Source organism: Oncorhynchus clarkii, chromosome 17 (genome assembly GCF_045791955.1).
Source record: "Oncorhynchus clarkii lewisi isolate Uvic-CL-2024 chromosome 17, UVic_Ocla_1.0, whole genome shotgun sequence".
NCBI classification, from domain to species: domain Eukaryota; kingdom Metazoa; phylum Chordata; class Actinopteri; order Salmoniformes; family Salmonidae; genus Oncorhynchus; species Oncorhynchus clarkii.
The window spans coordinates 17,893,631-18,008,071 of record NC_092163.1 but is presented as its reverse complement, the minus strand read 5'-3'; the positions used below and the strand labels follow the sequence as shown (position 1 = coordinate 18,008,071).

General features: G+C 42.6%; 5 protein-coding genes and 1 pseudogene across 16 annotated transcripts; 4 read left to right on the top strand and 2 right to left on the bottom strand.

Annotated features, from left to right (window-relative positions):
- Window positions 1–13,583: 13,583 nt before the first annotated feature.
- LOC139370413 (zona pellucida sperm-binding protein 3-like) lies at window positions 13,584–16,105 on the top strand. The gene is made up of 11 exons (XM_071109878.1): window positions 13,584–13,654; window positions 13,814–13,998; window positions 14,075–14,178; window positions 14,456–14,547; window positions 14,707–14,887; window positions 15,056–15,161; window positions 15,241–15,329; window positions 15,401–15,492; window positions 15,615–15,722; window positions 15,841–15,882; window positions 15,980–16,105. Exons 1-10 carry the CDS (start codon window positions 13,585–13,587, stop codon window positions 15,855–15,857), a joined length of 1,044 nt encoding a protein of 347 aa, XP_070965979.1. The 5' UTR covers window position 13,584; the 3' UTR covers window positions 15,858–15,882; window positions 15,980–16,105.
- A 6,478-nt stretch (window positions 16,106–22,583) lies between these two features.
- Window positions 22,584–25,201, top strand: LOC139369613 (zona pellucida sperm-binding protein 3-like). Its single transcript, XM_071108873.1, has 11 exons — window positions 22,584–22,766; window positions 22,926–23,110; window positions 23,187–23,290; window positions 23,569–23,660; window positions 23,820–24,000; window positions 24,169–24,274; window positions 24,354–24,442; window positions 24,514–24,605; window positions 24,728–24,835; window positions 24,954–24,995; window positions 25,077–25,201. Exons 1-10 carry the CDS (start codon window positions 22,700–22,702, stop codon window positions 24,968–24,970), a joined length of 1,041 nt encoding a protein of 346 aa, XP_070964974.1. The 5' UTR covers window positions 22,584–22,699; the 3' UTR covers window positions 24,971–24,995; window positions 25,077–25,201.
- Window positions 25,202–27,621: 2,420 nt separating this feature from the next.
- LOC139370414 (keratin, type I cytoskeletal 42-like) lies at window positions 27,622–55,062 on the bottom strand. The gene is made up of 9 exons (XM_071109879.1): window positions 55,042–55,062; window positions 32,139–32,267; window positions 30,359–30,441; window positions 29,973–30,129; window positions 29,467–29,628; window positions 29,193–29,318; window positions 28,665–28,885; window positions 27,914–28,002; window positions 27,622–27,794 (listed from the first exon to the last, which is right to left on the bottom strand). Exons 2-9 carry the CDS (start codon window positions 32,205–32,207, stop codon window positions 27,688–27,690), a joined length of 1,014 nt encoding a protein of 337 aa, XP_070965980.1. The 5' UTR covers window positions 32,208–32,267; window positions 55,042–55,062; the 3' UTR covers window positions 27,622–27,687.
- LOC139370415 (cholecystokinin-like) lies at window positions 46,384–46,884 on the top strand. The gene is made up of 2 exons (XM_071109881.1): window positions 46,384–46,657; window positions 46,814–46,884. The coding sequence occupies exons 1-2, from the start codon at window positions 46,384–46,386 to the stop codon at window positions 46,882–46,884; spliced, it is 345 nt and encodes a 114-aa protein (XP_070965982.1).
- A 14,546-nt stretch (window positions 55,063–69,608) lies between the features above and the next one.
- LOC139369612 (cholecystokinin-like) lies at window positions 69,609–74,172 on the top strand (annotated as a pseudogene).
- Window positions 74,173–74,689: 517 nt separating this feature from the next.
- On the bottom strand, window positions 74,690–114,080 carry LOC139370409 (trafficking kinesin-binding protein 1-like). 12 transcript variants are annotated; one of them, XR_011627135.1, is made up of 19 exons: window positions 113,983–114,080; window positions 111,881–112,027; window positions 101,028–101,369; window positions 100,474–100,665; window positions 82,660–82,736; window positions 82,334–82,483; window positions 81,925–82,022; window positions 81,663–81,771; window positions 81,497–81,575; window positions 81,125–81,255; window positions 80,767–80,841; window positions 80,313–80,524; window positions 79,700–79,939; window positions 78,496–78,860; window positions 78,029–78,235; window positions 77,464–77,572; window positions 76,999–77,057; window positions 76,492–76,618; window positions 75,591–76,248 (listed from the first exon to the last, which is right to left on the bottom strand). XR_011627135.1 is itself a non-coding variant. In XM_071109869.1 (18 exons), exons 3-17 carry the CDS (start codon window positions 101,086–101,088, stop codon window positions 77,018–77,020), a joined length of 2,145 nt encoding a protein of 714 aa, XP_070965970.1. In that variant the 5' UTR covers window positions 101,089–101,369; window positions 111,881–112,027; window positions 113,983–114,080; the 3' UTR covers window positions 75,591–76,248; window positions 76,999–77,017. The 12 variants fall into 12 exon arrangements, 11 of the variants coding, with proteins under 11 accessions (XP_070965975.1, XP_070965970.1, XP_070965971.1 ...); XM_071109869.1 differs by lacking the exon at window positions 76,492–76,618; XM_071109870.1 differs by lacking the exon at window positions 76,492–76,618 and having other exon boundaries at window positions 82,334–82,450; window positions 111,881–112,031; window positions 113,983–114,065.
- Between the last annotated feature and the right edge of the window lie 361 nt (window positions 114,081–114,441).

Genomic DNA, 114,441 nt, shown 5'->3' with positions numbered 1-114,441 from the left:
TTTACTTTCCAACATACTGAGGCTGGATTACAGTCAAACCTGTATGTTTGCACAATCTCTTTGTTTAATAAAAAACTGCCCAAGCTCACACACTAATTCTTAAAACCATCAACCTGTTAGAAGAGTTTATAGTTGGATTTTTACAGCAGTGAAAACCATTCTGATGTTATTTGAATTCGGGAAAATGAGCTGCTGTGTAAGCACTGCAAGGCAGGTTAGACTGAATTGAGCCCTGTCTCTTTCCATGTAATGATGATGAATGAGTTCTACCTTGTCAGAGCATGAACAGACATATCCCCAGGGCCTTTTCACATTAACAAAAACCATTAGTGATGAATAGCACACAGATACAGTGCCTTCAGAAAGTGTTCACACCCCTTGACTTATTCCACATACTGTTGTGTAACAGCCTGAATTCAAAGTTGAATTAAACACATATATATCTCACCTATATACACACACACAATACCCCATAATGACAAAGTGAAAACTTAGAAATGTTTGCACATTAGTTGAACATGAAATACAGACAAATCTCATTTACATAAGTATTCACACCCCTGAGTCAATACATGTTACAAGCATCTTTGGTAGTGATTACAGCTGTGAGACTTTCTGGCTAAGAAAGAGCTTGGTAAGAGCTTTACACACCTGGATTGTACAATATTTGCAAATTATTTTTTTTTGTAATTCTTCAAGCTCTGTCAAGTTGGTTGTTGATCATTGCTAGACAGCCATTTAAGTCTTGCCATATATTTAAGCCGATTTAAGTCAAAACTTGTAACTGGGCCACTCAGGAATATTCTATGTGGTCTTGGTAAACAACTCCAGTGTATACTAGACCTTGTGTTTTCGGTTATTATCCTGCTGAAAGGTGAAATTGTCTCCTAGTGTCTGTTGGAAAGCAGACTGGAGCAGACTGGAGCAGACTGGAGCTTTTACACTAGGATTGTCATGACTCCCCCCGAAGGTGGCTCCTCTTCCTGTTCGGGAGGCGCTCGGCAGTCATCATCACCGGTCTACTAGCTGCCACCGATCCCTTTTCCCTTTTCTGTTGGTTTTGTCTTATTGGTTACACCTGTTTCTTGTTTAGGTTTTAGTTGGGCTATTTAAGCCGGTAATGCCCGCCTGCTCTTTGTGCGGGCGATTTCCTTTGTTTTTCTCCGGACTGGTTGGGTTCTGGTTTTGGGCCGGTCTTGTTATTTCGCCTGGTGTTTGGCGTGACCATTTTCCCTGCGCCGGAATAAAACATTGTTCTTTACTCTCTGCTTCCTGCGCCTGACTCTGCACCCACTACGCATAGAGTGCGTGACAAGGATTTTGCCTGTGCTTAGCTCTATTCCATTTATTTTTATCATAAAAAACTCCCTATTCCCTACTGATGACAAGCATACCCGTAACATGATGCAGCCTCCACCATGCTTAATTCCCAAAAATATGAAGAGTGGTACCTTAAGTACCATGTTGCAAACAGGATGTGTGTTTTGGAATATATTTATTCTGTTTAATTTTCCTTATTTTCTCTCTGTCATTTCGGTTAGTATTGTCTTGTAAATACACAACCGCTAAACTCTAACTGTTTTAAAGTCACAATTGGCCTCAAGGTGAAATCCCTGCTCTGTTTCCTTCCTCTCCAGCAACTGAGTTAGGAAGGACGCCTGTATCTTTGTGTAACGGGGTGAGTGACTGGTTGACGGGAAGTCAGGGGCAGGAGAGCAGAGATGGGTGATAACAGGAGAACTTTAATTTACACCCTGACTCAAAGGCACAGGCGAGGCAGCACAAAGCACAACCACGGTAACATGAACCGGATTAAATAAAACAAACAAACCTAGGTTTGAAACAAACCTAGCGCAAGCCAGTCTGTAGCATAACACAAAGAACAATTCCACACACAGACATGGGGGAAACAGAGAATAATATACATTCGGTCTGATGAGGGAATGTGAACCAGGTGTGCCGGAAAACAAGACAAAACAAATGGAAAATGAAAGGTGGAGCGGCGATGGCTAGAAGACCGGTGACATCGACCGCCGAATGCCACCCGAACAAGGAGAGGGATCGACTTCGGCGGAAGTGGTGACACTTTGTAGTGACTGGGTGTATTGATACACCATCCAAAGTTTAATTCATAACTTTACCGTGCTCAAAGTGATATTCAGGGTCTGCTTTTTATTTATTTTTACCAATATACCAATATGTGCCCTTCTTTGTAAGGCAAACCTCCCTGGTCTCTTTGGTTGAATCTGTGTTTGAAATTCACTGCTTGACCTTACAGATAATTGTACGTGTCTGGTACAGAGAGGAGGTAATCATTCAAAACTGATGTTAAACACTATTATTGCACACAGAGTGAGTCCATGCAACTTGTGACTTGTTAAGCAAATTTTTACTCATGGACTTATTTAGGCTTGCCATAACAAAGGGCTTGAATACTTATTGAGTCAAGACACTTCAGCTTTTCACTTTTAATGAATTTCCAAATACATAATTCCACTTTCACATTATGGGGTATTTTGTGTTGAGACAAAATCTAAAATGTATCCATTTTAAATTCAGGCTGTAACACAACAAAACATTTGGAAAAAGTCAAGGGGTGTGAAGAATTTTTGAAGGCCCTGTAAGCAGATATTTATTGTATTGTTTTACCTCTAAGCCACAACAGTACAAAACGTTTATTCACGGTGAAGCCACAAGACAACGTGATGAATGAGTCACATGCCTCGCTATGTAAACATCCCCATCAAGACTTCACTGTCGCTATCCTCAAACCACCACTTATTGAAACCCCAAAGCCCCCTCATTCAGCCAATAGACTGTATATTAAACAAACACTTAATTCATGGGCTCTCTATATTCTCTGGTGACCCTAAATGTTGAAAGGGAGTGTTTGACTTGACGTATGACAAGAGGTATTTCCAGGGAAACCAAGACACCATTGCGTCCCTAATCACTTGACAGTCCTTCACTGTCAAGTGAATTTCTATTTCTACTGTTTTCTTTGGTTCTATTACCACAGATAGAGCTGTTCTGCGAAAGACTGCAACAAAAGCGAAAGAGTGAGTCATTGTCTTTGGCCTACATGCAAAAGACAATAACATGCAATTTCTTCCAAATGTCAGGTGGAATGATCAGTGGTGGAAAAAGTACACAAATGTCATACTTGAGCAAAAGTAAAGATACCTTAATAGAAAGTTACTCAAGTAAAAGTGAAAGTAACACAGTAAAATACTACTTGCGTAAAAGTCTAAAAGTATTTGGTTCTAAATATACTTAAGTATCAAAAGTAAATGTAGTTGTTGAATATATACTTAAGTATCAAAAGTAAAAGTATAAATCATTTCAAATTCCTTATATTAAGCAAAGCAGATGGCACCATTCTTGTTTTAAAAATGTATGGATAGCCAGGGGTACACTCCAACACTCAGACATAATTTATGTTTAGTGAGTCTGCCAAATCAGAAGCATTAGGGATGAGCACGTGTTCTCTTGCTAAGCGCGTGAATTGGACAGTTATCCTGTCCTGCTAAGCATTTATCATGTAACAAGTACTTTTGGGTGTCAGGGAAAATGTATAGATTAGAAAGTGCATCCTTTTCCTTAAGAATGTTGTGAAGTAAAAGTTGTCAAAAATATAAATAGTAAAGTACAGATACCCCAAAAAACTATTTAAGTAGTACTTTAAAGTATTTGAACACCACTGATTATAATAAAGCTGGTATGGAGGGGAGTGGTATACCTCCTATACTGGAAGTTACAGCAGTAAAAAAAGAGGGACATAGCACAGACTGGGCCAGCACAATTTAGAGGGCTGGAGGTGGAAGGACCCTAACAAAATGGTTGTATTTCTAATCTAGGACATGAATCTTACATGCCTTTTTGCTTTATTTATCAGTTTATAATATACACCCTCTTCCACACCCACATCTCACACCCCAATTACACCAGTTACCACAAACACACCTCCAGTCTTCATAGGAAAGAGCCCCCCTATCTATTCTCATCATCCTTGGAGTGCCAGAAACTGACAGACTGGCTTCCAGTTTTCTATTTAAATGAGTTGATACATTACATTCTTGTGAAGTGCACAATGTAAAGAGACATCAGGTCCATGTTAAACCATTATCACTTGTTTCCTATTTCCATAACAGCATATCACTTTGGCTGTGGTATCCTGACAACAATTCCAGTGTTAAAAAAAGTATAATATTGACAAGCTTCATTGACAACATTCTAAACGGATATCATATCTGTATGACTTGAATTACAATTTTTTGAAGCTTTTAAAGACTATAATATATACAGAAGATAGTTCCTTAACTATTTAGAAAATCTATAAGTAAACATCTCTAATGTTGGTCACTGTCAATGATTCTCTCTTTAGTCCAGATAAGAGTGGAGGATGTACGTCATCACACACTGTCCACTTAACCTTTTCTCATCGGTTGTTTAGGTTTCGCTTTAACGATATCAGTGGTATAATCATTTTACAACTACACTCTAAAAAGAAAAGGTTCCTGGAGTATCCTTTAGGGGTTCTTCAAATTGAAACTGTGGGGCAAGCCCTATAATTTCTTTGAAGAACCTTTTAAAAAGGTTGATTTTAGTGACAAAGTAGAATATACAAATCAAAATATCAGGTAAACTCCCAGCAGAGCCTCAAGTCCAGTGGGTATATTCTCTGGCATGTTGACGTTCTCCGTATCCACAGCCAGAAGGATTTTGCAGCGCATGGTGATTGAACAGGTATCCTATTATATTCAGATGTGTAGGGAGGGTGAAGTCTGAATCCAAAATTGTTTAACAAAACATGCACGACAGTATTCATACCTTGGTTTTTGTGGTAAATGTGAATAAAAAAGCTGTTTGGATATAGTTTTTCAAACACATACGGTGGGGAGAACAAGTATATGATACACTGCCGATTTTGCAGGTTTTCCTACTTACAAAGCATGTAGAGGTCTGTAATTTTTATCATAGGTACACTTCAACTGTGAGAGACGGAATCTAAAGCAAATATCCAGAAAATCACATTGTATGATTTTTAAGTAATTCATTTGCATTTTATTGCATGACATAAGTATTTGATACATCAGAAAAGCAGAACTTAATATTTGGTACAGAAACCTTTGTTTGCAATTACAGAGATCATACGTTTCCTGTTGTTCTTGACCAGGTTTGTACACACTGCAGCAGGGATTTTGGCGCACTCCTCCATACAGACCTTCTCCAGATCCTTCAGGTTTTGGGGCTGTCGCTGGGCGATACGGACTTTCAGCTCCCTCCAAAGATGTTGTATTGGGTTCAGGTCTGGAGACTGGCCGGGCCACTCCAGGACCTTGAGATGCTTCTTACGGAGCCACTCCTTAGTTGCCCTGGCTGTGTGTTTCGGGTCGTTGTCATGCTGGAAGACCCAGCCACGACCCCTCTTCAATGTTCTTACTGAGGGAAGGAGGTTGTTGGCAAAGATCTCGCGATACATGGCCCCATCCATCCTCCCCTCAATATGGTGCAGTCGTCCTGTCCCCTTTGCAGAAAAGCATCCCCAAAGAATGATGTTTCCACCTCCATGCTTCACGGTTGGGATGGTGTTCTTGGGGTTGTACTCATCTTAAAGGGCTTCTTACAGAAAAACGAACAGGTCTGTGAGAGCCGGAATTCTTACTGGTTGGTAGGTGATCAAATACTTATATCATGCAATAAAATGCAAATGAATTACTTAAAAATCATACAATGTGATTTTCTGGATTTTTATTTTAGATTCCGTCTCTCACAGTTGAAGTGTACCTATGATAATCCAGGACAGAGTAGCAGGAATACAAGATGTGGGACAGGAGACAGGGACCAGAGTCAGAGCGAGCAGAACTGTAGCAGAGAGAAAAACAGTGTCAGGCAGGGAAATATACACAGCAGGGTAACAGGATCTGAATAGTAACAAATAGCTAGAAGCGTAGACTGACTGAGCAGAGATTACGATCTGGCATCGTGGAAGTGGCAGGGCTGAGTATTTGTAGAGTTCTTGATTATGGAACAGATTGCAGCTGGTGGGGATCTGCTCTGACTCCAGCAAACCTGTCTCCGCCCCCACACAATCACACACAGAAAGAGAGAGAGGGAGAGGGAGATGGAGAGAGTACTGGGGGAGTGGTGGCAGGTCAAGGAGACACAGGATGAGCTGTTGAGGGGGCGTTGCAGGAGCAGATGTGACATCTTTGTATGCCTCCTCTGTATATCTGCAGACAGACACATAAGTGAGCAGTTCAGTCACCTGCACCCAATACACCTAGCCTTCAACATTTTCTTATAGCCTACATATTCTTACCTCTTTGTTGATTTGATAGCCATTAAATTGTCAATTTTCTCTTTTAGAAAGATTTGCACAAATATGAAAAGATTGATGCTATCCTCAAACAATATCAATTTAGATCATACAGGGCCTCATACAGACCTTACCTTAAGGGACAGACCTTACCTTAAATTAAGGAAATCTATACTTGTTTCAGCTAAGTGCCTGCTCCTGCTGTCCTTCCAAATGTTTCAGTTGGGCAGTTAGGTTCTTGCAAGAACCTGCACCAACTAAGGAGGTTCCACGATGAACACCTCCTCCTATGGGGTTCTTGGAAGAACCTTTTTCAGGCAATTTTCAGTGTTAAGAATCCTAAGGTTCTTCAAATAACTTTGAGAATCTTAGAAGAAACTTTGTTAAGCCCCTAATTTTTAGTGTAGGTCTGTATTAAGAACAACAGTAATGATATGGTGCCTTTGTGTTTCAAATGTGTTTCTAAGTGATGGACAACTTGCCACTTATTCCATTGCATTTTCTATGATCGATCCATTGTTTTCCTTTCATGTCAATGCAAGTGGAAGTTACAGTTGGTGGTCCTTGGCCTTGGATACAGGTGTTATGACAGGGTTGTAGACCTTTGTAAAAACAATCACTATTGAAAGTCTAACTGAGTTTTACTTTATTGTTTCACATTTCCAGGTGAACGATTATAATATTGATGTGCCCCATTCTGGCACTAAATATCCATTACGCATAGTGTTTCCATCGTCTTTTTCAAACAATCAAGAGATCTATCTTGGACATTATCAAATATTGCTCTTTGACCATATTAGTTACATAGGCCTTTGTGTATAAAATACCTGACATAGAGAACGGGCAATATTGTTCACAATTGCTGACTTAATTTTGTACAGAATGTTACGTACAATCACCTCTCTTTTACAGAAACAAGATTATCTGGTCTGATGAAACCAATATTGAACTCTTTGGCCTGAATGCCAAGAGGCATGTCTGGAGGAAACCAGGCACCGCTCATCACCTGGCCAATACCATCCCTGCGGTGAAGCATGGCGGTGGCAGCATGGTGGTGTTTTTCAGCAACAGGGACTGGGAGAATAGTCAGGATCGAGGGAAAGATAAACAGCGCAAAGTACAGAGAGATTATTGATGAAAACCGGCTTCAGAGCACTCAGGACCTCAAACTGGGGGCAAAGGTTCACCTTCCAACAGGACAAAGACCCTAAGCACACGGCCAAGAGAACACAGGAGTGGCTTCGGGACAAATCTCTGAATGTCCTTGAGTGGCCCAGCCAGAGCCTGGATTTGAACCCGATCAAACATCTCTGGAGAGACATGAAAATAGCTGTGCATCGACACTCCCCATCCAACCTGACAGAGCTTGAGAGGATCTGCAGAGAAGAATGTGAGAAACTCCCCAAATACAGGTGTGCCAAGCTTGTAACGTCATTCCCAAGGGTCTGAATACTTATTGTAGGAATTGTTTCCAATTCATGAAACATTTCTGTTGAATGTGTGTTTGCCATTAATCCCGTCAGGTGTGTTCCCCCTCTACAGGCCAATAGAGAATACAGTTAAAAGGCATACATTCTCCAAGGCCTACTGGGAGTGACTGGAATGGCAGCACACAGTCTTTTGACCATACCGTCCATGTTTACCATGCTGTTTGTTTCTTTAGTTTAATGATCAGAACTCGTTTTGGTAAAATTCTATACATTTTTGTGTCCAGAAGAACGACAAATAAATCTATTATTATTTTTCAACTTGAATCAATCTCTGGACATTGGATGTGTATGCGTCAAGAATAACATTTCACTAGTCGCCATTGTGGCTAAAGGATTAGAATGGAAATTGTATTTTGACAATTATATTAGCCATTTAGCCACTACACTTAGTCAAAATACTCCGCTGGAAAATACTTCCTCGGGAATTGAAAAACTGGATTGTTTGGAAAGACGCATAACCAAGGAACAAAGCATTCGCGCAGCCTCAAGACTACAGTACAGCGTATAAAATACGCACTTGGGTATGTAAAGTAGCCTTACAAGCGCACAAACCTTTGGATGATTAGTGGGTACATTTGAGTGCATGGCTACACTTATAGTGCATTCAAAGTATGGAAAGTTTGCTATTGGTGTGACTTATTTGGACAAAGGGTTGAATGCATAGAATCCGATTTCCAATCTCTGCTTGGAAAGAATCAGTGGCTAACTGCAAGCATTGCAAAGCAATCATTAGCCTGCTATTCAGTGGTGTGGCTGTGTGGTCCCAAGTCTAAGATGAAGGCTCTCTTTTCGAACATATCAAGACTGTTTCAAGGACAGCTTTTTTTCCATCTACATAACATTGCAAAAATCAGAAACTATCTGTCCAAAAAATGATGCAGAAAATGTAATCCATGTTTTTGTCACTTCTAGGTTAGACTACTGCTATGCTCTACTTTCCGGCTACCCGGATAAAGCACTAAATTAACTTCAGTTAGTGCTAAACACGGCTACTAAAATCTTGACTAGAACCAAAAAATGTGATCATATTACTCCAGTGCTAACCTCTCTACACTGGCTTCCTGTTAAGACTAGGGCTGATTTCAAGGTTTTACTGCTAACCTACAAAGTATTACATGGGCTTGCTCCTACCTATCTTTCTGATTTGGTCTTGCCGTACATACCTATATGTACGCTACGGTCACAAGACGCAGGCCTCCTTATTGTCTCTAGAATATCTAACCAAACAGCTGGAGGCACGACTTTCTCAGATAGAGCTCCATTTTTATGGAATGGTCTGCCTGTCCATGTGAGAGACGCAGACTCGGTCTCGACCTTTAAGTCTTTATTGAAGACTTCAGTTGGTCCTATGATTGAGTGTAGTCTGGCCCAGGAGTGTGAAAGTGAACGGAAAGGCACTGGAGCAAGGAACAGCCCTTGCTGTCTCTGCCTGGCCGGTTCCAGTCTCTCCACTGGGATTCTCTGCCTCTAACCCTATTACAGGGGCTGAGTCATTGGCTTACTGGTGCTCTTTCATGCCTTCCCTAGGAGGGGTGTGTCACTTGAGTGGGTTGAGTCAGTAACGTGATCTTTCTGCCCGGGTTGGTGCCCCCCCTTGGGTTCGTGCCGTGAGGGAGATCTTCGTGGGCAATACTCGGCCTTGCCTCAGGATAGTAAGTTGGGGGGTTGAAGATACCCCTCTAGTGGTGTGGGGGCTGTACTTTGGCAAAGTGGGTCGGGTTATATCCTGCCTGTTTGGCCCTGTCCGGGGGTATCGTGGGACGGGGCCACAGTGTCTCCTGACCTCTCCTGTCTCAGCCAGTATTTATGCTGCAATAGTTTGTGTGTAGGCTACAGTCAGTCTGTTATATCTGGAGTATTTATCCTGTCTTGTCCAGTGTCCTGTGTGAATTTAAGTATGCTCTCTCTAATTCTCTCTCCCTTTCTATCTTTCTTTCTCTCTCTGTCTCGGAGGACCTGAGCCCTAGGACCATGCCTCAGGACTACCTGGCCTGATGACTCCTTGCCGTCCCCAGTCCACCTGGTCATGCTGCTGCTCCAGTTTCAACTGTTCTGCCTGCAGCTATGGAACCCTGACCTGTTCACCGGACGTGCTACCTTGTCCCAGACCTCAACACTCTAGAGACAGCAGGAGTGGTAGAGATACTCTGAATGATCTGCTATGAAAAGCCAACTGACATTTACTCCTGAGGTGCAGACCTGTTGCACCCTCTACAACCACTGTGATTATTATTATTTGACCCTGCTGGTCATCTATGAACATTTGAACATCAATCCCATAGATTTGCATCTCCAAATCATAGAAACACTTTGTTGAGGTCTTCTTACCCCCACACCCCACTAATACTAATTATGTGGGAGGCTGATAATGCTGAGGAAGGGCACCTGCTTCCAAAAGTCTCTGCTCCGCATGTTCACTCAATGTACAGGCCATAGACCCAGTGTCAAGCATGCCCTTAAGCTGCACTTTCCCATGTACAGACACAGAGGTTTAAAACAAATCTGAAAAAGCCTCAACCTCTTGTGAACCTAACATAACAATTTTCTCTCCTTCTTTCGCATTAGAGCACAAAATATCATACGTTTTCTCGAGATCATCAAATTCTTTCTTGGGGGTAGACAGTTGAACACCCACATTTCCCCCCTTCACCTGTGGGCGTGTCAGTTTAATGGTTGCTGCTGTGGTGGTGAGTTTCTCTGCTGTTGTGGTGGGCGTCTCTCACCACCGGGATTGGCATAGTGATCCCCCGGTTTTGGACAATTTGAATTCCAATGATCTGGGGAAAAGCACCGGAGGCACAGGTTCTCATGTCTACAGTGCATCACAGTGGAGTGATCTGTTGAGCCACAAACCCTGCATTCCCTGGGTTGGGTGGGTGTGGAAAGATGGTGCCTTGGCCTGTGTCTGTGAAACCATAACGGGTGGTATGCTCTTCTCTATGCTCTTCTCTCTCAAGCAGGTGAATGAGTCTCTCGATACTTGCACTCTGCCCATCTTGTTTGGCGCTTGATGTGAGAGAAGTGTCACTGCACGCACCAGCATTGACCCCGCCTTCACATGGAGTTATCTGGGGATGTACTGTTACTTGCTTTGAGGATACAGCGGTAGATTGACACATGGTGGCTTTCCTGCGGCGTTCATGTTCATAGATTCTCTCCCGTACATCACTCGCAGTCCATTTCTCAGCAGACTTGTATTGGAATACTGCTGCCAGTTTGGGGTCAGGGCAGTATGTTACAAACATCCTAACGACATCGGAGTCAATCTTCTTACCTTGTCTCTTAAGGCCCTCGTCAGCGACATCTACGGCCTTGTTCAATCGAACCCAATACTCCATAACAGCCTCTCCGGGTACAGGTTTAGTATTGTAAAAATCAGCCAAGGGCATGCATGAATAGGCCAATTTGCGGAAATTCTGTTTCAGAATGTCAAATACAATCTCTGGCTTCTCTGTAGGATCAACTGTTGTCTCATTGTGTAAATTTATCTTTACCATGTCTCTTGCTTTGCCAGATAATCGACTAATTATCTCATCTGATTGTTCCTCAACCGGACATCCTTCCTCCTCAAGTATATTCTCATCAACTCCTCCCATTCATGAATGGAGCATTTGTCTGTAACATCTCCTCTATATGTAGGAGGTTCCTTTATGTCTGATTGCATGATGAACTTAATTTTACTGAGATCTACATATCCTACCGACTCTGAATGATGATCACTTATCTTTTCTGTACTTACTGGTGGCTCATAAGTACTGGACCTGCCACTCTGTAGTTCTTCCCTAATGGAGCTCCCTATTTCCTGGGCTAGCTGAGTGACCAGCTCAGCTAGACCATCTACAGGGGCATTTGGATTAACACCAGATGAAGGGCTTTCATCCCATTTTTTTGTGGAGCAAAACATGGGGGAACCTCCTGCACCTACACACTTTACAGGGGTTTGATCAGAGTATGAGAAAAACCTCCCCCTTCCCAGCAGTGAATTTGGGTTCATCACCATTATAAGATGCCATGCCACTAAACCACTAATGTTACGTTAAAATGTCTGTTGATGAACACACTTCTATGTTGGTTAACTATAAACAGCGCTCTCAATACATAGTTGTCAGAAAAAAAATCAACAGGAAAAAAGACTGTAGTTCCGATTTTTGCCACAAGGAGGCAAGAGTACCTCAATGATATAATTAGTCTCTAGAGCAGCAGCGCCGCGGTGATTGAGGTGAGGTCCATCAACGATGAATCCGGGACTAGAAGGCACCAATGTAACCGGTGCTATACTGCACCGCTGTAACTCTGCGTTGTGTGTGGTTGATTGAGACTATAGACGTGGACTTTGGAGATCAGGTAGTTTTAATTAAGCAGAACTCACTCTCTGCATCTTGCATCTGCATCCAAAAGGAAATAAAACATTTGTAGAGCACATATGTTCTGAGAATCGTCGCCTCTTAAATTAATACAGTCTCTCCTTATTATACATAACATATTTTACATAGATAAAACCACATACCTGCATCCAAAAGGAAATAAAACATTTGTAGAGAACATATGTTCTGAGAATCGTCGCCTCTTTCTACAACAGATGCACAATAGGAGGGACTGGGATCATTCGAGGAGCTAGCCATCGTTCACACATACAATAGCATACAAAATAGCATACAAAATGCAATTGCCATGCTGACTGTAGGAAAGTCCACCAACGCTTTTGCCAGAGAATTGACTGTTCATTTCTCTACATAAGCCGCCTCCAATGTCGTTTTAGAGAATTTGGCAGTACGTCCAACCGGCCTCACAACCACGTGTAACCACTCCAGCCCAGGACGTCCACATCTGGCTTCTTCACCTGAGGGATCCTCTGAAACCAGCAACCCTGACAGCTGATGAAACTGAGGAGTAGTTCTGTCTGTAATAAAGCCCTTTTGTGGGGAAGAACTCATTCTGATTGGCTTGGCCTGGCTCCCCTGTGGCTGCGCACTTGCCCTCCCAGTCCCATCCATTGCTGCACCCCTGCTCTCCCAGTCCCACCCATGCCTGCGCCCCTGCCCAGTCCTGTGAAATCCATAGATTGGGGCCTAATGAATTTAATTAAATTGACTGATATCCTTATATGAAATGTAACTCAGAAAAATCTTTCATTGTTGCTTGCGGCGTTTACATTTTGGTTCAGTATAGTTAACGTTAGCGAACTCTGCATTCTATACGGGTATGCCAATGGCCTGCTGCGATGCCCACTATATAGCGCTTTTCAGATCTATTCATATATTTAGCTACGGCAGACAGCTAGATCGGTGATGAGATGATCATTCAGTATGTAAACTAGCGGGTTTGGCCACCAATTAAATGGCTGGTCTTACCTTATCCTTGATCAGCATTTTGACTGTCGCATAAAATACGCTTTAAAACGATGTAAAAAAAATACCTAATCCACACTTAGTGTGGTACTGTCAAATTGAGCAAACCAGATTGTTCAATCTTTTTGATTCAACTTTATTTCCTGTGTAAGTCACTATTCTGTCCGTCCATCGTGTTTTGTGAGACGCTTTACAGACTACTTTATGGGGAAAAGATGTGACTATTACAGTTTTTACTTTTAAAACCCATAAAAATTCAAGGATGTTTTCAGACCAGGAAATACCAAAAGTGATGATGTTGGTAAGTTTTTAGGTCTATAATTATCGCTCCTTGACCCCTCACGGGTGTTCAGAATTAAGATGATTAGGATCAATTGGTCCATAAATATTTCTAGTTTGTAGGCACTCCTACCTAGATCATTCAGTCATGTCTCTCCTGTGGAAATGTGCAATTGTTTTGGCTGTCGTCGTAGCAGCAGCAAGCGCTGCCAATGAAGGTACGTCTAATAATGAACGCATAATATGATTATGTAGCGCTGATACCATGTTAACTTGAATAGGCTACTTATCTCATGCTGACCGCCTAACAGACTAGCCAAGTTGTGGTGTTGGCTCTTGAGATGTGAATGATGACATTATCAAATTTATATTTTTAGATTTTAATGTGGATTGTGAGAAACACTCCATTAAAGTGACATGGAAGGTCAGTCCAGAGTTGGTTGAACATGCTGCCCGTCTTTTCCTTGGACACTGTGTTCCGTCCACATTTTCTGTTCTTCCCACGGGAGAAGGGATGGCGACATTCCACTACAACCTCAATGGCTGTGCCATCAAGAAACGGGTAATGTCTAACTCTTGACCCAATGTATGCCATTTTGGATCCTGCGACGACTAATGCTTCTCCTTCTATTCCCCAGGTGACTGGCAAAAAACACATCTATTCAACCAGCCTGACTTACAGACCTAACCAAAAGCCCAAACCTGCTGCTATTAGTCACCATATTAAGTGTGTTTACATAAGGTAACCATCTATGCCAGGGCTACTCAACTCTTACCCTAAGAGGTCTGGCGCCTGCTGTCTTTCGGTTCTACTTTATCATTAATTGCACACACCTGGTGTCCCAGGTCTAAATCAGTCCCTAATTGGAGGGTAATGATTTTTTTTTAAATGCAGTGGAACTGAGTTGAGTTTTAGGGCTCTATTGGGTGTAGTGTACTCTAGCTATGGTGTTGGAATCAAATCTTCCTGAGCCTTTGCCACCTTCATTATTAAACTAAACATTCCCCCTTGTATGTAGACCTGAGGGATGGATTCCCCCATTCCTTATCCCTGCCTATGGTAGTGCTGAGGGTCATGGAGGATTGGTTTTCCACATGGCACTCCTCAATGGTGAGTGACTCATACAACAACAATTATTGTAAGAATATGTTCAGTCAACTTACCTGGTAAAGAAATTCTTAGCAGAGGACACTGCCCAAAGCTAGTTGAAACCTGTGGCTGTACAGTACGTATGAGCATTGAGCCCCTTCCCCTCTCTGTTGCATGTAGAAGACCTTACTGGTCTGGCTAAGAGCAGCCTGTTTCCCCTGGGCTCTTTCATCCCCATCTGGGCAGCAGTGGATCAGAAGGACCATCAGCCCTTGCTGCTGCTCTTGGAGGAGTGTGTGGCGGCCACAACACCAGAACTGCAGTCTGCGAGCCTGGTGTACCCCATCATCACCAACAAGGGGTATGTACCAGACCTGGCTATGGCCATGTAGGGTGCACATTTTGGTTTTTGACTGCCTAGCGCTAAACAGCCTACTCAAATGTTGAAAAGTATTGAATACATTTTAAAGTTGGCTTATTTGCTGGATGGAAGTTCTGTTTGTCTGCTCATTGCACAATGCATTTTCAGTTGCCTTGCAGATGGGAAGACTGGGAACTCCAGGTTCCTGCCTAGGTACCACTCCTCTGCTATTCTGCTTTACCTGCAGTCCTTCAAGTTTGCCTTAGGCGAGGAAGTGAGTGGACCACAAGTTCTCGGTATGACTGGGTTGTTTTCATACTGTAGCTCTTGACTGTTCTCTTATTTCACCCCAGGTGTATATTCATTGTAAGCTTGTTGCATGGGACCCTGAGGTTTTTGATATCGAAAAGAAGGCCTGCCACTATATTAAAGAGACTGGAGGGTAAGTATATGTCACATAACGACCATAATGACGTTAGTGCCAATGCACCAGCCAACTTTTTTTATTCATAGATGGGAGCTGCTGGACGACCCGTCTCAAAGTGACCTCTGCAAGTGCTGTGACTCGAGTTGCAAGCCTCGGTTGAAGAGGGGGGTGGATTCAGGTATTTTGAGGCACTTCATTTCAAGCCTGACTAAACTGTAGTTCCATATTCATTTGATCTGATCACTCTTGAGTTCTGATGGGACTGCAGCTTGAAGTAATTTATATCTATTTTTTTCTCAGAACCCCAGGGCCTGGTTCAAAACTCTGTTCTTGGACCGCTCACAATAGTGGAAAACTCTGAAACCCGGATCCCCAGTGAATTTGTAAAATATCCTACTGTAGAACAAGGTTGGTGATTTTGGCATTGAAGACTATAGTTTACACTTGGCTTTTAATTGTATCAGCTTTGATGCCAAATGAACTTGAACCTGTAACCTACTCATCTGTCATTGTGTTCTGTATTCAGTTGACTGGTTGGTGTAATGGTCTGGAACACTTTGCTTGTCAGGTGTGTGTGTGCTGGTTATTTTACTGTAACATCCAACAGCAATGGATGCCAACAGCAATGAGATGCATGTTACTAACAATTCTTTAACCTGTTACAGGGATGGCTGTCTCTACAGCCATCTAATTGTAGGTGGCCTGAAGAAGGGTGCATCACGTTCCACTATCCCCAGTATGGATATGAAGTCCTTTGACTTGAGCACGTTTCAATAAAATGAGTACTTTACAATGGTGTTTGTTTCTAATGGTTGTCAAAATGTTATGATCCTGATGAGATGTACCCTAAATCCAGTAGTGCGGAGCCGGTATCTACACAAAATAGCCAAGAGGTGACCATCTGGTTGTAGGAAGATCTCAATGAGATTGCTCAGTGTTTTGCGACTTTGTTCTGGACTTCCCAGTGTCCTGATTACTCTTGAACTGTAACACTTTCTTCTCTTGGCATAATTAGTTTGCTAATAGTCACAGCAGGTGTTCATGCAATGGTAACGCTATTTGAAAGCTTGTCAGTGAACCTGCTTATTGTCGGCTATACTTTTTCAGCAGTAGCCCACCCCAAGATCAAATTGACAAGCCAAGTTTAGAGATTGTAGGTGGCTGATGGCCATGCTTAATGGCTGTGATAGGAGAGAACTGAGGCTGGATCAACAGCATTGTACATTGTTACTCCACAATACTAACCAAAATTATAGAGTGAAGAGAAGGAAGTCTGTACAGAATATAATATTCCAAAACATGCATCCTGTTTGCAATAAGGTACTAAAGTAAAACTGTACAAAAATGGGTCAAAGAATTTAACTTTATGTCCTGAATACAAAGCATGTTTGAGGCAAATCAAACACAACACATGACTGAGTACCACTCTTCATATTTTCCAAGCATGGTGGTGGCTGCATCATGTTATGGGTATGCGTGTCATCGGCAAGGACTGGTGAATATTTTAGGATCAAAATAAATGGAATAGAGCTAAGCACAGGCGAAAACCTGGTTCAGTCTGCTTTCCAACAGACACTTGGAGACAAACTCACCATTCAGCAGGACAATAACAAAACACAAGGCCAAATATACACTGCTGTTGATCAAAAACCAATTTGACAGAGCTTGAAGAGTTCTGTAAAGAATAATGGGCAAATGCTGCACAATCGAGGTGTGGAAAGCTCTTATAGACTTACCCAGAAAGACTCACTGCTGTAATCTCTGCCAAAGGTGCTTGTACAAAGTATTGACTCAGGGTATGTAATTGAGATTTCTGTATTTCATTTTCAATACATTTGCAAACATTTCTATAAACATGTTTTTACTTTGTCATTATGGGGTATGGGTGATTTAAAAAATATATATTTAAACATTTTATTCAGGCTGTAACACATGTGGAATAAGTCAAAGGTACGAATACTTTCTGAAGGCACTGTAAGGCTGAAACTGTTGAGCTAGCTAGCAGCTTGGTAACTAAGGCTAAACTGTTGGCTTGCTAACAACGTAGAAAACACATTTTACCTAACTAATTTTAGCTTGCATCACATTTCGGATTTATTCAGTTAATTAGACTAACTGGAAACAGGACATTAATGCACAAAATGAAGAACTATATTCAACTTTGCTTATATGCTGCTCGCTCCTGCAGAATTTTGTACTTCCTATTCCTCCCTCACTTTTTTCCCAAACGTGTTTATTTTGCCTATCAAGTGACATGTCTACCTGCTCTCCGTTTGGTATTCCCGCCTCCTCTTCTTTTTCATTGGTTGCCTTTCCCGCTCTGAGAACGATTGAGTAGGTGAAACTCCTATGAGTGTTATGCTCATATAATGTAGGGTACAGTATGTGTTGGCTTCATCCACCCTGCAAAGGTGTTTTTTTTCAGCTTTTAAGAGGACAGCAATAGACCCTCATTTATGATATCAGTGTGCTGAAATGCATTGAGATTTATATTTTAATAACAGCCAAATGTATCATGTAGCGTCAGTGTCATAGGTCTACAGAACATGAACTTTAAACCTGTCATAGAGTACAGAGAACATACATGGCTTGTGGCCCTGGGAGTATACAATGGAGCTACTAAAAAACGTGTATAAATGATTTTTTACCAAATGTTGCTTAAAATTTGAGACTTTGCTTTCTATCGTTATCGATGCAAAAAAAAACTATGTGGGGTAAAAATAGAGAGAAAAAGGGAAACTTTCAACAGTAATGGCAATGTTGTCATAGTTTCCCTGTTGCCACTTACAGTGCCTTGCAAAAGTATTCGGCCCCCTTGAACTTTGCGACCTTTTGCCACATTTCAGGCTTCAAACATAAAGATATAAAACTGTATTTTTTTGTGAAGAATCAACAACAAGTGGGACACAATCATGAAGTGGAACGACATTTATTGGATATTTCAAACTTTTTTAACAAATCAAAAACTGAAAAATTGGGCGTGCAAAATTATTCAGCCCCTTTACTTTCAGTGCAGCAAACTCTCTCCAGAAGTTCAGTGAGGATCTCTGAATGATCCAATGTTGACCTAAATGACTAATGATGATAAATACAATCCACCTGTGTGTAATCAAGTCTCCGTATAAATGCACCTGCACTGTGATAGTCTCAGAGGTCCGTTAAAAGCGCAGAGAGCATCATGAAGAACAAGGAACACACCAGGCAGGTCCGAGATACTGTTGTGAAGAAGTTTAAAGCCGGATTTGGATACAAAAAGATTTCCCAAGCTTTAAACATCCCAAGGAGCACTGTGCAAGCGATAATATTGAAATGGAAGGAGTATCAGACCACTGCAAATCTACCAAGACCTGGCCGTCCCTCTAAACTTTCAGCTCATACAAGGAGAAGACTGATCAGAGATGCAGCCAAGAGGCCCGTGATCACTCTGGATGAACTGCAGAGATCTACAGCTGAGGTGGGAGACTCTGTCCATAGGACAACAATCAGTCGTATATTGCACAAATCTGGCCTTTATGGAAGAGTGGCAAGAAGAAAGCCATTTCTTAAAGATATCCATAAAAAGTGTCATTTAAAGTTTGCCACAAGCCACCTGGGAGACACACCAAACATGTGGAAGAAGGTGCTCTGGTCAGATGAAACCAAAATTGAACTTTTTGGCAACAATGCAAAACGTTATGTTTGGCGTAAAAGCAACACAGCTGAACACACCATCCCCACTGTCAAACATGGTGGTGGCAGCATCATGGTTTGGGCCTGCTTTTCTTCAGCAGGGACAGGGAAGATGGTTAAAATTGATGGGAAGATGGATGGAGCCAAATACAGGACCATTCTGGAAGAAAACCTGATGGAGTCTGCAAAAGACCTGAGACTGGGACGGAGATTTGTCTTCCAACAAGACAATGATCCAAAACATAAAGCAAAATCTACAATGGAATGGTTCAAAAATAAACATATCCAGGTGTTAGAATGGCCAAGTCAAAGTCCAGACCTGAATCCAATCGAGAATCTGTGGAAAGAACTGAAAACTGCTGTTCACAAATGCTCTCCATCCAACCTCACTGAGCTCGAGCTGTTTTGCAAGGAGGAATGGGAAAAAATGTCAGTTTCTCGATGTGCAAAACTGATAGAGACATACCCCAAGCGACTTACAGCTGTAATCGCAGCAAAAGGTGGCGCTACAAAGTATTAACTTAAGGGGGCTGAATAATTTTGCATGTCCAATTTTTCAGTTTTTGATTTGTTAAAAAAGTTTGAAATATCCAATAAATGTCGTTCCACTTCATGATTGTGTCCCACTTGTTGTTGATTCTTCACAAAAAAATACAGTTTTATATCTTTATGTTTGAAGCCTGAAATGTGGCAAAAGGTCGCAAAGTTCAAGGGGGCCGAATACTTTCGCAAAGCACTGTATGTAACTGTAATCATATGTTTACACTTTATTCAAATGAAATCATTTTCACGTATGCACTGGCCAAAGATGTTTAAATGAGAGACGTCACCTGGTGGCAACAAATCTTGGCAACAAATGGAACCACAGGAAAAACACCTTAGAAATAATATTCAATTGTCCACATGATAGATCCATATAAGAGTTATAAGGTAACATGAGTAAATTACATCAGTTATCAGTTGACCCCGCCTTCACATGGGGATGTACTGTTACTTGCTTTGAGGATACAGCGGTAGATTGACACATGGTGGCTTTCCTGCGGCGTTCATGTTCATAGATTCTCTCCTGTACTTCACTCGCAGTCCATTTCTCAGCAGACTTGTATTGGAATACTGCTGTCAGTTTGGGGTCAGGGCAGTATGTTACAAACATCCTAACGACATCGGAGTCAATCTTCTTACCTTGTCGCTGACGAGGGAGGGCCTTAAGAGACATCTACGGCCTTGTTCAATCGAACCCAATACTCCATAACAGCCTCTCCGGGTACAGGTTTAGTATTGTAAAAATCAGCCAAGGGCATGCATGAATAGGCCAATTCGCTGAAATTCTGTTTCAGAATGTCAAATACAATCTCTGGCTTCTCTGTAGGATCAACTGTTGTCTCATTGTGTAAATTTATCTTTACCGTGTCTCTTGCTTTGCCAGATACTCGACTAATTATCTCATCTGATTGTTCCTCAACCGGACATCCCTTCCTCCTCAAGTATATTCTCATCAACTCCTCCCATTCATGAATGGAGCATTTGTCTGTAACATCTCCTCTATATGTAGGAGGTTACTTTATGTCTGATTGCATGATGAACTTAATTTTACTGAGATCTACATATCCTACCGACTCTGAATGATGATCACTTATCTTTTCTGTACTTACTGGTGGCTCATAAGTACTGGACCTGCCACTCTGTAGTTCTTCCCTAATGGAGCTCCCTATTTCCTGGGCTAGCTGAGTGACCAGCTCAGCTAGACCATCTACAGGGGCATTTGGATTAACACCAGATGAAGGGCTTTCATCCCATTTTTTGTGGAGCAAAACATGGGGGAACCTCCTGCACCTACACACTTTACAGGGGTTTGATCAGAGTATGAGAAAAACCTCCCCCTTCCCAGCAGTGAATTTGGGTTCATCACCATTATAAGATGCCATGCCACTAAACCACTAATGTTACGTTAAAATGTCTGTTGATGAACACACTTCTATGTTGGTTAACTATAAACAGCGCTCTCAATACATCGTTGTCAGAAAAAAAATAAACAGGAAAAAATACTGTAGTTCCGATTTTTGACACAAGGCAGCAAGAGTACCTCAATGATATAATTAGTCTCTAGAGCAGCAGCGCCGCGGTGATTGAGCTGACGTCAATCAACGATGAATCCGGGACTAGAAGGCACCAATGTAACCGGTGCTATACTGCACCGCTGTAACTCTGCGTTGTGTGTGGTTGATTGAGACTATAGACGTGGACTTTGGAGATCAGGTAGTTTTAATTAAGCAGAACTCACTCTCTGCATCTTGCATCTGCATCCAAAAGGAAATAAAACATTTGTAGAGCACATATGTTCTGAGAATCGTCGCCTCTTTCTCCCAGTGCATCAAAATGATTTTGAATACAAAAATTAATACAGTCTCTCCTTATTATACATAACATATTTTACATAGATAAAACCACATACCTGCATCCAAAAGGAAATAAAACATTTGTAGAGAACATATGTTCTGAGAATCGTTGCCTCTTTCTACAACAGATGCACAATAGGAGGGACTGGGATCATTCGAGGAGCTAGCCATCGTTCACACATACAATAGCATACAAAATAGCATACAAAATGCAATTGCCATGCTGACTGTAGGAAAGTCCACCAACGCTTTTGCCAGAGAATTGACTGTTAATTTCTCTACATAAGCCGCCTCCAATGTCGTTTTAGAGAATTTGGCAGTACGTCCAACCGGCCTCACAACCACGTGTAACCACTCCAGCCCAGGACGTCCACATCTGGCTTCTTCACCTGAGGGATCCTCTGAAACCAGCAACCCTGACAGCTGATGAAACTGAGGAGTATTTCTGTCTGTAATAAAGCCCTTTTGTGGGGAAGAACTCATTCTGATTGGCTTGGCCTGGCTCCCCTGTGGCTGCGCACTTGCCCTCCCAGTCCCATCCATTGCTGCACCCCTGCTCTCCCAGTCCCACCCATGCCTGCGCCCCTGCCCAGTCCTGTGAAATCCATAGATTGGGGCCTAATGAATTTAATTCAATTGACTGATATCCTTATATGAAATGTAACTTAGAAAAATCTTTCATTGTTGCTTGCGGCGTTTACATTTTGGTTCAGTATAGTTAACGTTAGCGAACTCTGCATTCTATACGGGTATGCCAATGGCCTGCTGCGATGCCCACTATATAGCGCTTTTCAGATCTATTCATATATTTAGCTACGGCAGACAGCTAGATCGGTGATGAGATGATCATTCAGTATGTAAACTAGCGGGTTTGGCCACCAATTAAATGGCTGGTCTTACCTTATCCTTGATCAGCATTTTGACTGTCGCATAAAATACGCTTTAAAACGATGTAAAAAAAATACCTAATCCACACTTAGTGTGGTACTGTCAAATTGAGCAAACCAGATTGTTCAATCTTTTTGATTCAACTTTATTTCCTGTGTAAGTCACTATTCTGTCCGTCCATCGTGTTTTGTGAGACGCTTTACAGACTACTTTATGGGGAAAAGATGTGACTATTACAGTTTTTACTTTTAAAACCCATAAAAATTCAAGGATGTTTTCAGACCAGGAAATACCAAAAGTGATGATGTTGGTAAGTTTTTAGGTCTATAATTATCGCTCCTTGACCTCTCACGGGTGTTCAGAATTAAGATGATTAGGATCAATTGGTCCATAAATATGTCTAGTTTGTAGGCACTCCTAGATCATTCAGTCATGTCTCTCCTGTGGCAATGTGCAATTGTTTTGGCTGTCGTCGTAGCAGCAAGCGCTGCCAATGAAGGTACGTCTAATAATGAACGCATAATATGATTATGTAGCGCTGATACCATGTTAACTTGAATAGGCTACTTATCTCATGCTGACCGCCTAACAGACTAGCCAAGTTGTGGTGTTGGCTCTTGAGATGTGAATGATGACATTATCAAATTTATATTTTTAGATTTTAATGTGGATTGTGAGAAACACTCCATTAAAGTGACATGGAAGGTCAGTCCAGAGTTGGTTGAACATGCTGCCCGTCTTTTCCTTGGACACTGTGTTCCGTCCACATTTTCTGTTCTTCCCACGGGAGAAGGGATGGCGACATTCCACTACAACCTCAATGGCTGTGCCATCAAGAAACGGGTAATGTCTAACTCTTGACCCAATGTATGCCATTTTGGATCCTGCGACGACTAATGCTTCTCCTTCTATTCCCCAGGTGACTGGCAAAAAACACATCTATTCAACCAGCCTGACTTACAGACCTAACCAAAAGCCCAAACCTGCTGCTATTAGTCACCATATTAAGTGTGTTTACATAAGGTAACCATCTATGCCAGGGCTACTCAACTCTTACCCTAAGAGGTCTGGCGCCTGCTGTCTTTCGGTTCTACTTTATCATTAATTGCACACACCTGGTGTCCCAGGTCTAAATCAGTCCCTAATTGGAGGGTAATGATTTTTTTTTTAAATGCAGTGGAACTGAGTTGAGTTTTAGGGCTCTATTGGGTGTAGTGTACTCTAGCTATGGTGTTGGAATCAAATCTTCCTGAGCCTTTGCCAACTTCATTATTAAACTAAACATTCCCCCTTGTATGTAGACCTGAGGGATGGATTCCCCCATTCCTTATCCCTGCCTATGGTAGTGCTGAGGGTCATGGAGGATTGGTTTTCCACATGGCACTCCTCAATGGTGAGTGACTCATACAACAACAATTATTGTAAGAATATGTTCAGTCAACTTACCTGGTAAAGAAATTCTTAGCAGAGGACACTGCCCAAAGCTAGTTGAAACCTGTGGCTGTACAGTACGTATGAGCATTGAGCCCCTTCCCCTCTCTGTTGCATGTAGAAGACCTTACTGGTCTGGCTAAGAGCAGCCTGTTTCCCCTGGGCTCTTTCATCCCCATCTGGGCAGCAGTGGATCAGAAGGACCATCAGCCCTTGCTGCTGCTCTTGGAGGAGTGTGTGGCGGCCACAACACCAGAACTGCAGTCTGCGAGCCTGGTGTACCCCATCATCACCAACAAGGGGTATGTACCAGACCTGGCTATGGCCATGTAGGGTGCACATTTTGGTTTTTGACTGCCTAGCGCTAAACAGCCTACTCAAATGTTGAAAAGTATTGAATACATTTTAAAGTTGGCTTATTTGCTGGATGGAAGTTCTGTTTGTCTGCTCATTGCACAATGCATTTTCAGTTGCCTTGCAGATGGGAAGACTGGGAACTCCAGGTTCCTGCCTAGGTACCACTCCTCTGCTATTCTGCTTTACCTGCAGTCCTTCAAGTTTGCCTTAGGCGAGGAAGTGAGTGGACCACAAGTTCTCGGTATGACTGGGTTGTTTTCATACTGTAGCTCTTGACTGTTCTCTTATTTCACCCCAGGTGTATATTCATTGTAAGCTTGTTGCATGGGACCCTGAGGTTTTTGATATCGAAAAGAAGGCCTGCCACTATATTAAAGAGACTGGAGGGTAAGTATATGTCACATAACGACCATAATGACGTTAGTGCCAATGCACCAGCCAACTTTTTTTATTCATAGATGGGAGCTGCTGGACGACCCGTCTCAAAGTGACCTCTGCAAGTGCTGTGACTCGAGTTGCAAGCCTCGGTTGAAGAGGGGGGTGGATTCAGGTATTTTGAGGCACTTCATTTCAAGCCTGACTAAACTGTAGTTCCATATTCATTTGATCTGATCACTCTTGAGTTCTGATGGGACTGCAGCTTGAAGTAATTTATATCTATTTTTTTCTCAGAACCCCAGGGCCTGGTTCAAAACTCTGTTCTTGGACCGCTCACAATAGTGGAAAACTCTGAAACCCGGATCCCCAGTGAATTTGTAAAATATCCTACTGTAGAACAAGGTTGGTGATTTTGGCATTGAAGACTATAGTTTACACTTGGCTTTTAATTGTATCAGCTTTGATGCCAAATGAACTTGAACCTGTAACCTACTCATCTGTCATTGTGTTCTGTATTCAGTTGACTGGTTGGTGTAATGGTCTGGAACACTTTGCTTGTCAGGTGTGTGTGTGCTGGTTATTTTACTGTAACATCCAACAGCAATGAGATGCATGTTACTAACAATTCTTCAACCTGTTACAGGGATGGCTGTCTTTTGTCTCTACAGCCATCTATTTGTAGGTGGCCTGAAGAAGGGTGCATCACGTTCCACTATCCCCAGTATGGATATGAAGTCCTTTGACTTGAGCACTTTTCAATAAAATGAGTACTTTACAATGGTGGTTGTTTCTAATGGTTGTCAAAATGTTATGATCCTGATGAGATGTACCCTAAATCCAGTAGTGCGGAGCCGGTATCTACACAAAATAGCCAAGAGGTGACCATCTGGTTGTAGGAAGATCTCAATGAGATTGCTCAGTGTTTTGCGACTTTGTGTTCTGGACTTCCCAGTGTCCTGATTACTCTTGAACTGTAACACTTTCTTCTCTTGGCATAATTCGTTTGCTAATAGTCACAGCAGGTGTTCATGCAATGGTAACGCTATTTGAAAGCTTGTCAGTGAACCTGCTTATTGTCGGCTATACTTTTTCAGCAGTAGCCCACCCCAAGATCAAATTGACAAGCCAAGTTTAGAGATTGTAGGTGGCTGATGGCCATGCTTAATGGCTGTGATAGGAGAGAACTGAGGCTGGATCAACAGCATTGTACATTGTTACTCCACAATACTAACGAAAATTATAGTGAAGAGAAGGCAGTCTGTACAGAATATAATATTCCAAAACATGCATCCTGTTTGCAATAAGGTACTAAAGTAAAACTGTACAGAAATGGGTCAAAGTGAACTATGTCCTGAATACAAAGCATTACAGTATGTTTGAGGCAAATCAAACATAACACATGACTGAGTACCACTCTTCATATTTTCCAAGCATGGTGGTGGCTGCGTCATGTTATGTGTGTGTCATCGGCAAGGACTGATGAATATTTTAGGATCAAAATAAATGGAATAGAGCTAAGCACAGGCAAAATCCTGAAGGAAAACCTGGTTCAGTCTGCTTTCCAACAGACACTTGGAGACGAACTCACCATTCAGCAGGACAACCTAAAACACAAGGCCAAATATACATTGCTGTTGATCAATAACCAATTTGACAGAGCTTGGAGAATTCTGTAAAGAATAATGGGCAAATATTGCACAATCGAGGTGTGGAAAGCTCTTATAGACTTACCCAGAAAGACTCACTGCTGTAATCTCTGCCAAAGGTGCTTGTACAAAGTATTGACTCAGGCAGGGTATGTAATTGAGATTTCTGTATTTCATTTTCAATACATTTGCAAACATTTCTATAAACATGTTTTTACTTTGTCATTATGGGGTATGTGTAGATGGGTGATTTAAAAAATATATATTTAAACATTTTATTCAGGCTGCAACACAAAATGTGGAATAAGTCAAAGGTCTGAAGGCACTGTAAGGCTGAAACTGTTGAGCTAGCTAGCAGCTTGGTAACTAAGGCTAAACTGTTGGCTTGCTAACAACGTAGAAAACACATTTTACCTAACTAATTTTAGCTTGCTTCACATTTAGTATTTATTCAGTTAATTAGACTAACTGGAAACAGGACATTAATGCACAAAATGAAGAACTATATTCAACTTTGCTTATATGCTGCTCGCTCCTGCAGAATTTTGTACTTCCTATGCCTCCCTCACTTTTTTCCCAAACGTGTTTATTTTGCCTATCAAGTGACATGTCTACCTGCTCTCCGTTTGGTATTCCCGCCTCCTCTTCTTTTTCATTGGTTGCCTTTCCCGCTCTGAGAACGATTGAGTAGGTGAAACTCCTATGAGTGTTATGCTCATATAATGTAGGGTACAGTATGTGTTGGCTTCATCCACTCTGCAAAGGTGTTTTTTTCCCAGCTTTTAAGAGGACAGCAATAGACCCTCATTTATGATATCAGTGTGCTGAAATGCATTGAGATTTATATTTTAATAACAGCCAAATGTATCATGTAGCGTCAGTGTCATAGGTCTACAGAACATGAACTTTAAACCTGTCATAGAGTACAGAGAACATACATGGCTTGTGGCCCTGGGAGTATACAATGGAAAAACGTGTATAAATGATTTTTTACCAAATGTTGCTTAAAATTTGAGACTTTGCTTTTTGTCGTTATCGATGCAAAAAAAAACTATGTGGGGTAAAAATAGAGAGAAAAAGGGAAACTTTCAACAGTAATGGCAATGTTGTCATAGTTTCCCTGTTGCCACTTATGTAACTGTAATAATCTGTTTACACTTTATTCAAATGAAATCCTTTTCACGTATGCACTGGCCAAAGATGTTTAAATGAGAGATGTCACCTGGTGGCAACAAATGTTGGCAACAAATGGAACCACAGGAAAAACACCTTAGAAATAATATTCAATTGTCCACATGATAGAGCCATATAAGAGTTATAAGGTAACATGAGTAAATGACATTAGTTATCATTCAGCTGATGCAATCCTGTCAAAAGGGAAGTATTACAGTATGCGACCACGACATTATTTATATACATATATATATATATATATATATATATATATATATATATATATATATATATATATATAGACAGGGCTTGATCACCCGTCATCAGTTGTATGTGTGGTCCAGGGGTATGGGTGGTCCAGGGGTATGGGTGTTCCTGGGGTATGGGTGGTCCGTTAACGCTTCACCAGATTCCGGAACTATCTGGCCTTCTCAGTTAGTTCATATCCTGGACCTTCTCATCTACTGAGGTGGACACCACCTTCCCATCCACCATCTCCTCCACGATCACCCTCACCCTCTTCTGCATGTGTGGATTATACTCTGTGGAAAGAGCCACCAAACAGGAATTCATTCATTCATTCATTATGTGTATTATGGGGAACAACACATGATTCTTTCATTGATTCATTCATTTGATTAATTATTCTCTGCTTGCTCACCTTCCGCCACTTCCTGGATATGTTGTACTTCCTGGACCTTCTCGACCACGATCACCTTCCTGACCTCCTGTCTGGTCTCCACATGCCTACTGGAAGACACAGGCGAAGAACACTTGCGGTCAGCTAAACTCACCAATGCACATCTTGATCTACTAGTTTGCAATCAGTGGTGTAACTTAAGTTGTTTTTGGGGGTATCTGTACTTTGTTATTTACATATTTGACTACTTTTACTTCACTGCATTGCTTAAGAAAATATTGTACCTTTCCTCGACACCCAAAAGTGCTTGTTACATTTTGCATACTTAGTACAATTCACAAACTTATCAACCAAACATTCCTGGTCATCCTTACTGCCTCTGATCTGGCGGACTCACTAAACCGACATGCTTGGTTTGTTAGTTATGTCTGAGTGTTTAAGTGTGCGCCGGCTTTCCGTAAATTAAAAAAAACAAGAAATGGTGCCATCTGGTTTGCTTAATATAAGGAATTTAAAGTGATTTCTACTTTTATTTTTGATACTTAAATATATTTTAAACCAAATACTTTTAGACTGTTACTCAATTAGAATTTTACTGGATGACTCTTACTTTTATTTGAGTCATGTTCTATTAAGGTATCTTTACTTTTTATCAAGTGTGACAGTTGAGTACGTTTTCCACCACTGTTTGCAATGAGGTGCCAATAAACAGCTGTCATCCCCCCATCCCTTCTCCCTCCTTCTTTCCTGCCCCTCCATTATCCCCTCTCACCTGAGTCCCTCTCCATCCAGCAGCCTCCTGTACTCAGCGATCTCCATCTCCAGCCTCATCTTGATGTCCAGGAGGATCTGGTACTCAGAGGCCTGCTGCTGGATGCTGACGTTGAGCTGCTGCAGCTCCTCCTCCATGCTGTTGATACAAACCTGCAGCTGGCTCAGCTGGGAGCCGTGGCGGCCGTTTATATCAACAACGCTCTGCTCCAGGTACCCCTTCTAGGAATGTGTTTATGTTTGTAAGGGATGAAGAAAATGGAGAAGGAAAGAAGGAGAGGGTAGTAGAAATGTATAAAGAGGGAGATGAAGAATGGTAGAGATAGTTAGATTGGTGTGCATAAAGGTGTTAGAACACCTTGACATTAGACCACTGTGGAGGTCTGAAAACATCTAACAAACTTTGATTTTGGAGTGTACTGTTCTTTTAAAACCTAAAGGAATTCCATATTTTAGGAACAGAGGTAGGGTAAAGAGAAATGCTATATGTTTAGGGATGTTGATTCACTCAGATGGTTTGACATCATACCTGAGTGAGCAGGCCATGCAGTTCAATCTCCAGGCTCTGGAAGGTCCTCTTCAGGTCGGTCACCTGAGACTGAGAGGTCTTCACCTCTGTGGTGCTGGTGGTGATCTGGTTCTGAAGCACCTCCACCTGACACACACACACACACACCGTATTAGTCAAAAGTGTAGTACCACTTCACAAAATACATGTCAATTGTGCCTCTCACAAAACACATTTAGGGACCCAGGCCCACATCTATGGAGTCCCCCTGTCCTATTTTCAGAGGTTGTCTCACCTTGCTTTCAAACCACTTGGCAGCATCTCTCTGGTTCTTCGTTATCATGCCCTCATACTGGGTCCTCATCTCCTCCAGCACCTTGCTCATGTCCACTGAGGAAGCACAGTCCATCTCCACATTCACAGCACCACAATGCTGCGTCCGCATCAAATGCATCTCCTAACAACAGGAAAAGGGGGACAAATTGTGCTATAATACCTGGGATTTGTAGATTCCTTATACAGATGGAAGGGCAAAAGCACCTGAAAACAATCAGTTACTCAATATTTGGGGACTAATAACAGTGAAGTTGCTCTAGATTTGTTGTGTGTGGGTTTTGCCCCCTTGTGGCCAAACATGGAAAGGTTTCAAACTCACTGAGAATTGATAAATAAATTGATTGTGCAAAAACTACAGGGGAAGCCATTGTGTCCAATTGAAAAACCACATGTGGCTGTCCTGGCACATTGGCACTTCAGCCAACAGCACAAGCGTTAAGATTTGAGTGTGTGAGGAGAAATGACCTCCTCGTGGTTCTTCCTGAGGTAGACCAGCTCCTCCTTCAGCCCCTCAATCTGTATCTCCAGTTCTGCTCTGGTGAGTGTAAAGCTGTCCAGGACTCCTCTCAGACGAGCCACATCCCCTTCTATCTTCATACGCATGTTAACCTCCGTCTCTAACCTACAGAGGTTGAGGAAAGAAGAGGGATTGATTAGTTCCTTCTCACAACAAACCAAGATACAACTTGCCCAACCATAAACTGATCCATAGCTCTGCCTACCCCCATGAGCATTTCTGTAGATCTGGGAGGATTCAATCTACTCAATCTCAAACCTATAGGCCAAGAGTTACAAACAGAATCAGTACACTCACAGAGGCTGTGTACAGTACAAACAGGAAGTGCACCTACTTAATCTTGAAGTCATCAGCTGCAAGTCTGGCATTATCCACCTGCAGGATCATCTGAGAGTTCTCCACAGACCTGGCTTGGATCTAGGAACAGGAGGACAGTCACAGTCAATGGGATGTAATAACAGAGTCAACTATGTATAGGATATCATGTGTTTAGATCAACAGATCTGGTTCATGTCTACTGTTCATTCATTTACAACAGAACCCAGTTTTTCGACAATCAACAAGATAAACATTGAGAGGCAATGGGAATTACACTTCTAATCTATCACTTATCTACAATGCCTTTGGATAGTATTGAGACCACTTGACTTTTTCCACATTTTGTTATGTTACAGCCTAATTCTAAAATGGGTTTAAAAAACAAAATCCTCAGCAATCTACACAGAATACCCTATAATGACAAAGCGAAAACCAAGCCATGAGGTTGAAGGAATTGTTCGTAGAGTGCTGAGACAGGATTGTGTCGAGGCAAAAATCTGGGGAACGGTACCAAAACATTTCTGCAGAATTGAATGTCCTCAAGAACACAGTGGCTTCCATCATTCCTAAATGGAAGAAGTTTGAAACCACCAAGATTCTTCCTAGAGCTGGCCGCCCGGCCAAACTGAGAAATCTGGGGAGAAGGGCCTTGGTCAGGGAGGTGATGGTCACTCTGACAGAGCTTCAGAGTTCCTCTGTGGAGATGGGAGAACCTTCCAGAAGGACAGCCATCTCTGCAGCACTCCACCAATCAGGCCTTTATGGAAGAGTGGCCAGACGGAAGCCACTGCTTAGTAAAAGCCACATGACAGCCAGCTTGGAGTTTTCCAAAAGGCACCTAAAGACTCTCAGACCATGAGAAACAAGATTCTCTGGTCTGATGAAACCAAGATTGAACTCTTTGGCCTGAATGCCAAGCGTCACGTCTGGAGAAAACCTGGCACCATCCCTACGGTGAAGCATGGTGGTGGCAGCTGTGGTATGCTTTTCAACGGCAGGGACTGGGAGACTAGCCAGGACTGAGGCAAAGATGAACGGAGCAAAGTACAGAGAGATCCTTGACGAAAACTCTCTCCAGAGCACCTAGGACCTCAGACTGGGCAAAGGTTTACCCTTCCAACTGGACAACAACCCTAAGCACACAGCCAAGACAATGTAGGAGTGGCTTTGGGACAAGTCTCTGAATGTCCTTGAGTGACACAGCCAGATCCTAGACTTGAACCCGATGGAACATCTCTGGAGAGACCTGAAAATAGCTGTGCAGAAACGCTCCCCATCAAATCTGACAGAGCTTGAGAGGATCTGCAGCGAAGAATGTGAGAAACTCCCTAAATACAGGTATGCCAAGCTGTAGCGTCATACCCAAGAAGACTCAAGGCTGTAATCGATGCCAAAGGTGCTTCAACAAAGTACTTAGTAAAGGGTCTGAATACTTATGTAAATGTGAAATTTCCCCCCAAAAAATTATACATTTGCTAAAGTTTCTAAAAACCTGTTTTTGCTTTGTTATGGGGTATTGTGTGTATATTGATGAGGGGGACAATGCTGTAACTTAACAAAATGTGGAAATAGTCAAGGGGTCGGAATACTTTCCAAATGCACTGTAATTCATTCTAGTGACTCTTTCACAAACTTGTTGGCATCCTCTCAATCCTATCCCCACCTCTCTTCCCACTGGGCACAGACGTCAATTCAACGTCTATTCGATGTTGATTCAATATAATTACATTGAAATGTTGATTCAACCAGTGTGAGCCCAGTGGGTTGCTACATTAGACTACATTACCCAGAAGCACCTTGTTGCGGATGTCTGTGATGGTGCCATAGAACCCACTGACGTCCTTCTTGTGAGTCGGTGATCTCATCTCGTAGAACTCTTTGATCTGCAACTCCAACTTGCTATTGGCTGCCTCTAGAGAGTGCACCTGTGTAAACAGGGAGTGGAGGGAATCAGTTCAGTTCATGTGTCTATCCGAAATGGCACCCTATTCCCTATATAGAACACTACATTTGACCAGAGCCCTATGGGCCCTGTTGTGCACTACATAGGAAATAGGGTGCCATTTGGGGCGCATCGCATCACGTTATGTGAATATGCGCACTCCCATTAGATAGTCCCCAACATAATGGAATTTTAAATAAATGTTCAAATCCTGCTATGTTATTGTCCTCATCAGTGGTGTAAAACACTTAAGTAAAAATACTTTAAAGTACTACTTAAGTAGGTTTTTTGGGTATCTTTACTTTACTTTACTTTACGAGTCATGTTTTTGACAACTGTTACTTTTACTCTACTACATTCCTAAAGGATATAGTGTACTTTTACTCCATTGATTTTCCCTGACACCCAAAAGTACTCATTACACTTTGAATGCTTAGCAGGAAAGGAAGTTGGTCCAATTCACACTCTTATCAAGAGAACATCCCTGGTCATCCCAAGTACCTATGATCTGGCGAACTCACTAAACCAACATGCTTTGTTTGTAAATGATGTATGAGTGCCCCTGGCTTTCTGCACAAAAAATGTAAATAAATAATTGTGCATTCTGGGTTGTTTAATATAAGGAATGTGAAATGATTTACACTTTTACTTTTGATACTGAAGTATATTTTAGCAATTACATGTTTTGATACTAAAACCAAAGACTTTTGGACTTTTACTGAAGTAGTATTTCACTGCATGACTTTCACTTTTACTTGAGTAATTTTCTATTAAGGTATCCTTATGACAATGTGGTATTTTTTCCACCACTGGTCCTCATTATGTATTTAGGAACGTGCGTTTATGATAGTAATACAGGTGTGTCTTTTTAATAATGAGACTTTCCTTGGAGCTTTACAGGCAAACGATGGGTAACTGCTTCTTCTCAATAGCAATTTTACAATTAGAAACATTAATGATGGAATAAATCGTTTTTTAAAGTTTCAAGTTAAGTTAAAGTTGTTTTAAATACTTTTTTTTATGGAGTCAATTTACTGTAGCCTACTGTATTATCACATTTAATTGAACATTGTGGAGAGTATTGATGATAGGGGTTATTTAAAAAAAAAAAAGCCATATATCAAAGATTAAAGATCACTTTCTAATAGCAGTTTTCTATATCATCAAATATGTTTTGTTCTGAAAAGATTGATCACTCTGCCTTGTCGTTCGTGCCTTGACTTTCGATCTCCACGCACATAATCTGGGTTGTGCGTAATATCGCGGAGCGCACCTAATCTCCAGACACATCTCCATCACTCTGCCTTACCTTTTCCAGGTAGGTTGCCAAACGATCGTTCAGATTCTGCATGGTATGCTTCTCGTTGGCACCGATAGTGATCTGGCCTGGCCCATCCATAAAGCATGTGGATTGAGAGATGCGGGTGCCGTATCCCCCGGCACCTCCATATACACTCGGCGCGCGACTGCTCCCAACAGAGGACACGCTCATACGGGACCTACCGCCTCCCAAACCGCGAGAAAACTGCATCCCACCGGACAAACTAAAGCCAATCGAACCGACACCGCTAAGTGAGCGGTATCTACGGCTACTACTGCGACTGGCTACAATGGACATAGCGAGAGATGGTTTGGCGATGCGTCCTGGGAGGTTAAAGTGCGTTCTTCCGAGTTGGAGGCGTCAGGTTAAATAACCCCCTTCGTGTCCTCGAGCTTTTTATACAGTTGGATTAAGAATGATTGACTGCGTCACCATTATTCCTTGGAATGAAGGTATGTCTAATTGTTTTGTTCAGTGGGTGGGTATAGGGCTTGCAACAACTATGTAACAAGAGACATCACTAAAGTCACTAAGTACTTCTAGGGAAATTAATGGTTCAGTAAAGGTTGCGGTTTATGAAGGACAGTGGGTTTGACAGGTATCGACTGGCAAGTCAGACAGCTTGAGAACATTACGGGATGTGTTTTGTAAAGCTGACATGGTTTCAGATATCCATTTTTAATTACGTTTTGGTTTGTTTACTGAAATTGGCAATATTTTAATATATCTTTGTAGGCTAAATATTGTAATTTTTATGTTATTATTTTACCAAACTAAAATGTTGCACCAAGTCACTCCTTCACTTATATTTGATGGTTTTCTGTCATTCTATCCATTTGAAAAGATGGTCAGTAACAGTCATCTTTTTCAAATGTAGATAACCATTATGAACTGTTCATAAATTCAACAAATTCAATTGTGTTACTTTGTCTACTCAGTATACTTGCTCTCAGATTAGTTGATTTGGATAGTGTGTTCAATCATTGTCAAAGATGTGTAGCAGGTATTCTTACTATTTTGAGTATGCCACTTTGATGATTTTCTCATGCTTTCTTTCTGACTTCAAAGATGTCCTGCTCAGTAACTACATCCTTGTTTGAAATATGAATAAACCTCATAATTCCTCACATTCCATTTTGCCTACTCAGTACTTGCTTTCAGATGTTGGTTTGGATAGTGTGTTTTGTTCAAGGTTACAAATGTAAAACAGCCACATAACAGCCTGAGTAAGTTTCATTCCAAAACGGTCTATATCCATTTTCAGAAATGTTGGTCAATTAGCTTTTGTTGTTTAAAGACATTGTGAACGAGATTGGTGTGTTTTTTCACTATCCAATGAGGTTGTTCAATGACAGATGTGTTTGTTACTACTGTTAGTTTTCACAGTCAAATGTAACGCTTTTTTTTTTAAATAGAAAGAAATGTACAAATTATACATTTGTGACATCAATATTTAAAAATGTTTTACAAAAATAATATTCACTATAGTCAGTATCTGTATGTAGAATGTTTACATTTTACATTTTAGTCATAACAGATGGTCTAATCCAGAGCGATTTACAGAAAGTGCATTCATTTCAAACTAGCTAGGTGAGACAACCACATCCCATCTAGCACATAGCGTTCTGAGAACCACGTTTCTTAGAGCTTGGTGAGAGTGTGGTTGTCCTGTGGCTATTTTGCATACAACCTTCTCATAAAGCAGGGCTTCCCAAACTTGTTTGGCCCATGACCTCATTTTGATATGAAAAAGTTTTGCGACCCCACCATGTAAAAAAAAAAAGGTGATGTAATCAGCGGTCAATGTTTACTTTTTTAATTGAGGCTATGACAGTCTATTATAAATAAATCTGACAATACTTTTGACAGTATTTCAATCTGAAGGAAGTATGGTTTGAAGTGACTGAACACATCAGAAAGGTATTGGAAAGTTTAGAAGATCATTAGTCAATCATTTTTCATGATCTTCTGTGTAGAAAAGAACATCATCATTGATGACCACCTACAGAACTAAGCCAACGTCAGCAAGAACCTAACGAAATTGGCATCGAATTTCAATGTGAAGGTGACGACCTACCGAAAGGATGAATTTCGACTATACCAGCCAGAATATAGCATGAGCTTAAAAGTATGGCAACTTGGTATGAACTTTGAACTTTTATTCACTCCAGAAGGGATACCTCCTAGCCGTTGAGTTAGCAGCAGTTGCTGTAAACGTGGGTTTGGAAAGGACGGACAGAGTATCCATTCTACCACGCCCCAGTTCACCACTAGACAGTCTTCAGAGGACCAGAGATCCATGCTGGACAACCCGGCCTCCCATCTACGACCAACCGATCGAAGTGCAGCTCAGAGTAAATATTTATTGCATTTTCCTTTTTCAAATGGGTGGTTATTTACAATGCATAAGATTCTGTATTAACGATAGCATAGCTACTCCCTTTGTTACTCAGTCTTCCCGCTCTTTCACTCAAACCTAACCCCCTCTTTTTGTGTAACCAGCCGTCGTATCTGTTTTGTCCACTAGGGACATTTTCCTCTCTGACATAATTTGTAATCAATGTATGATACATTCTGTGTATATGTAATTCTGTGTGATTATTTAGGTATTTAGTAAATTAATAATTAAACCAAATTTTGTATTGCTGATTCAACTTGTTAGCCAGGGTTCGTGAAGATAACCAAGAATTTGCAACTTTCAGATGAGACTAAATAAAGTGCCTATTAAATATTGACTGCTATTGAGGTAAAAGATTACTAGGTCTTTAAGAGTTTATTCAGAAGATAACAGCTCTATAAACATTATTTTGTGGTCCCCCGACTTTCTAGTTAATTATTTACCTGATTAGCTTAATCAGGTAATATTAATTAGAGATACATTATTTTATAGAATAGCATGTCATATCACTTAATCCGGCATAGCCAAAGACACGACAGAGGGAAACATAAAACCATGTATGTGTTCCTGAGAGTCTTGTCTTTCGGTGATGGGGGTCATAATATTTTGGAGCTTAAACCATTCAAAAGATAGTCACATTTCACACTTGCGGCTACTGTACAAGAGTTTATTGACGTAATCCCGGTTCTATGAACCAAGCGCAATCTTTTTTATTTATTTTAGAGTTTCTCTCTTCATTTTTTTTATCAGGCAACCCGTAGTTTGGGAACGCTGCCATAACATTTCCTACAGGTTTCCTCGTGGTTCTATTTAAAGTTATGTTCTCAGATTGTTCAGAGAACGTTAAGAAACAACGTTCTTCTGTTGGACTTTCAGTACTTCAGCGTAACATTTTCTGAAGGTTTCCTTGTGGTTCTATTTAAAGTCATGTTTGCAGACTGTTCAGAGAACGTTAGGAAACAACTTCAATTCTTCAGCATAACGTTTTCTGCAGGTTTCCTTGTGGTTCTATTTAAAGTCATGTTCTCAGAACATTAAGAAAACTTTCCATAAAATCTACAAGAAAACATGAGTAACGCTCTAAGAACGTTCTAAGAATGTTATTTAAAAACATATATTCCGTTCTTAGCATCAACAAAACTTTCTCATCCTCTATCCTGTTAAGTGTGTTAAAGTGTGTTGGCCTGCCCACTAATTGGCCACACCTGATGTTAATGAGTGCTTGTTTCCTTTGAAATAGGATCCGTTTGAATAAACTAAAATGAACAGCTATGTATGAGTAAAAAAAACATGGCATGCTAGCTCCATCCTGGTGGCGCAGTGGACTAATTCCATGGATACATCAGAAGATCATAGGTTTGAATCTCACAGATGCCATACCACAATAACAAATACATGTTTGTATCAGGACTCAGGATAAGACCCAGATGCAGTCAGTTTGAATCACAAATGTTTATTTACAAAGCAGGGGGCAGGCAAACGACAGGTCAAGGGCAGGCAGAGGTCAGTAATCCAGGGCAGAGTCAGTAAGGTACAGACCAACAGGCAGACTCAGGGTAAAGGCAGGCAGAATGGTCAAAACAGGGACTAGAGAGAACAGGAGTACAGGAAAAACACGCTGGTAGTCTTTACGAGACAACAGTAGAACAGCAGAGGGGCTAAGAATCTTAGAGATGGGGCAAGGGCCTATAAAATGTGGTGAACGTTTGCAGGACTCCACCCGGAGTGGCAGATCCCGAGTGGACAACCATATCCTCTGCCCGAGACAATAATGGGGAGTCGGGGGTCCGGTGGTGGTCCGCCTGTCATCAATACCTGGAGGTGGTCTTGAGAAGACCGGGCTCTCTTCCAGGTATAGTGACAGAGGCGGACAAACATCTGGGCCGAGGGTATGCTAACCTCTTGCTCAGGGAAGAGCAGGGGGCTGATAACCCAATTAAGACTCGAAATGTGAAAGACTAGTGGCTGAGCAGGGGAGGGTGTTGCGGGCGTATTCCACCCACACGGTTGCTGGCTCAGGTGGTGGGGTTGGCGGGGACGAGGAAACGAAGAGTCGTCTCCAGGTCCTGATTGGCTCACTCCAACTGGCCGTTAGACTGGGGGTGAAACCCGGAGGATGGCAGACTTAGGAGACTCTCCGAGGAACTTGGGTAACCTCGGATTCTCTCTGGAACTTAGGCCCCGAGGACTTCCGGGATTGGGATCCTTGGGTGAGCAAGTGGGACCGGAAGCAGACCTCCTCTCCCTTGTACATTCCCATAGACGGCCATCAGTCCTGATGGTCAAGGCGATGAGCAAATCGAGATCTGTAGGCAGCTCCCGGGCTGGGAGCTTGTATAACTTTCTCCGATAATCCGTGAAGGAACTTGTCAAACAGGGATTCCGGGTTCCAGGCACTCTCAGCAGAGAACATTCAAGGCATGGTCATGGCGTTCCGCCAAGTTCTGGAATCCTTCCATAAGACCTGGAAGTATATCCTTGTTTCTCCCAATGGTGGCTCCTTTGAAGGAGACTGCGTTGCAGAGCTGGTCTGAGTCTGCTGGGTCAGACCCAGATGCAGACAGTTCAAATCACAGATGTTTATTTACAAAACAGGGGGCAGGCAAATTACAGGTCAAGGGCAAGCAGAAGTCGACAATCCAGGGCAGAGTCAGTAAGGTACAGAAGGGCGGTCTCAGGGCAGGCCGAGGTCAGCAATCCAGGGCAGTGTCACAAAGGTACAGGCAGGGTCATGGCAGGCAAAATGGTCAAAACCGGAAGAACTAGAAAACAGGGACCAGAGAGAACAGGTGTATGGGAAAAACACGCTGGTAAGCTTGACGAGACAAGACAATATGGCAACAGACAAACAGAAAACACAGGTATAAATGTACGGGGGCTAATGGGGAAAATGGGAGGGGCTTGGAGACAAGCACAAGACAGGTGAAACAGATCAGTGTGACAGTTTGCACGATTAATGCCTAAGTAAATAAATGTCTATCTTTGCTTGGAGTTGGAAACAACTGAACTAGCACTGTAATTAACCTCTCTTGAGTAGGGGCAGTATTTTCACATCCAGATGAGAAGCGTGCCCAAAGTAAACTGCCTGTTACTCAGGCCCAGAAGCTAGGATATGGCTATAATTGGTAGATTTGGATAGAAAACACTCTAAAGTTTCTAAAATTGTTAAAATTATGTCTGTGAGTATAACATGGCAGGCGAAACCCAGAGGACAAACCATCCCCAAATAAATAAATGTCAGCCTACCACTGTTTTCAATGGCCACTTTTATCACTTTTATTATAAGGCGAAATCCTCCCAGATTGCAGTTCCTAGGGCTTCCACTAGATGTCAACAGTCCTTAGAAAGGGTTTCAGGCTGGTTTCTGGAAAAATTCGCCAGAAATGGTTGTTTTTCTAGGTAGCTCCCATTTTGGCTGTAGTGTTTCCAAGCGCATGGAAGAGAGCGCGTTCTTTGGTATTTTTCTCCAGTAAAGACAATAACGATTCTCTGTCTTAAATTGTATAATTTATTTACCTATTAGGGTACCTAAGGTTTGATTACAAACGTTGTTTGACTTGTTTGAAAAAGTTTATTAGTAACGTTTGGGATTAATTTTGTATGCATTTTGATGGAGGGAAACTGGGTGGATTATTGACAGAAGCGCGCCAGCTAAACTGAGTTTTTATGGATATAAAGAAGGACATTATTGAACAAAATGACCATTTGTGATGTATCTGGGACCTTTTGGAGTGCCAACAGAATAAGATCATCAAAGGTAAGGCATTTATTATATCGCTATTTCTGACTTTCGTGGAGCACCTGCCTGGTTGAAATATGTTTTTCATGGTTTTGTAAGCGGGGCGCTGTCCTCAGATAATGTCTTATTGAAACATACATGTTCTCAGAACGTTATTTCATTACCTTCAAATAACTAATAGTTTCCGTTCTCAGAACATTAATAAAACCTCTCAGAAAAACATTCAGGGAACCATAGTAAAACGTTCTCAGAACCTCCCTGCAACTTAAAAATGTATGTTCCCAGAATAGGAGAATAGTTCCCTTTTGTTTAAAAAAACGGGTCAGTTTTAATGGTCAGGAAATGTATGGCTTTGTTCCCAGAACCAATGGGAAACCAAAAACATACATTCCCACAACTTCCAAGGAAACACATTTGCTAGCTGGGATATCACTGTCAAATATACAGGATACAAACATTCCATTCAAGCTAAACAATGTTTTTTTTTTTAAATTTTGCAACAAAAAAAACATTTTTATCATCTCAAATTTAGGAATGAACAATCTGAGAACATTCATATTTTAAAAGCACACGAAGGTACCATAAGCAATCATTTCTGATGAAAAAAAAATACTGAACAATTTGTGGATATAGCGTTTTGGAAATAAACTTTTCAAATACATCTCCATGATCAAATCAAATTATGTCTACTGATGGCCAGTTGGATCTTTACTTTGCTACATACTGAGGCTGGTTTTCAGTCAAACCTGTACAGTATGTTTACACACTGTCTTAGTTTAATCAAATGTGTCCAAGCTCACACACTAATTCTGAAAACCATCAAGCATCAACCTGTTAGAGGAGTCTGTAGTTAGATTGTTACAGTTGTGAAAACCATTCTGATTTTATTTGAATTCGGGGAAAATGAGCTGCTGTGTAAGCACTGCAAGGCAGGTTAGACTGAATTGAGCTCTGCCTCTTCCATGTAATGATGATGAATGAGTTCTATCTTGTCAGAGCATGAACAGACATATCCCAAAGGCCTTTTCACCTGAACAAATATCATCAGTGATAAATAACACACAGATATGCCTTCAGAAAGTATTCACACCCCTTCACTTATTCCACATGTGTTTGTGTCACAGACTGAATTCAAAATTGAATTTAAAAAATGCACAATAACCCATAATGACAAAGTGAAAACTTGTTTTTAGAAATATTTGCACATTTATTGAAAATTAAATACGGAAATATCTCATTTACATAAGTATTCACACCACTGGGTCAGTACATGTTAGAATCACCTTTGGCAACGATTACAGCTGTGAGCCTTTCTGGGTCTAAGAGTCTCTAAGAGCTGTAAAATATTTGCACATTATTCTTTTTTAAATTCTTCAATCTCTGTCAAGTTGGTTGCTGATCAGTGCTAGACAGCCATTTTCAAGTCTTGCCATAGATTTTCAAGCCGATTTAAGTTTAAAAAAAATGTAACTAGGCCACTCAGGAACATTCAATGTCGTCTTGGAAAGCAACTCCAGTATATATTTGGCTTTGTGTTTTACAGGCTGACCACACCTCTCGCATCGCGTGCATGAGCATTGCAAAAATACATTGAGAAATATATATTATTCAATTATTGCACCCACACTGCATGCGCGCGCCAACAAGCATTTGTGTTGCCAAGGGCTAAAATAGAAGTCAGTTCTATTTGTGACGCAGATCGCGTTGCAAGTCCTGCCTCTCCCATCTCCTCCTTGGTTTATAGAGGCAAGTACCCACGTGCCATCTCCTCATTGGTTATACCCACGTGGGTGACTGTAAAACGAACAAGATCAGTGGCGGTAATGCACCAAATTTATGAAAGTTGCCAATTGCAATATAAATTCAAGAGAAGAAAAAGTCTGGAAGGAGAAGAGATGACTAGAAACGATTCAGTTGACCATTTTATGTGTGGATTAAATACATTTATGCACGATGGCGCACGCGCGCAGCCAGCCGGTTTGGTTCCGTGTTAGGTTATTGTCCTGCTGTAAGGCGAATTTGTTTCCCAGTGTCTGTTGGAAAGCAGACAGAACAAGCTTTTACTCTAGGATTTTGCCTGTGCTTAGCTCTATTCAGTTTCTTTTTATCCTAAAACATGTCATAACAAGCATACCCATAACATGATGCAGCCACCACCATGTTTTAAAATATGAAGAGTGGTAATCAGTCATGTGTTGGACTTGCCCCAAACATAATGCTTTGTTTTTAGGACAATTTCTTTGACACATTTTTTGCAGTTTTATGTTAGTGCCTTATTGCAAACAGGATGCATGTTTTGGAATACTTTTATTATGTACAGGGTTCCTTCTTTTCACTCTGTCATTTAGGATAATGTTGTGAAGTAACTACAATGTTGTTGATCCATCCTCACTTTTCTGCTATTGCTACAATTAAGCTCTGTAACTGTTTTTAAGTCACCACTGGCCTCATGGTTAAATCCCTGCATAGATTCCTTCCTCTCCTGGCAACTGAGTTAGAAAGGATGTCTGTATCTTTGTAGTGTCTGGGTGTATTGATACACCATCCAAAGTATAATTAATAGCTTCACCATGCTCAAAGGGACACTCAATGTCTGCTTTTTTTTTTAAATTTACCCATCTACCAATAGGTGCCCCTCTATGCGAGGCATTGGAAAACTCCCTGGTCTCCGTGGCTGAATCTGTGTTTGAAATTCACTGCTTGACAGAGGGACCTTACAGATAATTGTATGTGTCTGGTACAGAGATGAGGTAGTCATTCAAAAATGATATTGAAGCCTATTATTGTATACAGGGTGAGTCCATGCAACTTATTATGTGACTTGTTAAGCAATTATTTACTCCTGGACTTATTTAGGCTTGACATAACAAAGGACCTGAATACCTATTGACTCAAGACATTTCAGCTTTTCACTTTTAATGAAATAATAAAAACATAATTCCACTTTCACATTATGGGGTATTTTGTGTAGGCCAGTGACACAACATTTTAATTGTAGCAATTTTAAATCCAGGATGTGACGCAAAATGTGTAAAAAGTCAAGGGGTGTGAATACTGACATTTGAAATTTTTTACCTCTCAAAAGGTCAAATCGTTCATACACGGTGAACCCACAAGACGACGTGGTGAATGATCCTCACGCCTCGCTAGGTAAGCTCATCCCCATCAAGACTTCACTGTCACTATCCTCAAACCACCACCTATTGAAACCCCAAAGCCCCCTCATTCAGCCAATAAACTGTATATTAAACAAACACAACTTCATGGCCTCTATGTATTCTCTGGTGACCCTAAAGGTTAAAAGGGAGTGTTTGACTTGATTATTCTTTGGCACCGTGTGTCAAAAGGTATATCCAAGTAATGTCTGGGAAACCAAGACACCATCGCGTGCCTAATCACTTGGCAGGCCTTCTGCTATTTCTACTGTTTTCTTTGGTTCTATTATCACAGGTAGAGCTATTTATGTTGTGCCTCGATTAGCGTAAGACGGTAACAAAAGCGAAAGGGTGAGTCCTCTGTCTTTGGCCTACGTTCAATTCCTTCCAAATGTAAGCTGGAAAGCCTGTGTGTGTGATATTATGATAAAGAAAGTTTGGAGGGGAGTGGTATACCTCCTTTACTGGAAGTTACAGCAGTAAAAAAGAGGAACACAGCACCATTTAGAGGGCTGGAGGTGGAAGGACCCTAACAAAATCAGTTTATTTCTAATCTAGGTTCATCAACAATCTTTGTGCTTTTTTAAATGTAATTATCCTTTTCATTTCCCTTTAATGATCAGTTTCTCCATAACACTCTCTTCCACACCCACATCTCAAAACTGAATGAACAACATCTCAAACATACCTTAATTACCCCAGTTACCACACACACACCTCCAGTCTTCATAAGAAAGAGCCTCCTATACATTCTTATCATCCTTTGGAGTGCCATAAACTGACAGACTGGCTTCCAGTTTTTCTACATACATTAGTTGATACTTTACATTCTTGTGAAGTGCACAATGTAAAGAGACATCAGGTCCATGTTAAACCATTATATCTTGTTTCCTATTTCCATAACAGCATATCACTTTGGCTGTGGTATCCTGACAACAATTCCAGTGTTTAAAAAAATATATATATACAGCGCCTTGCGAAAATATTCGGCCCCCTTGAACTTTGCGACCTTTTGCCACATTTCAGGCTTCAAACATAAAGATATAAAACTGTATTTTTTTGTGAAGAATCAACAACAAGTGGGACACAATCATGAAGTGGAACGACATTTATTGGATATTTCAAACTTTTTTAACAAATCAAAAACTGAAAAATTGGCCGTGCAAAATTATTCAGCCCCTTTACTTTCAGTGCAGCAAACTCTCTCCAGAAGTTCAGTGAGGATCTCTGAATGATCCAATGTTGACCTAAATGACTAATGATGATAAATACAATCCACCTGTGTGTAATCAAGTCTCCGTATAAATGCACCTGCACTGTGATAGTCTCAGGGGTCCGTCAAAAGCGCAGAGAGCATCATGAAGAACAAGGAACACACCAGGCAGGTCCGAGATACTGTTGTGAAGAAGTTTAAAGCCGGATTTGGATACAAAAAGATTTCCCAAGCTTTAAACATCCCAAGGAGCACTGTGCAAGCGACAATATTGAAATGGAAGGAGTATCAGACCACTGCAAATCTACCAAGACCTGGCCGTCCCTCTAAACTTTCAGCTCATACAAGGAGAAGACTGATCAGAGATGCAGCCAAGAGGCCCATGATCACTCTGGATGAACTGCAGAGATCTACAGCTGAGGTGGGAGACTCTGTCCATAGGACAACAATCAGTCGTATATTGCACAAATCTGGCCTTTATGGAAGAGTGGCAAGAAGAAAGCCATTTCTTAAAGATATCCATAAAAAGTGTCATTTAAAGTTTGCCACAAGCCACCTGGGAGACACACCAAACATGTGGAAGAAGGTGCTCTGGTCAGATGAAACCAAAATTGAACTTTTTGGCAACAATGCAAAACGTTATGTTTGGCGTAAAAGCAACACAGCTGAACACACCATCCCCACTGTCAAACATGGTGGTGGCAGCATCATGGTTTGGGCCTGCTTTTCTTCAGCAGGGACAGGGAAGATGGTTAAAATTGATGGGAAGATGGATGGAGCCAAATACAGGACCATTCTGGAAGAAAACCTGATGGAGTCTGCAAAAGACCTGAGACTGGGACGGAGATTTGTCTTCCAACAAGACAATGATCCAAAACATAAAGCAAAATCTACAATGGAATGGTTCAAAAATAAACATATCCAGGTGTTAGAATGGCCAAGTCAAAGTCCAGACCTGAATCCAATCGAGAATCTGTGGAAAGAACTGAAAACTGCTGTTCACAAATGCTCTCAATCCAACCTCACTGAGCTCGAGCTGTTTTGCAAGGAGGAATGGGAAAAAATGTCAGTCTCTCGATGTGCAAAACTGATAGAGACATACCCCAAGCAACTTACAGCTGTAATCGCAGCAAAAGGTGGCGCTACAAAGTATTAACTTAAGGGGGCTGAATAATTTTGCACGCCCAATTTTTCCGTTTTTGATTTGCTAAAAAAGTTTGAAATATCCAATAAATGTCGTTCCACTTCATGATTGTGTCCCACTTGTTGTTGATTCTTCACAAAAAAATACAGTTTTATATCTTTATGTTTGAAGCCTGAAATGTGGCAAAAGGTCGCAAAGTTCAAGGGGGCTGAATACTTTCGCAAGGCACTGTATTAACAAGCTTCATTTGCAACATTCTAAATGGATATCATATCCGTACGAATTGAATTAAAATGTTTTTATTGCTTTTAAAGACTATCCTATACACAGAAGATATTTCCTTGACTATTTAGAAAATCTATAGGTAAACAACTCTAATGTTGGTTCCAGTCAATGATGCCCTCTTTAATCCAGATAAGAGTGTTGGATGTACGTCATCACACACTGTCCACTTAAAACCCTTCCTCATCCGTCGTTTAGGTTACGCCATAACGATATCGCTGTCATAATAGTTGTATAACTAGGTCTATATTAAGAACAACAGTAATGATATGGTGCCTTTGTGTTTCAAATGCGTTTCTAAGTAATGCACCACTTTTAATGCGCAACTTTTTCTATGGCCTTTCTAATGGTTGATCTATGGGTTTTATTGCATGTCAATGCAAGTGGAAGTTAGTGGTCCTTGGCCTTGGATACAGGTGTTATGACAGGGTTGTAGACTTTTGTAACAACAACCACTATTGAATGTCTGAGTTATAATTTATTGTCTCTCATTTCCAGGTGAACGATTAGAATATTGATGCGCCCCATTCTGGCACCGAGCATCCATTACGCATGGAGTTTCCATCGTCTTTTTCAATCAATCAAGGGTTCCATCTTGGACATTGTTATCAGATATTGCTCTTTTACCATATTATACATAGACCTTTGTCTATAAAAGACCTGACATGGACAACTGGCAATATCATTCGCATTTGCTGACTTCGTTTAGTACAGACTGTTGCGTACGATCACCTCTCTTTTAAGGTAATTGCCACTGTCATTTTCACACAAAAAATTGCTTTTTGCATTCCCTACTTCTAATAATCTAAAGCTATATAGTAAGAAAACTCTTCTTCTGCGTCCAGGCATGGCAATGAGTGGATTGTTGGTGTGCGTCCTCATGGCAGCGCTAGTAGGGGTTGGTTTGACAGCACCCGTATCCAAGTCGGATGGCAACACCAAACAGGGTGGGATACTGCCACAGCTACTGGCCAGGAGGGAGGCAGTGAGAAATGCTGCGGAGAACTTCGCTAAGCGGGAGCAACACCCTCAAACGAGCATGGCACGGATGGAGAGGATGTCGCACCTGTCGGAGGACCAGCGCGAGTTCATGTCCAAGCAAATCATGCAGGCCATCTCAGGTAAGTGGTGGTGTCGAGTCAAGTGCATGTGTGAGAGAGAAAGAGAGATGCCAACATCTACTGTGGCACATTTGAAGTGCATCGTTGTTCGCTTGAGCACTTTAAATCCCCAATTAACTTTTCTGTTTGGTTCATGTAGGTTTGTATTGTTCGCAGAGATGATGAACCAGTGTCCGGACCGGGACTACCAAGGATGGGTAGACTTTGGACGGCGGAGTGCAGAGTAGAGATGAGGCCTGTGGTACATCTTCAGTTACTCAGGAATCCATTCCTATTTGAAGTAGATTGTATATTTTAATTGGATTATGTCATGAGTTTTGCTTTTAATCCAAGTGTTATAATAAACATGTTTGCAGTATGTATGTCTACGGACATTTCTTGATTTCATTTAGGACAATGGGCGGGTTTCCATTTAGGATATGGGTTGGTTTCCCGGACACAGAATCTACATGAAGTATTCTTTCTAGTCTAGGACAAGGCTTAATGTGTCCGGGGAAACTTGTGTTGTGCTTCCCTTGCCAGCCACAAAATTAAGGAAATTAGAAGGGGGATGGGGGGATTTCGGCATGGCTATTTTCTTTGCTGCGAAGGATATTGATCTCATCCTGGCAGTAGAGGATGCCTGGTTATTCTTTAAAAGTGCCTTCCTCACCATCTTAAAAAAGCATGCCCCATTCAAAAAAAATGAACCAGGAACAGATTATAGTCCTTGGTTCTCTCCAGACCTGACTGCCCTTGACCAGCACAAAAACATCCTGTGGTGTTTTGCATTAGCATCGAACAGCCCCCATGATATGCAACTTTTCAGGGAAGTTAGGAACAAATATACACAGGCAGTTAGCTTTCCTAAGGCTAGCTTTTTCAAGCAGAAATTTGCATCCTGTAGCACAAACTCAAAAAAGTTCTGGGACACTGTAAGGTCTATGGAGAATAAGAGCACTTCCTCCCAGCTGCCCACTGCACTGAGGCTAGGAAACACTTACCATCGATAAATCCACAATAATTGAGAATTTCAATAAGCATCTTTCTACGGCTGGCCATGCTTTCCACCTGGCTACCCCTACTCCAGTCAACAGCCCTGTGTACCCCACAGCAACTCGCCCAAACCTTCCCCACTTCTCCTTCACCCAAATCCAGATAGCTGATGTTCTGAAAGAGCTGCAAAATCTGGACCCCTACAAATCAGCCGGGCAAGACAATCTGGAACCTCTCATTCTAAAATTATCTGCTGAAATTGTTGCAACCCCTATTACTAGCCTGTTCAATCTCTCTTTCGTATCGTCTGAGATTCCCATAGATTGGAAAGCTGCCGCGGTCATCCCTCTCTTCAAAGGGGGAGACACTCTAGACCCAAACTGTTACAGGTTATCTATTCTACCCTGCCTTTCTAAGGTCTTTGAAAGCCAAGTTAACAGATTAACAACCATTTTCGAATCCCACCATACCTTCTCCGCTATGCAATCTGGTTTAAGAGCTGGTCATGGGTGCACCTCAGCCACGCTCAAGGTCCTAAACGATATGATAACCGCCATCAATAAGAGACATTACTGTGCAGCCGTATTCATCGACCTGACCAAGGCTTTCGACTCTGTCAATCACAACATTCTTATTGGCAGACTCAACAGCCTTGGTTTCTCAAATGATTGTCTCGCCTGGTTCACCAACTACTTCCAACTACCAACTAATAGAGATCAGTGTGTCAAATCGGAGGGCCTGTTGTCCGGGCCTCTGGCAGTCTCTATGGGAGTGCCACAGGGTTCAATTCTCGGGCCGACTCTCTTCTCTGTATACATCAATGATGTCGCTCTCGTCTCTACGCAGACAACACCATTCTGTATACCTCTGGCCCTTTTTTGGACACTGTGTTAACTAACCTCCAGATGAGCATCAATGCCATACAACTCTCCTTCCGTGGCCTCCAACTGCTCTTAAATGTAATACAGTGCCTTGCGAAAGTATTCGGCCCCCTTGAACTTTGCGACCTTTTGCCACATTTCAGGCTTCAAACATAAAGATATAAAACTGTATTTTTTTGCACCAGTCCCTCCTGCAGCAAAGCACCCCCACAACATGATGCTGCCATCCCCGTGCTTCACGGTTGGGATGGTGTTCTTCAGCTTGCAAGCCTCCCTGTTTATCTCCAAACATAACAATATTCATTATAGCCAAACAAATCTATTTTTGTTCAGACCAGAGGACAGACAAGAAGACCAGAGGACATTTCTCGAAAATGTACGATCTTTGTCCCCATGTGCAGTTGCAAACCGTAGTCTGGATTTTTTTATGGCGGTTTTGGAGCAGTGGCATCTTCCTTGCTGAGCGGCCTTTCAGGTTATGTCGATCTAGGACTCGTTTTACTGTGGATATAGATACTTTTGTACCTGTTTCCTCCAGCATCTCCACAAGGTCCTTTGCTGTTGTTCTGGGATTGATTTGCACTTTTCGCACCAAAGTACGTTCATCTCTAGGAGACAGAACGCGTCTCCTTCCTGAGTGGTTTGACGGCTGCATGGTCCCATGGTGTTTATACTTGCATGCTATTGTTTGTACAGATGAACGTGGTACCTTCAGGCGTTTGGAAATTGCTCCCAAGGATGAACCAGACTTGTGGAGGTTTACAATGTTTTTTCTGAGGTCTTGGCTGATTTCTTTTGATTTTCCCATGATGTCAAGCAAAAGAGGCAGTGAGTTTGAAGGTAGGCCTTGAAATACAATTGACTCAAATGATGTCAATTAACCTGTCAGGAGCTTCTAAAGCCATGACATAATTTTCTGGAATTTTCCAAGCTGTTTAAAGGCACAGTCAACTTAGTGTATGTAATATTCCGACCCACTGGAATTGTGATACAGTGAGTAAGTTAAAAGTTAAATAATCTGTCTGTAAACAATTGTTGAAAAAATTACTTGTGTCATGCAAAAAGTAGAGGTCCTAACCGACTTACCAAAACTATAGTTTGTTAACAAGAAATTTGTGGAGTGGTTGAACAATTAGTTTTAATGACTCCAACCTAAGTGTGTGTAAACTTCCGACTTCAACTGTATCTAGCACTGCAGTGCATAACATGTGGTGAGTAGTTGACTCAAAGAGAGAGACAGACCATAGTTAAACAGTTTTTAACTGAGAGAGCTAACTATATTTCGTTCTATTTTTTATTTAAAAATTTCACTTGCATGTACTTAGCTAGAAAATGCAGCTAGCTAGTTTAGCCTACTAGAAAACCTTGCTCAAACAAACAGAGGTGCTATGCTAGAAAGCTGGCTATGGCTATCCAACACTGGAACTCTTCCAAATTAAGGTAACCTTTTGGTTTTATTAATTTATTGCCACCGGGGCCCGCTGGTGTAACTGCTAAACTGCTTACTGCCTGTACTGCATAATTGTTGCGGGATTACTAGCGCATTAGTTATATTAGCTATGATGTTACTTTAGCTAATATGGTGACAACGATGTAGGCTGTGTGTAGTGTTCAGCGGTAATGATGTGGTTTGGAATGTTTTATTTTTGCCTGGTTGCAGACAGCTGATGTGTTGTGCATTTAAGTCAACAAACAAGGTTGAAAGGAAGAAAGCACGTAGATGTGAAAAGGAATGCAATGTGGCTATGAAAGTGAACTGTACGTGTGATCAGCGGTGTATTCATTCTGTCGATTCTGTTGAAAAACCGAAACTGTCGTTTGCAACTGTTGGACTAATGATTACACTCTAGATCAGCTAGATGCAAGAGTGTGAAAGGTGGTATTGAATGTGTCACTGTCTGTCACCTCAAAGGTTTTCACTCGACCTGTTTGCACCTATGTTGTAAACTTAAATTCATATACTATCTTGTAGCTAGCTACCTCATGATGGGTATAAGGAAAATGTGAGCATCATGTAGAAGCCTAAACCGGTCATTGTAACACTGAACTGGGGGAATGGAATATGAAAGACAGTCCTCCAATATGCTATAATAGAAATAAGGCCATGCTCATCAAAAAAATGGTCTTCCTCCCTCATCTTAAACAGCACCGACTGACACTGCTGTAAAGTTGTTTATTTTCAGATTTTTAGAGGACAACAACGCGCCCTCAATTATGATATCAGTGTCCTGAATTGCGTTGACATCTAGATTTAATCCACAGCCAAATGTATCACGTAGCGTCAGTGTCATAGGTCTACAGAACATGAACTTTAAACCTGTCATAGAGTACAGAGAACATTCATGGCTTGTGGTCCTGGGAGTATACAATGGAGCTAAAACACCTTTATAATAGCTGATGAAGCAAATTGTATTTTCCCTGATGTCACTTATGTAACTGTATCAATCTGTTTCCAATTTACTCAAATTAGATCATTTTAACTTTTAATTGGGCTACCCAAAGATGTTTAAATGAGAGACATGCCACCTGGTGGCAGCAAATGGAACGGCAAAAAAACATTCTAGAAATAATATTAAATTGTCCACATGATAGAGCCACATAAGAGTTATAAGGTAACACGAGTAAATTACATTAGTTATCATTCAGCTGATGCAATCCTGTCAAAAGTGACATATTACATATTACAGTATGTGACCATGACATACATATATATATGGTTTGATCCCCCCATCATCAGGGGTATTTGTGGTCCAGAGGCAGGAGTGTTACCTCTTCACCAGATTCTGGAACTATCTCGACCTCTCAGTTCGTTAATTTCCTGGACCTTCTCATCAACTACGGTGGACACCACCTCCTCAATCACCCTCACACACTTCTTTATGTGGGGGTAATACGCTGTGGCAAAACCGAAAAATAATGAATGAATGAATTGTGTGTATTATGGGTAACAACACTTTAAACTTTCATTGATTCATTTGTTTTGTTAATTATTCTCCTGCTTGCTCACCTTCCACCACTTTCTGGACTTGTTGTACTTCTTGGACCTTCTCGACCACGATCACTTTCCTGACCTCCTGTCTGGTCTCCACATGCCTACTGGTAGACACAGGCGAAGAACACTTACGGTCAGCTAAACTCACCAACACACATTTTGATCTACTTGTTTGCAATGAGGTGCTAATAAAGAGCTGTCATTCACTGAACCCACTGTAGTGTACCAGCATTGATAAGGAGATGGGACAGCTTACAAAAAGCCTTGTGGGTACTGGAGTACACCATACCAACCAACTGTCTATTTACCTAACACCAGTATAAATGACCGTAGATACTGTGGTACCACATATTTATGGTCCACACTCTCTCTTCCACTAACCTCTCCCTCTCTCTACTTCTGTCTTTCCTTTCTCCCTTAATCTTCCCTCCCTCCACTCTCATCCCACATCCCCTCCTCCCTCCCTCCCCTCTTCTCCAACCCCCAATTACTCCAACTTGCTCAATCTCCATCCTCCCTCTACTCTCCGCTCTTTCCATTCCCCTATCTCGCTATCCCCCTCCTTCTTTCCTGCCCCTCCATTATCCCCTCTCACCTGAGTCCCTCTCCATCCAGCATCCTCCTGTACTCAGCGATCTCCATCTCCAGCCTCATCTTGATGTCCAGGAGGATCTGGTACTCAGAGGCCTGCTGCTGGATGCTGACGTTGAGCTGCTGCAGCTCCTCCTCCATGCTGTTGATACAAACCTGCAGATGGCTCAGCTGGGAGCCGTGGCGGCCGTTTATATCAACGTACCCCTTCTAGGAATGTGTTTATGTTTGTAAGGGATGAAGATGAAGGAATGAAGGAGAGGGTAGTAGAAATGTATAAAGAGGGAGATGAAGAATGGTAGAGATAGTTAGATTGGTGTGCATAAAGGTGTTAGAACACCTTCACATTAGACCACTGTGGAGGTCTGAAAACATCTAACAAACTTTGATTTTGGAATGTACTGTTCTTTTAAGACCTAAAGGAATTCCATATTTTAGGAACAGAGGTAGGGTAAAGAGAAACGCTATATGTTTAGGGATGCTGATTCACTAAGATGGTTTTACATCATACCTGAGTGAGCAGGCCATGCAGTTCAATCTCCAGGCTCTGGAAGGTCCTCTTTAGGTCGGTCACCTGAGACTGAGAGGTCTTCACCTCTGTGGTGCTGGTGGTGATCTGGTTCTGAAGCACTTCCACCTGACACACACACACACACCGTATTAGTCAAAAGTATAGTACCACTTCACAAAATACATGTCAATTGTGCCTCTCACAAAACACATTCAGGGACCCATGCCCACATCTTTGGAGTCCCCCTGTACTATTTTCAGAGGTTGTCTCACCTTGCTCTCAAACCACTTGGCAGCATCTCTCTGGTTCTTCGTTATCATGCCCTCATACTGGGTCCTCATCTCTTCCAGCACCTTGCTCATGTCCACTGAGGAAGCACAGTCCATCTCCACATTCACAGCACCACGATGCGGCCGCATCAACTGCATCTCCTAACAACAGGAAAAGGGGAACAAATTGTGCTATAATACCTGGGATTTGTAGATTCCTTATACAGATGGAAGGGCAAAAGCACCTGAAAACAATCAGTTACTCAATATTTGGGGACTAATAACAGTGAAGTTGCTCTAGATTTGTTGTGTGTGGGTTTTGCCCCCTTGTGGCCAAACATGGAAAGGTTTCAAACTCACTGAGAATTGATAAATAAATTGATTGTGCAAAAACTACAGGGGAAGCCATTGTGTCCAAATGAAAAACCCCATGTGGCTGTCCTGGCACATTGAGACTTCAGCCAACAGCACAAGCGTTACGACTTGAGTGTGTAAGGAGAAATGACCTCCCCGTTGTTCTTCCTGAGGTAGACCAGCTCCTCATTCAGCCCCTCAATCTGTATCTCCAGTTCTGCTTTGGTGAGTGTAAAGCTGTCCAGGACTCCTCTCAGACGAGCCACATCCCCTTCTATCTTCATACGCATGTTAACCTCCGTCTCTAACCTACAGGGTTTGAGGAAAGAAGAGGGATTGATTAGTTCCTTCTCACAACAAACCAAGATACAACTTGCCCAACCATAAACTGATCCATAGCTCTGCCTACCCCCATGAGCATTTCTGTAGATCTGGGAGGATTCAATCTACTCAATCTCAAACCTATAGGCCAAGAGTTACAAACAGAATCAGTACACTCAGAGAGGCTGTGTACAGTACAGAGAGGAAGTGCACCTACTTCATCTTGAAGACATCAGCTGCATGTCTGGCATTATCCACCCGCAGGATCATCTGAGAGTTCTCCACAGACCTGGCTTGGATCTAGGAACAGGAGGACAGTCACAGTCAATGGAATGTAACAACAGAGTCAACTATGTATAGGATATCATGTGTTTAGATCAACAGATCTGGTTCATGTCTACAGTTCATTCATAAACAACAGGACACCATTTTTCGACGGTCAACAAGATAGACAAAAGGAATTATACCTATAATCTATCACTTATCTAATTAATTCTAGTGACTCATCTTTCACAAACCTGTTGGCGCCTTCTCAATTCAATCCCCACCTCCCTTCCCAATGGGCACAGACAGCAAATCAACGTCTATTCCACGTTGGTTCAACATATTTAAATTGAAATGACATGGAAACGATGTTGATTCAACCAGTGTATGGCCACTAGGTTGCTACATTTTGACTACATTACCCAGAAGTACCTTGTTGCGGATGTCTGTGATGGTGGCATGGAACCCACTGAAGTCCTTCTTGTGAGTTGGTGATCTCATCTCGTAGAACTCTTTGATCTGCAGCTCCAACTTGCTATTGGCTGTCTCTAGAGAGCGCACCTGTGTACACAGGGAGTGGAGGGAATCAGTTCAGTTCATGGCTGTATCCCGAAACAGCACCTATGGGTTCCATTTGGGGCGCATCCCATCACGTTATGTGAATCAGCGCACTCCCATAAAATAATCCCCAACATAATGGAATTGAAAATAAATAATAAAATCCTGCTATGTCATTGTCCTCATTATGTAGGAACGTGTGTTTACAATAGTAATACAGGTGTGTCTTAATAATAATAAGATTTCCCCTTTGAGCTTTACAGGAAAACGGTAGGTTACTGTTTCTTCTCAATAGCAATTTTACAATTAGAAAAGTTAATGGTGGAATACATCGTTTAAAAAAAGTTTAAAGTTAAGTAAAAGTTGTTTTAAATATATGTGTATGGGGTCCATTAGCTGTAGCCTACTGTGTTATCACATTTTATTGAACATTGTGGATAGTATTTGTGAAAGGGGTTATAAAAAACAACAACTTTATAACAAATATTAAATATGACTTTCTCATAGCAGTTTTCTATATCATCGTATAAGTTGTGTTTTGAAAAGATTGATCACTCTGCCTTGTCGTTCGTGCCTTGACTTTCGGTCTCCAAGCACATTATCTGGGCTGTGCGTAATATCGCGGAGCGCACCTAATCTCCAGACACATCTCCATCACTCTGCTTTACCTTTTCCAGGTAGGTGGCCAAACGATCATTCAGATTCTGCATGGTATGCTTTTCGTTGGCGCCAAAAGTAATCCGGACTGGCCCGTCCATAGAGAAAGAAGACTGAGAGATACGGGTGCAGTATTTCCCGGCACCTCTGTTTACACTCGGCGCGCGACTGCTCCCAACAGAGGACACGCTCATACTGGATCTACCGCCTCCCAAACCGCTGGAAAACTGCATCCCATCGGACGAACGGAGGCCACTCGAACCGACACCACTACGCGAACTGTGGCTACGACTACTACTGCGACTGGCTACAATGGACATGGCGAGAGATGGTCTGGCGATGCGTCCTGTGAGGTTAAAGTGCGTTCTTCCGAGTAGGAGGCGACAAGTCAAATCTAATACAGGGTCTCTTAACTCTTATACAGTTCGATTAAGAATGATTGACAAGGTCACCACTTTTCCTTGGAATGAAGGTAGACCCAATTGTTTTGTTCAGTGGGTGGGTACAGGGCTTGCAATAACTATGTAACAAGATACATCAAGTCACGAAGGACATCTAGGGAATTAAATGTTCAGAAAGGGTTGTGGTTTGTGAAGGGTATTGTGTTTGACAGGTATAGACACATGAGAGTTTGAGATCCTCTGGAAATTCACTGGATGTGTTTTGTAAAACTGACATTTGATGGTTTCAGATATCCATTTTCAATTACATTTTTGTTTGTTTACTGACATTTGTAATGTATGTGAATATATACTTGTCAAGGATTTGTAGGCTAAATGTTGTATATGTTGTTATTTTACCAAACAAAAATGTTGCACGAAGTCACTCCTTCACTTACATTTGATGATTTGTCATTCTATCCACTTGAAAAGATGGTCAGTAACAGTCATCTTTTTGAAATGTAGATAACCATTATGAACTGTTCATAAATGCAACACATTCAATGTTGTTACTTTGTCTACTCGGTTTATTTGCTCTCAGATTAGTTGGTTTGGATAGTATGTTTAATCATTGTCAAAGATGTGTAGTAGCTATTGCTATTTTTTCCCCAAAATAGAACATTGTCCCAAGTCACTTTGATTTTCTCATTCAAAGATGTACAGTAATTTATTTGAAATATGAATAAACCTCAATTCCTCACATTCCATTTTGCCTACTCCGTACCTGCTCTCAGATGTTGGTTTGTATAGTGTGTTTTATTCAAGGTAAAAGTGAATGCAAAACAGTCACAAAACTGTGAGTAAATTGAACAGTTTCATTCCAAAACGCGCTATATCCATTTTTAGAAATGTTGGTCAATTCTATTTTGTTGTTTAAAGACATTATGAAAGAGATTGGTGTGTGTTTTGTTCAATGACACATGTATTTGTTACTGTAATGTAGATGCTGGGAGTCGAGAAGCAGGTGGTAAGGACATGGAACGATACAACATAGGAGTAGCATCTTGACATGAAACAACACTTGCTTGGGGAAAGAACCTAAGGAAGTGCCAGATAAAGGGGAGGTAATGAGTGATCTAATTTTATTTATTTATTTTATTTTATTTTATTTCACCTTTATTTAACCAGGTAGGCAAGTTGAGAACAAGTTCTCATTTACAATTGCGACCTGGCCAAGATAAAGCAAAGCAGTTCGACACATACAACGACACAGAGTTACACATGGAGTAAAACAAACATACAGTCAATAATACAGTATAAACAAGTCTATATACGATGTGAGCAAATGATAAATAATTGAGTCCAGGTATGCCTCATGATGAAGCACAGGTGCACGTAATGATGGTTGCCAGGACTGGTGGTTAGTAAACCAGCCACGTCGAACGCCGGAGAGTGACTCGCGGCTCCAGGATGACGCAGGCCAGAGGGACGGCCCTGAGGACGAGGAGCGGGCCGGTCCAGGCAGCGGAGATGGAAATCACAGATGATGTTGGGATCCAACACCGCTCCTCTTGGCCGTACCTCTCCCAGTCCACCAGGTACTGGAGCCAACCCCCACAATGTCAGGAGTCCAGTAGGGATCTGACGGCATAGGCGGGACCTCCCTCAACGTCCAGGGTGGGAGGAGGGGTGTCGGGGGGGGGGGGGGGGGAACAGCATCAGCCAGGGTACCAGGAACCACCGGCCTGAGAATGGAGACAGGAAAGGAAGGTGTGATACGGTAGTCACTGGGAAGCTGTAACCTATACTTCACCTCGTTGACCCTCCGGAGAACCTTGAACGGCCCCACAAACTGGGGGCTCAGCTTCTTGCAGGGCAGGCGGAGTGGGTGGTTCCTGGTAGAGAGCCAGACACGATCCCCAGGATGGAACACAGGAGTCTCACTGTGGTGGAGGTCTGCCTGCTCCTTCTGATGGTGGATGTCGCTCTGGAGTCTTACATGAGCCTCACTCCACACTTCTTCTGTGTGCCTTAACCACTTATCCACCGCAGGTGCTTCAGTCGGGCCCTGGGTCCACAGAGCCAGGGTCGGCTGAAAACCCAGAACACTCCCAGTGGTGGAGTGACATAAATTCTGGGCATACACTGCCCATGGAAGGAAACGGGCCCACTCTCCCTGCTGGTCCTGGCAGTGACTCCTCAGGAACCTCCCCAGCTCCTGGTTCATCCTCTCCACCTGCCTGTTAGACTGAGGCCTATACCCAGAAGTGAGGCTGACCATGACCCCAAGCTTCTCCATAAAGGCTCTCCATACCCGTGATGTGACTTGGGGACCATGGTCGGAGACAATATCCTCCGGAAGGCCATAATGCCAGAAGACCTGCTGGAATACTGCCTCAGTGACCTGGAGAGCAGTAGGGAGACCAGAGGGATGAAATGACAGGATTTGGAAAATATATCCACAACCACCAAAATGGTGGTGAAACCATCAGAGAGAAGATCATTGACAGAGTCAATGGATATATGAGACCAGGGACGCTGAGGCACGGTAAGGGGAAGGACTTCCCCTGCTGGAGCATGCCGGGGGGATTTGGTTTGAGCACATACAGAACAAGATTTGACGTAGTGAATAACGTCCTGCGCCAAGGTAGGCCACCAATACTTCTCGAAGATAGACCGAGTAGTACGAGAATAACTGGATGTTCAGCTGTGTGCCCCCAAGTCAGCAGCCGATCCATTATCCCCGTGGAAACGTAAATGCGCTCAGGAGGACTGGTAGTGGGTGTTGGCTCCCTCTCCAGAGCCTGGCGAATGTCCACATCTACATCCCCGACCACAGGAATTACAACTCGAGAGGAAGTGATTACGGGTGAATTTTGGATAGTACCCTCTCCAGAATCATAGAGACGGGACAGGGCAACGGCTGTGGTGGTCTTTGAACCTGGGCAATAGGTCATCGTGAAATCAAATCTTGTTCAGCCTCCTCGCTGTCCGTACGTACTTCAGGTTCCGATGGTCGGTGAGGATAACGAATGGGTCCTTGGCGCCCTACAGCCAGTGTCTCCACTCCTAATGCCAACTTCACCACCAGGAGCTCTCGATTGTTGACGTCGTGATTCCTCTCTGCAGGGGACAGTTTTTTAGAGTATTACGCACACGGATAGTTTGTGGATTACCTTGTCGTTGAGACAGGACAGCCCCCACGACCACCTCTGAAGCATCTACCTCCACCACAAAGGGTATCGTGGGATCTGGGTGTTTGAGCAATGGGGCAGAGGTGAAATGTCCCGTCAGTAGGTGGAAGGCCTCGTCAGCTGCTGGACTCCACACCAACCTATGGGGACCACCCTTGAGGAGAGAGGTGAGAGGAGCAGCAAAGGAGCTAAAGTTCCTGATGAAATGGCGGTAGAAGTTAGCAAACCCCAAAAACTATTGTACCCCTTTATGGTGGTTTTGACTGACCATGACCTGATCACATCTACCTTTTTGACATCCATCTTCACTCAGGGAATGTTATCCTGATGGATGGACTCCACAGTGAGGGTGACTGGTTTGGCGATGTGTGATGATCCCGGAACCTAATGGCCAATTGTTGAAGGCTTGAACCGGGAAAGGAGAGGAGAGTGGGTATGAGGTGAGAGGAGGCAAGGGTCTGGTCAATAAAGTTCCCCGCGGCACCGGAATCCACTAACTCTGTAGAAACAGTACATGAGGGACAGTCAACAAGTGTGATCGACACCAAAAAGGGTTTGGCAGAAAGTGATGAGGGGATACTCACACCTGCATCAGGATGTGAAAGATCACATGACCATCCCTCGGCTCTCGTGGATCCCATATTGGGACGTATCGGACCGTGCTGGAGCCCTCCTTGACCACAATAGAGACAGAGCCCCAGCTGTCTCCGTCTGCGTTGCTATGCCGTGGGGAGGGGTGGGACCCCTACCTCCATGGGTTTAGGCTCTGATCCAAAGTGTTCATTGAGGGAGGGAGGGAGAGAAGTGACGCTCCCGAAGTAAGTCATCCAGACGGATGGCCATTGATGAGTGCGTCCAAGGAGAGGCTATTGTTTCAACAGACCAGTTCCGGGTGGACCTCCTCGCGCAGTCCTCTTCTGAATATCGTAAAACTGTCCAGCTCATTACATCCGCTGTATGCTGCCACTGTCCAGAAGGTGAGGGCGTACTCGGCAGCAGTCTGGTCCTCCTGCCGTAGTTAGAGTAGGCACTCACCCCCCTCTCTGCCCTCCGGTGGATGATCGAAGAGACCTCTGAACAGTGCAATGAACCTCTCAATTTCCTCCTCTCCTCTCTCCCAGATGGTTGTGGCCCATTCCAACGCCTGCCCAGTCAGCAGAGAAATAACCTTGGCAACCTTGGACCTCTCAGTGGTAGGGGATCCCATCTGGTGCGCAAAGTAGAGGGAGCACTGTAGTAGGAAGCCACAGCATTTAGATGGGATCCTGTCATATTTATCCGGGAGAGATGAAAGGCCTCGCTGACCTGGGCAGGTTGCTGAATGGACTGGTGTGCGGGCTCGCTGGGTCGACTGGTGGCAGATTATCCTCCACTAGTGGAAGGCAACGCCTCTCGGGTATGTTTGAGACGTCGAAAACTGCGAAGAACCTCTTTCATAGCCGTCCCCAGTTGAGCCAGCTGGTCGTGGTGTTGACAAAATAGGTATCGGAGATGTTCTGATTTCCTGCTGCTTCCATTTTGTGAGGCAGTATTCTGTAACGTAGAAGCTGGGAGTCGAGAAGCAGGTGGCAAGTTTAATATAACAAAGACCAATACAGCATAGACATAGCGTCTTGACATGAAACACAGAAACAACACTGCCTGGGGAAAGAACCTAAGGGAGTGCCGGATAAAGGGGAGGTAATGAGTGAGGTAATGGAGTCCAGATGTGACTCATGATGAAGCGCAGGTGCGCACAATGATTTATGCCAGGTGCGCGTAATGATGGTTGACAGGACCGATGGTTAGAAAACTGGCGAGGTCGAACGCCAGAGGGGAGGAGTCGACGTGAATGTTACTACTGCTAGGTTTCACACAGTCAAATGTAACAAATTAATATAATTTTTATAAGGAAATTATATATTTGTGACATCATTATTTAACATTTTTATATTTTTCAAATACTTGTAAATTATGCCAGCTAGCGCACAAAGTTCTGAGAACCATATGTTTCTTAGAGCTTGGTCAGAACGTGGTTGGGCTATGGTTATTTTACATACAACCTGCCCATAACGCAGGGGTTCCCAACCTTTTTTGACCTACGACCTCATTTTGATATAACGTTTTTTTTTTGCAACCCCAGCAAATTAAATAAATCAACGGTCAATGTTTACTTTGAAATTGGGGGTATTGCTCTCTATTACAAATCAGTCTGACAGTACTTGTAAATGTATTTAAAGTTATATGAAATTTTGGTTTTTCTATCAAGAAACAAAACACATTCCACATTCACAGATGTGGCAGACATAAATAATATAATAAATAGAATATAAAACAAACAACACAGTGCTGCTGCAAATATCTGTGATCATGTTAGCTATTTCCAGCTTTAGCGGAGACAACAAGCAAATCATTTGTTTTATAGCACCTTACACAGCATGGATATACTGTACACACATTTCTGTCCAATTTTAAATATAGGTTGAGTAGTGGAGACCAGAGTCTATAGAATCTGGGCCGTCTCTTGTGTAGGTCATAAATGGGCTTTTCAATCTGGTTAATCCACATTTTAAATGTAGGAGAAGAATTAGAAGCCCACAGTAAAGTATGTGATGGTCAAAAATACATTTTTCTCTGTCTGGATGAAGAACAAAGTCCGGCTGGGCAGTAAGACGATAGAGACATGTGGTCATATCAAATTGTACATCTAATGTTTCCTTTGCAGCAGTATGTACAGTGAGGGGGAAAAGTATTTGATCCCCTGCTGATTTTGTACGTTTGACCACTGACAAAGAAATGATCCGTCTATAATTTTAATGGTAGGTTTATTTGAACAGTGAGAGAGAGACAGAATAACAACAAAAAAATCCAGGAAAATGCATGTAAAAAATGTTAGAAATTGATTTGCATTTTAACGAGGGAAATACTGTAAAAATTTGACCCCTCTGCAAAACATGACTTAGTACTTGGTGGCAAAACCCTTGTTGGCAATCACAGTTCAGACGTTTCTTGTAGTTGGCCACCAGGTTTGCACACATCTCAGGAGGGATTTTGTCCCACTCCTCTTTGCAGATCTTCTACAAGTCATTAAGGTTTCAAGGCTGATGTTTGGCAACTCGAACCTTCAGCTCCCTCCACAGATTTTCTATGGGACTAAGGTCTGGAGACGGGCTAGGCCACTCCAGGACATTAATGTGCTTCTTCTTGAGCCACTCCTTTGTTGCCTTGGCCGTGTGTTTTGGGTCATTGTCATGCTGGAATACCCATTCACGGCCCATTTTCAATGCCCTGGCTGAGGGAAGGAGGTTCTCACCCAAGATTTGATGATACATGGCCCCGTCCAACGTCCTTTTGATGCGGTGAAGTTGTCCTGTCCCCTTAGCAGAAAAACACCCCCAAAGCATAATGTTTCCACCTCCATGTTTGACGGTGGGGATGGTGTTCTTGGGGTCATAGGCAGCATTCCTCCTCCTCCAAACATGGCGAGTTGAGTTGATGCCAAAGAGCTTCATTTTGATCTCATCTGACCACAACACTTTCACCCAGTTGTCCTCTGAATCAGTCAGATGTTCATTGGCAAACTTCAGACGGGCATGTATATGTGCTTTCTTGAGCAGGGGGACCTTGCTGGCGCTGCAGGATTTCAGTCCTTCACGGCGTAGTGTGTTACCAATTGTTTTCTTGGTGACTATGGTCCCAGCTGCCTTGAGATCATTCACAAGATCCTCCCGTGTAGTTCTGGGTTGATTCCTCACCGTTCTCATGATCATTGCAACTCCACGAGGTGAGATCTTGCATAGAGCCCCATGCCGAGGGAGATTGAGAGTTCTTTTGTGTTTCTTCCATTTGCGAATAATCGCACCAACTGTTGTCACCTTCTCACCAAGCTGCTTGGCGATGGTCTTGTAGCCCATTCCAGCCTTGTAGGTCTACAATCTTGCCCCTGACATCCTTGGAGAGCTCTTTGGTCTTGGCCATGGTGGAGAGTTTGGAATCTGATTGATTGATTGCTTCTGTGGACAGGTGTCTTTTATACAGGTAACAAACTGAGATTAGGAGCACTCCTTTTAAGAGTGTGCTCCTAATCTCAGCTCATTACCTGTATAAAAGACACCTGGGAGCCAGAAATATTTCTGATTGAGATGGGGTCAAATACTTATTTCCCTCATTAAAATGCAAATTAATTCATAACATTTTTGACATGCGTTTTTCTGGATTTTTTTTGTTGTTATTTTGTCTCTCACTGTTCAAATAGACCTACCATTAAAATTATAGACGGATCATTTCTTTGTCAGTGGGCAAACATACAAAATCAGCAGGGGATCAAATACTTTTTTCCCTCGCTGTATAGATTGCCAAAATCTGGTAATCTCTATACAATACATGCTTCTACAGCAGGTTCCACTTTCAGAGGTACGTGTTTTACAATCAGGAGAAATGTCTGAATTCCTTCTATGGAGTCTCACTGGGGTGTAATAAAATGTGTAGTTAATTTTTATATTAGTAGAGGAGCAGTATACCCTGTCGCAAACATCCGCCCATAACTCATCACTGATAGTCAAACAAAGGTCCTTTTCCCAGATTATTTTCAAAGGAGTAAAGGAGGAGCCCACATTCTCAGAAAGGACTCTATAGATATAGTAGATTTTGCCTTTGATGGATTGTGCCATGGCAAGAAGAGTCTCAAGTGACTGAGGAAATTATGTGTCTAGTTTGAAGATAATACAAATCAAATCAAATTTTATTTGTCACATACACATGGTTAGCAGATGTTAATGCGAGTGTAGCGAAATGCTTGTGCTTCTAGTTCCGACAATGCAGTAATAATCTAGCTAACAATTCCAAAACTACTACCTTATAGACACAAGTGTAAGGGGATAAAGAATATGTACATAAAGATATATGAATGAGTGATGGTACAGAGCGGCATAGGCAAGATACAGTAGATGGTATCGAGTACAGTATATACATATGAGATGAGTATGTAAACAAAGTGGCATAGTTTAAAGTGGCTAGTGATACATGTATTACATAAAGATGCAGAAGATGATATAGAGTACAGTATATACATATACATATGAGATAAATAATGTAGGGTATGTAAACATTTATATTAAGTAGCATTGTTTAAAGTGGCTAGTGATACATTTTATGTCAATTCCCATCAATTCCCATTATTAAAGTGGCTGGAGTCAGTGTGTTGGCAGCAGCCACTCAATGTTAGTGGTGGCTGTTTAACAGTCTAATGGCCTTAAGATAGAAGCTGTTTTTCAGTCTCTCGGTCCCAGCTTTGATGCACCTGTACTGACCTCGCCTTCTGGATGATAGCGGGGTGAACAGGCAGTGGCTCGGGTGGTTGTTGTCCTTGATGATCTTTATGGCCTTCCTGTGACATCGGGAGGTGTAGGTGTCTTGGAGGGCAGATTGAATTCAATGCAGAGCTCTTGAAAGGATTTCAGTGTGGTTGTGTTCTGATGAAACAGGTCTGAAAAGGTCCTGATCCCTAGAGTATGCCAAAGATGAAAGTTGGTATCACTCAGGGCTTTTGGCAAGTCTGGGTTGCATACTACAGGCGAGTGAGAGCATATCAGGGAGGAAATGCCAAGGTATTTCTCACAGTCCTTACATGCTAGTAGGGTGTTGTAAATCACAAAGGTTTGGGGTATGTTGCCCCCTTCACTAAAGTTATTAATGAATATACACTAATTGATCTTAGGTGCAATGAACAACATGATTGGGCCTCTATCTGAATCGACATTGAACCTTGTCTGTTTGTGATCCATGTTAACATGTTGCCGATTTGGGCAGACAAGTAGCACAATTTAAGGCAGGGAAGGGCAAGACCACCCTTAGATTCAGATTTTGATAGAGTGGGGAACTTAATCCTAGGTTTTTTATTTCCCCATATCAATTTGGTGAAGCTTTGGTTGGTTGTTTTGGGGGAAAAAAAGCGACTGGAAGATAGCATGGGAGCATCTGAAATAAAAAGTTCAATCTAAGGAGGATGTTCGTACGGATAACATTGATTCTTCCGACTAAGCTAATTGGGAGGGAGGTCCAGGTTCAGAGATCATTCTTAATTCAATCCAGGAGTGGGAGATTATTTTCCTTGAAAAGGCAGTTCAGATCTGGTGTTACAAAGATTCCAAGGTATTGTCTGTCATTGGAACGGGCAGAGTGTCTTCATAGAGCTGCTGAGTGGAAGATTGAGAGGGCAAACAATGGATTTGTTCAAATGTATCTTATATCCTGAAAATGTACCTAGCATTATGTCTAAAATGGGAGGGTTGGATATGTAGAGCAAGACATCATCCGCATAGAGCGAACTCTTGTGCTGAAGGCCGCCTGCAGAAACCCCCATGATACATGGATGGATTGCTCCTTAGCAACTCTGCCAAAGGCTCCGCCCCCAACAAGTAGAGCAGGTGGGACAGCAAGAATGCTTGTATTGTGCCACGTCCCAAAGGGAATCTGTCAGAGTTCAGACCGTTATTAGACACCATGGCATTTGGATGAGAATATAGTCACTTAATCCATTTAATAAAGTTTGGGCCCATATTGAACTTTTCTAAGACAGAGAACAGAAATCTCCACTCCATCCTGTTTAACTCTTTCAGTAATCTATGTGAGAGTAGGTGTTGTGGACATTGGAGTAGTAGGTATAGTCCATAGATGAGCGATTAGTCTCTCTCCAGATATCGATCAGTCCCATGTCTTTAGTAAGAGAGTTCAACATCTTTGCCGATCTAGGGTTTGTGGTGAGGACTGGAGATGATTTGTCCAGAGTTGAGTTGAGGGTACAATTAAAATCTCCAGCTAGCACTCCAAAGGAAACACAATGCTCATTGAACAGGGTTATCATGTTCAACATGAAATCATGAGTATCTGTGTTAGGGGAAAATATATTTAAGATAATATTGGTTACCGAAACAATGACCCAGTTATTATTATATCTCCCCTCTGAATCAGATATGTTTTTGTCAATTATGAATGAAACATGCTTATGGATAAGTATGACTGTGCCTCTACTGTTAGATTTGAAAGATGAGATATACACCTGTCCCACCCAAGCTCTGCAGAGTTTAGCATGTTCCACCCAAGCTCTGCAGAGTTTAGCATGTTCCACCCAAGCTCTGCAGAGTTTAGCATGTTCCACCCAAGCTCTGCAGAGTTTAGCATGTTCCACCCAAGCTCTGCAGAGTTTAGCATGTTCCACCCAAGCTCTGCAGAGTTTAGCATGTTCCACCCAAGCTCTGCAGAGTTTAGCATGTTCCACCCAAGCTCTGCAGAGTTTAGCATGTTCCACCCAAGCTCTGCAGAGTTTAGCATGTTCCACCCAAGCTCTGCAGAGTTTAGCATGTTCCACCCAAGCTCTGCAGAGTTTAGCATGTTCCACCCAAGCTCTGCAGAGTTTAGCATGTTCCACCCAAGCTCTGCAGAGTTTAGCATGTTCCACCCAAGCTCTGCAGAGTTTAGCATGTTCGGCATCACAGACGTGTGTCTCTTGTAATAGAGCGATGTCTGCTTTTTCCTTTTTGAGAGCGCATCGTATTGTATGTTTACACACTCTCTTTGATTAATAAAAACTGTCCAAGATCACACACTAATTCTTAAAACCAAGTTAGAGGAGTCTGTAGTTGGATTGTTACAGTTGTGAAAACCATTCTGATGTTATTTGAATTCGGGGAAATGAGCTGCTGTGTAAGCACTGCAAGGCAGGTTAGACTGAATTGAGCCCTGCCTCTTTCCATGTAATGATGATGAATGAGTTCTACCTTGTCAGAGCATGAACAGACATATCCCCAGGGCCTTTTCACATTAACAAAAACCATTAGTGATGAATAGCACACAGATACAGTGCCTTCAGAAAGTGTTCACACCCCTTGACTTATTCCACATATTGTTGTGTTACAGCCTGAATTCAAAATGAATAAAATAATAATAATCTCACCCATATACACACAATACCCCATAATGACAAAGTGAAAAGTATTTTTTAGAAATGTTTGCACGTTTATTGAAAATGAAATACGGAAATATCTCATTTACATAAGTATTCACACCCTGAGTGTTAGATGTTAGATGTTATAATCACCTTTGGCAGTGATTACAACTGTAAGTCTCTAAAAGCTGTACACACCTGGACAGTACAATATTTGCACATTATTATTTAAAAAATTCTTCATGCTCTGTCAAGTTAGATTTTCAAGACTATTTAAGTCAAAACTGTAACTAGGCCACTCAGGAACATTCAATGTCATCTTGGTATGCAACTCCAGTGTATATTTTTCCTTGTGTTTTAGGTTATTGTCCTGCTGAAAGGTGAATTTGTCTCCCAGTGTCTGTCGGAAAGCAGAATGAACAAGCTTTTACCCTAGGAATTTGCCATATTCCGTTTCTTTTCATCCCAAAAAAATTCCCTAGTCCTTGCCGATGACAAGCATACCCATAACATGATGCAGCCACCACCATGCTTGAATATAGGAAGAGTGGTAGTCAGTGATCTGTTGTGTTGGATTTGCCCCAAACATAATGCTTTGTATTCAGAACATAAAGTACATTTCTTTGCCAATTTGTTTTTCAGTTTTACTTTAGTGCCTTGTTGCAAACAGGATGCATGTTTTGGAATATTTGTATAATGTATGCGCTTCCTTCTTTTCACTTTGTCATTTAGGTTAGTATTGTGGAGTAACTACACAACCATTAAACTCTGTACATTATTTAAAGTCATTATTGGCCTCGTGGTGAAATCCCTGAGCGGTTTCCTTAGGAAGGACGCCTGTATCTTTGTAGTGACTGGGTGTATTGATACACCATCCAAAGTGTAATTAATAACTTCACCATGCTCAAAGGGATATTCAATGTCTGCTTTTTACCCATCTACCAATAGGTGCCCTTCTTTGCAAGAATTGGAAAACCTCCCTGTGGTTGAGTCTGTGTTTGAAATTCACTGCTTGACTTAGGGACCTTACAGATAATTCTGTGTGTGGAGTACAGAGATGAGGTATTCATTCCAAAATGATTTTAAACACTATTATTGCACACAGAGTGAGTCCATGCAATTTATTATGTGACTTGTTAAGCACATGTTTACTCCTGAACTTATTTAGGCTTGCCATAACAAAGGGGTTAAATACTTATTGACTCAAGACATTTCCGTTTTTCACTGTCAATTAATTTGTAAAAATGTCTAAAAGCATAATTCCACTTTCACATTATGGGGTATTTTTATTAGGCCAGTGACACAAAATCTAAATTGTATCAATTTTAGACTCAGGCTGTAACACAACAAAATGTGGAAAAAAACAAGGGATGTGAATACTTTTCTTAAGGGTTAGAGTTACCTCTAAGCCACAAAAGTACAAATCATTCATACACATTAGACCCACAAGACAACATAATGAATGATACACATGCCTCGCTATGTAAACTCATCCCCATCAAGACTTCACTATGGCTATCCTCAAACCACCACCTATTGAAACCCCAAATTCCACCCATTTAGCCAATAGACTGTATATTAAACAAACACTTAACTTCATGGCCTCTATGTATTCTCTGGTGACCCTAAAGGTTAAAAGGGAGTGTTTGACTCAAATCTTCTTTCGCACCGTGTGACCAGAGTTATTTCCAGGGAAACCAAGACACCATCGCGTGCCTAATCACTTGGCAGGCCTTCTGCTATTTCTACTGTTTTCTTTGGTTCTATTATCACAGGTAGAGATATTTATGTTCTGCCTCGATTAGGTAAGACGGCAACTAAAGCGAAAGGGTGAGTGCTAATTGTGTTTGGCCTACGTGCAATTCCTTTCAAATGTCAGTTGGAATGCCTGTGTGTCTGGGCTTTTATGATAAATCAGTTGTAGAGGGTGGTATACCTCCTTTACTGGAAGTTCCACCAGTAAAATGAGAATAACGTGGTTGTGTTGGTTTCGAATGATGTTTCCCCCCTTTCAGTTAAGGTAAAGCTAATTAGTTGGTTGTATAAGGTGTAGCAAGATGGCAACAGAAGAGGGACACGTCACAGACACGGCCAGCATCGTTTGGAGGCCTGGAGATGGAAGAACATTAACGAAATGGATGTCTTTCTAATATAGGACATCAACACTATTGTGTGTGTTTTTTCTCTTTAATGATGATCCTTTTTATTTCCCTTTAATTTTCAGTTTCTCCTTAACTCTCTCTTCCAGACCTACATCTCAAAACTGAAAGAACAACATCTCACACCGCACCTCAATTACACAGAACTACTTCAACCCTGTCTTCCTAGGAAAGACCCTCCCTCCATAAGCATTCTCAATGTCGTTGGAGTGCCAGAAACATTTCCTCCCTGATGTGCTCTCACTCGCCTGTTGTATGCAACCCAGACTTGCCAAAAGCCCTGAGTGATACCAACTTTCATCTTTGGCATACTCTAGGGATCAGGACCTTTTCAGACCTGTTTCATCAGAACACAACCACACTGAAATCCTTTCAAGAGCTCTGCAGTGAATTCAATCTGCCAATATGAAACTAACCTTCCAGTTTTCTATATAAATGAGTTGATACTTTCCTTGACATTACTTTACTGTGATGTGCACAATGAACATAACCACCAGGTCCATGTTGAACAATGAACCACCTTGACCTTTATCTTGTTTCCTATTTCCATAACAGCATATCAAATCAAATCTTATTTGTCACATACACCTGGTTAGCAGGTGTTAATGTGAATGTAGCGAAATGCTTGTGCTTCTAGTTCCCGACCGTGCAGTAATTTCTAACAAGTAATCTAACCTAACAATTTCACAACAACTACCTTATACACACAAGTGTAAAGGAATGAATAAGAATATCTACATACAACTATGTGAATGAGCGATGGCCGAACGGCATAGGCAAGATGCAGTAGATGGTACAGAGTACAGTATATACATATGAGATGAGTAATGTAGGGTATGTAAACATTATATAAAGTGGTATTGTTTAAAGTGGCTAGTGATACATTTATTACATACATTTTTTTCATTATTAAAGTGGCAAGAGATGAGTCAGTATGTTGGCAGCAGCCACTCAATGTTAGTGGTGGCTGTTTAACAGTCTGATGGCCTTGAGATAGAAACTGTTTTTAAGTCTCTCGGTCCCCGCTTTGATGCACCTGTACTGACCTCGCCTTCTGGATGATAGCAGGGTGAACAGGCAGTGGCTCGGGTGGTTGTTGTCCTTGACGATCTTTTTGGCCTTCCTGTGACATCGGGTGGTGTAGGTGTCCTGGAGGGCAGGTAGTTTGCCCTCTGTGATGCGATGTGCAGACCTCACTACCCTCTGGAGAGCCTTACGGTTGTGGGCGGAGCAGTTGCCATACCAGGCGGTGATACACCCCGACAGGATGCTCTCGATTGTGCATCTGTAAAAGTTAGTGAGTGTTTTTGGTGACAAGCCTAATTTCTTCAGCCTCCTGAGGTTGAAGAGGCACTGCTGCGCCTTCTTCACCATGCTGTCTGTGTGGGTGGACCATTTCAGTTTGTCTGTGATGTGTACGTCAAGGAACTTAAAATTTTTCACCTTCTCCACTACGGTCCCGTCGATGTGGATAGGGGGCTGCTCCCTCTGCTGTTTCCTGAAATCCACGATCATCTCCTTTGTTTTGTTGACATTGAGTGTGAGGTTATTTTCCTGACACCACACTCCGAGGGCCCTCATCTCCTCCCTGTAGGCCGTCTTGTCGTTGTTGGTAATCAAGCCTACCACTGTAGTGTCGTCTGCAAACTTGATGATTGAGTTGGAGGCGTGCATGGCCACACAGTCAGGGAGTACAGGAGAGGGCTGAGAACGCACCCTTGTGGGGCGCCAGTGTTGAGGATCAGCGGGGTGGAGATGTTGTTACCTACCCTCACCACCTGGGGGCAGCCCGTTAGGAAGTCCAGGACCCAGTTGCACAGGGCGGGGTCGACACCCAGGGTCTCGAGCTTATTGACGAGTTTGGAGGGTACTGTAGTGTTAAATGCTGAGCTGTAGTTGATGAACAGCATTCTTACATAGAACAGCATTCTTACATATTCCTCTTGTCCAGATGGGTTAGGGCAGTGTGCAGTGTGATTGCAATTGCGTTGTCTGTGGACCTATTGGGGCGGTAAGTAAATTGGAGTGGGTCTAGAGTGTCAGGTAGGGTGGAGGTGATATGGTCCTTGACTAGTCTCTCAAAGCACTTCATGATGACGGAAGTGAGTGCTACAGTGCGATAGTCATTTGGCTCAGTTACCTTCGCTTTCTTGGGAACAGGAACAATGGTGGCCGTCTTGAAGCATGTGGGAACAGCAGACTGGGATAGGGATTGATTGAATATGTCCATAAACACACCAGCCAGCTGGTCTGCGCATGCTCTGAGGACGTGGCTGGGGATGCCGTCTGAGCCGGCAGCCTTGCGAGGGTTAAGACGTTTAAATATTTTACTCACGTGGGTTGCAGTGAAGGAGAGCCCGTAGGTTTTGGTAGTAGGCCATGTCAGTGGCACTGTGTTGTCCTCAAAGCGAGCAAATAAGTTGTTTAGTTTGTCTGGGAGCAAGACATCGCTGGTTTTCCTTTTGTAGTCTGTGATTGACTGTAGACCCTGCCACATACCTCTCGTGTCTGAGCTGTTGAATTGTGACACTACTTTGTCTCTATACTGCCGCTTAGTTTGTTTGATTGCCTTGTGGAGGGAATAGCTACACTGTTTGTATGCGGTCATGTTTCCGGCCACCTTGCCCTGATTAAAAGCCGTGGTTCTCGCTTTCAGTTTTTCGCGAATTCTGCCATCAATCCACGGTTTCTGGTTGGGGAATGTTTTAATAGACGCTGTGGTTACAACATCACCGATGCACTTGCTAATAAACTCGCTCACCGAATCAGCGTATTTATCAATGTTATTGTCCGACGCTATACGGAACATATCCCAGTCCATGTGATCGAAGCAATCTTGAAGCGTGGAATCCAATTGGTTGGACCAGCGTTGAATAGACCTGAGCATGGGCGCTTCATGTTTTAGTTTCTGTCTATAGGCTGGGAGCAACAAAATGGAGTCGTGGTCAGATTTTCCGAAAGTAGGGCGGGGGGGGGGGGGGGGGGGGGGGGCTTTATATGCGTTGCGGAAGTTAGAATAACAATGATCCAGGGTTTTGCCAGCCCAGGTTGTGCATTCGATATGCTGATAAAATTTAGGGAGCCTTGTTTTCAGAATAGCCTTGTTAAAATCCCCTGCTACAATAAATGCAGCCTCAGGATATGTGGTTTCCAGTTTACATAGAGTCAAATGAAGTTCTTTCAGGGCCGTCAATGTGTCTGATTGGGGTGGGATATACACGACTGTGATTATGATCGAAGAGAATTCTCTTGGTAGATAATGCGGTCGGCATTTGATTGTAAGGAATTCTAGGTCAGGTGAACAAAAGGACTTGAGTTCCTGTATGTTGTTATGATCACACCACGTCTCGTTAATCATAAGGCATACACCCCCGCCCTTCTTCTTATCAGAGAGATGTTTGTTTCTGTCGTCGCGATGCGGGAAGAAGCCAGGTGGCTGTACCGAGTCTGATGACGTATCCCGAGTGAGCCATGTTTCCGTGAAACAAAGAAAATTACAATCTCTGAAATTTGCGGGTAGTATGCTCGGGAGCGGTACGCGATGTGCCTGTCTACGGAGCCTGACCAGAAGAGCGCTCCGTCTGCCCCTTCTACGGCACTGTTGTTTTCAGTCGCCGGCTGGGATCCGATCAATTATCCTGGGTGGTGGACCAAACAGAGGATCCGCTTCGGGAAAGTCGTATTCCTGGTCGTAATGTTGGTGAGTTGACGTTGCTCTTATATCCAATAGCATATCACTTTGGCTGTGGTATCCTTACAACAATTCGTGTTTTTTAAAATCATATGAATTTTAAAAATACACAGCTTCTAAATGTTACACCAGCCTTCGCTTTGGCTCCCTCTCCTGTCCAGCTCAGGCGTTTCGGCATCGCCGGCCTAGCTGCTGCCGAACCTACTGCTGGCAAACGGCCTTCACTCATCAATCCCGGACTTGTCTCGTCATTATTACACACACCTGGTTCCAATCCCCACTCTATCACTGTATATATACTCCCTCTGTCATTTGTCTTTGTCGGTCATTGTAAATGTTACTTGTTTTCCTGAGAGGAATCTCTCCTACTATTTCCTGAGTACGTTATATTTTGCACTTTGGGTTCGCCCTGTGCCTTTTTGATAAGGAAGATACATTTCGAGCACAACAGCGTTTGGGTTTCGACAGGCTTTGATCTATAGTGCCTAAACAAATTAAGTAGTTATAAACCTGCAACTGCATCCTGCCTACTCCTCTCTACAACAGTGACACTAAAGACTTTATTATATACAGAAGTTACTTCTTTAACAAAAATCTATAGGTAAACAACTCTGTTGTTCCCAGTCAAAGATGAAGGATGTACGTCATCATACACTGTCCACTTAAACCTTCCCCATCGGTTGTTTAGGTTATGCTTTCATGATATCAGTCATTATAATTTTACAACTAGGTCTATCTTAAGAACAACAGTAATGATATGGTGCCTTTGTGCTTCAAATGTGTTTCTAAGTGATGCACCACTTGCAACTTTTTCTATGGCCTTTCTAATGGTTGATCTATGGGTTTTATTGCATGTCAATGCAAGTGGAAGTTAGAGTTGGTGGACCTTGGCCTTGGATACAGGTGTTATGACAGGGTTGTAGACTTCTGTAACAACAACCACTATTGCATGTCTGAGTTATACTTTATTGTCTCTCATTTCCAGGCGAACGATTAGAATATTGATGCGCCCCATTCTGGCACCGAGCATCCATTACGCATGGAGTTTCCATCGTCTTTTTCAATCAATCAAGGGATCCATCTTGGACATTGTTATCAGATATTGCTCTTTTACCATATTGGCTACATAGACCTTTGTCTATAAAATACCTGACATGGACAACTGGCAATATCATTCGCACTTGCCGACTTCGTTTTGTACAGACTGTTACATACCTCTCACTTTCACACAAAAAAATAGCTTTTTGCATTCCCTACTTCTAATAATCTAAAGCTATATTGTAAGAAAACTCTTATTCTGCGTCCAGGCATGGCAATGAGTGGATTGTTGGTGTGCGTCCTCATGGCAGCGCTAGTGGGGGTTGGTTTGACATCACCCGTATCCAAGTCGGATGGCAACACCAAACAGGGTGGGATACTGCCACAGCTACTGGCCAGGAGGGAGGCAGTGGGGAATGCTGCGGAGAACATCGCTAAGCTGGAGCAAGACCCTCAAACAAGCATGGCACGGATGGAGAGGATGGCGCACTTGTCGGAGGACCAGCGCGAGTTCATGTCCAAGCAAATCATGCAGGCTATCTCAGGTAAGTGGTGGTGTCGAGTCAAGTGCGTGAGAGAGAGATGCCAACATCTACCATGGCAAATGTGAAGTGTATCGTTGTGTGCTTGAGCACTTTAAATGCACATTGAACTTTTCTGTTTGGTTCATGTAGGTTTGTATTGTTCACAGAGATGAACGAGTGTCCGGACCGGGACTACCAAGGATGGGTAGACTTTGGACGGCGGAGTGCAGAGTAGAGATGTATCACATGCCAAATGAGGAACGTCTGCCTGCACTGGCGTTACTCAGGAATCCATCCCTATTTGAAATGTTTATTGGCTTATGTCATGAGTTTTGATTTTTATCCAAGTGTCAAAATAAACATGTTTGCGGTATATGTCTACGGACCTTTCTTGATTTCATTTAGGACATAGTCTAGGACAAGGCTTAATGTGTCTGGGGAAATCGGCCCTTAGAATAGAAAAAGAACACGCATGCACGTGTGGCTGATGGAAATACAATGTACTTTTTAATGTACAAGTGGTACAATATATACAGACATTCATCTCAGTGATCATAACATAGAATTCAGCACAGAGTAGTCCATTTCAACATCTGAAATATATGTAGTGCTGTTTGGTTCATTTTCTTCTGAATTCAAATTGTCATAATTTGCTATCATTTTCCCTTTTGATCTGCAGTATCCTACGCCTTTTATCTACAATTGATTGTCCAGACAGCTGAAAGAGCATCCAAAAAAGCATGCAGTCCATGTTTTTTCATACAACTCACTTTCATTATTCCTGATGACATGAATTACATTTGTACCAACACCACTTTAGTTTAAGGTCTGTTAACACAGATCCAGCACATAGACTAGTGCCGAGACCTTTTACAGTCACTTTCTGTTGTCTTTGATACAGCATGGTACACCACCTGAATGCTTTGGTGAGGTTCGACTAAATACAGAAGTTTACAATAATTGACAGCATTTCGAAGTAAAGCGTTTTACAATGACTTGCAGCAGGTGATGCCATGTAAACACACAGTACTGCGAGTGCTAAATGAGGACTTTTGAGTAAAGAGCAGAGTAGTATAACTCAGTGAATGTCAATAATGTCACAAACGTTCAGGAAGTAAAGTCAGTGTATCAATCTCTCTACCATTCTGTAATGGGGAGTGATTGAAGTGCTTGTGGTTTTACCACAGTAAAGTCAATGTGGTTAATACCCACAAATGCTTCATTTTCTAATAGCAGCTAATATGCAAAAGGACATACTGAATTCCAGTGCGTCATTGGATGACAAACTGGTCCGTTTGGTGGTGGTTCTTAAATAACGATACCTTGAATCTTTCCCAAAGTAATGAAAAGGTCATGTGATTGTATTTGATGGTAAAAATATATATATAAAAAAGCATAGCGGGGGGGGGGGGGGGGGGGGGGGGGGGGGGGGGGGGGGGGGGGCTTTAAAAAAAAAAGTGTAAAACCATCCGACACCCACGAAACACAGGTATAAAAAAGAAACGCATGTTTTTCTTTGATGTTTCTCATCTTTTTATCTTAAAAAAAAAAAAAAACCTTACCGTGTTCAAGCCAGCCGGACTGGTGATCAGGTGATTCTCCTGAGAATGATCATGACATCACACATTGTCGTGGAGACCTAGTATATACAATACATGAGTCCATTACAAAAAGAAGAGTGACTGTACACGTAACAGAAACTCAATGTATGGCTCTATGGTTCTCCCGAGGTTCCATTTTATGATGTATTGCTGTGGGCCCGAAACACAAAATGTCGGTGCAGTGGCATAGCCAGCATGTGGATTGAAGTCAATGAAGATTAAGGAGGAAGGGGAGGAGGAGTTTTCCCAGTCTTTCTCAGACTCTAGGTGGATGTCTGTATTTTCGGATTACTTTTCTCTCCTCTTCGTTCTCTCTTCAGTCCACCACGCCTCGGGCTGCCACCTTGTGAAGTCCCAGACTCCTCAGCTTCTCTACCAGGTTGAAGCTGAAAATGTTCATTCTCCCTTCTTCCTCCATAATGCATGTTCCTCCACCCCGCTCTTCCTCTGCCGTTGTGGGTCGTGTGTGGGATGTGTGTGGGGTCAGTTGGTGGTAAGGGTAGGGGAGGGTGGAGGCAGAGATGCCCTGCTCCTCCAGCAGCTTCAGGAGTCCCAGTGACAGAGGAGGTGCTGGGGTGGAGGTGGAGTGGTGGCCACCACCCTGGCTAGGGTCCAAGGTCAGCACACAGTGCTGCTGATTGGAAGAGGAGGGCGACGTGGGACTCAGATGCTCACAGCTCCCACGAGTGGACAGGCTGCGAGAGCAAAGGCTGTATATACAGGAAAAGAGAAAAATACCAATCAGACACAGGAGTTCTGTTAAATACAATAAATACATAGCGAGAAGCTAAGGAGCATTAGTAACAGTGCAGCATTAGTTAAGAGTGGTTAGTCAGTTTAGTTGCTCCCAGTGATGGATTACGCCTGTAAGGGTGGGTTAGAGATTGTGTTAGTCAGTTAGTTAGTCAGCCTGAGAACTGAAAAGAGGATTTCTGTTGGCTCATGCAGTTTACCTGGAAGAATCTGGAAGGGATCAGGAACTGTTAAGATGAGCACAGGGGCCATGGTGTCCATGATAGCAAGCCAAGCAAGTGTGTGACATGTTGCTTACGAAGTAGATTCAAGATAATGGACCACATCCTTAATAGAGAAGCAGGCATTAAGATGTTGGAATGGGAGACCTGTGTGTATTAAAGTTTGAGTTACGTGTGCATCTTAATTTAAGATTTGACCCCAATAATCGAATACTAAACCTCAAAGTCATTTAAATAGACACAAGAACATCCATTTTTTTGTTTTATGCATAGAAGGTTGAAGCATTGTCGAAGCTGCGAGTGCATTCATTCACGTTACTTTGTAGTGGTGTTTGTTTAAAACTCTAGCGTGGGGTATGATCAATAGTTTTGCTTCCGGGTTGAGTGGGGTCAGAGTTAGAAGGGGCATGGTTTAGAAAAGTTAGGGGATTACATATGGGATTTTCCTGCATCATTCCCACTCTGTCCGTGCCTGTTGGCTCTTACTTTGCCTAGGAAGCCCCCTTTAGAGCTGGAGAAAGTGCTTGGACCAGCGTTTCCTACCACTGAGGGGAGAGACATGGGGTAAGGGGAGACGGATTGAGTAAGGGAGGAGAGAAGGACTGCTATACACACACAAAGTAGCAAGGTACCTTTGAGGAGAAAAATGGGGCAGAAAAGCTGCTGTTTTGAGAGTGGTGTAGTCTTTTGTCGTCATATTGTAAATTACATTACACGTCATTACCAGTATTCATTGTCACCATAAATACGCTCTTAGTAAATACCAGACAAAAAACATGTAACTTTATGCACTTGACTGTATGCTGCTTTCTTGGCCAAGTCTCCTTTGAAAAAAATATCTTAACGGCCTTCCTGGTTAAATAAAACAAACATCAAATAAAATGTGAAACCGGACTGTAAAATAAAGTGTAACCAATGAATAGGTGTGTGTGAGGGACTCGCAGATCTTACCTGGTGGAGAAGGAGGGGAGCAGGAGGGATGGGTGGTGGCGCCGACAGGTGGTGACGGTGTGGGTGGGAGGGGTCTGGGGTAGGTTGGGGCCAGAGGATGGAGGAGTGACTGTGGGTGATGGACACACTTAACACAACTACACACAAACACAACAACACACAAAGCTACTCACAATGGATGAAGAAAATCCCAGAGCCACCCACCACACGACACAGATGGGAAAATGTATGATATACAACGACAGTATGAGTTGGAATGACACAAACTGTTTAGTAACATCACACCTACCACACAGGTGAACTTAGGGGGATATGGACCACAGTAGACATGTTATCCAAATAGAAGGTTCCAGTGTCAATGCCTGATCGTTCTCCCTTACCCAATCTGACGGACCTAAAGAGTTCCGTCGGAGGGAGAAGGGAGAATGATCAGATTTCCACACCAGACTAGATGGACCAGAGGAATGAGTGTGTAATGTGTGTGTATGTGTGAGTGTTTTCACTCACAATTGAGACCCTATCTACTAAATTCAACTAAACACTACCCTGTGGCCTCTTTTCTTACCCATGGTGCCGTGGGCTCCAGCAGCCAGGCCATGGGAGAGCTGTAATAGGTCAGGCTCGTCCTCCTCCAGGTCATTGAGGCTGTAGACGTGTTGGAGGTCGATCTCCAGCTCCCGGAAGTCTTTGGTGAGGACCCCCGGGCGAGGGTGCAGGATACCTCCCAGGTTGGGCTTGGCCAGCTGCTGCCAGTTGTGCAGGGTCACTGAGCCTGGGGTGCAGAGGAAGTGTGATATAGTTAACATTGTTGCATGTTGGGAATAACACATTTCTTTATGTAATAACCTGTATTTCTCTAATCATGCATATTCTTCAGATTGAAAGAAGGAAATAATTGTAAAGAGTGTCTAATTTCAGCTGTGAAGTCTACATTCATAGTTTCACTTGAAACTGAGTCCATCGACCTTACCGTAAAACTAACAGTTGAGTTACCGCTATGAACACACACAGGGTCTCCCCGTCCCTCCTCACCTTCCAGGGGCTTGACAATCTGCAGGCGGTCAGGTAGGTAGGACCGCGAGCCCCCCGATCCGGCCGAGGAGTGCAGCGAGCTGCCATTGGAGTAGTTGGTGCCTGTCGACGCCACCGAGCTGGACACCAGGCTGTCGTTGGGCGTAAGGAACCCGCTGGAGCCCAGCTCGCCCACCCCCTCACCCTTCTCGCTGCCCCGCTGGCAGACGGCGGCCAGGGCGCGGAGTTTGCGTTCACGCTCCACCTCAAAGAAGGGGCGCTCTGAGGCATGGCTCTGCTGGCGGTCAGATAAACAGCGGAGGGCGGCTTCAAGGTCCTGGCCTCCAGGCATGCCCGGCATACCCAGACGCTTAGGGCCACTTACACTGAGATCAGAGAGAAATAAAGGAAGGTTAATGATATACTGCACACTGTTGATTCACTAACACTCAGAGCAGAGGAGGTAGGATAGGTTTTGAATACAAATACACTGCTGTTATTAGTACACATAGACCAGAGAAATATAAGTTGTATGTTTGAACATGTATGAAGGACAGTCCATTAATATACTATGGAAAAGCATTTCACTGTTAGTCTACGCCTGTTGTCTGCGAAGTATGTGACAAATACAAATTCATTTGAAAAGTGAATACTCTGTGTGTCTGAGGTCTGTAGACTATGAGAGTTAATGTGATTCACACATATACCCATAAATACCCATGTATACTCCCGGTCAAAAGTTTTAGAATGCCTAATCATGTAGTAACCAAAAAAAGTGCTAAACAAATCTAAATATATTTTATATTTGAGCTTTTTCAAATAGCCACCCTTTGCCTTGGTGACAGCTTTGCACACTCTTGGCATTCTCTCAACCAGCTTCATGAGGTAGTCACCTGGAATGCATTTCAAATAACAGGTGTGCCTTCTTAAAAGTTAATTTGTGGAATGTCTTTCTTTTAATGTGTTTGAGCCAATCAGTAGTCTTCTGAAAAGGTAGGGGGGTATACAGAAGAAAGCCCTATTTGGTAAAAGACCAAGTCCATATTATGGAACAGCTCAAATAAGAAAGGAGACACGACAGTCATTATTTCATGCTATTTAATAGTTTAGGTCTCCACTATTATTCTACAATGTAGAAAATACAAAAAAAGAAAATAAAAACCCTTGAATGAGTAGGTGTTCTAAAACCTTTGAGTGTATATTTACACACGGTTGCCAGTCTCACCTGCTGTCCTCAGTGTGTGCCATCTCTGCCAGTCTCGATACGGCACTAGGTGGTTTGTCCTCCAAGGTGAGGCTGGCGCTATCTGAGCCGTAGTAGCTGGTACGGGGGGTGGAGGCACGGCTGGAGCGCAGCGACACAGGGCTGGAGCCGGGCACCTGGCCGGGGGAGTGGCACCGCGACCGCAGCCTCGACGCTTGGTTCACCACCTTCACCGTCTCAAACACGCGCCACGGGTGATTCCTTTGACAACCATAGATAAACCATATAGATAAACGATATAGATTAGTGGTGGTGACAAAGTGACTTGTAGTAAGTCTAACATTTCAATGTTTATGTCAGTGTATTTCTGCTTGAATATTCGATCTCCTTTAGTGTATTTCTGGAAACATTGTATTTGACTTTTAATATAAAATATAAAATATATTCTATATTTTTCATCAACAGATGTGCTTTGTTATGTCATGCTGTCTTTGTTCAATCAAACACACTTGATAACACTTCACCTCTGGCACATAACTGACATACCAGTATTGTCATTCAACTGAGCTTAACAGGTTGGAAAAAGCACATTGTCCCTGGTGTTTTATGTTTTCACAGTGATATTATCACTCACTTGTACTCGGTAGGGGCGGGGACATCCAGGCCCTTGCGGAAGGTGCCCTCTATCTCTGCTGCCAGGGAGTCCATGGGGAACACGGCTGATAGGGAGCTGTAGCGCTGCACCGTGCTGTTGGGCAGGCTCTTGTTGCGCAGGTTCTTAATGTCCTCTCTGGCCTCCCGTAGCATGTCCTCACACTCTGAGTACTTGTCCTGCAGGTAGTTTAGCTGCAGCCAGGGAGTGCCAGAGGTCAGTTAGATACACACTGCTACTGTGGTTATTTACAAGCTTGCCTTGAGGGACAGATATACGATCAGCTTAGCCTCCTCAAATCATTGCATTAACAATAAGGGGGAAAAGCCAAAAACAGACCTTAGATTTGTGTTAAAGAGCAACTTTATCCTACTAGTTATAGATAGCTCATTGGAGGGTAATGGATTGTTGGGAGAGTGTGGAGGGCGTGTCTTACCTCTGATTTGAGCTGTGATTGGCTCTCCCGCGAGGCACTCAGGTGCTGGGTCAGCTCTTCGTTGTCAGTGGTGAGCTAGAGGAACAGAGTGGAGAGTTAATACCATGATCGTATCAGTGATACTGTTTACCAACTTGATACTGTAGATTCCAACTTCAGTGCACGTGTAAATATTTAATAAAGTGTTCGGTGTGGGCGAGTCTTGAGTCTTTTGTCCTTGTGGAACCTCAAGGCATGAGAGGAGTGCCATGTCAACTCTGTGTGTGTGTGTCCGTGCACTGCATGTGTGTGTGTGTGTGTCTGGGTATGCATTTAGGTGCGTGTATGCCTTTGCCTCGTTGTGTCTGTGATCACTCACCCTTTTGCAGCGTGCCTGCAGGTTGACTATTTGTGCGAGCAGGGAGCTGATCTCCTCCTGCTGCCTGAGGGTGTCCTCCACCTTACGGGCCAACTCATCAGACAGGTCCACCACCTGCTTATTCACAGAAGCTGGGGGATGGAGGGGGGAGGGAGGGAGGTAGAACAAAAAGATTGGAGGGAGAGAAGGAGAGAACACGATAGAGAGAGAAAAAGAGGGAGAGAGAGAGGGTTAGTATGAATACACAGTACGAACACATATACTGTTTTCACTGTATTCTCCCACTCACCAATTACCTCTCCCTCAGGAACACAGTAATACCGTATACCTTAACAAATATGCATAGTATTACACTGTAGTACATATACTTACTGAGTTCTTCCACACACACCATCATCAGCTCCTGCTCTTGTTCCTCATAGTTAGAGGTCTCTGACGTCAGTTCATTGGCCTGTGGAGTAGCAACATCAATTGCATTAGCAAGTTTCCAATCCACTTCAATGACTTCAGGTATTTGGAAGTAGTCAGTGTTCCACACCTCACAGCGTAGTTTGAGGTTCTCCTCCTCCAGACCTTTGAGTTTCTGCTGTATGAAGTCATAATTTACAAAGTTACTGAGGGAGTTAGACGACTCGTTCCTCTTCATTCTGAAAACCAGGAAAGAGGGAGAAGGCAGTCAGAATTTAAGTCTTACATTTACCTGCCAAAGTTGTGCTGATATGCCTGAGAGCATGTACAATGTGTATGTGTACTCTGTAGTGTATGTGTGTGTGTGTGTGTGTATGTGTGTACACACTCACAGTGCGTGTGAGTCGGAGGCGTTCTCGATCTCCTCTGTGCTGGCGTACAAGTGGAGCAGGTCGTCTCTCATGGAGAGCTCATGTCGCAGCTGGGCTATCTGGTGAATTGGAACCAGGAAGCAGGGTCAGAGTACTGAACTAGGATCTATCATGTAAAGTGGTCCCCATTCCTGGTCCGGGCGAGTTACCGGGTGTGCAGGCTTTTGATCCTGCCTAGCATTAATGCAATGATTCAAGTGATACAAGGTCTAAATCAAAGTTGAACCAGCTGTGTTAATGCCGGACTGGAACTAAAGACAACATACGCTGTATGTATTTTCTCTCGCTAAATGCTATGCTCCAGTACTACTGTATTCTGTCTGTAATAGGTGAGATAAATCAAAGCAGGACCACGGTGATGGTTTCATACCTCTTCCTTAGCGATCTCCAGCTGCTCGTCCATTAACTCATTCCGTGCCGTTAGATCCCGATTCTGCTTGAGCAGTGATTGGCCGATCCGGGCCGCCAACTCGAGGTCCCGCTCTTTCTGCAAGACGACAGCGGTTTGATGTTCTTCATTCTGCGATGTAGTTACAGTCTAGTTTCTAGTAGAAGACTTGTTTATCATTCTAGCAACATGCTTATTTATGGCTGATGACTATCGTGACTTGTTCAAATCTATAATATACTCAGGTACACGTTATTCAATTTGATGAAGGGTTCACGTATGAAAACAATCCCCTTATATTTACTTACCTCTTCCAGTAGGTGGGTGACAGCCTCGATGTCATGGTACGTCTTAGTGACCTGGCCCACTCTCTCTGAACACAGCACTGTAGGGGGGAGATGGGGAATGGAGGGAGAAAATAAAAATACCTGGTTAATATATGGTTCACTGAAAAGTAAGCGAGGTCATTGGACAGTGAATTATTGGGACAGTATAGAGACAGTAACATTCTGGTTAGAAACTTAAATTAGTCACAGGAGCTAAGATAATTTCTGGTGTACACTGACCACAATAATCGGGAAGTAAATCTTTGACAGGTAAAAGCTAACTGCCCAGGTCATTATTGTCCCGCAACTATGTCCTCTCTTATCCCCTCTCGTTCAGTGAATGACTCACGGTCAACAACAGTTGAAAGGAAACAGACCAGGACACTGACCGCCGCATAGCCAGTCAGTCAGAGCTTATCCTCTTAGCCTGAGCCTCATTACAGGGATAATACCCATCTCTCTCTTCCCCTCTGATATAAATATACCTCAGCACAAGCTGCTGTAGAAAATGGTAATGAGAACAGTTAACTCCCAGTAGGAAGTCGGGCTGGATATCTATGGCTGTGATTATAGAAAGGTCTGGTTATAGGCAGGTCAGTTCGTTTACTGGTTTGTGAATGGGCACCGCGACCGTGTTCAGGACTGATGGGCGGGTCAATAGTGGTCATCCTGTTTAGAAGCTGAGTCATCATGGAGTTACAGTTGATGCTTCGTTCGTCATAGTAATCATTCTGGTGACCTTAAGAAGGGGGGCCCATGGTTTCTATGCAAGGCCTCATCTCCAAATAATCCAAAAATATGTTTCTATCCCGACCAATCAGCCAGGACTTTCAAGTTGACATTTATTTTCATCAGCATACATCCTGCAGATGTAGTCTCGTGCAGGTACATACCATTAAAAATCTCCCTTTGATCAAAAGCCTGGCTGGCACCAAGGAGATGAGGTACTCATCAGTACTGTACAGTAGATTCAAATCATTAAAGTGAGGGGCAGCATTTGGCTGAAAATGAGGTGACTGTAACAGCATCCATGAGCCAATTATTCAATGGAATGAAATGGTCGTGGGCCGGATCTACTGTATGCCTACAGTCATTAATCATGTGAACCCTTTAAGAAAATAGTGTGTGTCCTTGTTTAGAGGTGATGGGGGTCTGCAGCGTGGGGAAAAAAAGAGATATAGGGAGAGCAATTGAGAAGGAGAGAAACAGAGAATTAAATAAAAGGAGGAGAGAAAGAAAGAGTGAGAGAGAAAGAGAAATAACATCTTGTTCTAGGATACTGAGACCGGTCCACAGAAGCGGGTGGTGGTTGAGTTGGATCCAACGGCTTCCCGCAGCACTGGGCACGGGCACTAGCAGACTGCAGCTACAATGCCAACCTAACCCCTGCAACAGACAGAGCTGCTACTTATGCACCAAAAGAAGTGCCAATACGTTGCAGGTCATTTGTTTATCGCTGAGTCTACAATGATACATTCCTACAGTACAGTATATCATAAAGACAAACCCTAATTGTGTTCTTTATTAAGACGAACATTCTGTAAAATACCCTGGAATAGCCTAATCTGGACAATCAGTTTGATCAGGTAGCCTACCACTTTCAATGGTAGAGCAGAGCAAGGGTGTCCAGTTTTCAATAATAAGATTACATAGCCACATGGATAACTGACCCTAAGTAAGTATAGCTTCCTAAAACACTGCTGTCCTAACTGGGATAGGCTAACTGCTAATGTTCCCATCTGAAACTACAATTAAAATAGCTACCTCCATAGAACAAAAGGCACATTTTCTAATATGGCAAGGCCTACTTCAATTAAAGTAACTTCCTAGAACAAAGACTAATTATAAAATCGGGCCACTACAATTGAAATAGCTCTATCCATGTAACAATTCCTAATTGTACTATTATCAAAATAGATTCATCCATAGAACTTAAAATCCAATGGTTATATGGTCATTTACTGGGAGTACATACTTATGCTAATGCTAAATCCCCATTTAGCTTCCCCAATAGCTTCTCAATCTTTACAAGCTTATAGACTGGACTACTTTCCAGACAAGAAAGGGGTATTTAATTCAGACACACTGCAGATAGAACATTGTGTTGGACTATCAAGAAGAACTAATGCTGAATTTGTATCTAGATGTTAACTTATTTTCTTACATTTATTTTCACAGTGTCAAGCTTTATTGATTTCTTTGGAAAGAAAATGTTTCAAGAATGATGAAATCTGAGTGGACTATCCTTTTAAAGCTATGCCACAGTACAGTAGTTGATTGACTGTCTGTGAGCAATACATACTGTACTATATTACCCACTAAGACCACACTATCCTAGCTCAATGTACCCTAACCGAGAGGGTTCAGAGTGGATCCTGTACAGTACATAGGAGCCTACAGGATCAACAGGGATCCATAGGGATCAATCCCACAAGCTCAACTCTGTCAGTCTGATTCTCGCATCACTACAGACGTTATCATAAGCCTTTCTCCCAATCTTCTTGGAACGTCCATTCTGAGGCATTAGGCTACTAATACAGGGCAGGCCATTGTATGGGCCTGGGACAGATTGCAGAAACTTGCACGTGACATCACAATACCTACGTCTTCCTGCCCTGATCCGTTTAGCTGTGTGGTGCCGGGGTCAGGGAGAAAGAGACAGCCAGTACAACAATGTCCTGCCTAGAGGGTCATTGAGGCCAACTATGAGTGCTTTAAGGCAGTATAGAGCCAGTGAATCTCACTATTGAACTTGGGTCTATAAACATTAAAACCCAATTGACTATTTGGTCTAAAATATTAGACCTCTACATAATCTATTAAATATATTAGACCTCATCAAATATATCCGGCCTCTAGCTATACATAATTTATGATTACATCATTAGCCTAGTTAATTCCACGTAATACTAAATGACGACAAGGGAGATAAGAAATCATAATTTGTGGCAGAAATTGCACCCAGGTTAAAGTTTCTGCCCGTCTGTGGTGTAGGCAGCCCTGAGGACATCATCATCAAATCCCTTGAGTAGCAGTGCCTACAGATTACAGCTGTACTGTACTTGTGTAATGAAATATTATAAATCATCCAATTTTATTTAGCCATTGTGTAACCGTCATGTAACGCCAGAGATTTTCTAGAAAAGTCTGTTCGTTTTCTGGGTCTGTGCCAGCATCTATGCCAGTGTCGCAGTGCACTGACAGAAAAGGTGCCAGCCAGCCAGCACGCTGCCCGTTCAGACAAAGGACCAAATGGAGGCTGAAAAGAAAGACATTCTCTAGCTGAAATAGGCCACTTCTTAGCAACTATATATCAGTGTGTCAAACCAGGGTGCCCCTTTAATCTGCAAGTCAAACCCTTGATAGTGTACAGTAATTTCTGATCTATATTGATTGCAAAGAATTGATCTAGAATATTCTGAGGTAGAATGAATAATCTGCCGTATTCTTATTTCATATAGATTTTTTTCTATTGTATGTTTGTTTATGCCATGTGTAACTCTGTGTTGTCGTTTGTGTGGCACTGCTTTGCTTGATCTTGGCCAGGTCGCAGTTGTAAATGAGAACTTGTTCTCAACTAGCCTACCTGGTTAAATTTTTTATTTTACCTTTATTTAACTAGGCAAGTCAGTTAAGAACAAATTCTTATTTTCAATGACGGCCTAGGAACAGTGGGTTAACTGACTGTTCAGGGGCAGAACGACAAATAAAGGTAAAATAAAATGATACACTCGGTGGCCAGTTTATTTAGTACACCCATCTAGTACAGAACAGCCTGAATTCTTTGGGGAATAGACATGTTACTCAGTTGGTATCAAGGGACCTAACGTGTGCCAGGGAAACATTCCCCACACCATTACACCACCAGCCTGTACCGTTGACACCAGGCAGGATGAGGTCATGGGCTCATGCTGCTTACGCCAAATCCTGACTCAGCATGACGCAACAGGAACCGGGATTCGTCAGAACAGGCAACGTTTTTCCACTCCTCAATTGTCCGGTGTTGGTGATCGTGTGCCCACTGGAGCCGCTTCTTCTTGTTTTTACCTGATAGGAGTGGAACCTGATGTGCTCATCTGCTGCAATAGCCCATCCCCGACAAGGACCGACGAGTTGTGTGTCCCAAGGTACTGGAACCAGTGCGCCTGGCACCGACGATCATGCCACGCTCAAAGTTGCTTAGGTCACTCGTTTTGCCCGTTCTAACATTCAACCGAACAGAAACGGAATGTCTCCATGCCTGCTTTATATAGCAAGCCACGGCCACGTGACTCCCTGTCCGTAGGAGAACCATTTTCGTGAACGGGGAGTACCTAATAAACTGGCCACTGAGTGTATAATATACTGTAACCCAGCATATGGAATATTGCTAGAGGCACGGAGTGAAGACAATTAACTAGGGTGTGAATCTAGGGCATCATCATGATACCTGCCACATTGAAGGACCATAACAGAACAGCATGGTTGGGACCAACTTGTCATTTCATCAATTTAGGGCATGAATTGAAAATTCTATTAAATGCCCACTGAAACAATTATGGAAAATTACCCAATTCAAACATGAGGGGTAGGTTCAATTTCTTAATTTAAGATATGATAGATCCCATCTTTACAAAACATTGTTCTCATCAGGGCAATTGGACAGTACTAGAACATACTCACTGGGCAAAAACTGGTTGAATCAACCCTTGTTTCCTGTCATTTCAACCCCAAAAAATCTATATGATGACGTCAACGTGGAAAACTAATTGGATTTGCAAAATGTCATCAATCGTAAGGGCATTTAGACACCCAACTTTTAACATAAATCCAATAGCATGTGAAATGTATTTTTAACCAAACTGACGTCTGTGCCGAGTGGGTAGCCAGTACTTCCATGTTTTTGACCTTCATATTGAGTCCTAAAAGTCCACAAACCTTTTCCAGCCAGTCTGTCTACTGCAGCCCAAAGTCAATGACACTCAAAGGCACAGAGACAATACACCACAGAAAACACTGCTGCTGCTGACGGAAAACACACAAACTGCTGCTAGGAACACACACTGTGGCACAGTGACCTTCACACTCTATGAGGAGAACTGCAAGCTCAGGATACCTGGCAGCCCCTGTTCACTGGAGGTAAGTTACACATTTGGCATATGTGACTTCAATGACTCAAAAGTCAGATCAGGCTTCAGATATTCATATACACACATACAGCCAGTCAATAACCTAACCATGTGTTACTGCATGTGAATGAAATCACAGCTGAAAGAACCATTCATACAACAAATAATTCATGCATAAGCACCTTCCCAGCCATACCGTCACTCACTTAGCTTGACTGTAACCTGCACAGATTCTACAATATGTTAACAGCACAGCAACACTGCCAACAAGACAGATTTATGGCTGCCGAATCCCCCTGATCGCCTGCAACTCCCTCCTTTTCCCCTCTCTCAACCTCCTCCATTGCTCCCTCGATCCTTGCTCCTCTCCCAATCTTCTCTGTCCGTCTCTCATCCTCCCTTTACCCCCTCACCTTGCATCAGTTCCCTGCACAGAATCTCCTTATTGTGTAGCTTTCCTCCCTCCTCCACCTCCTCTTCTTCCTCCTCCTGGCTCCCGTGGCCGCTCTCCTTCTCTTCCTCCTCCTCCTCGGAAGCAGAGGAGCTCCACACCTCCATGGTGACCGGACAGAAGCTCTCTTCCATCCCTCCTTCTGTTATATCGCTCTATTTAATATTGTTCTTCTGTTCCCCGTTTCAGCTCTATGCTCGTTCCAATAAGCCGATGCTCCGTGGCGCATTCAAAACAGTATCCTCCTCTGTGTGTCCCTGTGGGAATGTGTTACGTGTGTGAGAGGAGACTGAGCTGTCCTTAGTGTTAATATGTAATCCCTCTGCCTGGGAGGTCCATCTGCCGTCACCCTCTTGCTTATATCGACCTGGCCACACTGGACTGTGGGAACGCAGAAAGAGAAGGGGCGGTGTCGGAGGTAGTTTTGAGACCAGAACGACACATAAAAAGCTAAAATAGATCATACCCAACTTTGCCTAAGAACTATACATATAGAAATGCAAGTCTTTAATATAAAACACAATACAAAATTATAATCTGGTTTAGTGAGAGAATGCGCTTAGTCCCGGCATCCCCGTGAGGCAGAGTGAGATGGTATGTTCCAGCCAAGGCCATGACTGTTATCTTCCTGCACACATAATATTGGTGCAGATTGAGCCACACCCCCTTCTAGAGGGAGAGGGATGCAACACTGATACTGTACAAACAGACTGGGATTGTAAATCGACTGTTGATGTTTGTGTGGACTGTTGGTTTGTGTGGAGAGAGGATAGGTGTCTGAGAGGGAAAGTAGTATATGAATTGACGTCAAGCTGGGTTTTCAGCAGGGCCTCTCAATTTACTGAGCTCTTTAGTATGTTAGCACAAACCTCACATGCACAGTAAAATAATGCAAACACAATAGTGAATGTACAAACTGGAGCGATGCCCATTGTTTTCATGTTTTGCAAATAATGGTCTGCATTGACAGAGTTAAAATAAAGTAATCCCAAAGTACTAAAGCTGCTTATTTCACATCAACTGATATGTGGAAAAACAATATATCAGATATGGTACCAGGTATGCTTTATTGACATATAACAACTTTGTATAGGGAAAAACACATCCCTGAAGTCTAGCCTTCATCACCACCAACCATCATCACTTCATCCACCCAGTGCCCTCCCTGTTGCTACCCTGGCACTCAAGTGTTCTCTCCCAATCAAATATTAACCTCCCCTTCATCAATGTTTCACCCGCAGACGGTTTCTTTCAGGTCGAGTGCGGCACGCAAGGGGAGGCTGGGACACAACTTTCCCCGTCTCCCCCTTCTCTTTTCCTTTCGCTCTTTACACCCCCCTATCCCGTTTCATCCCCCTATCCACGTCGCTTTCCTACCAGGGTTGTGTACACAGCACCCCAACACGACGCATTAGCCAGCCAAGACAAAATGGAGGCTGCCAGCTCCCTAAAAATATCAGCCCATCCAATACAAGTGGACTTCCTTACCCTTCCAAACCGAACTGATTAATTCAGTTAACAGAAACCGGTCTCTGCTACAATAGGATTTGTTGAGTCACCGTATTAGAAAGACAATGGAAAGTTAAGATTAAGCTAGGGCCAAGATGGCTAAAGAAGGCTACAGTACAGAATATACACGGTCAGGCCCTTTGTCTCCAATAAAAAGTGCACCACACCAAAGCTCATTAAAAGCTGTGTAGTAGTAAAGTTTGTTAACATTTTCCTCACATTATCTATGACAAAGCTGACGTTTTTGCAAAGGCATGAAATAACACGTACCATAAGCACTAAGCAGTCATAATTAGCTGACTGATTTGACACAGTCATGACTATGCCAACCTAGCCATTGTTTTGTTTTTGTTTTGTTTTTGTATTCAATATTTTAAAAACATACAATATACTGGCAGTGAAGCCGCTCAACAACTACATCGCATTAGTCGTCTAACAGACTCCCATCCAGAGAGACACACAGAAGCAACCAGGGTCAACGCCCTGCTCAAGGGCACGTCGACAGATCTCCCACAAGGTCAAAAACGGGGACCTGAACCAGTGATCCATCAGCCACCGGCCCAAGCCGTCCTCCCCCCACAGTTCCCCAAGAACTGCCCCTCAACCATCTGGGACCCCCCACACAGTCCCACACCCCAGCCTAGCCATTATTAGAGTGCATAAAATAGCACTGCAAAGCAACCTGACAATGTTATATTGACATAAAATGATGTCAGTTATCATGACTTATGTAATATCATACTAATAACAGTGGAAGGATCAAGTAAAATGTTACCAAGAGCTGCTATTCATGGACAAATCCATTCTGCCTCCGCAGATATGGACAAAAACACAAGTTGCTAGTCAATATTGACACAAGAAACCACTTTGCACTGATATCACTTCCTTGCAATCAACCAATGGAACGCAGTTCACAGTTCAATATTTGACAAAGATGAAAGAACACACCCTTAGAGGTCAATGGCCAAATAGTTTTATGGGTGCCTACGGTTTCCGGGGAAACACAGTATGAGCAAAACAACACCATAAGCTCCATATCACTGATCAGATAAAGAGAGACTGAACCAGTGTAAAGTACACTATGTAGTGGTCACATAGCAAGCGTCGATCAACAACGACATATGAAGAGTGGAATCAGTCACGTTCTGCTCTTTGAAGTGGTCAGCCGTCCAACGCAACGGCAAAACACAAAGGTTGCATCTGAAATGCCACCCTACTCCCTGTCTAGTGCCCTACTTTTGAACAGAGCCCGGGTCAAAAGTAGTGCACTACATAGGGAATAGGATGCCATTTCAGACGCACCCAGAGATAGGGGTTAGCTCCCTTTCAGGTGGGTCTATTTACTTACATGGGCATCCACCCATATCCCTGCCAGCTCTGTTAAGACTAAGCTGAACCGGTATTTCAAGCAACAGAGCCAGACACAAAAGGACTACTTACTAATACGTCTGTAACTGGAAGGAAGTTGAATCTTAAAAAAAAAAAGGGTGGCAGAGAAGGAGAGAGAGTCTTTGAGATGGAGAAAAACAAGCCAGGAGACAGAAGGTGCATGAAAGAACCTGGAAATAACAGAGAAAAGGGAGTAAGAGAAACATACTGAATTGGTATAAAGGAGACAGCTAGAGGAGGGTAGAAAGTGAGAGAAGCAGTGAATGGGTCAACCCACAGACGGAACAGAGAGCAAAAACAGGAGCGAGGGAACAGATTTAGATCAGAACAGGTGTGCACCAATGTAGATTGCCAGAAGAGGGACACCCAAATAAGAGCTTTACAGAAGTTTAGGGCACGTGCTGCATGCTAAGAAGCTACTGTCAACACGGGATCAGGCATAAGACACAGCTGTGTGTCAGCTGACTGGCTGTGTACCTGTCTGTCCTGTGCTCTGCAAAGAAGACAGAGTGAAAGGAGGGTACAGCCTATCCTGCCTTATAAAGGAGTACACCATGCAAACATATGGGATATTGCAACTCTGGCACGGACTGTACCCCCCAGCCCAAAGCAGCTTGAATGAAAGGAGGGTACAGCCTATCCTGCCTTATGGGGGATTATTCTCACTATCTTATTGGAATCTGGCAACCCTCGTATCCCTGGCACAGTACCCCCAGTTACGATTGACTTGAGTAAAGGAGAGTACAGTCTATCCTGTCTTACATGGGAACCAACATGGAAATGTACCCCTAGTCACGATCGGCTTGAGTGTAGGGTTGGGACAATACCAGTCTCGCGATACTCGTTAGTATCTTGGCAAGGAAACAAAACACAAAGCGGATTTAACTTCTTTAGGGAAACAGTCCTAATGTTGGAAACAAACATCATTTATCACCAGGCTGTCCCATTGAGGTAAAAAAACAAACAAAAAAACAGGGGAGACCTGGCCAAAATGTTCAACCAATCTTAAACGTCCGTCTATATTTGAGACCATCGACTTGCTTTCACATTAATTAACCTCTTTAGGATGTCTCTCTAAAGAATTACACCAAAGGCCACAAATACACACTGTTTACACAGCAAACCCAATCTCTGAGCTTTCAACCTGTCACCATTCCGACACCTCTCTGGTCTAGACTATGCTCACAGACAGATCATTAAAATATACACTACTGATGGGTTGCTAAGACGACCAAGTCCTACACAGTGACGAGAGTACGGTCAGTGTCGCCGTGATGTCGGAAGAGCAGTCAGTGCTCGGGACCAAGCCCTTTGTAAAGGCTACTGTTAAAGTCAGTCCTGGACTGGAGGTGCAGAAGGAAACTGATTGTAGCCAACAGGCTAATCAGTTTAGTGGCATTTGGCATCTGTGGCCCCAAGCATCAGGGGAAGGGATGTGGCTAGAGGATTAGACACCTCCCCTAAAGTCACCAGAGGGAGGAGGGGGAGGAGCTTCTGTTAGCTCCTCTACTAAACAGACCATACATACGTGTACTACTGTACTGTATTGATAAATGGAGATTCTGATATAATAGTGTCCCGTTAACGTGATTATGACAGTGGAGTAGCATTGTAATAGTCAGTAGCATGATGATGTTGAGTGTTGGATTTGGGTAAACTGAGTGTTTGTTGTGTTAGATTGAGGGATAAAGTATGCAGGAGTCCATGTACCAAATCAACTGTTTCTTCCTAGAATCAGACTATGATCTTGTGACTATGATCAATTTCACCCATATCTATCTCTAGCTCATATTTTAGCATTTACCTTTATAACATTACCCCATTAAAACGATCACAATATTGCTGAAAAAACATTTACAAATCTCATTAGATTTGTTTTTCCAAGTCTACGTAGGAGAGTCAAGCGAAAACACTTTGTTGAAAGGACAATTGAAACAGATATAATCTTTAGCCAGACCTTAACTCGGAATCTGCGTCAGACCTCAGATTTACAGTTCAAGATAAACTAGCAGGAGTTTACCATGGTCATTATATACGGTACTCCCTGTTGGCAACATGCTACCAACCAAGCCCTTTGGACCCATACCACCCCATCCAACCAATAATTTTGTCACCACTATGTGTGATTCTATTATGAGGGTATTTTCAAGAGTGACTTAAAGACACCAGGATAAATTGGTCCAATATCAGATGTATTATTGCAGGACAAATTTCTACATTCACAGTCTTCTCTTGTGGACACTACTAATGCTTACACGGTGTATTGAGATACAGTGTCTTGCGAAAGTATTCACCCCCCCTTGGAATTTTGGGGGTTTTGTATCATTTGATTTACACAACATGCCTACCACTTTGAAGATGCTAAATATTTTCTTGTGAAACAAACAAGAAATAAGACAAAAACAGAAAACTTGAGCGTGCATAACTATTCACCCCTCCAAGTCAGTACTTTGTAGAGCAACCTTTGCTGCAATTACAGTTGCAAGTCTCTTGGGGGTATGTCTCTATAAGCTAGGCACATCTAACCCCTGGGATTTATACCCATTATTCAAGGCAAAACTGCTCCAGCTCCTTCAAGTTGGATGGATTCCGCTGGTGTACATCAATCTTTAAGTCATACCACAGATTCTCAATTGGCTTGAGGTCTGGGCTTTGACTTGGCCATTCCAAGACATTTAAACGTTTCCCCTTAAACCACGCGAGTGTTGTTTTAGCAGTATGCTTAGGGTCATTGTCCTGCTGGAAGGTGAACCTCCATCCCAGTCTCAAATCTCTGGAAGACTGAAACAGGTTTCCATCAAGAATTTCCCTGTATTTAGCGCCATCCATCATTCCTTCAGTTCTGACCAGTTTCCCAGTCCCTGCCGATGAAAAACATCCCCACAGCATGATTCTGCCACCATCATGGTGTTCTCGGGGTGATGTGAGGTGTTGGGTGTGCGCTAAACATAGCGTTTTCCTTGATGACCAAAAGCTCAATTTTAGTCTCATCTGACCAGAGTACCTTCTTCCATATGTTTGGGGAGTCTCCTACATTCCTTTTGGCGAACACCAAACGTGTTTGCTTATTTTCTTTCTTTAAGCAATGGCTTTTTACTGGCCACTCTTCCGTAAAGCCCAGCTCGGTGGGGTGTATGGTTTAAAGTGGTCCTATGGACAGATACTCCCATCTTTGCAGCTCCTTCAGGGTTATCTTTGGTCTCTTTGTTGCCTCTCTGATTAATGCCCTCCTTGCCTGGTCCGTGAGTTTTGGTGGGCGGCCCCCTCTTGGCAGGTTTGTTGTGGTGTCATATTCTTAAAATTTTTGAATAATGGATTTAATGGTGCTCCGTGGGATGTTCAAAGTTTCAGATATTTTTTATAACACAATCTGATCTGTACTTCTCCACAACTTTGTCCCTGACCTGTTTGGAGAGCTCCTTGGTCTTCATAGTGCTGCTTGATTGGTGGTGCCCCTTGCTTAGTGGTGTTGCAGACTCTGGGGCCTTTCAGAACAGGTGTATATATACTTAGATCATGTGACAGATCATGTGACACTTAAATAAAGTCCACCTGTGTGCAATCTAACTAATTCTGTGACTTCTGAAGGTAATTGGTTGCACTAGATATCATTTAGGGGCTTCATATTTAGTCAGCCACTAATTGTGCAAGTTCTCCCACTTAAAAATATGAGAGAGGCCTGTAATTTTCATCATAGGTACACTTCAACTATGACAGACAAAATGAGAGAGAAAAAAATCAGAAATTCACATTGTAGGATTTTTAATTAATTTATTTGCAAATTATGGTGGAAAATAAGTATTTGGTCACCTACAAACAAGCAAGATTTCTGGCTCTCACTGACCTGTAACTTCTTTAAGAGGCTCCTCTGTCCTCCACTCGTTACTTGTTTTAATGGCACCTATTTGAACTTGTTATCAGTATAAAAGACACCTGTCCACAACCTCAAACAGTCACACTCCAAACTCCACTATGGCCAAGACCAAAGAGCTGTCAAAGGACACCAAAAAAAAAATTGTAGACCTGCACCAGGCTGGGAAAACTGAATCTGCAATAGGTAAGCAGCTTGGTTTGAAGAAATCAACTGTGGGAGCAATTATTAGGAAATGGAAGACATACAAGACCACTGATAATCTCCCTCGATCTGGGGCTCCACGCAAGATCTCACCCCGTGGGGTCAAAATGATCACAAGAACGGTGAGCAAAAATCCCAGAACCACATGGGGGTACCTAGTGAATGACCTGCAGAGAGCTGGGACCAAAGTAACTAAGCCTACCATCAGTAACACACTACGCCGCCAGGGACTCAAATCCTGCAGTGACAGACGTGTCCCCCTGCTTAAGCCAGTACATGTCCAGGCACGTCTGAAGTTTGCTAGAGAGCATTTGGATGATCCAGAAGAAGATTGTGAGAATGTCATATGGTCAGATGAAACCAAAATATAACTTTTTGGTAAAAACTCAATTCGTTGTGTTTGGAGGACAAAGAATGCTGAGTTGCATCCAAAGAACACCATACCTACTGTGAAGCATGGGGGTGGAAACATCATGCTTTGGGGCTGTTTTTCTGCAAAGGACGACTGATCCGTGTAAAGGAAAGAATGAATGGGGCCATGTATCGTGAGATTTTGAGTGAAAACCTCCTTCCATCAGCAAGGGCATTGAAGATGAAACGTGGCTGGGTCTTTCAGAATGACAATGATCCCAAACACACCGCCCGGGCAACGAAGGAGTGGCTTCGTAAGAAGCATTTCAAGGTCCTGGAGTTGTCTAGCCAGTCTCCAGATCTCAACCCCATAGAAAATCTTTGGAGGGAGATGAAAGTCCGTGTTGCCCAGCAACAGCCCCAAAACATCACTGCTCTAGAGGAGATCTGCATGGAGGAATGGGCCAAAATACCAGCAACAGTGTGTGAAAACCTTGTGAAGACTTACAGAAAACGTTTGACCTCTGTCATTGTCAACAAAGGGTATATAACAAAGTATTGAGATAAACTTTTGTTATTGACCAAATACTTATTTTCCACCATCATTTGCAAATAAATTCATTAAAAATCCTACAATGTGATTTTCTGGATTTTTTTTCTCTCCTTTTGTCTGTCATAGTTGAAGTGTACCTATGATGAAAATTACAGGCCTCTCTCATCTTTTTAAGTGGGAGAACTTGCACAATTAGTGGCTGACTAAATACTTTTTTGCCCCACTGTATGCAGGTACCACTTTTCCGTGGGGTTTTTTATTTTTTGAAACAAGTAATTTTTTTCATTTCACTTCACCAACTTGGACTATTTTGTGTATGTTCATTACATGAAATCCAAATAAAAATCCATTTAAATTACAGGTTGTAATGAAACAAAATAGGAAAAACGCCAAGGGGGTGAATACTTCTGCAAGGCAATGTATCTAATTTCTTCCAATTGTATTTGTCTTACAGGCAAGGAGTCAGACCACAAGCTCTTTAGATCCACACCATATGGATGACCTGATAATGGCAAAGGAGAGAGAGATTATCCTATCAATGTTATACTATAAAGTCCAGTGATTAAAGGATGTGTGTAATCTGTGAAAAAGTTTCCATTGACCAATTACAAAGCATATGTGAGGGGTCAAGTCACAGTAGGACTTTAAGATGGAATTGCTGTAGGCTAAAACATTGCCTATAAAACACTATGGGCTGTTCAATTCCGTTCCTGGAGGGCCGAAACATTAGTTTTTTTGTTTCTACTTAGTAGTTAATTGCACTCACCTGGTGCCCCAGGTCTGAATTAGTCCCTAATTGGAAAGAGAGGATGCAAAACAGAAGTGTTTCGGCCCTCCAGGACCGGAATTGAATAGCCCTGCGACATTCAGTACATATTCAACTGAGGAATAAGTCATGTATTGACTTAATCTTACCAGGTTAGGACACTAGATAGTGGACAGCATGTTCTCAACCCTGAAATATAAGACACGCCTCCACAGCGGTACATTCAATAGCTTTGGGAGTCGGTAGCCCTGGTCCTGAATGCCGCAGGTACAGTACATCAAGTTGTGTATGTTTAAGCATCAGTTCCCGTAAGGGCTGAAAGTAGAACTAATTTCTTCCCGGTACGGGACCTCCTATATGTGCATCCATTTGAGTGTGTCCCCAAAAAATGTATGGGCCTAAAACATAGAATTAAATATAGAATCCCAATCCATTTAATATGATCTCTGTGGGCCTAGTCATAAAGATTTGAAATTTTACTTGAAAAATGTATGACCTTTTATTGTGGCATAAACACAACCAGTCATTATGTTTTGATCTGATTGTCAAACAATGACTTCAAAGCTGGGGGCTTATTTATTTTTTATGAGGCATACTGTATACTTTGTATGTTATGGTGTCGGGTGCATTTTCCTGGCATGGTTTAGATCCACTTGTAGAATCTATGTAGAGGCACATTGAAGCTGTTCTGGCAACTTGTGGTGGCCCAAACCATTTTAAGATACTTTATGTTGGTGTTTCATTTATTTTGGCAGTTAGATGTATGGCTTGTGATCAAATTTAATCCACAGTTATTGTTTAGAAACTATTGATCCTCTTTGGCTAAATTATGCTCTCTGTTGTATTTTGAACATTGAGAGTTGTCTCCTGTGGTTGGATAAAATAAATAATACAATTTGTTTTACCTCTTGGGCTTCCAAAGGGCTTGGGCCCAGCCCCTGACTCACACAATTGACCAGTAAAATTGATTTATTATGCAATTATTATTATTTTTAAGTTTATTAAATCAGTCCCCAGTTACCCACGTGGGCCCCCTACCTCCTCCCCCCATCTGACGATTAACAGGGCAGCAGGAGCAGGCTGTGTACACTCATTGACAGCGGGCTTCTGAGTCCTCCTGTGGTTGGCGGTTGCAGTAAAAAGAAAGATGAAGTGCATTCGGAAAGTATTCAGACCCTCAACTTTTTCCACATTTTATTACGTTACAAACTCTTCTCTGCAGAAGAGAAGCTCTCAAGCTCTCAGGTTGGATGGGGAGTGTCGCTGCACAGCTATTTTCATGTCTCTCCAGAGATGTTCGATCGAGTTCAAGACCCGGGCTCTGGCTGGGCCACTCAAGGACATTCAGAGACTTGTCCCAAAGCCAATCCTGCGTTGTCTTGGCTGTGTGCTTAGGGTCGTTGTCTTGTTGGAAGGTGAACCTTCGCCCCGGTCAGGTCCTGAGCGCTCTGGAGCAGGTTTTCATCTCTGTGCTTTGCTCCGTTCCTCTTTTCTGACTAGTCTCCCAGTCCCTGCCTCTGAAAAACATTCCCACAGCATGATGCTGCCACCACCATGCTTCACCGTAGGGATGGTGTCAGGTTTCCTCCAGACAAGACGCTTGGCATTCAGGACAAAGAGTTCAATCTTGGTTTCATCAGACCAGAGAATCTTGTTTCTCTCATGGTCCGAGAGTCTTAGGTGCCTTTTGGCAAACTCCAAGTGGACTGTCGCGTGCCTTTTACTGAGGACTGGCTTCCATCTGGCCTGATTGTTGGACTACTGCAGAGATGGTTGTCTTTCCATAAGGTTCTCCCATCTCTACAGAAGAACTCTGGAGCTCTGTCAGAGTGACCATCGGGTTCTTGGTCAGTTCCCTTGGATAAAATAAATAATAATAATACAATTTTGTTTTGCCTCTTGGGCTTCCAACGGGCTTGGGCCCAGCCCCTGACTCACACAATTGACCAGTAACATTGATTTATTATGCATTTAAAAATTAAAAAAAAAAAAAAATGTATTAATCAGTTAACCAATCAAGACAGAGCTCCCCAGTTACCCATGTGGGCCCCCTACCTCCTTCTCCTCCCCACCATCTGACGATTAACAGGGCAGCAGGAGCAGGCTGTGTGCACTCATTGACAGCGGGCTTCTGAGTCCTCCTGTGGTTGAGGAAAACATTCCCTGACCAAGGCCCTTCTCCCCAATTGCTCAGTTTTGCCAGTCGGCCAGCTGTAGGAAGAGTCTTGGTGGTTGCAAACATCATCCATCGAAGAATGATGTTCTTAGTGACCTTTTATGCTGCAGACATTTTTTGGTACCCTTCACCAGAAATGTGCCTTGACACAATCCTGTCTCAGAGCTCTACGGGCAATTTCTACGACCTCATAGCTTGATTTTTGCTCTGACATGAACTGTCAACTGTGAGACCTTATATAGACAGGTGTGTGCCTTTCCAAATCATGGCCAATCAATTGAATTGACCCCAGGTGGACTCCAATCAAGTTGAAGGAACATCTCAAAGATGATCAATGGAAACAGGATGCACATGAGCTCAATTTTGAGTCTCATAGCAAAGGGTCTGAATACTTTTGTAAATAAGGTATTTATGTTTATGTTTTATAAATTTGCAAAACTTTCTACAACCTGTTTTTGCTTCGTCATTATGGGATATTGTGTGTAGATTGATGAGGAAAACATTTTTTAAATCAATTTTAGAATAAGGCTGTAACGTAATAACATTTCAAAAAAGGGAAGGGGTCTGAATACTTTCTGAATGCACCGTATATTTATTTTTTTGAAACACATTTTTAAAATATTTCTTTTGCTACCTCTTGGGCCCCCCACAGTCCTAGGCCCAGGGGCATCAGTCCCTGTAAACCCCTGCATTAATCCAGCCCTGCTTCAAAGGGCTGTTTTACTAGACTACTTGTGCATGTTCAGCCACTGGCAACATAGGTCGCAGTTGTAAATGAGAACTTGTTCTCAACTAGCCTACCTGGTTAAATAAAGGTTAAATAAAGGTGAAATAAAAAAATAAAAAAATATATATTTCCAGCCTCCAAACAGTGGTGAATTGAAAGAGACATCTGTTACACAAAACACCAAAAAGTATTATGACATTTGGCGATTGTCAAAAGGGCCCGAATGAAAGTGTCCACTGCTGTCCAAGTACGTCTCGGTGTCAGCCACTCATCTCTGCCTTGGCAAAATGTCTGTGTTTTCGTCAAATCACATCGCAATTTGGAGCGTAGGCTATACCAGACATTTTCAAGTTCATCTGCGAATTGGTCTTGCCTCTGATATGCAGCAATGATAAATAATGGTGTAATATAGGAGAGACAGGGGGACCTGATCCTAGATCAGCACTCCTACTCTAAAACCCTTTATGAATACGAGCTCCAATTTAGATCTAGGAGACCAGGTAGGTGCTTTCACTCAAGCCAGCTGCACCACATGAGTCAACTCATCATTGGATTTAAGTGGTTGATTCCCTCCAAGCTAAGTTGGTGAAGTGATTAACTAGTAAAACAGGTGCGGTACATTTGGCACTCCAGTACCAGAGTTGCCTTCTCCTGTGTTAGATGCCTAGCGTGGACAGAGTGGTGAACTTACAGAAGTACTTGAGTGTCTCTTCTATCTGGTTGTGTGTGAGTCCCAGGGCAACCTCAGGGGGCAGCAGAGGAGTGTGGAGCCAGTCGTCGTGGTCGTAGCCAAACATGCAGTCTGCCCGCAGAGTGTAGTTAGGCAGTCCCTCAGACAGCAGGCTCACTATCTCCACCTCACTATCGCCACCTGAACAAAGTTCTGACAGTGGGGAGGGAGGGAGGGAGGGAGGGAGGGAGGGAGGGAGGGAGGGAGGGAGGGAGGGAGGGAGGGAGGGAGGGAGGGAGGGAGGGAGGGAGGGGGGTGTATGAGGGTGTGGCAAGGGAGATATGGAAGAACAAAGAGACAGCATTCATCACATTGGATTGAGCGTTCTGAAATCTCCAAGTCTCTGCTGCCCCCCTGAGGCACTGACTGGATGGAGTTCCCATCTAATGTCCCCTGCAATGGTTCTAAGAGACACATCTTCCCACTAGTTTCTAACAAGTGCTGTCCAACATGAAAGTGAACCCCTTCTCCAATTCCCTACAACCCATCTGCTACATTCATTTACTGTGACCTACCAGTGAGGGTGGACACATCATGGCTTCCCCTATCCACTCTTTCCAGGAGGTCGCACTCCATATTAAGGCCCTCATAAAGGGGCAGGGTCTCCTCATCGAGGCCCCCGGACGCCTCCCCCCTATAAAGGGAGAGGGTCAACAGGGGGTCCAGTGGGGAGTGTGCGGGCCAGAAGAAGAGATGAGGAGGAGATGGAGAGGGATGAGGGTGGGACAGCTTGACTGGGGCCGGGGTGTTCAGGGTGAGGGTGGAGGACTCAGGGTTGGTCTCTGTGAGTGACTGAGGCCCCCTGGTGGATCAGGGAGAAATAGCAGGCTGATCGCGCATCTGGTACCAGGGCTGGTCTGAGAGAGGAAGAGAGAAAAAATATATATAGTGTTGCTAGGTTTCCATCCAATTGGCGACAGATTTTCATGCAAATATTCTAAAAATCTACATAAAAACACTATGCGCATTTTCCCACCAGAGATGCGTTTCCATCAAATTGACTTGTTGCAGATGAAAGGTGTGTGATGACGTAATGCACATCAAAATACATTTTGCAGTTAAGTTCCCATGTACTGAATAAAAAATAAAAGTTAAATGGGTTTCCATCGCATTTTCAACTACATTGACGGGTTTATCACAACAACAAAAAATTGCGTGACATAGCGCATGTGCCAACTCTGGTATTGGCACGTGCTCTCCAGCCAACAGCATAGATACAGTAGGCTACTGTATCTACGACAAAAGTGCAAGATTATTTTTTATTTGTCAAACGGCAGTCAAGCATTGATGACCATGTCACCAGAATGAGACCTTTGGGTATTTCTTGGAAAGGAGCATCAAGCTCATCACCTTGCACTTTCACCACCCTGTGAAGTTCATCCTAATGTATTTAAATCTGTAGCCTAATAAACTCCATGTGTGACTCCAAGTTACCTTTGACATTATGATTATTATATTCATATTTGCATAAAAGAGCTTCCAATGACATTTTACGCATAATTAATTTTGCAGACACAAAAAGATCCCACCTAGTCTAGTTTATTTTTGGAAAGTTTTACTGAAACATTTTCTGTTTCCATCAGTCTTGTCATTTCAATGTTTTGATCTGACATGTACTTTACTCGCATAAAAAGATTGGATGGAAACCTGGTTAGAAAGATGAATTCAAACCGACCATCTTTAATAAACCAACATCATAGTCTTTTACGTTTTAGTACGGAACGGCATAACATTAAATGCCGTTTGAACATGGAGTGCCATCAAATGCGAATGTATCAAGAAAACCCTCATCCCTTTACTGAAATGTATTTCACCAGTTTTTCCAGGCGAGACACTGAGATGATGCTCTCGTTTTCTATAACAGCCTGGTGAAAAGACATACAGATTTCGGTCACTTTTAAGGACCAGTTGAAAATAAAATTACTTCAGACACTTGAATCACGAATTTACAAGCATCTTAATCTTATTAAAGCCATGTACAGTGCCATGTATGCTCCAATTGTCTCACTAGGCTTGGCCTTTCCCCCAGACCTCTCAGGGTCAGAAAGCTAGAGTTACCCTAGCTACACACAGATCACGTTACAACCGGAGCACAACACCACCTTATGACATTTAAACCAACACAGTTACTAAACAAATCTTGACGAGGCACAATAAATAGTGCTGTACATTCCAACTGGGACTGCGTGCTAAGGCTAGCTGTAACCTGTATTATAGTATTAGGAGTAAAATGCTAATTCATACCGTTTACAAAAGCAAAGAGAAACATGAGTGTCCCTCTTTGTAAGGCATATCAAGTCATCTCTACATGTCTGCCAGGAAATGCTGCCGGGTGGGGGGGGGGGTTCAGGACATTCTAACAATGTCCTAATTGTCACATCCAGTTTTATTGTCATATTGTGGTTGTTAGTGTTTGGATACATCAGACATAGGCAATATCAAGGTCAGTGGTAAAGGACAGTGGATATCATACAATACATTAGCTATGCATTGCAGTCTGAGTCGAGGACATATTATATGAGGACTATTTGGTTAACAAAGCACTGACCGTGCATGTGGGTAGACAAAACATGTGACACACGCATGCACACGCACGCACACGCACGACGGTAGCCTAGTGGTTACAGTGTTGGACTAGTAACCGAAAGGTTGCAAGATCGAATCCCTGAGCTGACAAGGTACAAATCTGTCGTTCCCCTGAACAAGGCAGTTAAACCACTGTTCCTAGGCCGTCATTGAAAATAAGAATTTCTTATTAACTGACTTGCCTACTTAAATAAAGGTTACATTTAAAAATATATATTAACTCAGCTGTGTGCAGCTCGCCACACACCCACTCAAGAGACAGATGAGAATGACAATCTCTCCTCCTCCTTCCTCCCCCTCTCCAACCTCCTTAATTAACTGAGTGTATTGCTCAGGTCACTCCTGCCACATCCATCCATCCACTCCCTCCACGTACAGCCGTCAGAGGGAGCAGCAGGGTCGTATACATACAGCAGGGTCATACACATACTCTAGGTCTGGCTTTTACTGTATCCACCCCCACCACCAGGATGCTTAATGTCTGGTAGTCCTGTAGCATGTCGTGTCTATTGACAAGAATGATAAGTAGTACTTGTGTTTTCACTAGAATGCTAAATAAGGGTGCATGGATGCAATCCAAAATATCATGTTATTATACAATTATAAAATGTCTTATTCCCACGTCTTAAATTACAAATTAAAAGATAGAGGGGAGTCAATTGGCATTTGGTACTGGCACTCAACTAACCTGCAGCACACAGTCTCACACACAAAACAAATGGAGCATGCCCATCCGTGCGTACACACACACACACACACACAAACAAACAAATGACATGTCATATCTTTATCTGTCATATTTACATGCTGCCAAGGCCAAGTTGGCAGGCATTGTATTGTGGGTCTATTAACTACCCAGCCAATCGCAGCCTTGTATCCCATTTAGAGGGGGTCACCAGTGAGTATGGTTATTGGCCATCTCCCCGTCCCTTTCTCTGTGTGGTTGTCGTTGGGCCAGGCAGAATGCCAAGGGAAAGACCCTGTTACGCTGCCCAGTGTGCCCACTGTACAACCCTGGGCTCCACTAGGCCCTCGTTCCGAGGTCTGCCAGCAAATTAACAGTCCAGAGAATCCACAGGAACTGTGAGAAAACAATTGTCCAGTTCCCTAGACAAACACACAGTGGGGTGCGGAAGACTGGGCCACTAAGGACAAAGCCAAAAACGTCTGATCCCTGAGGATGTGTTCAGTACAGTATATCCATAAGGATATAATCAAACACACAGGCTATTGTTTTTGTGTAGCCTACACAAGTTACTCTTGAGAAATGTGGAATGAACAGCAATATGCTACGTGGTTTAACTCAAACAAGGAAAGTTACTTCAATCTGAATGTCAAGGATCGCAAACGGCTTTCCTAACGTAAATGAGAAGTTAAAACGTTACCTTAAAGTGTTATAGTTGCATAGGGCCGTTCATCCAAGATGAGCAGCGCCAAAGGTGAAGGAATAATAAGGAGACTTTTCAGAGGGAACTTCAATAATCCACGTATAAAAGTGTAAGTCTCTGACTCTAATAATGGATGTCCTTCTGAGTCCGACTGACCTTCCAGAGGACTCGCGTTGAACTCGTAGAGGCCGGTTGGAAGAGCCCGTCTTTGGTGCTCTTTGGCCGTTCAGAAGGGGTGTGTACGTGTGTGGAGTCACACACGAACGAGAGAGGAAGGAAGGGCAGACGAGGGTGTTACAGAAAGAAGCGAGGGAGGGAGGGGGTAGAAAATAGACAGATAGTGACGGTTGAGGAGGGAGGAGGGACACTTGCAGGGTACAGTACTTAGGAAAGTGGGAAGGGAAGGGGTAGGAAAGAGGGCGCAAACTGAGACGGCGAGAGGGGGCACAGGAGGGAGGAGAGGGGCCCTTGAGAGAAGGGTACTTAGGAAAGAGGAAAGAAAGGGATGAATGAGTTTAGCCTGTCACCACCAGATTGAATAACAAATCAGAATTTGCAAACCGGCTGAGAGGGAGAAGCTAGTCAAATGCAAATCTCACCTCTAATTGGCTGAGAGGGCCAAGGACTCTGGACCCATGGTCGCCCGGGCGACAGTTCGGTCATGTGACGAAGCCCAACTGATGCCTCTGCCAGTAGGGATTTTATTCAAATGGTAAGTACGTAATTATTCAACTTCAAGGTAGAAGCTTTTACACAAACCAGAGAAAGGCTCTGTACTAAAATGGGGCAAGATTTACAAGACCTTTTGCACTAGAGTGAAATCTGCACCTTTTCCCCCCAGAGGGAACAGGAAAAGCTAGAACAATCAAAGTCAAACCATTTAAGACTTCCACATAACAACAAGAGGAAAGTACACCTCTGAGATCGCTTTAGTAAATCTAAACCAGATCACCGCCCCACACAAGCTAATATACAATGCAACAGTGATGAAACTTGTTTTCTGAACCCAGACAGGGCTTCCATCCAAGAACGTCAACGCTCTTTCACTGAGGGTGTAACTGACCCCATAACTGGCCTCATTTACATCAAGCAGTGCCACACAGTCCATTACTGTGGTGGCCAGGGAGGGCAGAGTGGGCACTATGGGATAATGAGATCAGATTGATAGGTAAGTAGATAAACTAGTGCTTGAACGATACCCACCATTTCATTATTTAACACTGCCATGAGATAGTAGCGTATATAGTCTCTCCTGATAGGCTGAAGGGCCAGCATGCACATGAAATGTAGTTCTGGGTGACGAGATTAGAGCCTTTCTAATGATTGTGGTTCAGGCTAATTATACTGGCCTCATTTTGGAGTGATGCTCCCGTATGGCCGTGTCTAGACTTGACAGTTAATGCAGTTTTTGTATTCGGACTATGGAGTTCTGATCATGGAATTCCGAACACATCATGCATCTACACTAAAATGTGTCCACCATGTCCACATTGTGTCCAGATTCCCTTTTAACGCACTATATTAAAATGCCAGACTACATTCTGCAAATGGTAGAATAGGCTAAATATGATAACACAACAACTAGCAAAACTAAAGGGATTACAAACAGGAGAGCATAAGTTTAGCCAAAAGAAAATGTGTTTTTCTAACTATTAACTAGCCGGCTAGCATTTGAGGCCAGCAAACATGCTCCTCACACACTAGGAACATATTTCCTCCAGTGTTATAATGAAAAGGTGCCTCAGTACCAAAACACACGTTTTCTGGAGACTTATGGGCGGAGTGCTGATGACGTCACCCACTGTGTACGCTTTAGGTAGCCTGATTGCATCCAGACTGAGGAGAAACCCGCCCACAATGCATCCCAGACCACAGTGCGACTTTTATGCATCTAGACCCGATCTTCGTATTCTGATAGCAGAAACCGCATGTAAGTGTCTAGTGTAGACATGGCAATAGAGGTGCCCCCAAAATAGAGCAGGTAACATTAGTTCCTACTAGGTAGGCCTTCAAACTAAAATTGCGGGAAAGACACCAAAAACCCACCAAACCTCTGAGAAAAGACAATAATTAGTCAACACACTATACTAATAAAAAGCAGAAAATTAACTATTAAAATAGTCGACGGCCTATGATCCAGAAGGAGTAACAGGCCTGAGTAAGTAAGTAAATACTATACACATCTCTGGAGCCAAGCAGCCAGACAACATGGGTTGAGGCGGGTGAGGAGTATGCAGAGACATTTCAAACAGCTGAACTGATGAGATGACCTTAGCCACTGTCTCATGGTCAGAAATAAGCTGCTGTGTTGTATCAGTTGAGTATCTAGAGACAGTGTTCACTCCCCAAACAATAAACATTGCCTACGAGACCTTCTGCACACTTACCATGGCTGAACTGCCTTCACTACAAAACCTGATTCATCAAGTCACAAGGCAATTACGACTAAATTATATCTCAATTTAAAAAGGTGGACTCGGCGAAATGACGTCGCCACGAGCAGCACCGCAGATATTGAGATAAGTGCGATGGAAGACTTCGCTCTCACACAGTATCTGTACGGGTTCGCATCATGCTGTTAAAGCGTGGTAGACGGGGCACCAAAACAGCCTCACACTTCAACGCTCTCAGTTGTTGCGGAAATTGGCCCACTGTGCTGTTTACTTTCTGCATCGACATCATATCGCTGAGCCTACCTTTAAAGTAAACAAAGTTTTCTGATTCCAATACAAAAAAACTAATTCAAGCTTCTCAGAGGACGAGGAACGTGAACTTTAACCAGATTAAAACCGCTGACAAAGTCAACGCCCCTGTAAACAGACTGCCGTGACATATCAAAATACATTCATACACCAAAAACAAGGTTACTCTAAAGTACAAAATAAACAAGAAAAATAGAAATTGCAAATGGAGAAAAAAAAAGCTGTCACTTTGTGCAAAGATTCTCAATTAATGTGTGGTTCAATTGGTAGCTTGCAACGCCAGGGTTGTGGGTTCGATTCCCACGGGGGACCGGTAGGAACAAGTATGCACTCGCATCGCTCTGGATGAGAGCGGCTGCTAAATAACTAAAAATGTTTAACACAATCTCTTTTTTGAAGACAAACTGACACACACCATCCCATCCAACAGATGACACCACATCGATCACACCCTGTCTACATAGGTATTCTAACAGACACTTAGCTCTCACTCCTATAAAGCAACATCCCCCAAACTAGAGGTCGACCGATTAAAAATCGGCACGGCCGATTAATTAGGCCCGATTTCAAGTTCATAACAATCGGTAATCAGGATTTTTGGACGCTGATTATGGCCGATTACATTGCAATCCACGAGGAGACTGCGTGGCAGGCTGACCACCTGTTACGCGAGTGCAGCAAGGAGCCAAGGTAAGTTGCTAGCAAGCTTTAAACTTGTAAAAAACTATCAATCTTAACATAAACACTAGTTAACTACACATGGTTGATGATATTACTAGTTTAACTAGCTTGTCCTGCTTTGCATATAATCAATGCAGTGCCTGTTAATGTATCATCGAATCACAGCCTACTTCAACTTCACCAAACGGGTGATGATTTAACAAAAGCACATTTGCGAAAAAAGCACAATCGTTGCACCAATGTACCTAACCATAAACATCAATGCCTTTCTTACATTCAATACACAAGTATATATTTGAAATCTGCATATTTAGTTCAAATAAATTCATATTAGCGGGCAATATTAACAAGGGAAATTGTGTCCCTTCTCTTGCATTCAGTGCAAGCAGAGTCGGGGTATATGCAGCAGTTTGGGCCGCCTGGCTCGTTGCGAACTGGGTGAAGACCATTTCTTCCTAACAAAGACTAACTAATTTGCCAGAATTTTACATAATTATGACATAATATTGAAGGTTGTGGAATGTAACAGCAATATTTAGACTTAGGGTTGCCACCCGTTCTATAAAATACGGAACAGTTGTGTATTTCACTGAAAGAATAAACGTTTTGTTTTAGATTTGACCATATTAATGACCTAAGGCTCGTATTTCTGTGTGTTTATTATATTATAATTAAGTCTATGATTTGATGTTTGATAGAGCAGTCTGACAGAGCGGTGGTAGGCAGCAGCAGGCTTGTAAGCATTCATTCAAACAGCACTTTCCTGCGTTTGCCAGCAGCTCTTCACAATGATTGAAGCACAGCGCTGTTTATGACTTCAAGCCTATCAACTCCAGAGATTAGATCGGCAATACTATAGTGCCTATAAGTACATCAATAGTCAAAAGGTATATGAAATACAAATAGTATAGAGAGAAATAGTCCTATAATTCCTATAATAACTACAACCTAAAACTTCTTAACTGGGAATATTGAAGACTCATGTTAACAGGAACCACCAGCTTTCCTTTGTTCTCATGGCACATATTGCACTTTTACTTTCTTCTCCACCACTGTGTTTTTGCATTATTTAAACCAAATTGAACATGTTGTTTCATTATTTAATTGAGTCTAAATTGATTTTATTTATGTATTATATTAAGTTAAAATAAAAAAGTGTTCATTATTTTTTTGTAGTAATTGTCATTATTACAAATGTATATATATATATATATATATATATATATATATATATATATTTTATGAAATAGGCTGATTAATTGGTATCTGCTTTTTATGGTCCTCCAATAATCGGTATTGGAGTTGAAAAATCATAAATCGGTCGACCTCTACCCCAAACACTGCAATCTCCATTAACTCAAACTGGGAGCACTGTTCGGTTAACCATTAACTTCCTCATTGTACTATTTCCCATAAAGACCCAGTCTATCAACCACCTCACTGATAAAGGTGTGGCGTCTCTTAAACGTATATTGTGTTAATTCTGGTACGGGAATAGAGAGGGAAAGGAGTAGGACAAAGCATTTGAAGATCATTGTTTGTGCATTTCCACTGTGACATTTCAGTTATCCTCATAATTCTGCCTATCTAACAATACGCACTATTTGGATACTTTGAAAATGACTTGTGATGTCTATATGCCATCTGTTGTTATGCCTGTTTGTCTCTTTTAGATCATATGGATGGTACAGACAAAACCAAAGTCTGGACAAACGTTGAAGCCTCTGGATCTACAGAGATGAAGCCACAGGTACTATTGACATGATCATAGGAGCAGGGCCTCGATCAGGTACAAACCAAGGCAAAATGCAAATCACCAAGCCTGTCATGAGTCATGACAAAAGGCAGGATGTGAGGTGAGAGATAACGCTCCACAAAGCAAATGAGGAAACACTTGGTATAGTCTGAGAGAAAGACAAAACAGAATGAGTGGATGAGAGAGAGAGAGAGAAATAGTAAGAAAGCTAGAGAGATATACTACACAGACACCAGCATGTATCTTTAAATATTTTGTTCCAAGCTAATGAATACAGCTATGATACAGAGGCAGGTATAGGGCATGGGAAAGTGGACAAAGAAAGGGGGGGGTGAGAGACAGAGAGACAGAGTGAGAGGACACAGAGCCACAAAAAGAGAGACAGAAGGAGAGAGAGAAAGAGAGAGAGAGAGAGAGAAAGAGAGAGACAACAGCAGTGCATCAGGAGAACCTTTACTTGGACAGAGACCGGTTATTTTTACAACCCACTAGTCACCCAGACAACTGGAGCGGCTATATCTGGACTCCAACTATGGTGTGAATAGAAAGTGGCCTTAAATGCCTAAACCTAAATACCAACACACTCTCAGCTGATTCTCTGTGTGGACCAGAGGTCACTAGCCCTGCTCCTACAGAGCTAATACACTGAAGGGTGTGCAGGCTTTTTGTTCCAGCCCAGCTCTAACATACCTGCTGATGTGACCGGACCAATCTACTACTCATAAAGACCTTGATCAGTTGAATTAGTTGACATCAGTGTTGGGCTGCAACAAAAGCCTGCACACGCTGTAGCTAGAGACAAGAGTCTGTGAACAAAAACTACAAGTGAATGGGAGGTTGAAGGATTGAGAGTCGCACACCGTCATCATTATGTCTGTCAAGTGGTAATTCTCATCAATGTAATGTCATTCACAACTCGGCATTAAGAAGACAAATAGGACCATTCCAGCTTAGCAGAGTGGCATTCTAACTCTAATATGCTAACAGACAGAGAGTTGCTATTTTAGACACATGGTTGTATTTGAAGAGAGTACGCTGATGGTTTGGGTAGTTGGGAACGCCAATGCACACACTGTATCCTTTATCATGCACACATTTGGTCTGCGCTGGTGTGAATTGCTGCAGTTCCGACGTGGCTAAACTAGACTTTCACACAACATGCAATCAGACTCATGCTAACTTGACGCTGCACAAATACCTTGGACGACTACACCGTGTTACATTCTCTCAACGTTTTTAGTAGGAAGACGGTATTACAAACTGAAACCACTGTGCCAGTTCACGAGGCAGTTGTCACAGGTCAATAATCAACCTAGTGGCCCCACACAAATACAAATGAATGTGTTGAGCGCGCACACACACACACACACACACACACACACACACACGTTCTGCAATGGCTGCCAACCACATGTGCTCTGTCTGGCCAAAAGCTCCTTCAGTTGTTTGTCAGTCATACCACGCCTGGTAAACTATAAATCCTTTCAGACATGTGCCCTCTCACACACCAGACACATATTTCCCTATACTTCTATATATTGAATATTTTCCATATAGGCCTCCCAAGTCAAGAGAACAGGTGGCAGGTGGTATGGACAACATTACCCAACTCATGCCATTATAATAACATAGCCACAACATTATCCAACTCATGACATTATAATAACATAGCCACAACATTACCCAACTCATGCCATTATAATAACATACCATAACATTAGCAGCCTCGTGCCATTATAATAACATAGCCACAACATTACCCAACTCATGCCATTATAATAACATACCACAACATTAGCAGACTCATGCCATTATAATAACACAGCCACAACCTTAGGATAGATAAACCATACCATCATAATAACAGTTAAACAGTTGATAAAGAACAACCACAGCATCAGTTTGTGAAATACCGTATCTTGGTATATGTTAACCCCATCTTGCAAGTACTGTGGTTCAACAGGCCTACAACCAAATCAACCTGTGGTTCAACAGGCCTATAGTCCTTCTGAAGGCCTTTTGACTGGCTCTTACACAACCTAGCTAAGGCCAACAATACACACATGATAACACAATACATTAGCTATGAAGTGAACCTCAGCCTCTATGATCTTCAAAATAACAACAAATAAGGGATAATGAACGCAAACCGAGTCAGAGGCTAACTACAGCAGCATAGACACAGAGACGGTATGCTATTAATGCTAATAACATTAGGTTATTCGATTTATTGACTAACTCAGTATATCACTTACTGTTGTAAATGACAGTTCTTCCTGTGCTGCTAGGAGTATCCTTGCATTGATTGGTTGCAGGTACTGTTGGTAGGACAGTCTCTCCTTGAGAGTGAGTGAGCCCGAGTCAAATCCAATGGCCTCTACAGCTGCTGCTTCTCTTGTCAGCTACCTTAGAGAGAGAGTGAGTGAGGGAGGGAAGGCGGGAAGAGGTGGGGTTATAATGGAGAGTTGGGGAGGGACAGAAAGAGAGGGTGTGTGTGTGTGTGTGTGAGAGAGAATGAAAGACAGTCTGTGAGTCAGCACTTGTACACCCTGTCATATTGCAGCTTCAGGCAAGGAATTCCCTCTCCCCTCTCTCTCTCTGTCATACTATCTGCCTCAGTCTGGTGCTCTGATTAGAGCCATTCATTTGCATCAGTCAAATCAGACATCTCACTTTCTGCTTTACACAAGGCTGTACACGAGCCAAATCAAATGCCTTACTCATGCACTACTATATTACGCTACAGTTCAACATCTATTACCTACAGCTATTATAATGAATCTGTTTTTCTAAAGTAGAAGATGACTGATTAACAAACAATAATGCTCAAATATGATCATAATAAAACCAGTGACGTGCAACCAACCAAGATAAACTTAGCTCATGTTGTTTGGTTCCACAATGCTCTCTAAATCTGGCTTATAGGTTTTAGAAATAATTGTCCATTGTAGTTTGACAATTAAACTAACCGGAAAACTAGGACACTTCGGCTACATGCTGATGGCATATGGTAGGGCAACACCAGACAGACAATGGGCAAGAAAGGAATGCACTGAATATGAAAGGCATGAACACATCATAGATCTGTGATTACAGAGGCGTCATTATTTGGCATAGACTCTAAACCAGTTGGCTGGTCATGAACTGTTAGGCTATTTATGGAAAGGTATCACAACTTTTAAAAAAGGCATGTTCTAAATTACAGCTCTGAGTAATAAGGGCTGCCATATTAGGGCATTTCTATTTAGTCATCAAAAAAATGATGGTGATAGCGCCACCTCCTGTTGTGTCCCGAGCTAATACAACAGGATGCAGTCAAGACAGCCTAGGCTAAAGTGATTATGACGTTCAAAGAGTGAGGTGACTGGATCTGACATGCAGTAACTCGCTTGATTGTATCTGTATCGAGGTGCTAAAGTATATTGCAAACACCAATCAATATGTAGGGTTGGTATAGTCAGTGTCAAGGGTGTGTTGGATAGTTCCAAGGACTAACATCAGTTGTTTAACACTATCAATATGCAGTAGATGACAGAATAGGGCCTTATACACCTATTTTGATAAATGTTTTCAAAACATGGCCACATTGACAGAGGACTGGTACGGAAACACCACTACAGAACACATTGACAGTAGTCATAAAATTGTAGCCTACCACAGTTATACCGGTAGGGGATTTTCAAAGACAAACTTTACTGTTTGTTTGAAACATTGCAAAACGTTGCAAAAAATGGTGTCGCAAACAGAAACAATGTTGCAAACAGAAACATGGCAAGTCCTGTTTGTAAACTATCCTATTCAATATTTATCTGCCGTCTTCCTATTTCCCGTTGTGATTTGTCGTCCACTATGAATCAATTGCATGTAAACTAAAGATTGACATGTTTGGGGTAAAAAGGAAATGTTAATTATCGACTTGAATTGTCGGCAACCTGATGGGTGCGATTCATTTGTCAATTAGGCCTAACAAAGATTAGATAATGTTGTCGTGATACGATCCGATTTGCCTCAGCCAATTTTCCAGTTGACTAGCTAACGTTACATCTCTCTTCATCTTTTCTGCTGATAATTAATTCACTATGCTGCAACTGAAAAGGGTGACAGTCGTGTACACTGAATTAATGTGACCTACTTCTGAGATAAATAAGTGTTTCTTTTGAGAACATTTTCAAAGAGCACAGGCGTTTTGCATTTCCACCGACAACAAGAGGGCAGGGATCCCACCCTGTGAGCGAGCCTATGGAAACTTCGCTTCATCAAGTTGGTCACACATTGCTTTGTTTAGAAGATAATTACCTAAATGCAACCATCAACAGATAATACTGTGACATACGATGACAAGTTTATAGAGACTTACGCATTTGCTTTTATCCAAGTTCTTCAAGGTCATTGTAGGCAAACTTGACAGGAACTTTTCCTCCGGACTTGGGCTGTCAAAGCGCTGGGTCCGTCTGTATTGGGTCATCTTAGAAGCGAAGCATTATGGAACATGTAGTTTCACGGGCAACCTCCTTGCTTAGCTAGAATACTTTGAAGCAGTGGCCCCCAGGAACAGTAACAGACATGAACACCTCAACAATCTCGCATTCATGCGCAAATATGAAAACTATTTAGTGAAATTATATGTATTACAAATGTCAATGTGTTCAGAATGTGTCTAACATGTAGGTAGGTATAAGATGTACACACATACCTTGTTGTTTGATTTCAACAGACAAAACATTATTATAGAAAACCACCTAAAAAAATCCAGTGGAAGTTCCCTGGGTACATCATAAAAGTAACTTCCCTGCAGTTTGCAGCCCAGCCATGTTCA

What these genes read in the sequence shown, in the direction of transcription:
- LOC139370413 (XM_071109878.1), top strand. Translation starts at nt 13,585, where the DNA reads ATGTCTCTCCTGTGGAAATGTGCAATTGTTTTGGCTGTCGTCGTAGCA. An exon ending in GCTGTGCCATCAAGAAACGG is followed by an intron (nt 13,999 to 14,074) that starts GTAATGTCTAAC and finishes TCTATTCCCCAG; the next exon opens with GTGACTGGCAAAAAACACAT. An exon ending in GAAGAGGGGGGTGGATTCAG is followed by an intron (nt 15,493 to 15,614) that starts GTATTTTGAGGC and finishes TTTTTTTCTCAG; the next exon opens with AACCCCAGGGCCTGGTTCAA.
- LOC139369613 (XM_071108873.1), top strand. Translation starts at nt 22,700, where the DNA reads ATGTCTCTCCTGTGGCAATGTGCAATTGTTTTGGCTGTCGTCGTAGCA. An exon ending in GCTGTGCCATCAAGAAACGG is followed by an intron (nt 23,111 to 23,186) that starts GTAATGTCTAAC and finishes TCTATTCCCCAG; the next exon opens with GTGACTGGCAAAAAACACAT. An exon ending in CCACATGGCACTCCTCAATG is followed by an intron (nt 23,661 to 23,819) that starts GTGAGTGACTCA and finishes TGTTGCATGTAG; the next exon opens with AAGACCTTACTGGTCTGGCT.
- LOC139370414 (XM_071109879.1), bottom strand. Translation starts at nt 32,207, where the DNA reads ATGAGATCACCGACTCACAAGAAGGACGTCAGTGGGTTCTATGGCACC. An exon ending in GCTGATGACTTCAAGATTAA is followed by an intron (nt 30,130 to 30,358) that starts GTAGGTGCACTT and finishes CAACCTCTGTAG; the next exon opens with GTTAGAGACGGAGGTTAACA. An exon ending in CTGGATGGAGAGGGACTCAG is followed by an intron (nt 28,003 to 28,664) that starts GTGAGAGGGGAT and finishes TGTGTCTTCCAG; the next exon opens with TAGGCATGTGGAGACCAGAC.
- LOC139370415 (XM_071109881.1), top strand. Translation starts at nt 46,384, where the DNA reads ATGGCAATGAGTGGATTGTTGGTGTGCGTCCTCATGGCAGCGCTAGTA. An exon ending in AATCATGCAGGCCATCTCAG is followed by an intron (nt 46,658 to 46,813) that starts GTAAGTGGTGGT and finishes TATTGTTCGCAG; the next exon opens with AGATGATGAACCAGTGTCCG.
- LOC139370409 (XM_071109863.1), bottom strand. Translation starts at nt 101,088, where the DNA reads ATGGAGTGCGACCTCCTGGAAAGAGTGGATAGGGGAAGCCATGATGTG. An exon ending in AGAGACACTCAAGTACTTCT is followed by an intron (nt 82,737 to 100,473) that starts GTAAGTTCACCA and finishes TCCCCCCTACAG; the next exon opens with TGCTGTGTTCAGAGAGAGTG. An exon ending in TGGAGCCCACGGCACCATGG is followed by an intron (nt 77,573 to 78,028) that starts GTAAGAAAAGAG and finishes CATCACCCACAG; the next exon opens with TCACTCCTCCATCCTCTGGC.